This window comes from Chiloscyllium plagiosum, unplaced genomic scaffold (assembly GCF_037043375.1).
Source record: "Chiloscyllium plagiosum isolate Xiang-an unplaced genomic scaffold, Cpla_swu_hap1 HiC_scaffold_28, whole genome shotgun sequence".
NCBI lineage: Eukaryota > Metazoa > Chordata > Chondrichthyes > Orectolobiformes > Hemiscylliidae > Chiloscyllium > Chiloscyllium plagiosum.
Window position 1 is genome coordinate 1,192,600 of NW_028270166.1, and position 144,179 is coordinate 1,336,778.

The 144,179-nt window shown below is 43.3% G+C and overlaps 2 protein-coding genes across 6 annotated transcripts; one reads left to right on the forward strand and one right to left on the reverse strand.

Moving 5' to 3' along the window:
* Positions 1-38,642: 38,642 nt before the first annotated feature.
* On the forward strand, positions 38,643-106,932 carry upf1 (UPF1 RNA helicase and ATPase). 4 transcript variants are annotated; one of them, XM_087975867.1, is made up of 24 exons: positions 38,643-39,027; positions 64,841-64,983; positions 66,377-66,466; positions 68,513-68,680; positions 70,852-71,032; positions 71,718-71,882; positions 75,448-75,532; positions 76,136-76,243; positions 83,148-83,256; positions 85,840-85,999; positions 87,240-87,358; positions 90,475-90,639; positions 92,133-92,247; positions 96,169-96,312; positions 97,563-97,776; positions 98,543-98,660; positions 99,015-99,171; positions 99,372-99,514; positions 100,248-100,422; positions 101,519-101,600; positions 101,979-102,143; positions 102,655-102,875; positions 103,591-103,710; positions 104,104-106,932. In XM_087975867.1, exons 1-23 carry the CDS (start codon positions 38,857-38,859, stop codon positions 103,705-103,707), a joined length of 3,315 nt encoding a protein of 1,104 aa, XP_087831993.1. In that variant the 5' UTR covers positions 38,643-38,856; the 3' UTR covers positions 103,708-103,710; positions 104,104-106,932. The 4 variants fall into 4 exon arrangements, with proteins under 4 accessions (XP_087831993.1, XP_087831994.1, XP_043577495.1 ...); XM_087975868.1 differs by having other exon boundaries at positions 76,136-76,234; XM_043721560.2 differs by having other exon boundaries at positions 71,718-71,879.
* Positions 106,933-108,385: 1,453 nt separating this feature from the next.
* On the reverse strand, positions 108,386-130,001 carry ddx49 (DEAD (Asp-Glu-Ala-Asp) box polypeptide 49). Of its 2 annotated transcripts, none has more exons than XM_087975869.1 (13): positions 129,855-130,001; positions 128,836-128,959; positions 125,060-125,145; positions 124,851-124,972; positions 122,421-122,608; positions 115,502-115,642; positions 115,241-115,316; positions 114,390-114,466; positions 114,202-114,299; positions 114,022-114,096; positions 113,779-113,867; positions 113,230-113,298; positions 108,386-109,092 (listed from the first exon to the last, which is right to left on the reverse strand). In XM_087975869.1, the coding sequence occupies exons 1-13, from the start codon at positions 129,970-129,972 to the stop codon at positions 109,012-109,014; spliced, it is 1,344 nt and encodes a 447-aa protein (XP_087831995.1). In that variant the 5' UTR covers positions 129,973-130,001; the 3' UTR covers positions 108,386-109,011. The 2 variants fall into 2 exon arrangements, with proteins under 2 accessions (XP_087831995.1, XP_043577497.2); XM_043721562.2 differs by having other exon boundaries at positions 108,386-109,094; positions 113,227-113,298.
* Positions 130,002-144,179: the final 14,178 nt, after the last annotated feature.

Consider the following 144,179-nt stretch of genomic DNA (forward strand, 5'->3'; position numbering starts at 1 on the left):
GGCTCCTGGATAATGGCAGCTTGAAAGATGCACAATAGCTGGATGGATTAATCATGTGTGACACACAGCCCACAGTTACTCACACATGGCCCTGTTTCATTCACATGTCCCACAGTCTCACACACACCCACCAACATGCATGAACACACACAAATCCATAGAATCATAGAAACAGGAGAAAGCCATTCAGCCCCTCAAGCCTGTTCTACCATTAAATGGAATCATGGCTGATTTATGGCCCAACTCCATAGATCTGCCTTTGCCCTATATCCCTTAGTACCTTGCTTTAGCAAAGAAAATGTACCGATGTCAGATTTAAAACAAATAACTGATCTGGCATCAACTACCATTTGTGGCTGAGAATTCCAAACCTCTACTACATTTTGTGTGTGGAAGTTCTTCTTAACATCTCTTCAGAACAGTCTGGCCCTAGATTTATACACCCGAGTTCTAGAATCCCCAACCAACAGAAATCATCTATTTTTATCTATGCTGTCTTTTCCTGTTAATATCTTGAAGACTTCAGATACCCCATAACCTTCTAAAATCAAGAGAAAACAGGTTTAAGTTATGTAATTATACCTTAACCCCAGAAGTCAAGATTAGAGTGGTGCTGGAAAAGCACAGCAGGTCAGGCGGCATCCAAGGAGCAGGAAAATCGACATTTCGGGAAGAAGCCCTTCATCAGGAGCCCTCCACAGCAGGAGAACCTGCTGTGCTTTTCCAGCACCACTCTAATCTTGACTCTAATCTCCAGCATCTGCAGTCCACACTTTCGCCTAGTTGATCCTTAGGTCAGGTTGAAATATCTCCACAGAGGCCAGTATCCCATTACCAAGTCATCCTTTATTTACACGTGGAAAGTCCTTGATACTGATCTGGCTTCCTCAGAGGGAATAGAATCTGACATTCCTGTTTACTGATAGTTGTTCATCAGATGATGGTACCAATATCAGAGAGGAATATTGTGTATTTTACATGAAATTCCTATGGCAGGACATGTAGCAATACAGAATACACAGGCACTGACAAACAGGCATTTTATGTAGCTGAGATTTTGTGAGAATGTAATGCAGTTCTGTAAAACATGTTATACAAGCCAGGTCGTAGGAAAACATTAACATATAAAAAAAAGGCACTTTCAGTATCCATAATAGGCTCTGAAAAACCATTCAGATGAGTGTCAGTAGATTGTGTTGAACCTTTACCCAAATGAAAGCAAGAAACCAGCGTGTCCTTACAATGAAGGATATTACAACTTGAATCCCAGAAGCTATTCTTTTAAGGACAAGTACAGCCAAGGTACTAGGGAAAAAAACTAACTCCATTTTTTATTCATTATTGGACTGCAAATGGAAACACAATCAGACTAAGGTTTTAACATTATGTCTAAACATTTTCAGGGCTTAATAATCAACTTGAGTATAAAATGATTGAAGAATACTGCCTATTGAAATAACACCACAGAAGCTGGTATCCCAACAGCAAGTCACCATTTATTTAAACATGTATAGTTCTTGACACTGATCTGGCTTTCTCAGAGCCAGCTCTCAAAGCTTCTGACACTCCTGTTTATTTCTGTCAGTCAGGGCTTCCTGATTGGACCAGGTTAACAGCCCCAATCAGGGAACTCATATTCTATTAGGTCAATCTGACTGACCTTGTTATAATCACTGCATTCTTCCAAGTTAAAAATCACACAACACCAGGTTATAGTCCAAAAGGTTTATTTGGAAGCACTAGCTTTCGGAACACTGCTCTTTTATCAGGTAGTTTTGGAGCATAAGATTGTAGGACACAGAATTTATAGCAAAAGTTTAGAGTGTGATGTAACTGAAATTATATATTGAAAAAGACCTGGGATTGTTTGTTAAGTCTCTCATCTCATAGAATGGGAACATTGATTTTAGTTCTTTCATATGTAAATTCCAGAACTTTCTTAAAGTAACATTCTCAAGTGAACTTTGACAATAGGTGCTATGTCGGCCCAGATAATGCATTGAAGGTGTGAGGTGCCCTGTGTGAGGCTGTCTGTGGACCAATGTTCAGACTGATTCTAATCTAAACAAGGGATTTACAGAATCTTACATGGATTCATGCAGTTTTTGAGCAAAATAAAATGTAATTCTGCAAGTACAAATTCACCCCTCAAACTTACGTGTGTGCGTGGGTGGGTATGAGTGTCTGTGAGAGCGTGTGTATGTGTATGTGTGAGTGTAAAGGCATATAGGTCTGTGAGAGGGTACGTGTGGGACTATACATGTGAGCATATGAGAGAGAGTCTGCATGAATATATGGGTCTGCAGGAGGGGCGTGTGTGTTTTTGTCTCTGCGTGTATGTGTGTGTTTGTCTGTGCGTGTGTGTATATAGTGCAGTGGGTTATCTGTAGTGTAACATGAACCCAAGGTCTCAGTTAAGGCCATCCCCATGGGTACCAAACTTGACTATCAGCCTACGCTCAGCCATTTGCGTTGCCTGTCCTGAAGTCCGTCTTGGAGGATAGTTACCCGAGGGTCCAAGCTCGAGTGTCCTGGACCCTTGAAGTCTCCTCCAACTGGGAGGAACACTCCTGTCTGTTGATAGTTGTGCTGTGTCCATTCGTCCATTGCCGTAGCCTCTGCTCGGTCTCACCAATGTACCATGCCTCAGGGCATCCTTGCCTGCAGCGTATGAGATAGATATTATTGACCGAGTCACTTGAGTACCTGCCACGTAAATGATGTGAGATGTCCCCACATGTAATGGCAGTACCCGTGTTGACATTCTGACACATCTTGCAGTGTCTACCGTGACAAGGTTGCCTGGTGTTGTCCTGAAAATCAGGCAGTTTGCTGCGAACAATGATCCGTTTGAGATTTGGTGGTTGTTTAAAGGTGAGCAGTGAAGGTGTGGGGAAGGTCTTGGCGAGGTGCTCATCCTCATTGATAATGTGTTGCAGGCTGCAAAGAACATGGCGTAGGTTTTCAGCTCCTGGGAAATACTGAACAATGAAGGGTACCCTGTCAGTTGCAGCTCATGTCTGTCTCCTGAGGAGGTCATTACGGTTCCTCATTGTGGCACGTTGGAACTGGTGGTGGATGAGTTGAGCATTGTATCCTGTTCTCATGAGGGCATCCTTGAGTACTTCCAAGTGCCTATCATGTTCCTCCTTATCTGAGCAGATCCTGTGTATGTGTAGGGCTTGTCCGTAGGGGATGGTTGTTTTAATATGTTGTGGGTGAAAACTGGAGAGGTGTAGCATCGTGAGGTTGTCCGTGGGTTTACGATAGAGTGAGGTGCTGAGGTGCCCATCCTTGATGAAGATGCATGTGTCCAAGAATGAGAGAGATACCGGAGAGTAGTCCATGGTGAGTTGATAGTGGGATGAAACTCGTTGTTATCACTGTATAATTGTTTCAGTGACTCCTCACCATGGGTCCAGAGGAAGAAAATGTCATCAGTATACCTGGTGTATAATGTACCTGGTGTATAATGTTAGTTGGAGGTCCTGCGTAGAGAAGAAGTCTTGTTCAAACCTGTGCATGAAAATATTTGCATATTGGGGTGCAAATTTGGTCCTCATCGCTGTCCAATTTGTCTGGATAAAGAACTGGTGGTCAAAGGTGAAAATGCTGTGGTCGAGGATAAAGCAGATGAGCTGTAGGACGGTGCTCGGAGATTGGCAGTTGGTGTTGAGGACTGAGACTGTTGCAGTGATGCTGTCATTGTGGGGGATGCTGGTGTCGAGTGCTGAAATGTCCATTGTGACAAGGAATGTTCCCGGTTCGACTGGTCTGTGGGTACTGCGTTTCTGTAAGAAATCTGTAGTGTCACGACATAAGCTGGGTGTCCCCTGTATAATGGGTTTCAAGATGCCATCAACATAGCCAGAAAGGTTCTCACACAGGGTCCCGTGCCCGCCTCAGTCGAAGCAAAACGCTCAGAGACACAGAGTAGTTTTATCTCCTTCATCTTTATTCCAGGCCCTGGAGGGAGACAGAACAATCACCCATATGCACAGAGACATGAGTTCTCGATGTTCTCTCAAACAGTAGTTTCTTAATGAATTATATAGTCACTTACAGGGAGAAATATCCAGATAAGGTAACATACATATTGATTGGGTGACCGATACAATCAGTGAGTGCCAACAGTAGAGATTAAGCAATCTGGCATTATACAATGAATAACTGGCTTCACATAATGAATGCTTTTTACCTTATTAACTGACTTTACATAATGGATGCTTCTTCATTTCATTAAATGGCTTTACATAATGAATGCTTTTTCACCTTGTTAACCCACTACCCTTGCCTTCAGTACCTCACTGTTTACTGCAAGTTCTTATCTGATCTGAGTCATGCTTAGCTGAACTTTTGTTTCACAAAACTCAAAGCTTAACTCTTTCCCTATCTGCTCATACCTTATACACTTTCTCATTCTCTCTTTTTATCATTTCATGATATCCACCTAGATGGCATTGCCAGCATTCTTAAGACTTTGGCAGCCAGTATTTAAGCAAGTTATTGACATACAGCACACAAACATTATAACAACCAAAATTACTAGTCCGTTACAATAAAGAGAGTTTGAAGAATCCTTCCATTTGGAAACAATTCACCAGTAAAGTCCTTAAAACCCACGGTCCTCAGTGACCACTCTATCCCCTCCAAGTCGAGCGGAAATAAGCCAGTTCTCTGAAATCTCCTTCAGTAAAGTCCAACCTGAAAACAAAACCCAGTCTGTCCTTGCACACCATTCCATGGAGAAATCTGAATTCTTGGATAAGGACAGTCAAAACTTTACAAAACTGACAAAACTCCCACCCTTACGAAGATGCTTCAGATGGAGGATACCAGTGCATCTGGGTGGAGAGTGCAGCATTCGTCTGCTCCCGCTCTGCTGTTAAATGTAACAAAGCCAACTGGCTGCTGGGATGTTGGTGTGATCAGTGAACCATCATATCCCTTAAATGATCAAAGGATAAGGTAAAGCTTACCTGGTTTAATGACCTCAGGAAGGCAACTGACAAAATGCGTACTGACGTCCTCTTCATTGTTGCTAGCTTCTTCACTTTTCATGCTCATAACTGGGGAGCTGATTGAATCCATTGGATTAGGCTGTGGAGGGGCAGGCGGTGGTCTGAAGGTGTGCTTTACCTGTGAATAGAGAACATCTAGAGACAATGTTAGCTGCTTGAAAGTATCTTTGTATTTCCTCTCTCATTCCTTCCTTGCCAAGCTGGAGTATGAAGACAGTCACACATTTAACTACACTAAATTGTGTCTGCCTATTTCAACATTCTTAGTTGTTTTGAAGTCTATCACTCTGTTCACTATTTATTACATTATCAAGTTTTATACAATCCATAAACTTCCAAATTGTACTGCCTAAACAATTCAGTCAATTATAAACAACAATCAATGGTCCTAACATCAAACTCTCAGGTACCTCATTCGGGTTATTCTAAAATTATTTTCCTTTAACAAATTGAGATTTAGCTAATGTAAAAGCTGTCAAGAAAAGTATTTCAAAAGTCTAGAACAGCAAGAAATTTTAGCAACTGAAGAGGCAGTTTCAGTTCAGACTTAAATCTCAAATATTTGTGGGAAACAAATGCTGACTGTTTTAAAATATATTCTCCAAATGAAACTTCCCAAATAAAACAGTCAGAATTACTGTGGCAACTTCGGTAGAGATCAGCATTCTTTGAATGTGCAATATGAAGGGGCCAATGAAGTCTTAACAATAATTAACAGAATTTAAACACCTCAGCCTAATATTCAGCCTCAGTTCTAATATTCTCTAAAATCTTAACAAAACATCAAACTCAAAATACACTCTTCTTTTTGTGAGCACTCTGCATTAAAAACGCTGCAGCAAAGATATTTTAATATAATACTCTCATCTGGCTAAAGTATGATCACTGACTTAACTGTTTTCTTTAAATAGGCATTGTCAAATTTCACGCACATTAGGGGCTGAAGGCACTCAATCAATTTGTTTTAGGGTTACTAGTTTGATAATTTTAAAAAAGACATAATGTTGTACAATTTCGATGTGAAAACAAAATCTGCCCCATTACATAGACCACAAACCACATTGAAGTGAGACCCTAATTCAAACAAGACAAAACAGTTACTCAAAAGGCTTTTCTGAACCAGGAGTTTAAGAGACCAATATTTTTAAATATCCAACACTCTCAGCATGGCACAATTTACATTGAAACTTTCTTTTTTCAACCCAAGTATTAGTACGACCTTAATTTCGGTGTTTCTCTTTTTTTTACATCGTCTCACTGAAATTACTCTTTAAATAGAGAAAGCTCTCGTAGCGGACCATATAGCACCCCAGTCTAAGCCACTCTCTTCCCCCAGAACAAAGACTCACAGAGTCTCAATTACTGCCACTCAGGGACTTTAATCCCTTTCTCACTTTACTCCTCACAAGGGTTGAACCCTAATTAAACACAGAGTATTTGAATCTCACTTAAACACAGAGAACTCAAACCCCAACATGGCACAGAAGACTTGAACCCCAACACTGCGTAGAGGACTCGAACCCCTCAATTAATCTTACCCAGGGGACTAGAACCTCACTTTAACCCAACCAGGGGACTCGAACCCCAATTAACACCCCCCCCCCCCCCACCCGCCTCCCATACAGCACAGAGGACTTGAACCTCTGCTTGCCAGCACGCTTGCAAAACCATGTCTCTCGGCTGAACTAATTACCATTCGAGAGTCCGTAAAATAGAGAGTGATTGAACGATGGGACCTTTTCCGACACACAGGAATATCGAGAGGGACCAAGGTCTAAAATCTTGCGTTGTTGGCATGTCCATCTCAAGATACTGGTTCTGGGCGATCCCTGGCACCGTCCAATTGTAACCATTCATTTGGATCCTGCCGACTGAGCCAATATTGTCATCCCATTCCAGCCTCAGTCGAAGCAAGATGTTCAGAGGCACAGAGTAGTTTTATCTCTTTTATCTTTATTCCGGGCCCTGGAGGGAGAGACAACGATCGCCCATGTACACAGAGATATGAGTTCTCAGTTTTCTCTCGAACAGCAGTTTCTTAATGAGTTATATAGTCACTTACAGGGAGGAGCATCCAAACAAGGCAATATACACATTGATTGGGTGACCCATACAATCAGCGAGTGCCAATACTAGAGATGAAGCCATCTGGAATTATATAATAAATAACGGGCTTCACACAGAGTCATAGAGATGTACAGCACGGAAACAGACCCTCAGGTCCAACCCGTCCATGCTGACCAGATATCCCAATCTAGTCCCACCTGCCAGCACCCGGCCCATATCCCTCCAAACCCTTCCTGTTCATATACCCACCCAAATGCCTCTTAAATGTTGCAATTGTACCAGCCTCCACCACATCCTCTGGCAGCTCATTCCATACACGTACTACCCTCTGCGTGAAAAAGTTGCCCCGTAGGTCTCTTTTATACCTTTCCCCTTTCACCCTAAACCTATGACCTCTAGTTCTGGACTCCCTGACCCCAGGGAAAAGACTTTGTCTATGTATCCTATCCATGCCCCTCATAATTTTGTAAACCTCTATAAGGTCACCCCTCAGCCTCCGACGCTTCAGGGAAAATAGCCCCAGCCTGTTCAGCCTCTCCCTATAGCTCAGATCCTCCAACCCTGGCAACATCCTTGTAAATCTTTTCTGAACTCTTCCAAGTTTCACAACATCTTTCCGATAGGAAGGAGACCAGAAGTGCACGCAATATTCCAACAGTGGCCTAACCAATGTCCTGTACAGCCACAACATGACCTCCCAACTCCTGTACTCAATACTCTGACCAATAAAGGAAAGCATACCAAATGCCTTCTTCACTATCCTATCTACCTGTGACTCCACTTTCAAGGAACTATGAACCTGCACACCAAGGTCTCTTTGTTCAGCAACACTCCCTAAGACCTTACCATTAAGTGTATAAGTCCTGCTAAGATTTGCTTTCCCAAAATGCAGCACCTCGCATTTATCTGAATTAAACTCCATCTGCCACTTTTCAGCCCATTGGTCCATCTTGTCCAGTGAATGTTTTTCATCTTGTTAGTTGACTTTACATACTGAATGCTTTTTCATCTCGTTAAATGGCTTTACATAATGAATGCTTTTTCACCTTATCAACCCACTACCCTTGCATCCAGTACCTCATTGTTTACTGCAAGTTTTGTCTGATCTGAGTCATGCTTAGCTGAACCTTTGTTTCACAAAACCCAAAACTTAACTCTTTCCCTATCTGCTCATACCTTATACACTTTCTCACGATGGGACATCCTGGTGTGTTGGCTTTGGGTATCTTCGGAAGGAAGTGGAAGTCATCCACGTGAGAAGTCTGTGGGATGAGGGCACATAGGGAACTCTGAAGGACTGGATCCAAAGTCCTAATCAATGTGTTTAGTTCACAGGTGTGCTCTTTGGTCAGATTGGCTGGTAGTTGCCTCTAGTGTTCCTGGTTGTTCAGTTGTCGGCACATTTCCTTGCAGTAATCTGACAATATTGTGATTGGTTTTGAGACCATGGATGGCAGTGCACTGGGATTAGGTGATGTTTTGCTCTACCTTGTGGGTGCGGTTGATGAATCTGACATTTATATATCTCCTGACAGTTTGAGCATACATGTCAAGCCCAGGGCAGTGGCCCTCCAGTGAGGTCCAAGTTGATTCCTTCTTTGGTCATCCTTCTACAGATCCGTGTGATGACAGTTCCGGTTCCTCGTTGGGCTCATTAGGACTACTGCTGGTGTCTTGAAAGAATTCCCAGAGTCTCATTTGTCTGATGAATTCCTCTGTGTCTGTTCAAAACCAATGAGGTCCATTTTGGTGGTGGGGCAGAAATTGAGATCCCTGCGAGAACTTCAATCTCTTCCTGTTGAATGGTGTGGTCGATAAGTTGACGATCAACTTCCCTGCGGTGATAACGTTTCCCACTGTGGTGCAGGGAGGGCTTGGCTACTGCTGGTGGTGATGCCAAGTTTCTCCAGTTTCTTGTTCTTGGTGTGCATGTATGGAGTGTAGTTTTGTCGCCTTGCCTCTTTGCCAATGTTCTGTATACATACTGCTGTATCCTGAGCGCATGCTGAGAGTGTGGACTCCATCTTAATTTCAAGGTTGTGGCGCCTGCTGTAGAGTTGGCGCACAAGGTAATTGAGGAGTTTGCAACACGTGAGGTGGCAAAGCCTCTCTGCGTTGTCTGTGTTGTAGATTAACTTGAGTGAGTTTGTGAACCATAATCCTTTTGGGATCTTTCCTGCTTTCCTACATTTCTGTAGAAACTTGATGTCTGGGTGAATATGAGCTGGCAGTTAGTGGTGTCGATGGTAGTCATGATTTGGAGGTGCCCATGTTGGACTGGGTGTACAAAGTTAAAAATCACACAACACTAGGTTATAGTCCAACAGATTTATTCAGTTAAAAATCACACAACACCTGGTTATAGTCCAACAGGTTTATTTGGAAGCACAAGCTTTCAGAGCGCTGCTCCTTCATCATGTGATTGTGGAATATAAGATCGTAGGACTCCTTACCCTCTAATTCTGGGATGTTGGCCTATTCTTTTTCTTGTAGCCTCTCCTGGGGTATTTTTGCACCGGCTCAGTTTCCTCTGACTCAGCCTCAGATATGGGCAGCGTGTACTGAACTGTAGCCCACCTCCTGCACCCAAGCATCTTAGAATAAAAACATCCTTTTCTTCAAGTGATAAAGGCGTCAAGGCTGCAACATCTGCTGTGTCCATCTCCAACTCCGAGATTTCTGAGGGGCCAGGTGCGTTTTGCTCCTTCCCGATTTGCAAACTTGTGGCTTTCATGTGGTCCAAGTGCCTGTTCAGGACCACCTCACCTGCCCGAACTTTGTACGACATGGGATCTGACCTCGCATCAATCATGCCTCTTAACAATGCAGGGTCATTTCTGTGGTTTTGGCACCAAACGTCATCTCCTGAAGTAAACTGCCTCTCTCGCTTCGATGAGTCTTGTGTCCAGTCTTGGCATTCATGATGCTGTTTCATCCTCCCCCCCAGGTCCAGGAAGATTTAGCCTGATGTAAAGTTTTCTCTCCATTAGCAACTCTGGAGTTATCCCTGCAGTTGCATGAGGGGTGGTCCAATCAGCAAACAGCTTAGTATCAAGTGAGGCTGTAGGCTGTTTCTTTAAGGCTGCCTTCAATATTTGGACTGCTCTTTCTGCCAGACGGTGGATAGAATGAAGCTGTCCTTATATATCGAATGGAGTTGACTTTAGGAAATAGTCAAATTCCCTGTCAGTAAATGACGGCCCATTGTCTGTGTGAGATAATATGTTATAGGTTATCTTTACTAACTCACTCCCAAGCTCGCTATATTTATTAATACTGGGCTTCTGTTCATTCATTCATAATCCTTTACTGGCCCGTTACTTACGATAACATGGTTTTATTCATTCACTCATAAAACTGAAGTTCTGTGGTATATTTTACTATTGCAATATTGAAAGTAATACTTCCGAACACGTTACTGCTCCTTCACACCTATAACCCTTATCAGACCTATTTACATCAAAAGCTACCTCTGAATAAATATCAAAGACTACTAACCTATTCAGAACATAACCATCCCTGCCATCACGTCTCCATGACCTACTCTATGGCAAGATTATAATATCAATCAGTCCTTATCAACCTTATCTATTCTGAACAGATTACAGAACGCCAAATATTTTTCCCAATTAGTATGTGCTTGTTAAATAACTTTTAACTGGGTTGTTATCCATTTTAGAAACAACAACGGATAACAACAATGGATAAACAAATCTCACAACACAGCTGCAGTAATCAGTTTAATATCATTTATTCTTTTATTACATACAGGTACAATTTCTAACTTGTTTAGTTAAAAATCACACAACACCAGGCTATAGTCCAACAGATTTAATTGGAAGCACACTAGCTTTCGTAGCGTCACTCCTTCATCAGGTGGTAGTGGAGGGCTCAATCCTAACACACAGAATTTATAGCAAAAATTTACAGTGTGATGTAACTGAAATTAAACATTGAAAAATTGATTGTCTGTTAAGCCTTTCATCTGTTAGAATACCATGATAGTTTCACTTCTTTCATGTGTAAATCATAAAACCTTTTTTTAAAAATTGAATTCTCGGGTTAGCTGTTAACAATGGGTGATAACTAGACAATATGTTGAAGGTGTTGGCCTCCTGTGTTCTCTGTCTATGCCATGATGTTTAGATTGATTCTAATCTAAAAAGTGAGATAATGGAGTTTTACATGAATTCATGCTGGTTTTGAGCTCAGAGTTCTACATGAATGCATGCAGTTTTTGAGCAAAGTACAATGTAACCATGCAAGTACAAATTCACCCCACAAAATATGTGTGTGCATGTGGGTCTTTGCCTGTCTGCATGTGTGTGTGTCTGTCTGGGTTGGGGGTTGTGAGTGTGAGAAGGTGTATGTGTGTGTGTAGTGAGTGCAGAATGTCTTAAGTCTGTGAGGGGGTGCATGTGTGAGTGTGGGAGTGTGTGTGTCTGTAAGGGTGTGTGTGGGTGTCTGTGTGCGCGTCTGTGTATATGTGTGTCCATGTGTATGTGTGTATAGGAGTGCCTATGTGTGTGTGAGAGTGTGTGTGTGTGTAGGAGTATCTCTGTGTGTGTATAGTGCAATGGTGGTCCCAGTTGAGGCCCTCCCTATGGGTACTGAACTTAGCTATCAGCCTCTGCTCAGCCACTTTTCGCTGCTGCCTGTCCCGAAGTCCGCCTTGGAGGATGGTCACCCGAAGGTCCGAGGTCGAAGGTCCAACTGGGAGGGAACCCTCCTGTCTGTTGATTGTTGTGCGGTGCCCATTTATCCGTTGTCGTAGCCTCTGCTCGGTTTCCCCAATGTACCATGCCTCAGGGCATCCTTGCCTGCATCTTATACGTGTGAAAGCTAGTGTGCTTCCAATTAAACCTGTTGGACTATAACCTGGCGTTGTGTGATTTTTAACTTTGTACACCCCAGTCCAACACCGGCAGCTCCAAATCATCACTTATTTAGAGCATATAGGCCTAGTATTTTTTATTAACATTTACTAACTTAAAAGACAAAAGGACTAACACCTCTTAATTATGTAAGCAGAGCGGATAGACACTCAATCCAATTAGGAGTAGCATCCAATACTCAGCGCATAGAGTCATAGAGATGTACAGCACGGAAACAGACTCTTTGGTCCAACCCGTCCATGCCGACCAGATATCCCAACCCAATCTAGTCCCACCTGCCAGCAACCGGCCCATATCCCTGTAAACCCTTCTTTTTCAAATATCCATCCAGAATCCTTTTAAATGTTGCAATTGTACCAGTCTCCACCACTTCCCCTGAAACCTCATTCCATACACGTACCACCCTCTGAGTGACAAAGTTGCCCCTTAGGTCTCTTTTATATCTTTTCCTTCTCACCCTAAACCTATGCCCTCTAGTTCTGGACTCCCCCATCTCAGGGAAAGACTTTGTCTATTTATCCTATTCATGCCCCTCATGATTGTATAAACCTCTAAAAGGTCACCCCTCAGCCCAGGAAAAACAGCCCCAGCCTATTCAACCTCTCCCTATAGCTCAAATCCTCCAACCCTGGCAACATCCTTGTAAATCTTTTCTGAACCCTTTCAAGTTTCACAACATCTTTCCAATATATTTTAACACATGTTTTAGCCCACCTCCTGTCTCCCAGGACAGAAGCCCTTCAAAACTTTGTGTAATATAGATAAACAATGTAACATCACAGGAAATGGAACTTTAATTTATGTAATAACTATGTATAAAAAGAGGCTCTTGTAAGAACTGTATTTTGGGATTCTATTGCTGCGTTGAACTTGTCTTACTTGCGGTTGCTGAATAATGAGAGTATTTCTGCTACTCACCATCTTCGGTTGTTATTTGAACATGATCCCACACCTGTGACCAACATTTCCAGAAGCCTGTGTATTGCAAAAGATGCTCGCAGCTTTCCAACATTTTTGATCACCCTCACTTTATCTTCCAATGGGTGTAACTCAGTCTTGTCAACTCTGTAGTCCAAGTAGGTCACTTGGCGTGCCTGGAACACACATTGTTTCCTTCTAAATAGTACACCCTCCTGGGGAAAATATTTAAGGACTATATCTAAATTCTCTAAGTGCTCCTTATTGGTCTTCCCTGATATTAGCATGTCATCCAGATGAATGGCGACCTGGGTAGACCTTACAAAATGCACTCCATCATCTGCTGAAAATGCCAAATGGCAGTCTCATATATTGATACAAATCCTTCGCAGTTTTAATTGTAGCATATTTCTGGAAATCGTCACCTAACTGCAATTGCAAGTATGCATGGCTCATGTCCAACCCAACCACCCTGTGGCTCAACATTTCAATTCCCCCTCCCACTCCACCAAGGATATGCAGGTCTTTGGACTCCTCCATCGCCAGACCACAACAAAACGACGGTTGGAGGAAGAGTGCTTCATCTTCCGCCTAGGAACCCTCCAACCACAAGGGATGAACTCGGATTTCACCAGTTTCCTCATTTCCCCTCCCCCCACCTTGTCTCAGTCAAATCCATCGAATTCAGAACCGCCTTCCTAACCTGCAATCTTCTCCCCGACCTCTCCGCCCCCACCCCAGTCTGACCTATCACCCTCACCTTGACCTCTTTCCACCTATCACATTTCCGACGCCCCTCCCCCAAGTCCCTCCTCCCTACCTTTTATCTTAGCCTGCTGGACAAACTTTCCTCATTCCTGAAGAAGGGCTTATGCCCGAAACGTCGATTCTCCTGTTCCCTGGATGCTGCCTGACCTGCTGCGCTTTTCCAGCAACACATTTTCAGCTCATGTCCAGCTTCGTGTGGGATGGCCCCCCTGCCAGCTTTGTGCATAAATCCCCCTTCGAGCCTGCTCCGCCATTCAATAAGATCTTGGCTGATCTTTTTGTGGACTCAGCTCCACTTACCCACCCTCTCACTGTATCCCTTAATTCCTTTATTGTTCGAAAAAATATCCATCTTAGCTTTAAAAACATTTACTGAAGTCATGTCAACTACTTCACCGGGCAGGGAATTCCATGGATTTACAACCCTCTAGGTGAAAAAGTTCCTTCCCAATCCAGTCCAAAATCTGCTCCCCCTAATTTTGATGCTATGCCCTCTTGTCCCAGTTTCACCTGCCAGTGGAAACGACCTCTCTATTTCTGTATTATCTATTCCCTTCATAATTTTCTCTGTTTCTATAAGATCCCCCTTCATTCTTTCAAATTCCAATGAATATAATCCCAATCTATTCAGTCTTTCCTCATAAGACAAACCCCTCAACTCCAGAATCAACCGAGTGAACCTCCTCTGCATCCCCTCTAGTGCCAGTATCTTCTTTCTCAAGTAAAGAGAACAAAGCTGCACACAGTACTCGAGGTGTGGCCTCATTAGCGCCCTGTACAGTTGCAACATAACCTCTCTGCCTTTAATCTCAATCCCTTTAGAAAGGAAGGAAAAAATTCTATTTGCCTTCCTACTTAATTGCTGTACCTGCAGACCAACCCTCTGTGATTCATGCACAAGGACACCCAGGTCACTCTGCACAGCAGCATGCTGCAACTTTTTATCATTCAAGTAAGAATTCTTTTTACTGCTATAGGGTGGCATGGCAGCTCAGTGGTTAACATTGCAGCCTCACAGCACCAGGGTCCCAGGTTCGATTCCAGCCTCGGGTGACTGTCTGTGTGGAGTTTGCACATTCTCCCTGTGTCTGTGTGGGTTTCCTCCGGGTGCTCCGGTTTTCTCCAACAGTAAGGTCACAGGTCAGGTGACTTGGCCATGCTAAATTGCCCATAGTATTAGGTGCATTAGTCAGAGGAAATGGGTCTGGGTGGGTTACTCTTCGGAGGGTCCGTGTGGACTAGTTGGGCCGAAGGGCCTGTTTCCACACTGTAGGAAATCTAATCTAATCCTACCAAAATGGATGACTTCACATTTATTAATATTGTAGACCATCTGTCACACCTTTGCCCATTCACTTAAAGTATCTATGTTCCTCAGCAGGGTTTCACATTCCTCTGCACATTTTGCTTTGGCAATCATCTTAATGTCATCTGCAAACTTTGACACACTACATGAGATTCCCAACTCCAAGCAGTTTACCGTTCGCTTAAAATCCCCACAAAGGCAAACTGAGGTTTCACAATCGCTATGATTAATGACGACCATTCTGCAAACAAGATTGGTTTGATGATCCTTTCTCTTTCCATCCTCCTGATATCTGCCTCTACTGTTGCCTGTAAGGCAAATGGCACTGGGCAGGCCTTGCAAAATCATGGAATTGCTTTTTGGTCAACATGCAAGGTGGCCTTGGTTCCTTTGATGGTTGAAATCAACTAGGAGAAAGTGAGGACTGCAGATACTGGAGATCAGAGCTGAAAGATATGTTGCTGGAAAAGCGCAGCAGGTCAGGCAGCATCTGAGGAGCAGGAGAATCGACGTTTCGGGCATAAGCCCTTCTTCAGGAATGAGGAGGGTGTGCCAAGCAGGCGAAGATAAAAGGTAGGGAGGAGGGACTTGGGGGAGGTGCATTGGGAATGCGATAGGTGGAAGGAGGTTAAGGTGAGGGTGATAGGCCGGAGAGGGGGTGAGATAATCAAAGGAGTAGGAGAATCAATGTTTCGGGCATAAGCCTTTCTTCAGGAATGACCCCCACCCCCTCTCCGGTAGGAGGCTGGTACAATAACAGCATTTAAAAGGCATCTGGACGGGTATATGATTGGAATGGTTTAGAGGGATATGAGCCAAGTGCTGGAAAATGGGGCTAGATTAGGTTAGGACATTTGGTTGGCATGGATGAGTTGGATCGAAGGGTCTGGTTCCATGCTGTACATCTCTTTGACTCTATGAGATGGTGGTGTTCCCATGTATTTACTGCCCTTGTCCTTCTAGGTGGAAGTGGTGGTGGGTTTAGAAGATGCTGTCTGAGGATCTTTGGTGAATTTTTGCAGTGACCCTTATGGATGGTACACATTGCTGCTACTGAGCGTGAGTCCTGGAGGGAGAGTGTGCTTGTGTAATAGCACCAATCAAATGGGCTGCTTTGTCCGGGATAATGTTGTTGGAACTGCACTCATCCAGGCAAGTGGGGAGTATTCCATCACACTCCTGACTTGTGTCTTGTAAATAGAACATAGAACATAGAACAATACAGCACAGAACAGGCCCTTCGGCCCACGATGTTGTGCCAAACATTTGTCCTAGCTTAAGCACCTATCCATGTACCTATCCAATTGCCGCTTAAAGGTCACTAATGATTCTGACTCTGCCACTCCTACAGGCAGCGCATTCCATGCCCCCACCACTCTCTGGGTAAAGAACCTACCCTTGACATCCCCCCATACCTTCCACCCTTCACCTTAAATTTATGTCCCCTTGTAACACTCTGTTGTACCCGGGGAAAAAGTCTCTGAGGGTCTACTCTATCTATTCCCCTGATCATCTTATAAACCTCTATCAAGTCACCCCTCATCCTTCGCCATTCCAATGAGAAAAGGCCTAGCACTCTCAACCTATCCTCGTACGACCTATTCTTCATTCCAGGCAACATCCTGGTAAATCTCCTCTGCACCCTCTCCAAAGCTTCCACAACTTTCCTAAAATGAGGCAACCAGAACTGCACACAATACTCCAAATGTGGCCTAACCAAGGTCCTGTACAGCTGCAACATCACCTCACGACTCTTGAATTCAATCCCTCTGCTAATGAACGCTAATACACTATAGGCCTTCTTACAAGCTCTATCCACCTGAGTGGCAACTTTCAAAGATCTATGAACATAGACCCCAAGATCCCTCTGCTCCTCCACCTTACTAAGAACCCTACCGTTAACTCTGTATTTCGCATTCTTATTTGTCCTTCCAAAATGGTTGAACTCCATCTGCCACTCCTCAGCCCAGCTCTGCATCATATCTAAGTCCCTTTGCAGCCAACAACAGCCCTCCTCACTATCCACAACTCCACCAATCTTCATATCGTCTGCAAATTTACTGACCCACCCTTTGACTCCCTCTTCCACGTCATTAATAAAAATTACAAACAGCAGAGGACCCAGAACTGATCCCTGCGGAACTCCACTTGTAACTGGGCTCCAGGCTGAATATTTACCATCTACCACCACTCTCTGACTTCGACCGGTTAGCCAGTTCTCTATCCAACTGGCCAAACTTCCCACTATCCCATGCGTCCTGACTTTCCGCATAAGCCTACCATGGGGAACCTTGTCAAAAGCCTTACTGAAATCCATGTACACTACATCCACTGCTCTACCCTCATCCACATGCTTGGTCACCTCCTCAAAGAATTCAATAAGACTTGTAAGGCAAGACCTACCCCTCACAAATCCGTGCTGGCTGTCCCTAATCAAGTAGTGTCTTTCCAGATACTCATAAATCCTATCCCTCAGTACCCTTTCCATTACTTTGCCTACCACCAAAGTAAGACTAACTGGCCTGTAATTCCCGGGGTTATCCCTATTCCCTTTTTTGAACAGGGGCACAACATTCGCCACTCTCCAGTCCCCTGACACCACCCCCATTGACAGTGAAGACAAAAAAATCATTGCCAACGGTTCTGCAATTTCCTCTCTTGCTTTCCACATAATCCTAGGATATATCCCATCAGGCACGGGGGACTTGTTTATCCTCAAGTTTTTCAAAATGCCCAACACATCTTCCTTCCTAACAAGTACCTCCTCTAGCTTACCAGTCCGTTTCATACTCCCCTCTTCAACAATACGGTCCCTCTCGTTCATAAATACTGAAGAAAAGTACTCATTCAAGACCTCTCCTATCTCTTCCGACTCAATACACAGTCTCCCACTACTGTCCTTGATCGGACCTACCCTCGTTCTCGTCATTCTCATGTTTCTCGCATACATAAAATGCCTTGAGGTTATCCTTGATCCTACCCGCCAAAGATTTTTCATGCCCTCTCTTAGCTCTTCTAATCCCTTTCTTCAGCTCCCTCCTGGCTATCCTGTATCCCTCCAACGCTCTGTCTGAACCTTGTTTCCTCAACCTTATGTAAGCCACCTCCTTCCTCCTTACAAGACATTCAACCTCCTTCATCAACCAAGGTTCCCTCACACGACCATCTCTTTCCTTCCTGACAGGTACATACATATCAAGGGCACGTTCACATTTCAATGACATCCTTCCTTGACAGCCTATGCTCCCAATTTATGCTCCTCAGATCCTGTCTTGCAGCATCATATTTACCCTTCCCCCAATTGTAAAACCTGCCCTGTTGCATGCACCTATCTCTCTCCATAACCAAGGTGAAAGTCACAGAATTGTGGTCACTATCACCAAAATGCTCACCCACTAACAAGCCCATCACTTGTCCCGGTTCGTTACCAAGTACCAAATCCAATATGGTCTCCCCTCCGGTCGGACAATCTATATACTGAGTTAGAAAAGCTTCCTGGACATACTGCACAAATACCGCCCCATCCAATCTACTTGATCTAATGAGCTTCCAATCAATATTTGGGAAGTTGAAATCGCCCATGACTACTACCCTGTGGCTTCTGCACCTTTCCAAAATCTGTTTCCCAATCTGTTTCTCTACATCTCTGCTGCTATTGGGGGGCCTATAGGAAACACCCCAACAAGGTGACTGCACCTTTCCTATTTCTGACTTCAGCCCATACTACCTCCAAAGGCAGATCCCCCTTGAACTGCCTTTTTGCAGCCGTTATACCATTTCTAATTAGCAACGCCACCCCCCCTCCTTTTTTACCACCCCCCCAATCTTACTGAAACATCTGTAACCAGGAACCTCCAACAACCATTCCTGTCCCTCTTCTGTCCACGTTTCCGTGATGTCCACAACATCGTAGTCCCAAGTACCGATCCACACCTTAAGTTCACCCACCTTATTTCTGATACTCCTTGCGTACTTCTGATACTTCTCCACTCAAACTTCTCACCTTCCCTGAAGCCTCTGTTGACGACTTCCGGGTTCCCGCTCCTAGTTGAAAAAAAAACACAGACTGCGAAAAGAAAAACGTTAATTTAAACTGGTCTCCACTTACCTTCCGGCTCCCCTCTCTGTGCGCCTGCTGTAAATGGTAGACAGCCTTTGGGGAGTCAGGAGGTGAATTACTCGCCGCAGTATTCCTGAGTCTCTCACCTGTTCTTGTAACCACTGTGTTTATACGGTGAGTCTAGATGAGTTTCTGGGCAATGATAATCCCCGAAGATGTTGATAGTTGGAGATTCAGTGATCGTAACACTATTGAATGTCAAGGGATGGTGGTTAGATTGTCTCATATTGGTGATGGTTATAGCATTTGTGTGGTGGTGAATGTTACTTGTCACTTGTCAGCATAAGCCTGGATATTGCCCTGTTCTCGCCGCATTTAAATATGGACAGCTTCAGTATCAGAAGATTGTGCAATCATTGGCAAACATCCCCACTTCTGACCTTATGATGAAGGGAAGGTCATTGATAAAGCGGCTGAAGATGATTGGGCCAATGGCACTATCCCGAGCAACTCCTGCAGAGTTGTTCTGGAGCTGAGATGACTGACCTCCAACAATCACAATGAGAGTCAATCGAGAGTCAACCACATTGATGTAGGTCTGGAGTCACATGTAGCCAGACCAGGTAAGGATGGCAGATTTCCTTCTCTGAAGAACATTAGTGAACCAGTGGGTACTCTGACAATTGGCAATAGTTTTACGGTCATCAGTAGATTTTTAATTCCATTTTTTAAAAAAATTCAATTCACATTCCACCATCTGCCAAGACAGAATTCAAACATTAGCTGAGTTTCTAGATTAATAGTGCAGTAATAATACCACTCAGCCATTGTCTCCCTGAGACCTCTGAAAACAAGGTTCAGTGGTCCATACAAGGTAGTTAAGAGGGTTAGAGAAGTGACTGATTGAGTAATTACTTCTGATCACAGGAAGCAAGGGTCATATCATGTAAACATGTTAAAGCGATATAATCATAGGGAGGAAAATAAGAAAGAGCAATTAAATCAGTGGAGAAGTGAGGATGACAGAGACAGTGAGAATGAAATAGGAGATATATAGTTCATAAAGTGAACCTCCTGCTATTTAACGATCCAGTACTGAAATTCTGGGACAGTTCAATGATGCATGTTTGTAATTAGAGGCAGGACAATTAGAAGGTCTATTAAGCTTACTTATTAAATTCAAGGAAATCTGTAGAGACATGTTCTGAATCTACTACTGTACACAGGCATGTAAAAGTAAAGGAATCAGTACTGATTAAACAATATCCTTATTGGTTCAGCTGAAGGGCAAAACTCAGATAGAAATGGACATTCAGCATCTGCCAGATTAAGCTTTACATGGTCAGGAAGGAGAAGTCACATCCAGAATGAGACATAGCCCGAGGTAAGTATATAGAGTCATAGAGATGTACAGCATGGAAACAGACCCTCAGGTCCAACCTGTCCATGCCGACCAGATATCCCAACCCAATCTAGTCCCACCTGCCAGCACCCGGCCCATAGCCCTCCAAATCCTTCCTATTCATATACTCATCCAAATGCCTCTTAAATGTTGCAATTGTATCAGCCTCCACCACATCCTCGGGCAGCTCATTCCATACACATACTACCCTCTGCGTGAAAACTTTGCCCCGTAGATCTCTTTTATATCTTTCCCTTTTCACCCTAAACCCATGACCTCTAGTTCTGGACTCCCTGACCCCAGGGAAAAGACTTTGTCTATTTATCGTATCGATGCCCCTCATAATTTTGTAAACCTCTATAAGGTCACCCCTCAGCCTCCGACGCTCCAGGGAAAACAGCCCCAGCCTGTTCAGCCTCTCCCTGCAGCTCAGATCCTCCAACCCTGGCAACATCCTTGTAAATCTTTTCTGAACTCTTCCAAGTTTCACAACATCTTTCCGATAGGAAGGAGACCAGAATTGCACACAATATTCCAACAGTGGCCTAACCAATGTCCTGTACAGCTGCAACATGACCTCCCAACTCCTGTACTCAATACTCTGACCAACAAAGGAAAGCATACCAAATGCCTTCTTCACTATCCTATCTACCTGCGACTCCACTTTCAAGGAGCTATGAACCTGCACACCAAGGTCTCCTTGTTCAGCAACACTCCCTAGGACCTTACCATTAAGTGTATAAGTCCTGCTAAGATTTGCTTTCCCAAAATGCAGCACCTCGCATTTATCTGAATTAAACTCCATCTGCCACTTCTCAGCCCATTGGCTCATCTGGCCCAGATCCTGTTGTAATCTGAGGTAACCCTCTTTTGGGCGGCACGGTGGCACAGTGGTTAGCACTGCTACCTCACAGCGCCTGAGACCCGGGTTCAATTCCCGCCTCAGGCGACTGACTGTGTGGAGTTTGCACGTTCTCCCCGTGTCTGCGTGGGTTTCCTCCGGGTGCTCCGGTTTCCTCCCACAGTCCAAAGATGTGCAGGTCAGGTGAATTGGCCATGCTAAATTGCCTGTAGTGTTAGGTGCAGGGGTAAATGTAGGGGAATGGGTCTGGGTGGGTTGCTCTTTGGAGGATGTCGGTGTGGACTTGTTGGGCCGAAGGGCCTGTTTCCACACTGTAATGTAATCTAATCTAATCTTCACTGTCCACTACACCTCCAATTTTGGTGTCATCTGCAAACTTACTAACTGTACCTCATATGCTCGCATCCAAATCATTTATGTAAATGACAAAAAGTAGAGGGCCCAGCACCGATTCTTGTGGCACTCCACTGGTCACAGGCCTCCAGTCTGAAAAACAACCGTCCACCACCATCCTCTGTCTTCTACCTTTGAGCCAGTTCTGTATCCAAATGGCTAGTTCTCCCTGTATTCCATGAGATCTAACCTTGCTAATCAATCTCCCATGGGGAACCTTGTCGAACGACTTACTGAAGTCCATATAGATCACATCTACTGCTCTGCCCTCATCAATCCTCTTTGTTACTTCTTCAAAAAACTCAATCAATTTTGTGAGACATGATTTCCCACTCACAAAGCCATGTTGACTATCCCTAATCAGTCTTTGCCTTTCCAAATACATGTACATCCTGTCCCTCAGGATTCCCTCCAACAACTTGCCCACTACCAATGTCAGGCTCACCAGTCTATAGTTCCCTGGCTTGTCTTTACTGCCCTTCTTAAACATTGGCACCACGTTTGCCAACCTCCAGTCTTCTGGCACCTCAGCTGTGACTATCGATGATACAAATATCTCAGTAAGAGGCCCAGCAATCACTTCTCTAGCTTCACACAGAGTTCTCGGGTACACCTGATCAGGTCCTGGGGATTTATCCACTTTTAACCATTTCAAGACATCCAGCACTTCCTCCTCTGTAATATGGACATTTTGCAAGATGTCACCATCTATTTCCCTACAGTCTATATCTTCCATATCCTTTTCCACAGTAAATACTGATGCAAAATACTCATTTAGTATCTCCCCCATTTTCTGTGGCTCTGCACAAAGGCCGCCTTGCTGATTTTTGAGGGGCCCTATTCTCTCCCTAGTTACTCTTTTGTCCTTAATATATTTGTAAAAACCCTTTGGATTCTCCTTAATTCTATTTGCCAAAGCTATCTCATGTCCCCGTTTTGCCCTCCTGATTTCCCTCTTAAGTATACTCCTACTCTCTTTATACTCTTCTAAGGATTCACTCGATCTATCCTGTCTATACTTGACATATGCTTCCTTCTTTTTCTTAACCAAACCCTCAATTTCTTTAGTCATCCAGCATTCCCTATACCTACCAGCCTTCCCTTTCACCCTGACAGGAATATACTTTCTCTGGATTTTTGTTATCTCATATAGTTTGGGAAACTTGGAAGTAATGTGTGAATTCAGTATAGAGGGGAATAGATGCTTTTTGCTTGCTTTTTTTTGGCTTATAGTTTGTAAGTTTTTTTTAACAAGATAAATTTAAGCCCAGAATGAGGGGCCTAGCACAAAAGAGTGACATCTCAGATAAAGCACAAGTTCATTGGTTGATGACAGCTAGTAATTTGACTATCTATTCTACTTTACTTTAAGATTGAAGGTAAATAAGGGAAATATTTATAGGCCACAAACTAAATGACCAACATAAAATGAGCTGCCAGAGGAATTGGTAAAAGCTTATATAATTGTAACATTTAAGAGGCATTTGGATGGGTACATGAATAGGAAGGGTTTGGAGGGATATGGGCCGGGTGCTGGCAGGTGGGACCAGATTGGGTTGGAACCTGAAGGTGCTGGGTATTTGGTTCGGAGGGGCTGGGGCATGTGCCAAGTCTTGGGAGGAGCGGATCAGGAAAGCAAGGTAGAAACTAGGCAGAGGGGACCAACGGTCGTTCTCCATTGTGGGAAAAACCTGGTCATCAGGTGTGAGGTACTGTCAATGTTGTTATATGTGGCACAGAACCTGTACCGCCGCAGTCACCCGGGCCATCTTACACTTCATGTGGAGATCAAAGATGGACCGGGTCCGAAGGGACACCATGTATAAAGATTTGGGCAACGGGGGGAAAAACACGCCCAATGCCACCTCCACCCTGATGGCCACCTTTGTGTGTGGCTGCATCAAGCTGTGTGTGGATCCCCGGTACGCAAACACCAAGTGTCACTACATACTGAGGTTCTACCTGTTTCTGGTGTTGCAAAGGATGGGCCTGGCCTCACTGCCATGGAACGCTCCAAGTAGTTGAACTGTTCCGTATCACCTGTCCTTCGTGGAGAAATTTATGAAGAAAAACACATTTGACCACAAGTCCATTAGGAAGTGGTCAGCACATAGTGTCCTTGAGACCCTTCGGGAAAAGGAGAGGGCGGATCCTATTGAGTGGTTCCCTGGGCAGACTGTCTCAGTCATTTGGCAGAATGCCTCATCACCAGAACTTTCCAACAAGCACGAAGACATGGTTTGGCTGGTGGTGAGAAGGACTCTGCCGGTGAGATCCTTTATGCCGCCTGGACACTCAGCCCCACAGCACGCTGCCCTCGAAGCAGCTGTGGAAGGGATGAGACTGTCACACACCTCCTTCTGGAATGTGCCAATGCAGAGGAAGTCTGGAGAGGAATGCAGTGGTGTTTGTCGAGGTTCATCCCGAGCAGCTCCGTGAAGCAGGACTCCGTGCTCTACGGTCTGTTCCCTGGGACGCACACTGAGACGAACATCAACTGTGCCTGGAGGATCATCAACTCGGTGAAAGATGCTCTTTAGTCTGCCCGAAACTTGATCTTCCAGCTGAAGGAGTTGACCCCGACTGACTGTTGCAGACTGACACATTCCAAGATCCAGGACTACGTGCTGAGGGACGCATTGAAGCTTGGGGCAGCTACCGCCAAGGCTCGGTGGGGAAAGACCATAAGATCTACCTGCCTAAGAAGAACAGGGGGCCCACTCAGTAATTAGGCTCTGCTGACGCCTCAGCGGAATATCTGGATAGTCAATTTACAGATTTGTACATACGAATGATTAATTCTGATCTCTGTATGTAAAGAAATGGAATGTATACATATGTATGGCAGAACCAATTGTATAGATATCAAAATAATTTTATGACTAATGTATATTTTTGAAATTTAAAAAAAAAAATTGTTTTGCATGGATGAGTTGGACCGAAGGGTCTGTTTTTGTGCTGTACACCTCTATGACTCTAAGTGCTAAAAAATTAAAATAGAGTTGCCAGTACCTACATGATGTGAGAGCTGGTGGACCCCACTGTGGTTCATGGTGACCACATCTGAAATAAATGTTGGTTGCTTAAGGAACTTGGCTCTACAAACACTGTGACACATCAGGGAGTGGGAGAGTTACCTGGATGCTGTATTTCAGGACGTATGATGTAGAGGTGTCGGTGTTTAACCGGGTGGGGGGACAAAGTTAAAAATCACACAACACCAGGTTCACACACACACACACACCACACTTACACCCATACGCAGACCCTCTCACAGGCATATAGTCCATCATACTCACGCACACACACTATCAAATACACATACGCACTCTTACTCCCTCACATGTACGCACACATACATGTAAGTCTATGGGGTGAATTTACATTTGCAGAATTGTATTTGCAGATAACTCGATTTTGTTCAAAAAGCACACAATCTGTATGTAGTCAATCCATGCGACAATTTAAAATTCCTACTTTGGAATTAGAATCAGTCTGACTCAAGATTGGAATACATACAGACTCTAACCTCACACCTTTAATGCATTGTCTCAGCTGAGATGTCACTTTTTTTTATAAAACCTTAAGTTATCTTGGGAATGTGACTTGAGAGAAGTTCTGAGATTTACATATTAATGAATCAAAAAACCTGTAATCCATTTGAAAAGATGAAAGACTTAACAGCAACCTACGTTTGTTCAATATATCACATCAGTTGTATGACACTATGATCTTCTGCTCTAAATTCCGTGTCCTATGATCCTATTCCACTAGCTACTTTACGAAGGAGCAGTGCTCCGAAAGCTTGTACTTCCAAATAAACCTGTTGGACTATAAACTGATGTTGTGTGATTTTTAACTTTCAGGAGGTAGTCACACCCTTTAAATCAACTACCTTGAATTCAGTTGGTGGTCAGGGACAGGAGGGTGTGATTATAAACGATGCAGGCAGAAGGATCCAAGAAACAGTGCTAAAGGAGTGTCAGCCCTTGAGCTGTCCAACAGGTTTGAGATTTGTGGTCCCTCTATGGATGAGAGTGAAGATTGTATGGAGGAAGAGCAAACTGATCATAGCACCGTGGTACAGGGAGCCATTCAAGAGGGGGGAGAAAAGAGAAATGTAGTTGTAATTGGGATTGTACAGTCAGGGAACAGACACTGTTCTCTGTAGCCAGGAATGATAGTCCCGAAGGCAGTATTGCCTGCTCGGTGTCCAGGTTCAATATATCTCATCTGGGCTGCAGAGGAACTTGGAGTGGGAGGAGAAAGATCTTGTTGTCATGGTCCATGTAGGTATTAACAATACAAGGAGAAGGATTAAAGAGATTCTGCTGAGGGAATATGAGCAGCTAGAAGCTAAACTAAACGCAGAACCAAAAAAGTAATCATCTCTGGATTACTACTTGGAGCAAGAGCAAATTGGCACAGGGTCAACAAAATTAAAGAGGGAAACATGTGGTTCAAAGATTGGTATGGGAGAAATGGGTTTGAGTTCATGGGACATTGGCACCAGTTCTGGGGAAGGGGAGAGCTGTTTCAATGGGATGGGCTCCCCCTGAATCATGCTGAGACTAGAGCCTTGGCAAGTCACATAATGAGGTCTGTAAACAGGCCTTTAAACTAAATCTTTTGGTTGGGGGAGTGGGGGTGAATGCAGTTGGCATCAGTTGAATAGACAATTACATAAATGGGGGCAGGTTAAAGATCTACAGAAGTTTTTAAAGTATGCAGAACAAATGATAGGACAGAGAGTATGGAAAGGGTCAGATATCTAACTTTAGGCACAGCAGTTAAAGGGAGAACTATAAGAGGTGATCCGTCAAGACAGGACTGAAGGTGTTGTACTTAAACACTCGCAGTGTAGGAAACAAGGTAAATGAGCTTGTAGCGCAGATTGAAATTGGCAGGTATGATGTTGTGGGGATCACAGAGACAATGCTTCAAGGGGATCAGGGCTGGGATATAGACATCCAAGGATACACATCCTATTGAAAGGACGGGCAGATGGGCAGAAGGGTTGGAGTTGCCTCATCAGAAAGAAATTAAATTAAATCAGTAGCAAAAGTGATATAGAGTTGGAAGGCATAGAATCTTTGTGGTGGAGTTGAAGAAATGCAAAGGAAAATGTCCTAATGGGAGTCGTGCACTGGCCTCCTAGCAGTAGTCAAGATGTGGAGAAGAGAATAAATCAGGAGATAGAAAAGGATATAAGAAAAGCACTATTACTGTAATCAAGGGGGAGTTCAGAATGCAGGTGGACTAGGAAACTCAGGCTGGGCAGCACATCTCAAGAAAAGGAATGTCTACGAGATGATTTTCTTTTGGAGTAGCTTGTGGTAGAGGCCACTGGGGAAGAGGCAGTTCTGGATTTTGATGGTATGTAATGAGGGAGATTTGATTAGGGAGTTTGAGGTGAAGAAACCCCTAGGGGGCAATGACCATAATATTACAGAATTCACCCTGCAGTTCAAGAGAGAGATGTAACAGTATTACAATTGAGTAAAGGTAACTACAAAGACATGAAAGAAGAGCTGGCCAGAGTTAATTGGAAGGGGAGCCCAGTAGGCAAGATGATGGAGCAGCAATGAGGGGAATTTCTGTGGGTAATTCAGAAGATACAGCCGAAATTCATCCCAGGGAAGAAGAAAAATACTAAGGGGGGAATGAGGCAGCAAAGAAAGTCAGGGACAGTGCAAAAGCAAAAGAAAAAGTTTACAATGTGGTGAAGCCAGAGGATTGGGAAGCCTTAAAAACAAAAGCAACAGAGGACAAAGGCAACAGTGGGGAGAAGGTGAAATATGGAAATAAGTTAGTTAGTAAAATAAGTAAGACTCCAAGACTTTTTTTAGATATATAAAAGGTAGGAGAGAGGCAACAGTGGACATTGGACCACTGGAAAATGAAGCTGGAGAAATTACAATGTGGAAAAAAGAAATAGTGGAGGAACTGAATAAGCACTTTGCATCAGTTTTCAGAGTATACCAGAACTTCAAGAGAGTCAGGGGCAGAGGTGAGTGTAGTGGCCATCCCTAAAGAGAAGGTGCTGGGAAATTTGAAAGAAGCTGGATAAATCACCCTAACCAGATGGACTACATTGTAGAGTTCTGAAGGATATAGCTGAGGAGATTGTAGAGGCATTATCGGTGATCTTTCAGGGTCATTGGAGTCAAAGAGGGTGCCAGAGTACTGGAAAATGGACAATGTAAAACTCCTGTTTAAGAATGAAGAGAGGCAAAAGACGGGAAACTGTAGACTGGTTAGCCTTACCTTAGTCATTTGTAAGATTTTACAGTGCATTATTAAGGATGAGCTTGCAGAGTACTTGGAAGTGGGAGTCAAAAACTGTGGCACTGGAAAAGCACAGCAAGTCAGGCAGCATCTGAGGAGCAGGAGAATCGACATTTCGGACATGCGCCTTTCATCCAAGCCTTTCTTCAAGTACTTGGAAATGCAAGGTAAAATAGGGATGAGTGAATACAGCTTCATCAATGGAAAATCATGGCTGACAAATCTGTTAGAATTCTTTGAGGACGTAATGAGCGCGTTAGACAAAGGAGAGCCAGTGAACGTGTTTGTTTTGGTGTTTCAGAAGGCCTCTGACAAAGTAATGCAAAGGAGGTTGCTAAATAAGAGAACAGCTCATAGTGTTGAGGGAAGGTATTGGCATGTATAGAGTTTTGGCTAACTGGCAAAAGTATGAGAATGTGGATAAAGGGGTCTTTTTCAGGATGGGAGCCGGTGAATGGTGGAGTTCCGCAGGGGCCCATGCTGGGACCACAGCTATTCACATTATATATTAACAATCTCAGTGAAGGTACAGAGGGCACTGTTGCCAGGTTTACAGGTGACAAAGATAGATGGGGGGACAGGTAGTGTTGAGGATGCAGGATGGATGCAGAAAGACTTGGACAGGCTAGAAGAGTGGGTAAAGAAGGGGCAGATGGAATACAATGTAAGAAAGTGTCAGTTTATGCACTTTGGTAGGAAGAAGAGGCATAGATTATTTTTTAAATGGGGAAAGGTTTGTGAAGAGGTTGCGTTTAATTGCAGTTGAGGACTCTGGGTCTGTACTCAATGGAGTTTACAGAATAGATAGATTAGATTACTTAGATAGATTACTTACAATGTGGAAACAGGCCCTTCAGCCCAATAAGTTCACACCGACCCTCCAAAGACCAACCCACCCAGACCCATTCCCCTACATCTAACACTATGGGCAATTTAGCATGGCAGTTCACCTAACCTGCACATCGTTGGACTGTGGGAGGAAACCGGAGCACCCAGAGGAAACCCACGCAGACAGGGGAAGAATGTGCAAACTCCACACAAACAGTTGCCTGAGGTGAGAAGGATGAGGGGGTATCTCTTTGAAACTTGCAGACTACTGACAGGCTTGAATAGATATTTCCACTAGCAAGAGATACTAGGACCTGAGGGCACAGACTCAGAGTGAAGCGTCAATCCTTTAGAACCGAGATGAGAAGGAATTTCTTCAGCCAGAAGGTGGTGCCACACAGGACTTTGGAGGCTAAGCGTTGAGTGTATTTAAGACAGAGATAGGTAGATTCTTGATTAGTAAGGACATCGAGGATTATAGGGAGAAGGCAGGAAAACAGAGTAGAGAAATACATCAGCCCTGATTGAATGGTGGATCAGATTCACAGAATCATAGAGATGAGCAGCATGGAAACAAATTATTCAGTCCACCAATGGGTCAAATGGCCTAATTCTGCTCATATATCTTATGGTCTTACTGAAAATCACCTGATTTAATCCAGCCTAAACAGTTGGAGTCTACGAGGGTATTAGGTCTTAAACTGGATTGATTGGTGAGATTCTTCATAGAACACAGAAACATAAATACAAGAATGGAAATAGACTCATACACAATTCCTCAGTTAGAAGGTTGCATTGCTAGGGTTGGCAATGGTTCATTTTATTCTAAGATAAATCTATTGAAGGGAAATTTAGAATAATAAACTCTACTATCACTAATAAGCTTTACCTTAGTAAACATTTCTATTACTAAACCTTCAAATTTTTTAATTCACTCGTGGGATGTGGACATTGCTGGCTGGCCAGCATTTTATTGTCTGTGCCTAGTTTCCTTTGAGAAGGTGGTGGTGAGTTGACGTTTTCAACCACTGCAATCCATGTGCTCTTAGGGAGGAAATTCCAAGAGATTGACCCAGCAACAATGAAGGAATGGTGAAATATTTCCAAATCAGCATGGTAAGTGGTTTGGAGAGAAACTTGCAGGTGGCGGCATTTCCATCTGCTGCCCTTGTCCTTTTAGATGGAAGTGGTTGTGGGTTTAGAAGATGCTGTCGAAAGATTTTTGGTGAATCGCTGCAATAGATCTTGTGTACAGTACACAATGCTGCTACTGAGCGTCAATGATGGAGGGATTGGGTGTTTGTAGATGTGGTGCCAATCAAGCGGCTGCTTTGTCCTGGATGGTTTCAAGTTTCTTGAGCGCCGTTGGAGCTGCACCCATCCAGACAAGTGAGGACTATTCCATCACATTCCTGACTTGTGCATGACAATTTGAATGTTTGGCATTCATGAGGTCGATCGATACCTGATGACTGGTACCAGCAAGTCTAGAAGAGGCCTGCTCAAGCAGATGATAGATACTGAACGGTAACTGGGACCTTATGGAAGAGGTGGTCAGTCTTTCAGGGCATGGTCAGATTTTGAATTGAGTTTTAGATGTTGTTTTCTGAGAAAATGATGAATCATTGCTGTTGATGCTATAGCATGATGATTTGAAAGCTGGAGGAACACAACAAACCAGGCAGCATCTAGAAGTGGAGAAGTCAACGTTTCAGATCTAAACCCTCACCTCATTATGGCTGGTGTGCCTAGTGCTGCTCGTGGCATGCCCTCCTGCACTCTCCATTGAATCAGGATTGATCCCCTGGCTTGTTAGTAATGATTGTGTGGGGGATATGCCAGGTGATGAGTTTGCAGATTGTGTTGGAGGACAAGTCTGCTGCTGCCGATGGTCCACAGCACCTCATGACTGTCCAGTCTTGAATTGTTAAATTTGTTCAAAGTCTGTTCCATTTAGTACAGTGATAGTGCCGCACAACATGGTGAAGGGTGTTCTCAGTGTGAAGGCAGGACTTCATCTCCACAACGACTATACAATGGTCACTCTTATTGATGCTGTCACATTGATAAGGATGAGGTCAAGTATGTTTTTCCCTCTTGTTCATTCCCTCACTATCTGCTGCAGACCCGTCTAGCAGCTGTGTCCTTTAGGACCTGAACAGCTTCATCAGTAGTACTGCTGCGATGTTATCTGACATTGAAATCCCCCCCCCAGTGCTTCCTCCAAGTATTGTTCAACATGGAAGAATACTGATTTTATCAGCTGAGGGAGGACGGTACATGCTAATCAGTGGGAGGTTTTCTTGTCCATGTTTAACTTGAAGCCACGAGACTTCATGAGTCCAGAGTCAATGTTAAGAACTCTGAGGGCAAATCCCTCCTGTGCCACCAGCTCTGCTGGATCTGTCCTGCCAGTGGGTCAGGGCACATCCAGGGATGGTGATGGTGCTCTCTGACACATTGCTCATCAAATATGATTCCATGAGTATGACTATGTCAGGCTGATACTTGACTAGTCTGTGAGACAGTTCTCCTGGTTTTGATGCTAACCTCAAGAGGATTTTGCAGGATTGACAGATCTGGTTCTGCAGTGTCTTTTCCAACGTTTAGGTTGATGCCAGATGGTCTATCCAGTTTCATTTCTTTCTTGAGACTTTGAGGTGATTTATACAACTGAGTGGAGGCCATTTCAAAGTCAGTCGAGCATCAACCACATTGTCTGGAATCACATGTAGGCCAGACCAGGTGAGGATGGCAAATTTCTTTCCCAGAAGAACATTAGTGAACCAGATGGGTTTTTCCAATGATCAACAATGGTTTCATGGTCTTCAGTAGATTCTTAATTCCAGTTTTTTTATTGAATTAAAATTCCACCATCTGCCATGGCAGGATTCGAACCCAGGTCCTCAAAACATTAGCTGAGTGTCTGGATTATTGGTTTGGCAATAATACCAGTAGGCCATCACCTCCCATTGGGAATTAATGATAATTTGACTAATTGGGAAAACTGGAGCAGAGGTCAGTCACTCAAGTCCTCAAAACTGCTTTGCCACTATAAATCTTAGCTGATCATCTACATCAGTGTCATATTCTTGCACTTTCTCCATTTCCCTTGATGTCATTAGTAACAAGAAATTTGTCAGTCTCTGTCTTGAACTTTTTCAAGGGCTGAGCTTCCTCCAACTCTCTAGATTAGAAAATTCCAAAAATTAATCATCTTGTGTGTGGTAAGTGAAGGGGTTCCTTCTCATCTAGTCCGAAATGACTAGAAACCACAGGCAAAGAAAACATCCTTTGTGCATTGAGCCTGTCTAACTCTTTAAGAATTTAGCATGGATCTTTGCAATCCCCTTTCATTCTTCTGAACTCAGAATAAAGACCCAGTCTCCTCAATCTCTAATCAAAGGACAATTCCATTATCTCAGGAATTAATCTGCTGAACATCCATTACACTACCTCCATGGTGTGTAAATCATTCTTTGGGCAAAAGCACCTGCACGCAATATTCCAGGTGCAGTCTCACCAGGGTTTTGCTCAACTGAAGCAAGACTTCTTTATTCCTGGGTTGAAAACCTCTATGATAAAGGTTGACTGTGATTTATGAATCTACCCCTGTCTGAAGCCGCTTTGTATCCTCCTCAAAACTTACTTTCCATCTTGTTTTGTGCCATCCACAAACTTGGAAATATTACAATTGGTCCCCACATTCAAATCATTGATATAGACTGTGAAAAGCAGAGGTCCAAGCATTGATCCTTGTGGTACTCACTGGTCACTGCCGACCTGAGAGTGACCCATGTATTCATTTGCTTCACTTTCTGCCTGTTGACCAATTGTCAATCCATGGTAGTATATTACTCCCATTCCCAGGCACTTTAATTTTGTTACTAACCTGTTGTGGGACTTTATCAAATGCATTCTGATTATTCAAACACACCACATTCCTCTGGTTCTCCCTTATCGACTCTGCTGTAACAGCCCCAAAAAAGCTCAAACAGATTTGTCAAACATGATTTCCTTTTCATAAATATTTATTGAATGTGCCCATTCAATTAAGTATCCAGTAATCACATCATTTATAATAGATTCTAGTATTTTCTCTGATGTCAGGCTAACAGGTCTGTCATTCCCTGTTTTCTCTCTTGCTCTTTCCATAAACAGAGACTAAACCAGAACCAATGCATCTATGATCTTTGTATCCATCTCTTTCAATGCTCTAGGATGAAGGCCATTGCGCCTGGCTGATTTGTTAATATTAGACCCACTAATTTCTCCAATACTATATTTTTACAAATACTAATATCTTTCAGTTTGTCACTTTCACTGGATGCTTGGATCTCAATTATTTCAGTGAGACTTCCCATATCTTTCTCAGTGAAGACAAATACAAAATAATCCTTTAACTTTTCTGTCATTTCACTAAACGCTTCATATTATAAATTTTCCTGTCTCTCCCTGCTGCTTATTTTCTTTTTACATACCTAAAGAAGCTTTACAATCTGTGTTTGTATTTCTTACTAGCTTAAGTTCATAATGTATTATCTTTATCAATTCAGATTAATGAGAAAAATACCCACCAATTAAACAATTTCTTGTTTTCCTGTGATTTCCCATTTTGATTTGTTCCCCCCAACTCAGTCAGTCCGCTTTGCAGCCAGACTAAACTGGACTGGATGTTCCAATCCGTACACCCCACCACACTATTCTGTTCATATTTTTGCCTCTCAGGCTGTTCCTGCCACCACCCTCACCGTGTTCTTATCCACCCCACTTCCCCCTCACGCTGGTCCTTTCCACTCACTGTGACCCCACTCTAGCTTTGTTTCTGTCTGACCACTTGGCATACACACTGTTTTGTCCGAGTCAGCATGATGTTTGATATGGTGGAAAATTTGTAGGTGATAGTGTTCCCATGCATTTGCTGTCATTATCCTTCTACATGTAAAAGTTTGTGGGTTTCAAAGGTATTGTTGAAGAAGGTTTAGTGAGTTGCAGCATTGCATCTTTGATTTGCTTTGATTTATTGTCACATGAATCTAAGTGCAATGAAAAGCTTTGCTTTAAGTGCAGTACAGGCAAACCATAACAAGCAAAGACATACAGATCATAAGATGCTTTGGCAGAATGAGGCATACAGGTTACAGGAGGTGCACAAAGCAAGATCAATGTTAGCAAGATCAACATTATTTGAAGTTACACAACACCAGGTTATAGTTCAACATGTTTATTTGAAATCACAAGCTTTTGGAACGCTGCTCCTTTGTCAGACTTCACCTGATGAAGGAATTGTGCTTCAAAGCTTGTCATTTCAAATAAACATAAACTCCAGTACTTCACAGGAGCGGAGAAACTATGCCACGTTCTTCGCAGCCTGCAACACAGGCTGCGAAGAACACAGTTTGTGGGCGGCACGGTAGCACAGTGGTTAGCACTGCTGCTTCACAGCGCCAGAGACCCGGGTTCAATTCCCGCCTCAGGCGACTCTCTGTGTGGAGTTTGCACATTCTCCCCGTGTCTGCGTGGGTTTCCTCCGGGTGCTCCGGTTTCCTCCCACAATCCAAAAATGTGCAGGTTAGGTGAATTGGCCATGCTAAATTGCCCGTAGTGTTAGGTGAAGGGGTAAATGTAGGAGAATGGGTCTGGGTGGGTTACGCTTCGGCGGGTCGGTGTGGACTTGTTAGGCCGAAGGGCCTGTTTCCACACTGTAAGTAATCTAAAAAAACATTACTGATGAGGATGAGCACCTTGCCAAGGCCTTCCCTATGCCTCCACTTCTTGCCTTTAAACAACCGCAAACCTTAAACAGATGATTGTTCGTAGCAGACTGCTCAGCCTTCAGGACAACTTTAACCACAACACTGTACAACCCTGTCATAGCAACTACTGCAAGACATGTCAGAGTATTGACATGGATACCACCATTACACGTGGAGATACCACCCATCATGTAAGCGGCAGGTACTTATGTGACTCAGTCAACATTGCCTATCTCATACACTGCAGGCAAGGATGCCCCAAGGTATGGTACATTGGCAAGACCAAGCAGAGGTTACAGCAATGGATGAATGGACAATCACCAGACAGGGGTGTTTCCTCCCAGTCGGGGAACGCTTCAGCGGTCAGGGACATTCGTCCTCAGACCATCGGGTGACCATCCTCCAAGGTGGACTTTGGGATATGCAACAATGCAGAGTGGCTGAGCAGGGGCTGAATGCCATGAGGATGGCCTCAACCAGAACCTTGGGTTCATGTCACACTACAGTTGACCCCATTACACTACACACTCTTTCACACACGCACACACACACTCTTACATACTCACACACTCACGCAGACCCTCTCTCATACACACGCTCTCTCTCATACACACGCATACACCCCCCACACTCAGACCTATGCACATACCCACTCACATGCTTATACTCCATTACACTTACACACACACTTTACCAAGCACACACTCATGCAACACACACACTCTCACGCACACATTCACACGCAGACACTCACAGTCTCTTCTCATGCATGTACGCGCACATATAAGTCTATAGGGGAATTTGCATTTGCAGAATTTTATTTGCAGATACACTCTACTTTGTTCAAAAAGCGCACTATCTGCGGGCAGCCAATCATGTAATATTTTACAAATTCCATTTTGGAAATAGAACCAGTCTGACTCAAGATTGGGATACAGACAGATTCTAACCATACACCTTTAGTGCATTGTCTGAGCTGAGATATTAATTTTTTAATGAAACCTTAAGTCACCTCGAGAATGTGACTTAAAAGAAGTTCTGGGATTTACTTATTAATGAACCGAACCTGCAACCTATTCTCAAAGGTGAAAGACTTAACAGCAATCTAGGTTTGTACAATGTGTCATTTCAGTTGCATGACACTATAAATTTTTGCTATAAATTCTGTGTCTTATGGACCTGCTTCACTGCTACCTAATGAAGGTGCAGTGCTCCAAAACCTAGTGCATCCAAATAAATCTTTGGACTATAACCTGGTGTTGTGTGATTTTTAATTTTATCCACCCCAGTCCAAAACCGACCCTTCCACATCAAATAAACCTGTTGGGACTACAGCCTGGTATTGTGTGACTTCTGAGGAGAAAGTGAGGTCTGCAGATGCTGGAGATCAGAGCCAAAAATGTGTTGCTGGAACAGCGCAGCAGGTCAGGCAGCATCCAGGGAAGTGTTGGATTGTCACTAGTGAAGCCCTTCAGGAAGGGCTTATGCCCGAAACGTCGATTCTCCTGTTCCCTGGATGCTGCCTGACCTGCTGCACTGTTCCAGCAACACATTTTCGGCTTGTGTGACTTCTGACTTTGTTTGCCCCAGTCCAACACCAGCACCTCCACAACATTATTTAAAAGTAGAGAGATCCATTCAGAAGACTAATAACAGCAGGGAAGGAGCTGTTCTTGAACCTGTTGGTGTGTGTGTTCATGTTTTTGTATTTTAAATGGTACAGGTCAGGATTATGATGAAATGTTGTCTGCTTAACTAGACAATTGCGGCTCCATCAACAGGCAATATCATTCAGGACAAAACAGCCTGCTTGATTGGCACCCAATCTGACATCTTCAATGTTCACTAGTGACATACCCTACAAGATGCACTGCAATAACTGACCAAAACCTTCCTATTGAAGTGGGGAAACAATCAGCATTGGATGAGGTTGCAAATGGTTTGGTGAGGGCACTGTTCTTGGGGCTTTGATGGTGGGACAGGAACGCTGGAAAATAAGGTGGCAGAGTGACAGGAATACTGGGTCAGGGGACTTTTTTAATTCCATCATGCAATGTCAGCTTTGACTTTTAGTTATCTGGATAAAGACTAATTCTTGGTGATGAGAGAGCTGAGACTTTAAAACTACTGGTGGGACAAAAAGGCAGACCCCATATACGTCTCAGTTCTAACAGGGATTCAATCCAACACTGTTACTGGCTGATCCATATGCTAGCCATGTAGCCAACAGAGTAAATTTGGGTAGTGGAGGAAAGGAATAATAGTGTGAAGTTGTGTGAATGAGTGTATAGGGCGAGGGAGATGAGGGATTAGAGTCATAGAGATATACAGCATGGAAATAGACCCTTCGGTCCAACCCGTCCATGCTGACCAGATTTCCCAACCCAATCTAGTCCCACCTGCCAGCACCCAGCCCATATCCCTGATGAAAGTGAGGGGAGTGAGTAGGGATGATTTGGGTTTGAAGGTAGGTAAGAGCTAATGAGCAGGGTGAGGGTCGGGTGAATGCAGTGGGTGAGAATTGTAGTGAGAGTGAGGTGATGGTGAGAAGCATTAAAGGGTGGGATTGATGGGGTATTGTGGGTGAAAGAAGAGAGGGAAGGGTTGAATATGCAGGTGGAAAGAGGATTATTTGTTGGGTAACTGAGGATGTTTGGTGATGTGGTGAGTGTGAAATTGATGGGCTGGACTGGCAAGTTAGAGGAGTGAGCTTTGCACTGATGAGGGAATGGAAGGTATTATGAGCATATGGGTGAGACTGAGGCGTTGAGGGGGTAAGTGAGAGAGGAATGATATTGGGGATACGGGCCAAATGCAGGAAAGTGGGACTAGTTTAGTTTGGAAACTTAGTTGGCATTACTGAGTTGGACTGAAGGGTCTGTTTCCAAACTGTATGACTATGATTGGCAGATAGGTGCCAGGGTGTGAGTACTATCAGGGTGGATTAGGTGAATCAGGTTAAGTGGGTGGGTGGGGGAAGATGCTGGGATATGGGATGATGAGGGGGAGCAAAGCTGTTTGTGGCTGAGTTGGGTGATAGAATGAGGAGTGTGTTTTGGGTTTGAGTTTGAGGAGTAAGTTTGGGTTTGGGGTGGGCTGGTTGAGCTAAGTGGACATGTGGGTGACTTGGATATGGAAGAGAGGAGTTGGGCTGTGTAAGGGGGAACTAGAAGGAATAGCTTTGGGGTTGGAGGCATGAAGTGGTGGGGGTATGGGATATGTTGGGGTGTGAAGGTGAAATTAGCAGTAGGAGATTTGAGTGGTGGGAAGAGGTGGTTTAATGGTCCTGGGTTATTGGGGATGGGTGGAGTTGGGAGGAGGGATGATAGGGGATGTGAGGGATCTGTGGGAGTTGGGTTGTGGTGGAGTGGAGTTTGAGAGGTTGGTGGTAATGGTGTGAGTTGGTGTATTTTGGTGGGGTATGAAGGGGTGCAGATCATGGCAATGTGAGGGCACTGGTGAATGTGAAGTTGGTTGGGAACGGTGGAATATTTTAATGGGGATGTGAGGGGACTAGGGTTGACAGTGTGAGAGGTTGTGTGTGAGGGGATGGGATGATAGGGGGCTTGTTGTGTTTGACAGGTGATGATGTTGGGGGCGTGTTAATATGTGTTGGGGATAGGCAATGGTGTAGGCCTGTGAGAGGGTTATTAGGGCGTGAGTGAGTGTGGCAGTGAACATTGTGGGGTTAGAAATGGTGGCATTGTGGGGTGGTATTATGGGTAACTGTGAGGATGGGAGTTTAGTGGTAATGGAGTGCTGGATAGTGAACTTCAGGAGGAGGGATGGGGATTGTGAAGTGGTTAAACATGAAGTAAGGGCGATGGTGGGGTTGGTGATGGATGTGGGGATATTGAGATGAGTGTGGGAATGGTGATGGTGGGGGTGAAGTTGGGTCTCGTGGTGGGAGTTATGGGGGTAGATTTCTCCCGCCCACTCACATGAGGCCGCTCTCCTGTGGTTTACGGCATCGCTTCTTGCTGGGAGTGACGTCACCACATGCTCGGGCGCAATGACGTTTCAGTGTGCGTCACGACGCAATGTGTACTACGTCAGCGCTGCGGGGGAGTTGCGGCTCTCGCTGGGTTTCTGTGGCCGCCACCGAGCGATCGATTCCCGAACCCGCGCCCACCGGCCCTTTCTTTCCCCGGCTTCCCGCCGAGTACGCGTAGTTAAGGCCCCGACCTCGCTTCGCCGCTCCTCACCCATCCGGCGCGCGCTGCGCAGCGGTTGTTTCTAGGGTTTTGAATCGCGCCGGGGGGGGCGAGTGCGCGCTCCCGAGCCGTGCCGCCATGAGTGTGGACGCGTACGGGCCGAGCTCACAGACCCTCACCTTCCTGGACACGGAGGAGGCCGAGCTGCTGGGGGCCGACACGCAGGGCTCCGAGTTCGAGTTCACCGACTTCACTTTACCGTCACAGACACAAACACAGGGCCAGAGCCAAGGGCCCATCGAAGGCCAGGTAAGGAGTGACGAGGCTCTCCCCCCCCCACCCCCCCAAAAAGCCACGCCAGTCCCAGGTCGCGCGGCCTAAACCCGGGCTGCGCGACCAGCTCCTTTTTCCCAGGTCCGAGCCTGTTTTTCCGTGAGGACTTTGAGTGCAGCCCCTGGACGTCGTTTCAGTGAGGTTTGTCGGCTAGGTCCCACATGGAGGGCAGGAAGCGGCAGTGGGGTCGAGAGGTGGCGACGTCTAGGCCTTCAAAGGCCCGATTTGGAGAGGGGGGGGTGAGTTTGAGAGATAGGGGGCGGTCATGCTATTCCTCACCTCGCCTCCTGTCTCTTCCCCCCCCCCCCCCCCCCGACTCCTCCCTCCTCTCCCCCCCCGACCCCTCCCTCCCTCTCTCCCCCCCCCGACCCCTCCCTCCCTCTCTCCCCCCCCCGACCCCTCCCTCCCTCTCTCCCCCCCCCGACCCCTCCCTCCCTCTCTCCCCCCCCCGACCCCTCCCTCCCTCTCTCCCCCCCCCGACCCCTCCCTCCCTCTCTCCCCCCCCCCGACCCCTCCCTCCCTCTCTCCCCCCCCCTCCCGACCCCTCCCTCCCTCTCTCCCCCCCCCCTCCCTCTCTCCCCCCCCCCCCTCTCTCCCCCCCCTCCCTCTCTCCCCCCCCTCCCTCTCTTCCCCCCCCTCCCGACCCCTCCCTCCTCTCTTCCCCCCCCCCGACCCCTCCCTCCTCTCTTTCCCCCCCCCCGACCCCTCCCTCCTCTCTCCCCCCCCGACCCCCTCCCTCCTCTCCCCCCGACCCCCTCCCTCCTCTCCCCCCGACCCCCTCCCTCCTCTCCCCCCGACCCCCTCCCTCCTCTCCCCCCGACCCCCTCCCTCCTCTCCCCCCGACCCCCACAAACCATCCCCTCCTACAACCCTTCGCATCCACTGCCAAACGACTCAATACGTTCCTCCTCTTCGCACCCTGTGCAGTGCCCCGATGGTACTTAATGCCAAGTGAAGCTGCTCTAGATCTGGGAATCTGTGGAATGAGGAGCTATTGAAGTGTTGAGAGGAATGGAAGCGGGGACTGCTGGTTAGAGAGGAATTTGTAAAATTTAAGGGGGTGAGGTTGGAGCTCCCTGATCTGCTAGATCGATTTTTGTATGTATCTGTAAGTGTGATGCTGGTGTGAAAATTCCCAGGATTCTTCACATTCTGGTTTGCCTGTTGCTTCCCCTCAACTTCATAAAAATAAGCTCCAGTTCAACTGAACTCCAGCTGCCTGCTCATATGGTTTATTTTGATTGATGTATACAACACAAGGCTTTGGTACAAGGATAATTTGTTGAAGTGAAGACCCTCCACCTAACCACCCAAAAGCAGCTATCAGGCTGCCACCATTTTGGAAGTGAGTGGAAATTTACAAAATACCTGTTCATGTTTAAAAGTGACAGTTGGTTGCATCAGCGGCAGTGCAATAAAATTCCATGTAAAGGTTCTGAGTGACCTACCTTGGGTATTAGCGCATCACTGTTCTACAGTGTTGGGAGAGAATGGGAAATGCATAATCCAGATACAGTTGAAATTGGGCATAGTGTGCAGGTAGGAAGACTACTTAGATACTTTGACTTGGGTTATAAGAATTATTGGACTTGTGGGTGAGTTACTTAATTCCAGCCTGGATCTTTTGGCCATTGGAACCTGTGAAGTTGCTGAGTTCAGAGCAAGTCCCCACATACTCAAAATATCAAGGATAAAAACAATGAGGTGGCAGCTGTGTGAATTTTTAGCACTGGGTGTGTTTAGAATTTTTTAAACTTCATTTGAAGTAGTCATATGTCTATAAAAGCTCGTGAAAACACCACACCATGTGTAATAAGCTAAGCAATCATTATATGAAAATGATTGTGCCATTTCAATATTGTATCGCAATACTACAACATTGTCCATGCTGCATGATGATGTGGTAGAAAATGAGGAGCTCAGATTTGAGGCAAGAATTGAAAGCTGTTTGTTATTCTGATGTACTGTCATGCCTTTCAAACATTTAATTTCATTGGAAAAAAAACATGTTGAAGTAACTGTGACTCCCATTTAACTTTTAAGACTTTTAAGATAGAGGGTAATGACTGGCATTGCAACTGTGTGTGTAGATTAGATTAGATTACTTACAGTGTGGAAACAGGCCCTTCGGACCAACAAGTCCACACCGACCCGCTGAAGCACACCCACCCAGACCCATTCCCCTACATTTATCCCTGCACCTAACACTACGGGCAATTTAGCATGGCCAATTCACCTGTCCTGCTCATTTTTGGATTGTGGGAGGAAACCGGAGCACCCGGAGGAAACCCACGCAGACACGGGGAGAATGTGCAAGCTCCACACAGAGAGTCGCCTGAGGCGGGAATTGAACCCGGGTCTCTGGCGCTGTGAGGCAGGAGTGGTAACCACAATGCCACCGTGCCACCCAAGCACAGTTTGCTTGTTTGTATACCTTTCCAATACAGTGGTAGATCTTAGTTGACATGGTTTTGGTGACCTCTGTTGGTCAAGGTTAAGGATATTAGTGATAGAAATTAGAACAAACTTTTAAAACTACTCATTGCTCATAGATATGAATCTCTTGATCCTTTACTCCAATAGTTGTGGCTTCTTAGTGATGCTGTCAGTTTGTGTTCAGTTATCATGCATGAGTTCAATGATTGCAACCAATAGACACACCATCTGTAAAGGCTGGATTCATTCCCAGGATCAAAGAAGTGGAATGCCTGTGGCCAATTCACCCATTCTGCAGAATGAAGTTTGAGTCACTGAACAGTTAAGTTTGGTCAGTTGAAGCTATTAAATTCTTAACTGTCCGAGAAATGGAGAAAGTGAGGACTGCAGATGTTGGAGAGTCCACCCTCTCCACCAACCTATCACAATCAAGCCCCACCTTCCTCCTTCATCCCCCAGCCCCACTTCCACCCTCCTATTTATCTGTCCGTGCTCTTTCTCCCCCCCCACCGTCAACCCCAACATTACTGATGAAGGACTTATGCCCAAATTGTCGACTCTCCTCCTTAGATGCTGCTAGATCTGTGCTTTTCCATTGAGAAATAGAGAAAGTGGACAGGCCATGAAAAATAGCTTACTGCTGACTTGTGAAGTGGCTCTACAGGTGCGCACATTCAGGGAGTTCAATGAGAAATATTGTAAGAAATGTTGAATTTAGAGCATGTTGGTGTAGAATTTGTTCGTGATCATTGCAGCAAATGCGATGGATATAAATGTGTTGATGGTGTAAAGTGGTGGTTTGCTTTATACATTTTCTTGAATCTCTGGTTGTAGACCTTGTCCTGAGCTATTCCTTTGTGAAATAATGTATAACCACTGATTCCAGGTGTCAAGGTTTTCATCTCTACAAGCCAAGATGTCAGTGTGTAACTAGGCTGTAATGTAACTTTTTCTTTGGTTACTGATTAGCACTTTTGAATGACATTTATTAATCAGAATATTTTGTTGAAATGTCGCAGTTGCTCCCATGTGGCTGATGTGTTGCAAGGATGTGTACTCCACAAGCCCTTAGTATCTTAATTCCTGTTTAACTTGTATTCTGTACGATATAAATTCTTCTCTGTAGAACAGAGTGCATATATTTTTAAAATAACAAAACTCAAAACTTGTTTTTTTGATTCAAATACTTGTAAACTGGTGAAGCTAAACTCCTAAAGTTTGACTTTGAACTGTATGATAAGAATCCTGTGTACTTGTTACTCATTTCTCTACTTTCACTGTTTAAGTACCTAACTAAACATTATTTTCTTTGCTGTTTCTATCACATACAACCCACAAAGGGTGTATAGGATGCCTGTTCACCAAATACATTTGTGCAGAAGATATTCTTCAATAATATTGCATCAGGGCTTCCACATCCCCATCTTTGTTCATATGGATGGAACATTTTGTTTTGAAGTTTGTGTGTATGGAACTTCCTTCCTCATAAGTTAGTCATGTTGAAGTCAACATTAGCGCTGTTTCTCTCACCTCAGATATTGACAGACCTGTTGGTGTTTCTCCAGCATTCTGTTTTTATAACTAAAATAAACTCTTTCCTTCAAACCCCAAAAACTAGATGGCAAGGTATATTTGGGAGCTTGTTTGCCAAGATATGCTTAATGCTGTAATGTCTAACAGTTTGCGACATGGGATCTTTTAACATGCGTTATTAGACAGATTTCAAAAGTAAAATAGAGGGCCAAAGATTTTTAACAATAACAAAATGTTGAAAAAAAGGCCAGTGAGTCTATTTAGCATCAGGTCTGAAGGGTAACCAATCAATCAGCCTCACCACTGATATTCTCAACTCTCTTACTTGAGAATATCAGTGGTGAGGCTGATTGATTGATTGATTGATTGATTTTAAGCCTAAGCATAATGATGCATGATTTACTTTGGCGATAGTGTTTAATTGGTGAGAGTCAAATGGTTTTGATTATGAAAAGGGACCTAAAGAAATGAATTGTACCTGTGATGGATAAAGGGAAAAATTAGTGCTCATAATGAAGATGACTTTTGATGGCGTAAATAAGGGGAAACCGTATCCAATGGCATCTGATCAGTACCAAGATTGAGAGAATTGAGACACAACCACAGGGAGATGAAAATATTGTGGTGCAAGTTATCTTGAATGTGTTGTCTAAAAATGATGGAAGCAAACATGTTAGGAACTTTCAAAACTAAATTGAATATACTTGGAAGTGAAATATGTAGGACTGTGGGCGAAGAACAAGAGAGTTGGACTAATTTGATAGCTCTTTCAGCAATGCTGCAGATTTAATCTCCATAACACACTTTTTCCTATACTTTCATCTTAGTCTGTAAAGTATAAGGACTAGAATGTAACAGAGCTGTTGCCTTTTCTGCAGCTAATTCTTTACTGGAATGATATTTTAAAATACACCCAGATTTGGTTTTTAAAAAAACTCAAAGTATAATGTATTTGGTCAATTTTGCATGTAAACAATGCAGTGAGGTCACAACAGTTTTTCATCGTTAGTCAAAAACTTCAATATCTGAGGAGACCTCCCTGAGCTGGCCATTCTGCTTTTATTCAACAGTAATGGTATTTTAACACTTATATTTGTAAATAGTTGAAGTTTAAAATATAAAATGGACAGTTTCAGATGTGCATTATAAGTATTTGCAATCTGATTTAAAGAGTTCCATTTTAATTGTCACCTGCTACCATTATGGAATGAAAACAGATGTGCTGCATATTGTCCTGTTGAGTAAACTCTTAGCGGTAGGTAGGTTCACTACCCTGTCTGTTTAATTTTTATTGGTAAGTCAACTATCATTTATAGCTTGTGCTGCACTGAGTATTGCTTAGCTAAATGAGTGCTTTTAAGAGTTGGTTAAGAAAGAGTAGGTGAAGCTGAAAGACTGAATATGGTGTTCACTGTTTGCTTGAGCTCGCTGTGGAGCATCATCATATTGAGAATGATATCATTTCTATAATCTTATTATTCTCTTAATGTTACATGACAGGAGCCAAAATTTCAGTGAAATCTTCTGGGGAGTTAAGGTACAGACTAGGTGATAAGTCTACTGTGTACGTGGAATTTAGTTCAGTCAGGTGTCATCTGCTTATTTTCGTCATTCCATCATGTCACGTCCCATTCTGCAAAGGTGTGCTCATACTCCAGTCCAGTACCTTGGTGCATTACAAAAGTTAAAGATTGAGGAATTGAGTACTTTGAATCGATTTACCTGAGGAATGGGCTTGGGTTAAACTAAAACTCCAACTATGTATTTGTACTTAGTTAACAAGAATATGCTATTCTGGAGATCAGGGAAGCACTAAATGAATATTTTTTGTCACTATTCACACTGGAAAAAGACAGTGTTGTTGAGGATAATACTAAGAAACAGGCTTCTAGACTAGATGGGATTGAGGTTCACCAGGAGGAGGTGTGAAAATAAATAAATTCCCAGGGCTGGATGGGATTTATCCTAGAATTCTCTGGAAAGCTAGGGAGTAGATTGCCAAGCCTTTGATCTGTCATCAAGAATAGTACCAAAAGACTGGAGGTTGGCAATGTTGTTCCCTTCAAGGAGGAGAGAAGAGACAACCGTGGTAATTATAGAGCCTTACTTCAGTTGAGTAAAGTGTTGGAAAAGGTTATAAGAGAGGATTTATAATCATCTCGACAGGAATAAGTTGATTAGGGATGGTCAATACAGTTTTGTAAATGGTAGGTCATGCCTCACAAACCTTATTGAGTTCTTTGAGATGGTAACCAAATAGGTGGATGAGGGTAAAGCGGTTGATGTGGCGTATATGGATTTCAGTAAGGTATTTGATAAGGTTCCCCATGGTAGGCTGTTGTCCAAAATACGGAGATGTGGGACTGAGGGTGCTTTAGCGGTTTGGATCAGAAATAGGCTAGCTGCAAGAAGACAGAGGGTGATGGTTGATGGATAATGTTTATCCTGGAGTTCAGTTACTAGTGGTCTACTGCAAGGATTAGATTTGGGTCCACAGCTGTTTGTCGTTTTTATAAATTACTTCGATGAGGGTGTAGAAGGATGGGTTAGTAAATTTGCAGAAGACACAAAGGTCAGTACAGTTGTGGATAGTGCCCAAGGATGTTGTAGGTTACAGAGGGACAAGGATAAGCTGCAGAGCTAGGCTGAGAGGTGGCAAATGGAGCCTAATGCAAAAAAGTGTGAGGTGATATCCTTTAGAAGGAGTAACAGGAATACAGAGGACTGGGTTAATGGTAAGAGTCTTGATAGTGTAGATGAGCAGAGAGATCTGTGTCCATGTACGTAGATCCCTGAAAGTTGCCACCCAGGTTGATCGGGTTGTTAAGAAGGCATACGGTGTGTTAGCTTTTATTAGTAGAGAGATCAAATTTTGGAACCATGAGGTCATGCTGCAGCTGTGCGAAACTCTGGTGTGGCTGCACTTGGAATATTGCGTACAGTTCTGGTCACCGCATTATAGGAAGGATGTGGAATCTTTGGAAAGGGTTCAGAGGAGATTTACCAGGATGTTGCCTGGTATGGAAGCATGGTCTTACAAAGAAAGTTTGAGGTGTTCAGTTCTTTTACTGAGGCTTCTCATACTAGATTCAATTTGCATACACCAACTTCTGCAAACATTTAAAGTTTATTACAGCTTGTACAAGCTAGGTGACCCCCACTCTCAGGCATGTGAAGGCACTGAACAAAGAAAATACATTCCCTTTATTCAGGTCATTTGGTCATGCTTATAGATACTCTGACCACTCCCCCACAGTCACATGCCACTGAAGGCAACCCCCAGTCACTCTCAGGTACAATATTAGGATGAGATCATCCTCGGAGATAATGCTATCTTCCTAATCCTGGGGAATCTTTATGTGGATGATTTCCTGATTCTGTAATGCCCCAAGACAATGTAGGTAAGGCATAACTCACTTCCGGGGATGGCTAGAAAGCATTTCTGAATGGAAGAGATTGAATGATAGTTCAATTTGATAATAACAGGAGAGGAGTGGCAAATGTCTGTGTAAATGGAGTGGGGAGTCGTCTGCTTTAATATTACATTAATATTCAGAGATATTCCCATTTAATCTTTTAATATTAGAGTGACTTAAGGCTATTTTCATTAGAGAGAAGGTTGAGGTGACTTAATTGAGACATATAAGATAATAGAGTTAGATTGGGTGGACAGTGAGAGCCTTTTTCCAAGGATCGTGATGGCTAGCACGAGGGGGCATAGCTTCAAATTGAGGGTGACGGATGTGGGACGGATGTCGGAGGTCATTTCTTTGCTCAGAGTAGTAGAGGCGTAGAACGCCCTGCCTGTAACAGTTGTAGACTCACCAACTTTACGGGCATTTAAATGGTCATTGGATAGGCATATGGATGAGAATGGAATAATGTAAGTTAGATGGGCTTCAGAGTGTTGCGCCAACCTGTGGAAACATCGAAGGCCGAAGGTCCTGTACTGCACTGTAATGTTCTATATTCTGTTTATTACAAATAAATTGATATCACAGGCAAACAAATATGAATTCTCAACCTGAAATGCTTAACCCCCTAAATCTCTAAACCGACATACATACACACCCCAAAATGATGATTCTTAGTTCAATAACACTGGTCCACAGGATTCAATGAGGTACCCTCTTTGCTTCCTAAGATCTTCTGTTCTCTGATCTCCTCACTTCCATGTCCTTTCAGTCACTGGGGCCAGCCTGTTCAGGGGAGATGTTAGAAAGGGTGGAAGTTTGAACTCTTCCACAAAGGGCAGCTGATGCTAGATCTGTTGTTAGTTTCAAACTGAGATAAATTTTTGTTTAGTGTTAAGAGATATGGAGTACATCCAATTATTTGGATTTGGGCCACAAATCAACCATGATTTCATTGAATGGCTTGAGGGGTTGAATGGCCTGCTCCTTTTTCTATGTTCTCAAGTCACTGGTCATATCTCAGGTTTTGGTTACTTCATCACAGAGAGAGAGTGAGTGTTCTGCAGTTTGGAGACTTCTCTCCCGTATCATAAACACAATACACATGTTATTCACCTCACCAGGCGCCACAGGCTTGTCATATTGATGGCATCTGTGACTATTTCTGATTGCACAAATATTATCAGTAATCTGTCGTTGGGTGAAGCTCACTTTGCACGCATGTCACTGAACCCCCCAATTCCATGTGCCTTTGCTCTCTCACCCACTCTCAAACAAAGCGGCTGTGTAAATACAGCTCGGTGAGCTCCAGCAATTTCTTCCAAAATCCTTTTCCCATTTTGATCCATAATAAAAGATGTCTATAAAATCATAAACCCTTGTTTACATCAGCAATATTCATTGTCATTATAAATATTTAGTATTTGTGCTCCACCATGTGTTGCAGCCAGTGTCCTCATTCAAGATTGTAGTTTGACCTGTTTACTTAATGTAAATCTTAAATTTGAAAATTGTAATAAATTCAGGAATTATATGGGAGCTTTAATGAGTGGATTAAACCTGTTAATGGTGTGTTCCTAATCTTGAATTCAAAATTAAAAGGTACTCAGATTGGAATTAGCTTGTAGTTGGAGGTGACAATTGGTAATCTCTTCTGCAAGTTAAATTACTTTGAGAATCAGAATCCTAAATCACTTAACTGGTATTGATTGATCAATTTGGCAGGAGTCGAAGTGGTCAGTCAAAATGATCTGGGTGACATTTATTTTGAGCAGCACACCCTAGCACTTTAAAGAACTGCTTAGCCTCTCCTGCACTTGCTTTGCTATAAGCTCTTTCTTGCATGGTACAGTTTCAAATGGGCATTCAGTGTGAAGCTGCTTGCACTTCCTAACATGATGTGCAGCTGAGCTGTGCATTTGGGTGTGTTAGTGTTCATTTACACAGTTATTGTACTTTTGGGCAGTGGTTTAGCGTTTTGACAATATTATTGGGAGGAATGATTTTGGAAAATTGTAATAGAAGAATCGGCAGAGGTGGATGTTGGATAAATATATAACTGTTAAAGATACTAGATTGTTACAAGTTATTAAAATAGAATGTCTGAAGAAAGGCTCCATGTACAACAAGTCATTCCTGCTTGACTGAGTATTCATATGTAAATATCTGAATGTTCTTCTTGACAGACTTTGTACTCTTAAGTTAAATTATGAATCGGTTTCTGTTGAGCTTGCCTTCTTGAACCGCTGCAGTCCACCTAGGCGGCACGGTGGCTCAGTGGTTAGCACTGCTGCCTTACAGCACCAGGGACCCAAATCTGATTCTCGCCTCAGGCAACTGTCTGTTTGGAGTTTGCACATTCTCCCTGTGTCTGCGTGGGTTTCCTCCAAGTGCTCTGGTTTCATGCCACAATCCAAAGATGTGCCAGTCAGGTGAATTGGCCAAACTAATTTGCCCAGTGTTAGGTGTATTAGGGGTAAATATAGGGTGGGTTACTCTTCGGAGGGTCGGTGTGGACTTGTTGGGCTAAAGGGCCTGTTTCCATACTGTAGGAAATCTAATGTCCCAGCTGCAATTATGGTTGATCAATATAACATAATTGCCTTAATCTGTCTCCATTGTCCCCATGTTTTTGATGTTCTGCTTGTTAAACTGGGTGTCACTATGGTATGTTGCAGAGTCTTTGGTACATACGGCCTTCTTTCTGTTACACTATCTCGATATATTTTTTTTCAATTGGTTGAAATCCGAGAAGAAAACAACACCAACCCCATTTGCGGAACTTCAGTATGCAGATGACAGTGTCATGACTGCTCTCTTGGAAGACAGTCTTCAAGTCTAGCTCAATGTCTTCACAGAAGCACACTGAAGAACAACTTCAAGTTCAAGAAGACTCATCTTTACCAATTTGTCCCAAGTCAAGGTCAGGTCCATCCCTCCATTAAGCTTAATGGCAAAATCGTCTCGAATATGGAATCTTTCTCTAACCTGGTGAGCTACCTCTCATCTAAGGCTGACATTAATAGGGCGATTCAACATCATCCAATTTGCAAGCATTGCCTTTGGACATATAAGGATGAGAGTAGGTGAGTTGCTTATTGTCTCTCACATTTCGGAAGATACAATGAAAAGTGTTTTTTGCCATAATCCAGAGCCATTTCAATTTACAAAAAGAATAAGATGAAATTGCATAGAGTTCCTCTTCTGTGCAAAAGGTTTCAATACATTTCCAGCACTTCCGCAAAGTCCCTGCTCTGGGTACAACAACAGCGACCCCACCAAGAGCTCATGCTTCAGACTGACTACAGCCAGGAGTCTCCACTCCAGACACTATCACCACCACAGCCACTGACCCACCGTGCGCGCTGGCTTCCTGCGACGTCAGAAGATGGAGAAAAGAAAAAAGGGGAGAGAGAGAAGGATGTGGCCAGCCTGAAGCCATCTAGTTCAGGAGCCCAAATGCCAACTACCATGGTGGCACTATCAATGCTTGAGACATCCATGCTGACACCCAAATCCTTGTGTTAGGCCATCCTTTTGATTTTTCTATATGGTTCCAAAACATAGACTGCATCTAGATGCCACCGCCACATAAGACTATTGAGAAGTATCGTTATTGCAGTTTGAGATGGATTCTTTGCATCAGTTGGGAGGATAAATATACGGACATCAGTGTCCTTGAAGCAGCAAATAGCACTAGCATTGAGGCCATGATCATTTGGGGCAGGACATGTTTCGGATGTTTAAGTTCGTAAGCAAATCATCTTTCACAACTCGAGGAAGGCAGTTGAAAGAGTGAAGACAAAGGAAGCGTTTCATCGACTCCTTAAGGCTTTCCTCAAAATGTTGCATCTCCCAAAGCACAGGAGACCCTCATTCAGAAGAAACTGACTTGGCTGAAGCTTCTGTGTGAAGGATCGCAATCCTTCAAGAACGCCTGTCAGCAAGTGGAACCGGAGAAAGGAATGCCAACAGTCTCAAGATCAAGGACTCTTCCACCTCGCAAAAACTCTAAGCAAGTGTGTGGTCAGAGGTGGGGCTTTAAGATTGGGCTCGTCAGCCATCAAAGGGACACTAAGCCCATGTGCAGTGATATGGAATTTTCTAGGTAGACAATCATGCTGCCACTGATAACAGTATCTCCACTAAAAACTCATCGTTTTTGCATTAATGAGATTTAAGTTATTCAATAATTTGATAATGTAAATGGAATGTAGTCAATACTATTCTTTATTCATGAGTTCTTCAAGAAGGTAGCTCATTGTTCTTAAGGGGCATTTCTGCGTGGGGAGTGAATGCGGGTCTAGCCAGTAACACATTCATCCCATGACTGATTGAGAGAGACTCTATTATCTTGAACTATGAAAGGATCATAGAGACTAGGAACAGGAGTTGGCCATTCAGCCCTTCAGTTGTGGTCCACCATTCACGTTTTAAAAGCTCATTCCTGGGATGAGGGCGTCACTGGCTATTCCAGCATTTATTGCCCAAAGGGCAGTTGAGAGTCAGCCACATAGATATGGGCCCGGAGTCGCATGTAGATCAGACCAGGTAAGGATGGCAGATTCCTTCCCTAAAGGACATTTAGTGAACAAGATGAGTTTTTTTCTGATAGTTGACGATGGTGCCATGGTCATCGTTTGACTTTTAATTCCAGATTTTTATTGAATTCAAATTTTGCCACCTGCCCTGGCAGGATTTGAACCTAAGTCCCCAGAGCATTACCTGAATCTCTGGATTAACAGTCCAGCATAATATCACTAGACTGTCACTTCCATTCTCCAGATTGCTAATCATTCTATTGCCTGGAATTTATAGAATTGTATAGCACTGACTATGGCCACTTGACATCTCATTTTTTGACTCTGAAATGTTATCCACTTGAAGCAATTCTTGTATTCTTTTATCTTTTAGATTTTTTTCTCCAATAAATCTTTATCCATTTCCCTTTCAGAAACAGTTAGGGATTTTGTCTCCTCCATAGTATCTGGTCAGTTATTCAGTAATGTCTTTGTGGAATAAAATCTCTACAGTCTACAAAAACCAATGGAAAAATGTCTTGATATGCTACTTTTTAAAAAAAATCCTCATTTTTATCTTTTTAAGATGCTACTTTTGAACTTGAGCTTATTGACCAATGCATATAGTGTTTGATGAAGGGCTTTTGCCCGAAACGTCGATTTCGCTGCTCCTTGGATGCTGCCTGAACTGCTGTGCTCTTCCAGCACCACTAATCCAGAATCTGGTTTCCAGCATCTGCAATCATTGTTTTTACCATATAGTGTTTCACTCTGGTAGGTAATCTATTTAAATTTCAGTACTTGACAAAGTAGCTGGTGAAAGGGGGCTGTGATTACACTTTTTTTTTCCCTTTTAAGCTGGGTGGTTGCTGAGATATATTTAATCAGTATATGTGCTGTAGTATGGACTGCTTTACATTCATGCTGTATGAGAAAGTGAGACTGCAGGTGCTGGAGATCGGAGTCAAAAAGTGTGGTGCTGGAAGAGCACAGCCGGTCAGGCCGTATCCAAGGAGCATGAGAGTTGGCATTTTGAACATAAGCTCTTCTTCAGTATTGTGTTCATCCATGCTCTATAGCCTGACTACATCTACATCACACAGACCTTTTTTTTAATATACTCAGGCAAAATGTCTTTCTTTAATATTAGAAACATTATCATTATTTGCATTTCAGTCAGAATAAACCCATTGCATGTGGGCTCTGGACAACAGATGGAAGCAAGTGGGTTAAAATCTTTACTACTGATAGTTACAGAAACACCAGGTGTGAGCTCTGTGGATAACGCAGACTTCCTACAATTGCACATAAGAATAAAAGTAACAATCTTCTCTCAAGTAGGAAGAAGAGTTAAGTCTATCTTTATTAATAATGGCTTTTACTTTTTATGCAAATCTTGATAGGGTTCGAATAATTTTTCAGAAATGTTGTATAAAATAACATTTGTTCCAGATGAATTCTGCAAGGTACTTTTTCTCCATCTTGGCTAAGCTTCAATGACTTCAAAATACTAGTGGGTCTGAAACTGTAGCAATTGAATCAGCTTGTAGACTCTACTCCATTTATTAGTTAAATTCCATTATTCAAACTACAGATTTTTTTAAACCACATTGGAAGCCACTTTTGTTAGATTTATAAATGTACCTTGTACATTCACACAAAACTATTAACTGAATGAACAGTACTTTTGTTATTTAGTCAATCTTGTTTTGTAGTATTTGACCCTTGGAACCGTACTTTACCTGCATGTTGCTTATGTTGTTGTTCCAGCAAGCAGTGTGTTTTAGGTTGTTATTTAGTTGACATTTTGAAGACCAAAATGCACTTCGCATAATTCAAATTGAGTTCTTTACATTTGTAGTTGCTTTTAGGTTTATACTAACTATTTGGCTTGATGATTCATATCTTCTGCATGTACCTTTTTAAGTGCAAATTCTTATGTGACATGGATCGAGTGCAGTCAATTCTGACAAAGGCCTTTCTTTTCTCAGAACTCATGAGAGGGGTGGTGACGCTTGTACAGCACACACATTTACTTTTGTGTGAAACATCTAATGCAGTTGGCGAAGACTGTGATATTTTGTATTGTAACACTCATTCTGAATATTACAATAGTTTACTTTTGCATTATAATGTAAAAAGAGTCCAGACCTTTTGGGTGCCAGAAACACATCATATGGATTGGAGGAATGATAATTAAAATGAGTGGAGACACATCTAATGGGTGAGAATGATTTTCAATTTGATTGAAAGGTTGGATTTTACAGATGATTCAAATGTGGATTAGGGATTCTACTGCCATTCTCTATAAGACAGTGAATATTGTTTTTCTGTAAAACAAAAGTTTCAATTTAGTTACAACTTTAAAGGATTTTTCTGTCTTTAACCAACATCATCTGCAGTCTTACTACATGACATATTACAGCTGACTCACACATGTCTATTGACGGAGTAAAACATCCTGCAAGATGGGGACAAAATCCCTCCTGTTTGTGATGAACTTTGGACAATGGTGCTGTGCCAAATTTTGATTGCTCTTCCACAGCCAAACGATACTACAGGTACAATGTTATTCTATTCAAATTACAGTGCAGTAAAAGAGGTTCCCAGTAAATGTAAACCAAGCTAGTATGTTAGCAAGGGATGACCGTCCACACAAACTCAGTGACGCAGGAATGAATGTTGTAGGAGAGAACACAAACTGTTGGAGAGTTATGTTCTCTGAAACATTTGGTGCATTTGCAAGTATAAATGTTGCATTGTTCTAATTGAGTGATAAGAACAGAATGAATAGTCTTTTAAGAAATTTTTCATGATTTCACTGACAGCTATCTAACCACTATGACTGACTTGATGACAAAAGTGGGTTAGCTTCCCGTGTGATGTAAGCAACTATGCCATTGTCAGATTTTGATTGCAGTACTGCTCCATTAATTCAAGTCACCAAAGAACCTTGGGCTGTGACACTAATTATATGACTAACTATCTTTTTGTTTGTTTGGAATTGTCTTTTCTCAAGAACTGTGTCTGGGTTTCTGTAATGCCTTGGGTCTTGTTGGTATTTGAGATTTTACAGACCAGAAATATTTTCTTTCTGTGCTGGTTACCACTATCTTTAAGAGCCAGTTGAAAGACTATCTTTAATGGATTAATTGGACTAGAAATAAAAATTAATGCATATATTCATACGTTGAAGGTTTGATATGAGCAAGCCCAATTTTGAATTTGATCGTGCTATTGATGACCTGTGATGTTCCATTCTTAAAAGATTTTGTGCATTGTGGAAATTGAGTGACAAGCTTGTACTGTGGATTTGTTGAAAATCTTTTACTGAAAATATTCCAAAGGATTGGTTGCTGTTTTTGTACATATCAAAATTGTCCATTTGATTGTAGTAAATATGCCAACATATGAATCAGGAGAAGGCTATTCAGCCCTTTAAGCCTGTTCCACCATTTGACAAGATCATGACTGTGCCCTCAACTCTTTCTGGAGAAAGTGAGGTCTGCAGATGCTGGAGATCAGAGATGGAAATGTGTTGCTGGAAAAGCGCAGCAGGTCAGGCAGCATCTAGGGAACAGGAGAATCGACGTTTCGGGCATTAGCACAGAAGTGCACAGTAACTCTGCACAGAAGTGATTCATATTCTACACTATCTAGGTAAAATTGCAGTCCAGCTAAAAGATCCTGAAGGCCACTGGATTCCTCCATGTAGAAGGAAATCATTCAACCTGTTATTCTGTGCTGGCTTTCTGAAGTATAATTCCTGAAGAAGGGCTAATGCCCGAAACGTCGATTCTCCTGTTCCCTAGATGCTGCCTGACCTGCTGCGCTTTTCCAGTAACACATTTCCACCTCAACTCTTTCTGTCTGCTTTACACCCTTTGATTCCCTTATCGGGAATCTATCTAATTCAGAATTTAGAAGCATACAATCCCCTTTCCTCCACTAAGACTCTCAACTTGGAGAAAAACCTTCTTTTCATTTTTGGCTTAAATGTGCCTCCACTAGTTCTCTCTCCATTGACGCGAACCATCTTTTCAACATCCACACTGTCAAATCTGTTCCCAGTTCATGTTTTAATCAGATTGCTACTCCTTGTTCTAAATTTTAAATGATAAAATTCAAAAAAGCAGCAACGTTACCCCACGAATCAAGTGAACCTTATCAAAAGTGTTTCTAATGCAATTATTTCCTTTTTAAAGGAGGACCCAAAACTCTGCACAGAAGTGATTCATATTCTACACTATCTAGGTAAAATTGCAGTCCGGCTAAAAGATCCTGAAGGCCACTGGATTCCTCCATGTAGAAGGAAATCATTCAACCTGTTATTCTGTGCTGGCTTTCTGAAGTATAATTCCAGTAACTTCTCCCTGTCGCACATACATTCTTCCCTTTCATGTAATCTAATTCCTGCTTGAATACTTCAATGAACCTGCATCTACCACTCACTCACGTAGTGCATTTGGGCCTTAACCACTCACTGCTCACACTGTAAAAGTGTAATTTCCTAAAATAATCATTCCTCCATTTGCTGAATGTGTTAAATCTGTGTCCTGTTGTGGGAACAGGTCTTCCTGTCTACTGTCCAGCCCATAAAAGATGGGAGCAGAATTAGGTCATTCAGGCCATTGAATCTACTATGCTGTTTGATCTCAACCCCACTGTCCTGCCTTCTCCCTTAACCTATGATCCCTTTACTAATCACAAACTTCTGTTTTTGTCTTGAGTATACGCAATGACATGGCGTCCACAGCCTTCTGCAGCAATGAAATCCACAGATTCATCACCCTCTGGCTGAAGAAATTCCTCTTCTCATTTCTAATGGGTAGTTCCTTCCCTCAGGTTGTGCCTTCCAGTGCTAGTCTCTCCTACTAGTGGAAACATCTTTCCATGTCCACTCTATCCAGGCCATTCAGTATTCTGTAAGTTTTAATTAAATCCTCTCTCATCCTTCTAAACTCTATCAAGTACAGATCCTGATTGCTCAACTGCTGCTCTTATAACAAGCCCTTCATCCCTGGGATCATTCTTGTAAGCCTCCTCTGGACCCCCTCCAACATCAGTACATCCTTCCTTAGATACAGGGTCCAAAACTGCTCTCCGTATTGCAAATATGGTCTGACCAGTGTCATATAACCTAGGATGTAGATCTCTGATCTTGTATTCTAGCTGTCTTGAAATGAATACTAATTGTAATTTCCTAACTGCCAGCTATACCTCTGTATTAACCTTAAGACAATTCTGAACTAGGCTCCCAAATCTCTCTGCTTCAGATTTCCGAAGCCTTTCCCCATTTTGGAAAGAGTCTACACCTCCTCTTCCTACCCAAAGTACAAAACATCTCACTTTCCCACATTGTATTCCATCTGCCACTGATTTGCCCACTCTCCTAGCCTGTCCAATTCCTTCTGCAGCCTCCCCGCTTCATCAATGCATTCTTCCTGTCCACCAATCCTCCTGACATCTGCAGATTGTGTAACAATGCTCTCAGTGCCTTCGTCCAGAATGTTTCCATAATGTGAATTGTTGTCCCAACATTATCCCGGCAGAATTAGAGTCACCGGGTGCCATCCTAAAAAAGTCATCTTTATTCCCATGACCTACCTTCCGCCAATCCTCTATCCATTTCAGTACCTTGTCCAGAAAACTATGGGCTCTTGTCTTGTTAAGTAGCTTCCTGTGTGGCACCTTGCCTTCTGGAATTGCAAATAAATCATGCCCATTGGCTCTCCTATGTCTAAATTGCTCATTACCTCCTAAAAGGATTGTCACGCAATTGACCTCCTTTTGATGATTAGATTACTTAGTGTGGAAACAGGCCCTTCGGCCCAACAAGTCCACACCGCCCCGCCGAAGCGCAACCCACCCATACCCCTACATCTACCCCTTACCTAACACTACAGGCAATTTAGCATAGCCAATTCACCTGACTTGCACATCTTTGGACTGTGGGAGGAAACCGGAGCACCCGGAGGAAACCCACACAGACACGGGGAGAACGTGCAAACTCCACACAGTCAGTCGCCTGAGGCGGGAATTGACTCCGGGTCTCTGGCGCTGTGAGGCAGCAGTGCTGTGCTACCGTGCCGCCCAAGCACAGTTTGCTTGTTTGTATACCTTTCCAATACAGTGGTAGATCTTGGTTGACATTGTTTTGGTGACCTCTGTTGGTCAAGGTTAAGCTGTGCTGACTCAGTGCTATTTTAATATGAACTTCCAAATACTCGCAATCCTCAACCTTAACAATAGCCTCTTAAAATCTTATCAGCAATTGAGATTGGGCTAACCTGCCTATAATTTCCTGCCTTCTGCCTCCTTCCCTTATTAAGCAGCAGTGATACATGAGCCGTTTTCTGTTTCACTGAGATGCTCACTGACTGCAGTGTTTCCTGAAAGATCACAACGTATGCCTGTACAATATCCTCAGCTATCTCCTTCAGAACACTTGGATGTTCTGTGAGGTGCAGGTGATTTATCCACCTTCAGACCTTTTAGCTCCCCCTGCACCTTCTCCTTCGTGGTGGCCACTGCACACTCACCTCTGTCACTTTGATCTTTATTTTTTAGTTGTTCTTTGTTGACTTTTAAAGACTTCCTAATCCTCCGGCTTCCCACTGATCTTCACCACATTGTATGCTTTTTCCTTTGCTTTAATGCTGTCCCTGATTTCTGTTATGAACCGTAGTAAGGGGGAGGATGAAGTAACAATGTTTCTTCTTCCTTTGAGGTGAATTTCTGATATGCCTGCTGGGATTACTCCAAAAATGCCTGCCATTGCCACTCCATTATCTTTCTTGCTAGGCCCCCTTCCAATCAACTCTGTGAGCTCTTGATTCATGTCTTCGTAGTTACCCCTAATCAATTGTAATACAGCTCCATCTAGTGAGTTTTTGAGAAGATTTGTAGCTCAGGTTGAGGTTCTGGGTGTAGGTTTGCTCGCTGAGCTGGAAGGTTCATTTTCGGGTGTTTCATCACCTTACTAGGTAACCTCTTTAGTGAGCCTCTGAACGAAGCGCTGCTGATGTTTCCTGCTTTCCAGAACAGTTCCGTCGGATTTAAACTACTTCTCCTCCTAAAACTACAGGATGAATTCTATCATGTTATGGTCATTGCCTCCTAGGGGGTCCTTCACCTCCAGTTCCCTAATCAAGTTTGTTTGTTACAACATGCCACGTCTAGAATTGCCTGTTCCTTGGTGGGCTTCACCTCAAGTTGCTCTGTGAACCATCTCATTGGGTTCCTTTTCTGGGATCTGACGGAAACTTGAGTTTCGTAGTCCACTTGCATATTGAAGTCCCTCCATGGTTAGTGCTATTCTTAATTGGTATGCAGCCAAGGTACTAATTAAACTAATTGAGCAGAGTCATCACTGCTTTGTGAACGGGAAATCATGTCTGACCAGTTTATTGGAGTATTTTGAGGAAATCTCGGCCAGAATGGATAAGGGGGATACCAGTAATATGTTGTATTGTTTGTATGTTGCATTTGGACTTCCAGGAGGCATTGAACAAAGTACCTCACAGAGGTTTAAGTAATAAGATAGTCTATGGTGTAGGAGGTAGAGAATTGGTGAATGGGCAGACAACCGAGAATGGGGATAAGGGGTTTCTTTTTCAGGTTGGTTGCCTGTAACCAGTGAAATTCCACAGGGATCAGTTCTGACTAAATGTCTTGGAGGAAGGAAACAAATATTGTGTAGCCAGACTTTGCAGATGACACAAAAATAGGTGGAAAGGCAAGTCAGGAGAGGGATACAAACAATTTGCAAAGAGATACTGATAAGTTAAGGAAGTGGGGGAAAAGTTGGCAAATGGAAAATAATGAGAAAATGTGGAGTTTGTTGTTCATTTTGGAATGTAGAACAAAAGAATACTATTAAATGGAGAAAAGCTGCACCACAAAGGGACTTTGAGGGTGCTTGTGCATGACACACAAAGTTAGCACATTGGCAGCAGGTAATTGGGGAGACGAATGGAATGTTGGCCTTTATTTTGAGAGGGGGTTGAAGTATCAGAGTAAAGTAGAAGTCTTACTGAAACTGTACAAGACACTGATGACAGCATACATGGAGTACTGGGAGCAGTTTTGGTGCCCTTATTTTAAGGCAAGTTATTTCATTAGAGAGAGTTCAGAGAATGTTCGTTAGGATGATCCAGAATATGGATTGTCTCAATGAGCAAATGTTGAACAAATTGGGTTCCACTCACTGGAATTTAAAAGAACGAGCAGTGATCTCATTCAAACATAGGATATTTCGGGGTGTGACAGGGTAAATGTTGAGCGAATGTGTCCTCTCATGGGAGAGTCTAGGACCAGAGGACTTGGTCTAAAATTGACACCCCTTTATTCTGAGACAGATGAGGAATTTCCTCCGATGGTTGAGTGTCTTTGGGACTCTTTTCCAGAGATATCTATATATTTTAAGACAAAGTATATTATTGATAGTGGAGTTGAGAAAGGGCAGGAAAGTGGATGTGAGCAATGTCATCCAGCCAAGATCCTATTGAATGTCAGAGCAGCCTCAAAGAGCCAAATGGCCTATTCTTATACCTTTTTCTTATGGTTATCCACTTCTGTGATTTCTGTTAAATGCACTAAAGTAGAGCATGTAACTCCTTCCTGTCTAGTGGCTAAGACAAATCCCAGCAGGGATTAATCATTCATAATTTAGGACAAACAGGTGCTTAATGCATAGATTTATAAAATCACAAAGCTGGAAGTGAGTGTATTTAAAATGCACAGGAAATAGGGCAATATTGGGCTTTTTTACTGGGAAGCACTGTAAATTGAGGCCATAGTATTGTAATGTTGAAAAAGGCAAATGGGATCTTAGGATATAGAGCTAAAGGATGGAACAGAAGTTTGAGTGTTCTAGTTTGTTTGAATATTAGCTGGGCTATTGTGTTCACTTCCGAGAACAATGACTCAAGGAATTATTGTAGCCTTGTACTTGCCCAAAGTACATTTTTCTAACAATGTTCTTACCATTTCTTTTTGTCCCATCTGGTATTACAAGTGTGCTGCTGGGAGGGAATTCCAGAGGCAAACATCAATTTATGAACTTTGGGGAATTCAGCGACATCTGCTCTATAATGTTTCAATCAGGATCTGTAGTTTGGGCCCATTCTTCTCCTCCCTCTGCAGTTTTAATATTTTTATCATTCAGTCACATCACATTGTGTCCATCAGAAACAGCTCACCAAGATTAATGTAATTAAGATTAGAGGAAGATGGTGGAAGTATACAGAATTTGTCCGATTGAAAGATACAATTAGTTTACATTTTCAGGTAAGCCTTCATTGTTGGTAAAAAGCTAGTTGAAATTCTACATTTCATGTAATGTAGTAGAGTGGCACGTGACATGTTGCTTCTCGTATGCACAGTGCACCATGGGTTTCCTCAGTCTCGACTCAAGACTGCATAATGTATATTTGTACTTGTGAATTTTGAGCAGTAATTTTTTTTTGTCTTCCAAGACTGCTGGAAAAATTGCAGTTTTGAAACAAAACCATAGAATAGTGGGAAAGGTTGTTTTCTGCATATTAACTCATTCACCCAGAGTGGGCGGCATGGTTGCTCAGTGGTTAGCACTGCTGCCTCACAGCGCCAGGGACATGGGTTCAATTCCCACCTCGGGCAACTGTCTGTGTGGAGTTTGCACATTCTCCCCGTGTCTGCGTGGGTTTCCTCCGGGTGCTCCGGTTTCCTCCCACAGTCCAAAAATGTGCAGGTTAAGTGAATTGGCCATGCTAAATTGCCCGTAGTGTTAGGTGCAGGGGTAAATGTAGGGGAATGGGTCTGGGTGGGTTGCTCTTTGGAGGATATCGGTGTGGACTTGTTGGGCCGAAGGGCCTGTTTCCACACTGTAGGGAATCTAATAAAAAAAAACTAAAGTTCCTATGTCCTAATTACTATGTCCTAAAACCTTCCGTTTTATTTCAAGTGTTGATATGATCTTAGTTGAGACCACATTTTTTTGTTTTTTTTAAAGAAAAAAATCTGAAGTCCCAGTTAGTTACTGAAAGAATAAAGCTACATTCCAAGGTTTAAATCTTGTAGTATTTAGTAGTCAAAACAAATATTAAATGCTATTTTGAATAGGTGCCAATACTCTGAAATCTAAAGTCAGTATAAATTCAACATAAATTGATGAGAAAATAGTTTATTATAGTAAACTATAAACATTAAATGTCACTAAGACAAATCTTGCACATTGCCTCTAAGGTCCTGGCATATGTCATCAGTCTCAACCACAAAGTCCTTCAGAATTCTTGTTTTCCTCACTATGAATTTCAACTCCTCTTCCAAGATATACTTCGGTGCCATGTTGAGAGTAGCACCCAACCTGAGTGGTGTAGCTATGGTGTTTACCAAAAATGGTAAACATCTGCAGAAATTCCCCAGTTTTGTTCAGAATGGTCTGAATGAATCCACTGGTGTTATCTTTTAAGTAGTTGTTGATGTGACAGTGTATTTTCCTGTTCTCAATCTGGATCTGTAATCTTTAACTTGAGTGAACTACACTATTGGGATTATCACCTGAGCTTTTATATGCTCACAACTGGTTTGTCTCCCTGATGTTTTTCCCTGGAGGGTTGGAGGCTGAGGGCTAACCTTATAGAGGTTTATAAAATCATGAAAGATCACCACCAATGAGGCTGGCAAAGTAGTAATGAGGAAGCAAAGAAATGGTGGAGGAACTGAATAGGTCCTTTGCATCAGTCCCATACAAGAACTTCAAGAGATTTGGTGGGCAGTGGCTATCACTAAGGAGGATGTGCTTGGGAATCTGAAAGATCTGAAGATGGATACATCACCCAGAGCATATGGGCTACAGCGTAGAGTTGGAGCATTGCTGGTCTTTCAAGAATCATTGGAGTCAGGGACGGTCACAGGAAAATGGATAATGTAACGCTCCTCTTTAAGAAGGAAGAGAGGCAGAAGACAAACTATAGGCTGGTTAACCTGATCTCTGTTGTTCAGATTTTAGAGTCCATTATTCAGGCTGAGATTGTAGAATACTTGAAGTGCATGGTAAATAGGGCTGAGTCAGCACAGCTCTCTCAAGAGGAGTTCATGCCTTATCTGTTAGATTTCCAGAAGGTATTTGACAAGGTACCCCACAGGGTGTTGCTAAATAGAATGCACCCATGGCGATAGGGCATGGTACTGATAAGGACAGTGGATTGTCTGACTAGCACAAGTCCAGGTCTGTGGACAAAAGTGTCTTTTTTTTAGGATGGCAGCCAATGACTAGTGGAGTTGCACGGGTGTCAGTTGGAACCACAACTATTCACAATATGTTTTGATGATCTAGATAAAGGAGCGAAAGATATCATTGCTAAGTTTGCAGATGACACAAATGTGGTGGGACAGGAAGTGTTGAGGAAGTGGCCAGACTGCAGAAGGACTTGACAGGCTCAGAAAGTAAATCAAATCAACTGTACTACCTTCAAGAGTATATTTAATCACTTTTTAAAGTAATCAATTAAATTGGTCAGATAGGATTGCCTGCAAACAAATCTTTGGTGACGTTCCCTGATTAACCCTTGCCTTTCCAAGTATGGATTAGTCCTGTCCTTCAGAACGTATTTGAATAATTTCCCTACCACTGGTATCAAACTGGTCTGTAATTACCAGGCCAAATCTGCTACCCTCCGTGAGCAAATAAACTACATGAGCTATCCTTTAATCATCTGGCACTTCACCTGTGGCCAGCAAATTATTAAATATCTCCACCAGCGCCCCAGCAATCTCCCTGCCTCTCATTGCAACCTGGAATACATCTCATGTCCTGGGGATTCGTGCACCTGTACACCCATTAATATATTTAATGGTTCCTCCTTACAAATTTCAAGATTTTTCAAGAACCCCACCGTCCCAGATGAAATCCCCCCCCCCCCCCCCCCAATAATGACTACTACTTCTGTGAATTCATCTATGACCCCATCCAAATCCACTCGCCGCATGCACAAGTTGGCCCGTGGATTCTAATGGGTCCCACTTTTCTCTTGTAATTTTCTTTCTTTTAAAAATCTTGGGCTTTCTTGATTCTATCGATCAAAGATATTTTGTGGACCTCCTTGTTCTCCTAATTTACCTTTTAAAGCAATTTCCTGCACTGTCTATACTTTTGAAGCACCTCCCTTATTTTTTAATGCACTCTCCTGACGTGTGCTGTTGCCTTTTTCTTCACAAAACTCTTTATATCCCTTGATGCCCAGAGTTCCCTGAACTACTGCCTTTGTCCTTCACACTGGACTTGAATTCTCAAGTATATACTCTTAAAAGACATTTGTATCACAGACAGACGCACACACAGACACTCCGGCAGATTGACAGGCGCAGCCACAGACACTCTGGCAGACTGATGGGCGCGCGCACACGCACAGACCCTCTCATACACTCCCACAGTCACATGCACCCTCTCACAGACTTATAGCCCTTTGGGCACTCACTCACAAACATACAGTCTCTCTCACTCATAAACGCCCCCCCTCCCCCAAACACGTGCGCACACGTTTTTTGGGGTAAATTCATACTTGCAGTATTACATTTTATTTTGCTCAGTAACTGCTTGAATCCATGTAAGATTCCGTAAATCCATATTTTAGATTAGAATCCGTCTGAACATTGTGGCACAGGCAGTCTCAGTACAGGACACCTCGCACCTTCAATGCACTTGAGAATGTAACTTTTAAAAAGTTCTGCGATTTAACATATGAAAGAACTGATACCAGCATGTTCACTGCAAAAGATGAGAGACTTTACAAAAAAATCCAAGTTTTTTTAATATATAATTTCAGTTACATCACACTGTAAACTTTTCCTATAAATTCTATGTCTTGGGCTCTTACATTCCATAACCACCTGATGGAGGAGTGCTCCGAAAGCTAGTGCTTCCAAATAAACCTGTTGAGCTATAACTTGGTATTGTGATTTTTAACTCATTTCCAAATGTATGCTTACCTGCAAGTAGCTGCTCTCAGTCTGATTGCCGTATCCTAATGATATTGAAATTGTCCTTCCCACCCCCACTTTAGACACTTATCTCTGCACTCTGCTTATCACTTTCCATAATTACTTTTAAACTAAGTGTTATGGCCACTTCCCCAAAAATGCTCGCCAATTGAAACTTTAATCTAATTTTGACAGTATTAGGCAAGAACTTTCAAAAGCTGATTGGGGACAGATGTTTGCAGGTAATGGGGCAGCTAGAAAATGGAAGCCTTCAAAAATGAGGTAACGAGTCCAGAGACAGTATATTCCTGTGAGAGAGTGAAAGAAAGGGCTGGTAGGTGCAGGGAATGCTGGATGACTAGAGCAATGGAGGTTTTGATTAAGAAAAAGGAAGAATATGACAGGTACAGATGAGATATTGAGTGAATCCCAAGTATAAAGGCAGTAGGACTATACTTAAGAGGGAACTCTGGAGGGCAAAAAGGGAATGTGAGATAGGTTTGGTAAATTAGGGTTAAGGAGAATCCAAAGGATTTTTACAAATACATTAAGGACAAAAGGCTAACTCGGGAGAAAATAGGGCCCCTCAAAGATCAGCAAGGCTTATGTGTGGAGCTGCAGGAGATGGCAGAAATACTAAACAAGTATTTTACATCTGTGGATTCTGGATTAGTGGTGCTGGAAGAGCACAGCAGTTCAGGCAGCATCCAAGGAGCTTCGAAATCGATGTTTCGAGCAAAAGCCCTTCATCAGGGACTACAAAACGAGACTCTGTAACCATACAGAAAAAGGCCATCAATCCCTTTTTTGATCCACAGATCACCTAAATTCAATACATTGTGAAAGAAGCTCTATATGATGAGAAGATAGATACTTTATTCGCCCTTTTCTGTGTGCTGACAGTAATTGTCAATATTTTAACAGGTGAATGGACCAGATGGGGTTCTCCAGAATGGAGCAATTGATGATGCTGTTGCCAAAGCAAGTCAGTTATTACCAGAACTGAACTTTGAAGAGGATGAAGAAGATACGTACTACACAAAGGATCTTCCTTTGCATGCCTGCAGGTACCATGGTCTGATTACTTATTTAATCTTGAAGGAAGTGAAGTTGGAAGAAGCAGGGCAGCTAAGCCTCTTGGAGAGGAAGTGTAGAAAAAGTGAGACCATAGACTGCATGTCCACAGGTCCCTGAAGGAGGCAGGACAAGAAAAACTGGGTGGGTATTTGGAATTCATTGCACAGCTTGGTGTTTGAGCCAAGAATTCTCAACTCATTTAAAAGGAACCTGGCTTCACACCTGAAGTTCGGTAGCCTGCAAGGCTGCAGTCCAGATACTGAAAATTTTAATCTATTGGATTGCTCATTTATTTAGTTGATGCAGAGGTGATAGGTTACATTTGCCTTTTTGCATGCTGTGCCTTTTTTATAGTTGTCAATTTTATCTGCTTATTGACCTTTCCTCTGTCATTTAACTCTGTACAGTTGCAGAAATGGTCAGTCAGATTCCAATCCATTGCAGTGATCTACTTGACTTGCAGTATATGAAACAGTTGCCTTTGTCTCCTGCTTAGTCTTGACCTCTAGACTTGACAATTCCAATACACTTCTTTCTGGTCTCCCATATTCTATTATCCATAAGCATGAGGTCATCCAAACCACTGCCTGTGTCTTCACTGGCTGCAAATCCCATTCCCCTGCTCACGTCGGCTCACAAATCTACATTGGCTCAGAGTTGAGCAATGTCTTGATTCTAAAATTATCCTTGTCAGAAGACTCCATGGTTTCACCCCTACCAATCTCTCTAATCTTCTCTAGGTTCACAACCTAGGGGGACATGGGGAACAGATACATGGGGCTATCACTTGATGCATGAAAGTCTTGTTAACAGGCTTGTATTCAGTGGCAAAATTTGATGAATAGCTAGTAATTGCACTCCAAACCACTTCCATTTCTAATTTTGCTACCCAATGGGAAACTTAACTATGATTAATATACATGGTGTAAATAAGCATGTCCTCTCTCTTTCACGGGCACTCTCGCCCTCGCATGCGCACTGTCTGAAATTAATCCTGTTGCATTCCATCTCCTGGTTGGGAAAAGCTGCTTGAGCAACATGTCTAATGAATGTTTTCTGCCTGCTGCTGAAATTATGTTCTTGGTCCTTTCCTCCATCTCCTTTTTGTAAAAGGTAATATTCCAAAATAAGTTAGTTGGCTAGAACATGGTACTTAATGTCTCATGGTTCAAGCTCAATCCTCATAAGTTGGGGTGGGCATAGGGACCTAGTATCTCCTTTTGCCTATTGTGATCTGATGGTGTCAGAATATGTGGAGAGCTGTGATTAGCAACCATCAGACAATGAGGATACTACATGACTAGATTCTCCTGAAACCTGGTTTCCCATCAGAATACAAGACGGTGAAAGCTGTTTTCTCCACTCATTCTGTTCTCTTCACAGTTATTGCGGAATTCATGATCCAGCCTGTGTTGTTTACTGCAACACCAGCAAGAAGTGGTTCTGTAATGGCCGTGGAAACACCTCTGGCAGGTAAATGAGGAGTGTTGTGATATTGAACAAATTCTTCAGGGTGACAATAGTTCAGTTGACTGCAGTCTTAACTCAGAGTTTGAAATATGTGGAATCAGGCCCTGCTTTGATATTAGATTGTACCTTTTGATTTAGGGGATTTTAGGGGATTTCTCTATATTGGATGTGAAACTTCAAACTGAAACTCTACCTGCCTACTCGGAATTATATAAAAGATCCCATGTCATTGTTTGTAAAGGAGCGCTGAATTCCTGGGTGTGTTTGGCAACACTGTTCTCTAAAGCAAAAGCAGATTATGTTGGCCAGTCCATTCACTGCCTGTTGTGTGCAGATTGACGGTGGTAATTGCCAATACAGCATTGACTGAAGTAGAATTGATAGAAATAGTTTTGATTTATTTTCATAAGAATCTTGATGAACTATTTAAATACTTCAACTTAAATCCGGTTCTCTCGTAGACTTGTTAACCTCGCCACACTATTGTTAATTTTTATTCAGCGGTATGGGGTTTTGGAAGTGAGTTTTCTCACTGCATTGTAGCCACACTGTCAAAGCTAGATTCTGTGAACACTGTCTTTGTCTGTTGAATTTTACATTTAAAGATCCTATTTATTTCAGTGGTCCTGCCTCTAATATTGCATTGCATTGTGTAAAGAATAAACTTACAACAGATTTAATTTAATTATTTCTAACAAATGAAACAATTCAACTTCAGTTAAATTTTCATTTCAGGATAAAAGTCCTTGCATTTATATTGTGCCTCACAACAAACTTGTAGTGCTTTACACCAATTTAGTCCATTTTGTAGTGTAGTTACTATTTTACTGCAAGAAGTGAAGGCTGCCAATTTATGTACTACATGCTCCCATAAACAACAGTGATAACAATCAGTCTGTTTTTGTGATTTTGTATCAAGGATAAATATTGACCAGGAAGTTGGGCCTAACTAACCTGGTCCTCTTTGAATAAGTGCCATAGACTCTTTTGCGCTTAACTGAAAGATCAAACTGCTTCAGTTTAAATTCTTGTCCAAAAAATGGCATTTTGTTGGTTATGCATTGAAATGTCGGCCTTGATTTGTGTGTTCTGGAATGGGACTTGAACCCACAACTTTGTGACTCTGAGACAAGAGCAGTGCTAACTGAGCTATTGCAAACACTTGGATAAGTTTGAGCTGCTAATTCATCTGTTCTTATGTGCAGTGTTATTAAAAATGCTGGAAGTTTTTATTGACAGATGTGGATAGTCAGTAAGCTATAGATTGCAGTTGCAAAAGTAGGCATAGCAGAGATAAATATTAAGGATTCATTTTTTTTCATTACAGTGAAAATTTCCTCTTAATGCTAGTGAAATAATGAAGTGAGGAACTCAGTTTTATTCTGTATATCCTACAGCTGTGGTGTTACTGGCATGCAATGCTGCTAAGCACAGAGTAATTCGCTAAACTCTCCTTCTGTGCCAAACCTATTATAGCAAGTCTCGTATCTTTGTAAATGTTAGTGAAATGTACTTGAAAGCATTTTTTTGTGTCAGTCTGCCTGTAGTAGAATTCTTAACTCTTAAATTCATGAATTGAAGATGAGCTCTCAACTTAAGAGGTAATCCAGGCTGACGCTTCAGTGCAGTAATGAGGAATGCTGCACTATTGGAGGTGCTGTTATTTTGAAGAGCTGCAAAATTTCCTGCCAATTCAGATGGATGTAATAATTCCATGACACTTTTCAAAGATAGGTAGAGTTTTTCCTAGTATCCTGGACAATATTTATCCATCAACATAATCAGAAGCAGTTTTTAAACTCATTAAAATGTTGCTATTTTCAGTTTGCCCTCAAAAACTGTTATACTTCTGAAATATTGATAGCTATGAAGTCTTTTGGGATGCTCTCAGACAGGAAAGACATCATATTTGTTAAAATTAATTTCTCTTGTCCAAATGAAGCACCAGTATTGGCCTTTTTAACTGTTAGCTGGGTGAGGGCTCATCTTTAATTTTCAAGTAGCCTAGATTTCCTTTGGTTTCATCTTCCCTTTGATTTGATCTTGCAGCCATATTGTAAATCATCTGGTGAGAGCCAAGTGCAAGGAAGTGACTCTTCACAAAGATGGGCCATTGGGAGAGACTGTCCTGGAGTGTTACAATTGCGGTTGCAGGAACGTGTTCCTCCTGGGTTTCATCCCTGCTAAGGCTGACTCTGTGGTGGTGCTCCTATGCAGGTGAGTCAGTTTGATCTGAAGCTACAAATACCTATGGTTAATATATATTGTGGCTAATCTACAGAGACAAAGAATGCTCAGAGAGTCAGATTAGTTAAGCATGACATTAAAAGATCATTTTAGAGATATTAAAACTGCACTTTTAATTTTTTAAGAGAAATATAGGAATAACTAATACTGAGGAATAAAGCCCCCTTGTCAGGGTAATCATATCTCCACTTTCAGAATAGTACAGAGGCGAAATAGGAGGCACTGATGCATATACTAAATATAGTAGGAAAAAGTGTAATGTTAGAGGACTCCTAGATACCTAATCTACATTCAAGAGAATGTGCCCAGAGAAGGATGTGCCACACAGTTTCATATTGATGGTGGATAAAGTAATGGAATCACTTCTTATATTTAGGTTTGAATAAGGAATACACAGAAATCAAAAACACAATCTATATTTGAAACGGGTTTCAAAAGGGTTAGTTTTACTGAACCAACCTAATTTAATTCTTTGAGATAATAGAGAAGGGTAATTTTTTTCAGCATTTTCAAAATATGTTCAATAAGTAACCACATATAATAATACATTAATGAAGAAAGTGAAGATATATTGAGTTAGGGATCGAATGGTAAAATGCATAACTAGCTGGCTGATGAGACAGTGTGCAGAAAGTAAAGTGTGTTCTATGCCAGAAAGTTAGGGGTTACCCTAAAGGATCAGTGCTGAACCATTGTTCATGATTTACGGTGCAAAACAATTACTAAATTTTTGGATGCTACCAAATAATTAACACTAAGGAGGAATGCAGTCGCTATAAGAAGGCATGAAAAGACTTTGCAAATGGGTATGGAATTAGCAAATGTGTTTCAACACTTAAGATATTTCAAAAGCAGAATTTCAGATGCGAGAAAGATCCAGCAGGGCTGACAACATATGGTATTTGAAGAAAATAAAAGTAACACAAAATTGATGGTATTTTCATCAGATCTAAATCAGTTTAAAATTTCCTGTGTTTTAAGAAATTGTACAGCAAGCAAAAGGAGTGAGAATTAAAGGAAAGGTTGCAATATGGTAGAAGAGAGATCAAGTGACCAAGAGGGGTGGTGATGAAAGGCAATCAGATTGTAATTAGATAAGTAGAAAAACAAAATGTGCTTCCAAGGGATGTGTAAGTGGGGAAGAAAAAAATCTTCAGCTTTCCAAAACAAAACAAAACAAATAAAGGGACAAATGTTATCACACAAAATTGTTCAATTTGAGTCTGGAAGACTTGTCAAGTGTCTTGTTGAAAGATGTTAACGTTAAGCTCCAGTGGAATAGTGTAAGAGGCTGAAGATAAAGGTGGGAGTGGGATGGAGGATTAAAATAGGCTACCAGGGCTCAAGGTATCAGTTGCAGGCTCAAAAGAGTTATTCTGTAAAACATTTACACAAACTGATCTCCCTAGTAGAAACAGCATTGTGTGCAATAATTGCAGTACATTAATACTAATTGCTGTTTCCCCGGCCTGTCCTACCCTGTCACCTATAACTGCAAATCACAATTGTACATCTACATCTCCAGAATTAGTTTAGTACTATCAGTTCTTTTGTCAAATATGTGCATTTCTATGGCCACCTTATGGAAGCTTATTAGTGGAGGCAGAGACAAATAGAGCAAATTTCCTCATTTTTGAAAAAATACTGAAAAGTAATTTTTTTCAATCAACCTGTTCTCATACGTTGCCCACATTCCTGGAACAAGTGGGACTTGAATCCAAACATTCTGGTCAGGTAAGGATATTATCACCGCTCCACAAGAGCACCTGCCGGCAGTTGGCTCAAGCAATATTTGATAATGTGGCTGCACAAACTCATCTCATCTGAAACATTAATGTTGTATTGTTATTGGGCAATAGAATTCCTCTTAACCCCATTTTGTGCAAGAGGGACTAATGAAACAATAAGTGAAACATAGTGTCAACTTAGAATTTGAGTAGTCAGTGGGTGGCAAGCCCATCAAAATAGTACTCCCAACAGTAGTGTTGGTTTAATGTTGCAGCAATAAATTTAAATTTTGGTCATTGTGAAAGTCTGCTTTAATTTAATCCAACCCACTTCTAGGAGATTTATAATGTGACTCTTGTTCTGTGCCTTTTAAAAGAAGCAATTTGACATTGTGGACAATTACTTTTCTTCAGACAGCCATGTGCCAGTCAGAGCAGCCTGAAAGATATCAACTGGGATAGTTCACAGTGGCAACCACTAATCCAGGATCGTTGCTTTCTGTCTTGGTTGGTAAAGATACCTTCAGAGCAGGAACAATTGCGAGCCCGTCAGATCACTGCACAGCAGATCAACAAATTGGAGGAGCTCTGGAAGGTACGTATTGCATAATGGACAAATTAATACCAACTGGCTGCAGTCTAATACGAAAAGGAAATGTGTGATATCGGAACCAGAGCACTCGGGTGAAGTGCTCTTACTCCAAGTAAGTTACACAGCTGTCAAACCTGTCATTAGAGCTTTAACCTGTTGTCTTGCATACCGGAAGAGCTGGCAACCGTCCTGCAAACCGTTTTGCCCGATTTCTAAGTCACTTGAATGGTATTGCCAGTGTGTCCTTTATGCTGTGACTCTGACTGTTGTAGAATCATGTCCAAGGGCAGCAGCTGGGTTATCTCTCAGAAGCACATTTTGTTAGAATAGTACTGAGTTATTTGTACATAGTTTGCTCATTCAGCTTCTGGTGCTCAGGGTGAGCATAGAGGATGCTGACTGTGCATTAATTTTCGTTTAACAAACTGATGGTATATGTGACATATTAAAAGAAAAAAACATCTTGAATATTTGTAGATCATGCCATATTTATGTACCACTACACGACTGGGAATATGTTGCAATATTATGTCATTGGGCCATTACTCCGTGTTAATCGCAAATTTACTGTATTTATTGTATTAGTTTGATTAGAAATTGAAATGTCAAAATCTAAAATTATATGTGTAAGGTTTCCAATCCCCTCCTTAATGCCGTCTTTAATGTAGTTATGTAATGTCTGTTTTAGGATAATCCTTCTGCTACCCTTGAAGACTTGGAGAAGCCTGGAGTGGATGAAGAGCCTCAGCATGTACTGCTTCGTTACGAGGATGCTTATCAATACCAGAACATCTTCGGTCCACTGGTCAAGCTGGAGGCTGACTATGACAAAAAGCTAAAGGAATCGCAGGTATTGTGTAGAGTGGACCTCTGCTCAAAGTGTAGCTTTTGCATATATTCCTTTTATCTTTAATAGTACTACACTTAAATCTTTCAAGACTTTGTCTCTGTGAAAGTGTCTGGCAACTGAGGCATCTGGAAAATGTTCCTTCCGTGCACACTGAATTGACCCAGTGAATCATTGAACCAAATAGATCAGTGGCTTTGGGGTTACTTCTTGCTGACAAAACCACTTGGGTCTGTTTGGTAGGACAGTGCTCTCTCAGCTCATCAGTCCTGTGGACAAAGGTATTATAAAACACAGAAGGAGTCCATTGGTCTATCTTGTCCATGTCGGCCCAGAGACACTGTGTCCTTTCTCATCCCATCTTACAGCACACAGCCCATAGGTCTGCAGCCTAAAGCCACTTAAGTATCTTTTAAAGAGTTTAGGGTCCACCACCATCTCAGGCAGTGAATTCCAGACATCTACCACCCTCTGTTTTTTAAAAACAAAAAGGGTTATACTACTCTGTACACTACACTGTCAGTTTTTGTTTTGTCTGCACATTTCCCAGTTGTGTTCTCCACTTTCAAGTCCAAATCATTAATGTATAAAGCAACAGGGATCTGAACACAGCCTTGCGGAATGCCGCTTGAAACTGCTTTCTATTTGCCTGGGCAACCATCGACCATTCTGGATCAGTGGTGCTGAAAGAGCACAGCCATTCAGGCAGCATCCGACGAGCAGCCAAATCGACGTTTCGGGCAAAAGCCCTTCATCAGGAATAAAGGCAGAGAGCCTGAAGCGTGGAGAGATAAGCTGGTGGGAGTGGGGAGAAAGTAGCATAAAGTAGCATAGAGTAGCTTCAGGGCAGAGGAAATGACCTGGGACAATTACTCTTTGTTTCCTTTTGCTACTTCAACTTTGAATTCAATTTGACACATTACTCTGTATTCCATGGGCTTTTACTTTATTGACCTATCTGCCATGTGGGACCTTGTCAAATGCCTTATTAAAATCCATGCAGACAACATCCACTGTACTATCCTCGTTGATCCTCCTTGTCACTTCAGAGGATTCAATCAAATTTGTAAGTCATGCTGAGTATTCCTGACTAGTCCATGTCTGTCTAAGTGGGAGTTTATCCAGTCTCTCAGGGTTGCTTCTAACAATTTGCCCACCACTGAAATAAGACTTAACTGGCCTATAATTGTTTGGCATTTTCTTTGTACGCTTGTTAAGCCATGGGACCATAGTTGCATTTCTGCAGTCCTCCGGCACCTCATCTGTGTCGAGTGAAGATTGCAAAATAATCCTCTGAGCATTTGCTATTTCCTCCTTGACCACTTTCAGCATCCTAGGGAGCAATCCATCCAGCCCTGGTGACTTATTAATTTTCAAGGATTCCATCTCCCCTTAAAAAAAAATCTCTCATTATGATTATTTTATCCATGGTTTCACATTGCTATTCTTGGATTACTATATCCACATCATACCTTTCCTTTGTGACAAAAATTAACTTAACATTCTTCCTATAAGCTTTGCAGCTTCATACAAGATCCCTCCTTCATCTGTGTCCCACTTTTTCCTTAACTATTTTTGTTTTTTATTTCCTAGTTTAAAAAAGCTTTGGGTTTTTCTTTCTTGCTTGTTAATTTTATTTTCATGACCTCTCTTTGATTTCCTTATTTCTTTATTTTTCTTGATCCCTGTACTTTCTGTATTCTTCTAGGCTATCTGTAGGGTTGAGTTTTTTGTGACTGGCATAAGCTTTCTTTTTCTGTTTAATCTTTACCTGCATTTTTCTGTGGCCAGCCCTGGGGGTCTACATTTGGCAGTATCATTCTTATGTTTGGAGGGAACATGTCTGCTTTGTGCTCTGAGGATCTCAGTTCTTAGTGGTCGTTGATTTATCCTTTAGTAGTCCTGTCCAGTCCACCTTATCCAATTCACTTTTCAGTTTTGTAAAATTCGCTTTTCCCCAGTTATAAGCTTTTACTCCTGATTTACCTTTGTCCTTTTCCATAATAATGATAGATCGAAACAAATTATGGTCACTATCCCCATTATGGTCACCTGGTCACCCACTGTCACTTTACCCCCTATCCTATCTTCATTTCCTAAAACTAAATCAAAATTGCATCTCGTTGTTTAAAAAGGTTTTCTTGGACATAGTACATTAATTTTTCACTCACTGCCCCTTATATTGTTTGAAACCGGTTGATATTCGTATAGCTAAAAGTCTCCTGCTATTAATGCCCTCTTATTGGGCAGCGGTTAGCACTGTTGTCTCTCAGCATCTGGGACCTGCTTTCAGTTCCAGCCTTGGGTGACTGTGTGGAGTTTACGTGTTCCCCATGTCTGTGGGGTTTCTCTGGTTTCCTTCCGCCATCCAAACATATGCAGCTTAGATGGGTTTGCCTTGGTAACAGTGTCCGTCGTGTTTAGGAATGGGCAGGGTAGGTGATTATTCATAATGAAAACAAGATTTACTGGGTTTAGGGTAGGGGACTGGGTCTGAGTGGGATGCTCTTCAGTGGGTCGGTGCAGACTTGATGGGCCAGTGGTCTCTTTCTGTACTGAAGGAATTCTGTAATTCCATAATTACTCCAATGGGCAAAAATCTCGTTCTTCTATCTCCGTCCCATTATTTGAGGGTCCCAAATACCCCCTTAATAGTATCATTGCCCCTTTTTTCATTTCTAAACTCAACTGACAAAGCCTCGTTTGTTAACTCCCATAGTATGTCATCTCTTAGATGGATTGCATTATCTTCAGTCTGAGTAACTTGGTTGGATGGAACAATATCTAGTTCATCGCCTTGAGAGGACTTAGAATTTTCACTTCTCTTCCTTCTTCCTATAATCTTCCCCTTTCAATAAATGACGCTGATGTTTGAAGTCACTTTCCAAAATAAGCATTTTTTTCATCCTTCCTTGGTGAGAGCACTCCCGGAGCCCAAGAATTCTGATACATTTAAATTTGGGCTTGTGCAGATGGAATAATGAGGGCTGAATAGACTTGGTTACATCAGCATTATTACGTAGGGGGAAATTATGGTTGATCAGTGCAAAAGTGATAATGATACTGGATTGTTTATACCAGTACTGGTACCAAAATTGAAGCAACAACTTGTGGTGGTACTCCAATGTATTTAGCCTTCCCTTTGTCAAACCAAAACAATTGGTTCTACATGCATTGTGTTTTTAATTTCCACTTTTTAAATAGAACAGTGATTACTTGTCTGAGAAAAGGACAGGATTTCACCTTCCATTGTAAGTAGTTCCCTATAACCCCAATGCTATTGTTTCCAGAAAACTAACTGAAATGTCAGCATTATTCCCTCGAATTCTCAAATAGCTGACTTCCACAGCCTGTGTCACCACCCATCTGTGTATACAAACATTTAAAAATGTCATGTGAAGATTAGAGAGCATGTGAGCAGGGGTTAGTAATGCTTTCTCTTTGTGTTTAAGTATGATTGAACTGTCTCTTTATTAAGAGTGAATAATCTAACTACTTTACTCATGTTATCCAGCTAAATTATCTTGCAGCTTGAACCAGTAAATGAGTTTAATTGTTTTTGTAATTTTAGACTCAGGACAATATCACTGTAAGATGGGATCTGGGTCTGAACAAGAAAAGGATTGCATACTTCACCTTGCCTAAGACGGACTCTGGTAAATAGCACCAATTTACATTATTTTAAATTAAAAATACAGTTTGGTACATTGGCACAACAATTTCAGACTTAATTGAAGGTGGTGACAAAGGAATGCAGGGTGTAGTGCTATTTACTTCAGGAATTGGCAAGTCTCAACAAATTAAATGACAAACCGCTGTCTGGTTATCACTGATGGGTAAATCTAAATCATGGTGCAGCCGTCATTCTCTTTGTGCACAGAAACAAAATAACAGGCTCAATAAATGAAGTATGTATACATTGATACATTGTAGGAAGAGTTTTCATTGTGTATAAACAGATTTTACACGAGAGAGCTGCAAAGCTGAATGTTTTGTATCTCTAAAAGTGACATTGCCAGACAGTAAATAGCTCAGTCTGAGAACAGTGGAAAGGAACAATTAGAACTTATACAATTGGTCTCTCAGTACCTCATTTCTGATGCATCCATCACCGACAAAAACATTCCAGTTCTGCATCAGAATGATGGGTTGATTAGCACTGTATTGGAGCAGCATGCAAATAGATTTTGGACAGTTTCAAATTCTATTATTGTGCCATGTATTGTCATAATTTGGCTATTTTCATTCTTGTTCTTAAGACATGCGCCTGATGCAGGGTGATGAAATCTGTCTGCGCTACAAGGGTGACCTGGCTCCTCTTTGGAAAGGGATCGGCCACGTGATCAAAGTCCCGGACAGTATCCTTTGTATCTTGCTAATTAAACCAATGGCAATTGTACAGATGAAGAGTCTCCAGTGTTTGTATATAAATAATAAGGGCAGCTTTGCTGTGCGCACCTTACTATGCAACTACTGCACTCTTACTTGCTTGCTTCTGCATGTGATGTTAGACAGAGGCCCTATTTCTTTGTTCATGGGCATAAAAGAAGCTCTATGTCCGTGGGAGCAGATTCGGTTTATAAAAGGAAGTTGTCAAATATATCACTGATAAATATTAAAGTCATTTTGACAAGCTTGATAAAAGAAGGTTTGTAGAGTTTAGCAGGAAGTGATCAGCTGACTTTCAAAGAGCCAGTGCAGGCATGATTGGTTGAATGATCAGCTTCTGTATCAAAGATTTTCGAGAGAATGGAGAAATTGAATTTTTCCTTTCCCCCTCAGTCTCCTGAATAAAGTATTATCTGACTAAAGCAGATTATTTGTTTATAATAATGCTATTTCAGGGACTTTCCTTTTTTGAAAACATTGTTTGAGTGCTTTAGGTTATGGAAAGCTCTTAAAAATGTAAGTTCTTTACTTGCTTTGAATGTCAGTCATCAGTGCTTAACACTGCCATTTCCAAATTTTGCCTCTGAGGTGATAGGCGATATTTCAGTAATTGGTATTAGTTCATTCTAGCATTGAAATTGCACACTGAAATATGACTGCCACACCAACTAGTTTTTAGATTAGATTACTTAATGTGGAAACAGGCCCTTCGGCCCAACAAGTCTGCACCGACCTGCCGAAGCGCAACCCACCCAGACCCATTCCCCTACATTTACCCTTTCACCTAACACTACGGGCAGTTTAGCATGGCCACTTCACCTAACCTGCACATCTTTGGACTGTGGGAGGAAACCGGAGCACCCGGAGGAAACCCATGCAGACATGGGGAGAATGTGCAAACTCCACACAGTCAGTCGCCTGAGGCAAGAATTGAACCCAGGTCTCTGGCACTGTGAGGCAGCAGTGCTAACCACTGTGCCACCATGCTGGTGTTTATCAGATTTGTTTGCACTTGGTTAAGTCACTGTTCCCAAATGCCATTGTCCTCTTTGTTTGTTCGATGTATCTAACCTGTTCTAACAAGGCCTCAGTTTTGGTGTTCTCAACATCTCTGATCTTCAAAATAAATTCCCACAGTTCACAAGTTTATTTTTAACATGGCTGTCTCTCTGAACATTGAATCATTGTATTTTTTTCTCTTTGATTTATCAAAACAATTTGGTAAATTTTGGAAGGGACCCAAAACTACCAAATTTCAGGGAAGTTATTCTTCAATCAATAACAGTAAACCTGCGTTATAAAGAGAATATGAAATGCAAGCTTGAAGTGGTAACTTGCCTTGTGCATGCACCATGACAAGGCAATGACCAACCAGAGTTCACTCAATAAGTACCCTTTTCTTATGTGATATAAAATTTGTTATTCTCTTGGTATTTTTGCATCTGTCCTGATGGGTATAAGATGAAAAGATTCGACAGGGTGCCTCTTTTACAAACAATACATAACAGACATTGCTTGTCATCTGCTTTTTTGTCCATTCCATCATTTCATCAACATTCTCCTCCAGCTTCCTTCAGTCATTTTTTTAAATTCAGTATAACATAATTTGAGTATTTGCAAATTGGCCTACTCCTAGTCCTATGTCAGAATCATTGATGTAAACAGCACTGAAGTAGCCTCAGAACAGAATCCGTAGGGGACCAAAGCCCGCTCTTGAAACCCTAACTTACATTTTCCTCCTTTTCAAACGTTTTAAAAATTCACTCATGGTACGTGGGTGTTGCTGGCTGACCAGCATTTATTGCCTATATCTAGTTGCAGTCTGGTAAAAACAATAATTGCAGATGCTGGAAACCAGACACTGGAGTAGTGTGGTGCTGGAAAAGCACAACAGTTCAGGCAGCATCCGAGGAGCAGGAAAATCGACGTTTCGGGCAAAAGCCCTTCGGGAAGGGCTTTTGCCCGAAACATCGACTTTCTAGTTGCAGTCTGCATACTGTGGGATAACCTACAATGCCCTGAGGGACGGAATTCCAGGATTTTAATTCCGTGACCGTGAAGGAACAACAAATTTCCATGTCAGGTTTGGTGAGTAGCTTGGCAGGGAACATGCAGGTGGCAGTTTTCCTGTGTATCTGCTGCTCTTGTCCTTCGAGATGGTTGTGGATATGAAAATTGCTGTCTAAGGATCCTTGGTGAATTCCTGCAGCACGTTTTGAATATGGCACACACTGCTGCTACTGAGCATCAGTGATGCTGGAAGTTTTTTTTGTTGATGTAGTGCCACTTTGTCCTAGATTGTGTCAAGCTTCTTGTGTTCTTGGAGTTGGACTCATCCAAGCCAGTGGGGAATATTCCATCACACTACTGACTTTTGCCTTGTAGTTGATGGAGAGGTTTCGGGAGTCAGTTAGGGAGTTACTTATAGAGTTATAGAGGTGAACAGCACGGAAACAGACCAGTTGGTCCAACTCGTTCATGCCGACCAGATATCCCAACCCCAGCTAGTCCCATCTGCCAGCACCCGCCCCATATATCCTTCCAAACCATTCCTATTCATATACCCATCCAGACGCCTTTTAAATATTGTAATTGTACTAGTCTCCACCACTTTCTCTGGCAGCTCATTCCATACACTTGCCACCCTCTATGAAAAAATTGCCCCTTGTGTCTCTTTTATATCTTTCCCCTTTCACCCTAAACCTATGCCCTCTAGTTTTGAACTCCCCCACACCAGGGAAGAGACTTTGTCTATTTATCCTATCCGTGGCCCTCCTGATTTTGTAAACCTCTATAAGGTCATCCCTCAGCCTCCGATGCACCAGGGAAAACAGCCCCAGCCTGTTGAGCCTCTCCCTATAGCTCAAATCCTCCAATCCTGGCAACATCCTTGTAAATCCTTTCTGAACCTTTTCACGTTTCACAACATCCTTCCGATAAGTAGGAGACCAGAATTGCACGCAGTATTCCAAAGGTGGCCTAACCAATGTCGTATATAGCCGTAACATGACTTCCCAACTCCTGTACTCAATACTTTGACCAATAAAGGAAACTATACCAAATGCCTTCTTCACTATCCTATCTACTTGCGACTCTACTTTCAAGGAGCTATGAACTTGCACTCCAAGGTCTCTTTGTTCTCAAACACTCCTTAGGATCTTACCATTAAGTTTATAAGTCCTGTTAAAATTGCTTTCCCAAAATGCAGCACCTCTCATTTATCTAAATTAAACTCCATCTGCCACTCCACAGCCCATTGGCCCATCTGATCAAGATCCCGTTGTAATCTGATGTAACGTTCTTCACTATCCACTACACCTCCAATTTTGGTGTCATCTGCAAACTTACTAACTGTACCTCTTATGCTCGCATCCAAATCATTTATATAAATGACAAAAAGTAGAGGGCCCAGCATCGATCCTTGTGGCACTCCACTGGTCACGGCCTCCAATCTGAAAAAAACCCTCCACCACCACCCTCTTGTCTTCTACCTTTGAGCCAGTTCTGCATCCAAATAGCTAGTCCTCCCCTTATTCCATGAGATCTAATCTTGCTAACCAGTCTCCCATGGGGAACCTTGTCAAACCACTTACTGAGGTCAATATAGATCACATCTACCTCTCTGCCCTCATCAATCCTCTTTGTTGCTACTTCAGAAAACTCAATCAAGTTTGTGCGACATGATTTCCCACGCACAAAGCCATGTTGACTATCCCTAATCAGTCCTTGCCTTTCCCAATACATGTGCATCCTGTCCTTCAGGATTCCCTCCAACAACTTGCCCACCACTGACATCAGGCTCACTGGTCTATAGTTCCCTGGCTTGTCTTTACTGCCCTTCTTAAAGAGTAGCACTATGTTAGCCAACCTCCAGTCTTCCAGCAACTTGCCTATGACTATCGATACAAATATCTCGGCAAGGTGCCCAGCAATCACATCTCTAGCTTCCCACAGAGTTCTCCACACCAGATCAGGTCCTGGGATTTATCCACTTTTGTGTTTCAAGACATCCAGCACATCTGTGTAATATAGGCACTTTTCAAGATGTCACTATGTCATTTCCCGACATTCTGTATGTTCCATTTCCACAGTAAACACTGATGCAAAATATCTGTTTAGTATGTCGCCCATCTCCTGCAGTTCCACACAAAGGCCGCCTTGCTGATCTTTGAGGGGCCCTATTCTTCCCTAGTTACCATTTGTAAAAACTCTTTGGATTCTCTTTAACTCTGTTTGCCAAAGCTATCTTGTGTCCCTTTTTGCCCTCCTGTTTTCTCTCTTAAGTATACTCCTACTGTATTTATACACTTCTAAGGATTCATTTGATCTATCTTGTCTATACCTGTCATATGCTTCCTTTTTCTTAACCAAACCCTCAATTTCTTTAGTCATCCAGCATTCCCTACACCTACCAGCCTTTCCTTTCACCCTATCAGGAATATTGTCACTGGGCTCTCATTGTCTTGTTTCTGAAGTCTTCCCATTTCCAGCCACATTTATGTTTACCTGCGCACATCTGCCCCCAGTCAGCTTTTGAAAGTTCTTGCTAAATACTCAACACAGTATTCCCAGTCTCTGACCTGTTTTTGTAGCCACTGTATTTATATAGTGAATCAGTTCACTTTCTGGTCAATAGTAGCCCCAAGGATGTTTTTGGTGGGGGATTCAATTATGGTAACACCATTGAATGCTAAAGTGTGGTGGATAGATTGTCTCTGATTGGAGATGGTCATTGCCTGGCAGTTGTTGAGAATATTCCTTGGCACTTGTCAACCCAACCCTTAATATTATCCAGATCTTGTTGCATTTGAGCATGGATTGTTTCAATATCTGAAGTCACAAATGGTGCTAAATATTGTGCACATCACTACCTCTGGCCTAATGATGGAGGGAAGATCATTGATGAAGTAGCTGAAGATGGTTGGGCAACACAACCCTGAGGAACTCCTGCAGAGATGTCCTGGAGCTCAGATGACTGACCTCCAACAACATGGTCAACTCTCCTATATGCCAAGTATGACTCCAACAAGTGAAGAGTTTATCCCCAATACCCATTGAACCCAGTTGTGCTAAGGCTCCTTTATGCCACAGACAGTCAAATGTCGCCTTGATGTCGAGGGCTGTCACTCTCACCTCATCTCTGGAATTCAACTCTTTTGTCCATATTGAACCATGGCTGTAATGAGGTCAGGAGCTGAGTGGGGTCCCTGGTGGAACTCACTGTGTATTACTGAGTAGGTACTGCTTGATGGTGTTGATGGCACCTTCTCACCATTTTACTGATGATAGAGAATCAACTGATGGGTCAGTACTTGGCTGGGTTGGATTTGTCCTGTTTTTTGTGTACAGGAGATACCTGGGCAATTTTCCACATTGTTGTGTAGGTGCCAGGGTTGTAACTGTACTTGACGAGCTTGCCGAGGGGAGTGGTAAGATCTGGAGCACAAATCTTCAGTACTATTGCTGGAAAGTTGTCAGAGTCCATGGCCTTTGCATTATCCAGTATCTCCAACTATTTCTTGATCTCACGTGGAGTGAGTTGAATTAACGGAGGGTGGTATCTAATGCTGAGGACCAGTGGAGGATGCTGAGCTGGATCATCCATTTGGCATTTCTGGCTGAAGATCACTGTGAAAGATTCAGCTCATCTTATGCACAGATGTGTGGGCTGTTTCATCATTGAAGGGATGGGATTGTTTGTGGAGCTGCCACTTCCACTGAGTTGTTGAATTGTCCACCACTAATCATGACTGGATGTTGCAGGACTACAGAGCTTAGATCTGTTTATTGTGGGATAGTCTAAGTCTCTTTCTACCACTTGTTGATTATGCTGTTTGTCTGGAGTAAGTATTGAGGACTTTCTCAGGGCAACTTCCTCCTGATTGTATATCACGGTCACCACCTGTGCTGGGTCTGTTCTGCCAATGGAACAGGACGTATCTAGGGATGATGATTATGGTGTCTGGGACATTTTTCATCCTTTTTTCTAAATAATTCCCTGTACTTTCCCCTTAGCTTGCAAGTTTTTTCCTTTTCAAGTAGTTACTCAGTTTTCACTTGAAATGTGCTATTGAATCTGCTTCTACTGCCCTTCAAGACTGCATTGCGCAACTTGTAACATTGGGATTTTCTCCATGGCTTGTTTTGCCACTTTTCTTAATTCTGTGCCCTCTGATTACAGACCTTGCTGCCAGGAAGAACAGTTCCTTGATTATTTTCCAAACACTGTTTGTATTTCTGGCACATATTAAGTCACCCCTGAACTTTCTTTGCTCCAAGATAACAATCTTAATTTCCAGTCTCTCAACGTAACATTATTTACTGAAGGTAACATTCTTCCTTTTAAAAACTGATGTTTGGTCATCTTCCAGTCCTCTGGCGTGTCTTGATTCTTAGCACCTTGAGGTACCATTTCTTGGGCCTTCATTGTTACTTCTCCTTATTGCCCTCCTCTTACAGTACCAATGTTGCTGCTTTTTCCTTAGGGAAATATTAATGCATTTACTGACTTCTCTAAACCATTGATTTATCATTGTTTCATGTTGCATTTAACCAGTTTATGGCGTAGCTCCTTTTTAATTTCCTTTGCTGTAGTTGTCTTCCTAATCAAAGGGCGGGCCTGACTGTCCTTTAGGACAAGTTTGAGGGTTCGGGAGATGAAAAATTATCCTCTTTAAATATTTGAATTTACAAGTCTTTTTTAAAGTTAACACCAAAAACTGGAAATGCAGGTTAAGAGCGCAACTAGTTCATTTGACCTGCTGTGACAGTTTTAAGTGCGATATATATTTGTTTAAAACATAATTTAGATAATTCTAGAATGCAATTGTACGGCCTGACTCAGCTCAGGCTAAGCGTTATGTCTCTAACTGATCTGTGTAGATTATGGGGATGAGATCGCTATTGAATTGCGCAGCAGTGTTGGAGCTCCAGTTGAAGTAACCCACAACTTCCAGGTGGATTTTGTCTGGAAATCAACTTCATTTGACAGGTAAGTTGCTAATTTGTCCAACTTTGCCCTTTTTTAAATATGTAGCTTTATCAGCTTTTTATTTTCTGGGGTGTAGGTTTGCTCGCTGAGCTGTAGGTTTGATATCCAGACGTTTCATTACCTGGCTAGGTAACATCATCAGTGGCGACCTCCAAGTGAAGTGAAGCTGTTGTCTCCTGCTTTCTATTTATATCTGTTTTAATTTCTGTCTAAATGATGTTGGCAATATTGACAGTGTCAGGCCCATCCACTTTTTAAAAAAAGGCCAAGTGGAAGAATGCAGATTGGCTCATGTTTTGATCAATCCAACAATTCCATTTCACATTCCCAGCAATCCAGGACATTGTAATGTTGATACAACAATTTCTTAGCATGTGCCTGATTTCTAGAAAGGAATTTGGCTATTCTTAACAAAGGTTAAAATTAAATATTGTAGGTATAACTATTACCCACTTAAAAGGGATGCTGCATCTGGAGTTCAATAACAGGAAGCTGTCCTGTAGCATAGAAGGAGGCTATTTGACACACCCCGCTTGTTCATGAGGTACAAATTGATCTAATTTTCCTCTTGTAAACTTGCAAATTTCCCATTTTTATGTGAACTCCAGTGACCTAATTTTCAAAATAGGAATGATTCTCAAGTATTCAGGTGCTATTGAATGCAATAACAATATTAATGTTAATACTTGTGATGTTGTGTGCAGAATGTCTATTGTTGCACAAGTGTAAAATTTGAGTGTAAAATAGATTTGAAACTGAGAAAAAGGGAATCTGTGTGGAACAATCCAGGAAATAAGTAGTAGTTATTCTCTCTGTGACATGCCTTAACTGATCCACATAATGGATCAGCCCATGGTATCAGAATCTGTTAGCTCAGCTGCTGTTTGAAAGGCTTGTCTATTTATTCCAGTGACAGGGCAACGTATACATAGTGAACTTCTAGATTTTTCATCTTACTAGAATTTAAACAATATCTGTTAGCCATCCGATCTTTATCTTTCTGTTCTTTGTGGGAAATGCCCTCCCTTTCAGATGCTTACTGTCATTTTAATATTCCTGTGACCTGAGCACACTCTGTGGTATAAGTGAAACATCACTTGAATGCGTTCTTTTCCCTTCTCCCACGACAAATTGCATTTTAAAAAATTTGCTATTATCGTACTTCCCCTGACCAAAATTTCAAAGGCCGTCTTGCTGATCTTTGAGGGGCCTTACTCAGTCTCCAGTCTTCCGGCACCTCACCTGTGAGTATCGATGATAAAAATATCTCCATAAGAGGCCCAGCAATCACTTCACTGGCTTCCCACAGAGTTCTAGGGTACACCAATCGGTTCCTGGATACTTATCCACTTTTATGCATTTCCAGACATCCAGCACTTCCTCCTCTGTAATATGGACATTTTTCAAGATGTCTCTATCTATTTCCCTACAGTCTATATCTTCCATATCCCTTTCCACAGTAAATACTGATGCAAAATACTGACGGGCGGCACGGTGGCACAGTGGTTAGCACTGCTGCCTCGCAGCGCCAGAGACCCGGGTTCAATTCCCGACTCAGGCGACTGACTGTGTGGAGTTTGCACGTTCTCCCCGTGTCTGCGTGGGTTTCCTCCGGGGGCTCCGGTTTCCTCCCACAGTCCAAAGATGTGCAAGTCAGGTGAATTGGCCATGCTAAATTGCCCGTAGTGTTAGGTAAAGGGGTAAATGTAGGGGTATGAGTGGGTTACGCTTCGGCGGGTCGGTGTGGACTTGTTGGGCCGAAGGGCCTGTTTCCACACACTAAATAATCTAATCTAAGTAATCTAATCTAATCTAAAAAAATATTCATTTGGTATCTGCCCCATATCCTGTGGCTCCACACAAAGGCCACCTTGCTGATCTTTGAAGAGCCCTATTCTCTCTCTCGTTACTGTTTTGTCCTCAATGTATTTGTAAAAACCCTTTTGAATTCTCCTTAACTCTACTTGCCAAAGCAATCTCATGTTCCCTTTTTGTCCTCGTGATTTCGCTCAAATATATTCCTACCGCCTTTATACTCTTCTCAGGATTCATTCGATCTCTGCTGTCTACACCTGACATATGCTTCGTCCTTTTTCTTATTGACGACAATAAAAGCTTAGTCTAGGCTCTGATTAGAATCTTATGCAGAAGTAGAACTCCTAGCTGTTTCTTACCTCTACCCTAGGTACTGAGGCCATTTTCAGAAGCTTGGCTGTCCAAACTAAGATCTGCTAGCTTGGTACAAATTAGGGGTTCAATTTTAAAACATCATGAGCGGGACAACATGTGCACAATGATGCTGTTTTCCTGGTTTCTTTGCACATAGTGAATATTAGAGGAACTAACATAGTAAACTGGAAGAAATCCAACAAATACTTATTGACATATCACCATCCGATCTCACTTATTAGAGGCTGATAAGAGTTTTATGGTTGGGAATGTATTGGCTAATGCAACCAAGGTTGTCCCTGAGACTTGGCCAACATGATGTTGGCATGGTTGCTCCTCTCTCCACTGCAGTGTGAATTTGTACCGTGACCCATTCTGATAAGATAACAAGATGTTCCTTTATTAAATTTTCAGAATGCAGAGTGCATTAAAAACCTTCGCAGTGGATGAGACCTCTGTGTCTGGCTACATTTACCACAAATTGCTTGGCCATGAGGTGGAGGATGTGATTATTAAATGCCAGCTGCCCAAACGCTTCACTGCCCATGGTTTGCCTGACCTTAATCATTCTCAGGTAGGCACTTTTGAATGACATATTAACTTCTGTCTGATTTGTCATTGGTGACCTTGGTCTCAAATAAGCATCAACTGCAGACGTTCTGTCAATGTTGTTTTCAATGCTTTTATCAAGTCCAAACTGTAATCTCCCAGTTGTACTTTGCGAAGGCTGTGCAAGGAAACCTAACTTCAGTAAGATTGCACCATACATGGTCAGGCTTAGAGCTGTAAGATGTAAGAACCGAGGTGCTCATTTAAATCACACTTCTGTAACCTGCTGTGCTATATTTTGAACACACTCAATATTTACGGTCAACATCCTTTTAAATTCAAAACTGATCATAAAACAAAGGAAGCAGCAAATTTTACCGATTTGCAATGTTAGTTGCCTATTGTTGCAGCGTCCGCCTGGATCAAAACAGGAAGTGAAAATGAGACTTCCAAGAAAAACTGCATTGTTAGTGTCTTAAACATTGAGCCATTCAGCCCACCAGTCACCACAAGGTGGCAGCATGGGATGCCTGTGATATTGTTGCCCACCTCAATTTGGCCCTTTTACCTCTGAAGGCAGCAATGGCATCTTTTTAATACTTTACCACAGAGAAAACTGCTACAATCAACAGCACAGCAGTAAATTAGGTTACATTTGCCAAGGATTAATAAATCTATGCATCAGCTTAGATCTGTCAGCATTGAAACAGCTGTCTTAAAAATGATATGATTTTTTCATGGATGTAGCAGTTGCATGGCTGAAATATTGTGTTGGTGGGACAATATGGATACAGTAGTTTTCCAGACTAATTCACATGGCATACTTTAATCTGTTGATTGTTCTGACTGCTGAAGCTGACCTGTGCAATGCTCCAATGTACTAACTGCGCTGTGGTGAGTGAGTCATTTTGCACTGCATCGTATTCCTAGTTGTAATGTATTTCAAATCCACTTATGCAGTGTTTATATCAAAGTATCTTTAACACGTTTAAGTCATATGTAAACATTCTGCCTCTGCAGCTTCAATTATGCTACTTGGTGAAATGTGAAACATTTAGTAGATATAAGTAATTTGATGCAATCTGGATATTGCTTACAAACTGCTTGGATTTCCAAAAGCTTTGAAGTTTTACTATGTCGAAAGAAGAACTGAAAGGTACAAGTGCAATTATAGGTTATACTGCAGTGAAGCGCATGGCACAATCAAAACTCTCATCAGATTGCTATCCATGATTGATAAGATGTGGTTTTAATTTTTTCAACAGGTTTATGCTGTGAAGACTGTTCTGCAGCGTCCCCTCAGTCTAATCCAAGGACCACCAGGCACTGGGAAAACTGTCACCTCTGCTACGATAGTTTATCATCTGGCCAGGCAAGGCAATGGGTAAGCAGCAACTCCTTTTCACACTTAATGTAGGAGTCATCGAATCATACACAGGAGTAGGCCATTTGGTTTCTCAAGTCTGCACCACCATTTAGTGCCTGCCCTTGATAATGTTTCATTTTCCCTGCCTTCCATTTCTTGATTTATTGATGTTACTTGTATGTTTTGTCATGAAGATCAATGCAAAATACCTGTTCAATTCGCCTGCTATTTCATTATTTTCTGTTATTAATTCTTCAGCCTGAATTCTCGAACCAACCCTCATTTTTCTATCATTTGTTGAATCACCTTTAAGTAATTCCGAATATTTGTAGAAACTCTTGTACTCTGTCCAGAAATTTAAACATTTTAAAACAGTAATCTTCTAACTTGCGCGGTTAAGATTTTTGATTTGATTTATTGTTATCATATGTACCTAAGTACACTGAAAAGTTTTGTTTTGCGAGCAGTATAGGCAGTTTGTAAAAAGGACGTAGCGATCATGAGTGAGGTATACAGGGTTATGGCTGCACAAAGCAAGATCAACATTATTTCAAGTTAGATAAGTCCATTTGGCTGTCTGTTAAGGCTAGGGAAGAAGCTGATCTTGAACTTGTTGGTGTTTGTATTCAAGCACTTTAAGTTTATTACTATCTTTGACATTTCTAGTTAACCATAGATAGTGGATTGGTTCTTTGTTGGAATGCATTCTGTATAATCTGAAATAACTCCTTAACTGTCTGCCACTACATCCCTATTCACCTGTCCTTTATCGTTGTTTGCCAGTTCACTTTAACCATGTTGCTTTCATGCTCTCACAAAGGAGGAGGTTCTGTATAGCCAATATGAGGAGCTAGATGTCAAATTAAACAGAACCTCAAAGGTCATAATGTAGAAAAATAATCCCCCCTCCCTTCAGCGGAAGGTAAAATTCAATCATCTTCTTCTGGTTGCTGGTTTCTAAGGAAGCCTTCACTACGAGACCATTCGTTAATCCTGTCTAATTGCATAATAGCAGGTCCAGGATATGCTGCTGACTGGTCAGCTCTAGCATGTACTTTTCTCAGAAACCCCCCTGAAAGCAGCGCATGAACTCCACATCTTGGCCACCTTTGCCTGTCTTGTCTTTTCTGATTAATATGTAGATGAAAATATCTCATGATTATTCTTTGACTTTCTGACAAACTCTCATTTATTCCTTTATGGTCTATTCTATTGTGGCCTGTACACCACTCTCTCAAATTACTTCTTGCCTTTATAATTTATACCCAACTATTTGCTCACCTTAATTCTATGAACTTGAGTCGCTGTTCTGTTGTGTTAATATTGTCATTAACGCAGCCTCCACCTTCTACTTTCCTGTAGTGCTTAAATGCCCTGTACTGTTCAACACTCATGGTATCTGTGACATCCTGCAGCCATGTCTCTGTAATGGCCACCAGGTCATATATGTTTATATTTACACTCAGTTCATTCATTTTGTTTTCACCACTATGTGCAGAACCTTTACAGAAAGGTACAGAACCTTTAGTTTTATCTTCAATTTTTAAAAAATAAATTCTGATTTTGTCTGCTGGTTGAATCCTAGACTCATGTATTCCATCCCTTCCTGTCAAGGTCTGTTTATAGTTCCCATATTAATATTTTGCCTTAACGCTAATCTTTTGATTTGATCTCTCGTCCCCGCTATTCAATTTAAAGTCCCCTGTATTTGTTATGCGGTTAGCAAGAACACTGCCCCCAGCACAGTCCAGGTGGGTATTATCCCATTGTCTCACATTCCACACCGCCCTGAACTGCTGCTAAAGCCCCAGAAACTGAAATCCACTTCTCCCATGCCATTCTTTGAACCGTGCATTAATCTCTCCTATGTACCCTATACCATTTGCACATGACTTAAGTAATAATCCATAGGTTTTGACCTGTGAGGTTCTGTATAATTTAACACCAGCTCTTTATACTGGCTATTCAATACCACCTCACCTTTCTTGCCTGTGTTTTTTTTTAGATTAGATTAGATTACTTACAGTGTGGAAACAGGCCCTTCGGCCCAACAAGTCCACACCGCCCCCCCGAAGCGCAACCCACCCAGACCCATTCCCCTACATTTAACCCTTCACCTAACACTACGGGCAATTTAGCATGGCCAATTTAGCATGGCCAATTCACCTGACCTGCACATCTTTGGACTGTGGGAGGAAACCGGAGCACCCGGAGGAAACCCACACAGACACGGGGAGAACGTGCAAACTCCACACAGTCAGTCGCCTGAGGCGGGAATTGAACCCGGATCTCTGGCACTGTGAGGCAGCAGTGCTAACCACTGTGCCACCGTGCTGCCCAGGTGTTATTCATACCTGCATGCTCCAGGACAGCTGGTTCCTCCCAGCCCTGAGCAAACCTCCCTAATGTCCCTAGTAGGCAAGTAACACAGCCACCTGACACTCACTTTGTTATGTGGGCCAATGTTAATCCTCTCACTGAAGAATAAAATAGTCAGACAAGTGACCAAAACCTTGGTCAAAGAGAGAAGTTTGAAGAAGCGTCATAAAAAGAGGTGGTGATATATAAATGAGGAAATTCCAAAGGTTAGCCACTCAGCAGCTGAAAGTCATGGAGCAGTGAATGTCAGGATTGTGTAAGAGTGTAAATTGAGTTGACTCATTTTCCAACGTGGTTAATGTCCTGTATTCATATCTCCATACTTAAACCAGTTCCTGCTTTTGATCATAAACCTCTGTGTGAAGATTAACATCCTGAATTCATGTGCGTATTTTCCTATCAGTGTTTTTGTAAGACCCTGCCAGCGTCACAACATTAAAGGATAACTCTCAATGTGCTTGGGTGATATAAGAATTTTATTTGATATATTTTACACAACTTGGTTTGTTCAGTTGACTAACTGACTTTCTCATATGTTTAGAGATTTCTTGGGCTGGGTTCACATTGGTTAAGCAGGAGCTGAGCTTCTTGAAACTAAGAAGTTGTTTATAGAATTTGTTGTGTTCCTGCATTATATCTGTCTGTGTGGGATATCTTCATTGTATGAAGTCATTCTAGGCTGAAATTCAAAATGCATTTAAAATGAATTATTGCTCTGTTGTGAGGTTCTAATGTGCTTTCCTTTTTAATTCTAGCCCTGTCCTGGTATGCGCTCCGAGTAACATTGCAGTGGACCAGTTGACTGAGAAGATTCATCATACAGGTCTGAAGGTGGTGCGTCTCTGTGCCAAGAGTCGTGAGGCTATTGATTCACCAGTCTCTTTCCTGGCTCTGCATAATCAAATCCGTAACATGGATAGGTAAGAAGCAACTATTTGTTGGTAGCCCTTCTCAGCCCAAAAACTAGCATCTATAGATAAATCCTATGTTACCTTTGAACTAAAATGTGATCTTACGTGAGGGTGCTGTAAGCAGGCAATAATTTAATTGTTTCAGGATTCGATCTTTCATGACCTCCATTTCCCAGAGTGCTTCAAAAGTACCACATTAAACATCAGTTAATGTTTTTTGGTGGTCTGTGTTGCTGAGGGCTATGGAGAGCTTCTCTTATATACAGCATTTCACAATTGCTTTACTCTGTGGCCTGTAGAGTCTGCCACTCACTTATTTAGGGTGGCACGGTGGCTCAGTGGTTAACACTGCTGCCTCACAGTACCAGGGACCCAAGTTTGATTCCAGACTCTGGCATCTTTCTATGGGGTTTGCACATTCTCCCAGAGTCTGCATGGGTTTCCTTCAGGTGCTGCCATTTCCTCCCACAGTTCAAAGCTATGCAGGTTAGATGGATTGGCCTTGCTAAATTGTTCAAGCTAGGTTGACTATTCATGGGAAATGCACGGTTATTAGGTAAGCGATAAGTCTGGTTGGAGTGTTGGTGTGGACTCTGGCAGAGTGGCCTGCTTCCGTACTGTAGTGATTTTATGTTCATATTGTAGATCATCAAGTTCTGTTTGTGATGGATTGGCCCTAATTACATTCTTTCACCAATTAATAACGTGTGTGGGTTATATGTTAATTATTTTAGCACTTAGCAGTGGACTTGTCCGTCATAATGAAAATGTAAGAACCTGCATAAAATCTAAGCCTATGATAGCAGTCTCTAAGTCAGAGATCATACAGAAGCCTGGAATAGCTTGTAACTAACAGAGTTGTAATTGGTTGATTTATGACTACATTCTGCAATGTTGAACTCTCTACCTGGTATCTGTGAAGGACACTACTCCACACAGGCACTGAAGCCATTCATTTAGCCTGGTGTACTTGACCATATAAAGCATCATAGCTCATTCCTTCCCTCTCCCAAAATGTATGGATAGTAATCAGGAATGACAGCTTTGTCTAATTTTTAACATTTGCTTAATTCTGAATTTGAACAGTCATTCCTGGTCTTTTGCCTTAGCCTCTTGCTCTCTAAACTCAGTAATTATTTTATGTTTCACACGGAATGCAGGCTAAAAGAGCAGCTCTCTTAGAATACCAGGCTGTTCCTCAGTATGGGTTTTGCCTCATCCAGGTGATCTTAATCCACATATTTTGAAAGCTGCTCCCAGCAGAGGACAAGGATGAGTGTGTGAGACTAGTTCTAGCTGTGTTGTAATTACCAGCTTTGTTGAGGGCCATCAGTAACTGCAGTAGCAAGATATGTTACATTTGTCCATTGCTATATAGTGTGGCCAATGCATGAATTCAAATAGACGACAATGCAGTCAGGAGTCTTGGCCAGATTTCCCTGATTTATGTGTCTTTGATAACTAGAATTTATGTTTTATAACATCTTTGCTCTGCTTGACAGTATGCCTGAATTGCAAAAATTGCAGCAGTTAAAGGATGAGACTGGCGAGTTGTCATCTGCAGATGAGAAGCGCTACCGTGCACTCAAAAGGACAGCTGAGCGGGAACTGCTGATGGTAAGAAATCTGTCACAATCCTGATTTCCCATTTTGTAAATCATGTGCTACATAACTCCCACAGTGTAAGTGCTGGATTTCAGCATAAAGCTTTTATTGGCAGTGCCGAGGCTTAAAGGAGGGTTTTGTCAACCATCTGTCGTCCCAGGAAGAGTGGCTGAGAAGTAGAGTTTCAAGAGTTGGACCAGGAAAAGCTGCTTTGAGTGTTTGGAAGAGAGGGTCTCTGTCCTCGGATGGATTGGAGAAATATTCAAGGCTGTGGGAGTCAGCAGCATTTTTGAATCCATTCCAAATTTCCCTTGGGGAAAGTGGTAATGCACTGCCTTTTTGAATAGCTGCAGCCTTTGGGTGTAGGTGGTCCCAAACTGCTGTTAGGATTCCAGTTCCAGAATCTTGACCCAGTGACAGTGAAGGAATATTTCCAAGCTGCTCCCAGCAGAGGACAAGGAGGAGTGTGAGAGACTGGTTCTAGTTGTGTTGTAATTACCAGCTTTGTTGAGGGCCATCAGTAACAGCAGTAGAAAGGTATGTTACATTTGTCCATTGCTATATAGTTTGGCCAGTGCATGAATTCAAATAGATGGCGATGCAGTCTGGAGTATTGGCCACATTTCCCTGAGTGACTTGGAGGCATCTTGCAGGGGGTGAATTTCATATGTGCTTCAGGGTTAAGGTTACAAATTTGGATGGCACTGACAAGGCAGCATGGCAGATTGTGAAAGGAGTGAATGGTGAAGGTGGTATGTGGGTTACTGGTCAAGCAGGCTGTTTGTCCTGGATGCTGTTGAGATTTTCAAGTATTGCTGGGGCCACACTGATCCAGGCAAGTGGAGAGTATTCTACCACATTCCTGACTTGTGCCCAGCAGATGGTGGATAGGCTTTGAGTCAGGAGTTATCTAGCTTAATATTCACAGCTTCAGTCTGATCTATCCTTGTCGCTAGAGTATTTAAAGAGCTGATTCTGTTTGGCTTCTGAATAATGGTAATCTCCGCAATGATATGGAATTGAATTAAATTTATTATCACGTGTACCAAGGCACAGCAAAAGCTGTGTTGCGAGCAATACAGTCAGATCACAGAGTTAAGTAGCGTAGATAAGTAAATAATAGGTAGACAGCGGCAAAAACAAAAACACTGGTACAGGCGAATGTTAAGAGTTTGAGAATCCATTTGGTATTCTAACAACAGTAGGGTAGTAACTGTTGCGGAAAACGGCTGGTGCATGGGTTCAGGCTAATGTACTTTCTCCCAGATGGTAGAGGTTGTAGAAAAACGTTGCCAGGGTGGGATGGATCATTAAGAATGCTGTGGCCTTTCCTTGGCAGCGGGGCCTAGTAGATGGATTCTATAGATGGGAGGTTGGCCTTTGTGATTGTCCGGGCCGAGTTCCCCACTCTCTGTAACTGTCTCCAATCTTGAATGGTACAGTTGCCATACCAGGTAGTGATACATCCAGACAGAATGCTCTCGATGGTGCACCTATTAAAGTTGGCATGGGTATTTGCCGTTATGCCAAATTTCCTCAGCTGCCTGAGGAAGAAGAGATGTTGTTCGGCCTTTGTAACCAGCGCATCCACATGAAGAGTCCAAGAAAGCTTATTGTTGATGACCACTCCCAGAAGCTTGACACTCTCCACTCATTTGTTGAAACTTTATTGCTGGAACAGCACAGCAGGTCAGGCAGCATCCAGGGAACAGGAGATTCGACGTTTCGGGCACAGGCCCTTCTTCAGGCCCTTTTCACTCTCCACTCATTCCACCTCTGTGCTGTTAATGTGTTGGGAGCGGGGGGGGCATGAGTAACATCCTGCCGAAAGTCAATAATGAGTTCCTTGGTTTTGCTGGTATTGAGAGCTAGGTTGTTCTCGGTGTACCATTTTACCAGGTCTTCCACCTCCCGATTCGACCAACTATGATGTCATCAGTGAATTTGTAAATGGCATTAGTCTTGTATTTGGCGATGCAGTCATGGGTATATGGTGAGTACAGTAGGGGGCTGAATATGCACCCTTGGGAACTCCAGTGTTGTGTTAGTAAGGATGAAGTATTGTCCCCAATCTTCACTGCAGTTAGAGACTGGGGCTTAGTCCGAGGGGATAATAGTGTTGACTACAGTTCAGCCTTCAATGAGTAGGATTCTTACATAGCTGTTCTTGGTGTCAAGATATTCTAGGGAGGAGTGAAGGGCAAATGATATGGCATCTGACGTGGATCTGTTAGTCCGATAGGCAAATTGGAGTGGGTCATGAGTAGTGGGGAGGCTTGAGTTGATTAATGCCATGACCAGCCTTTCAAAGTATTTCATGCACTTCATGACCACCGAAGTTAGAGCCACTGGGCGGTAGTCATTGAGACATGCTGCATGAGCCTTCCTAGGCATAGGGATGATGTTGGCCCTCTTGAAACCGGCAGGGACAGTGAGTGGCATGCTGCAGGGAGAGGTTGAAGATATCCGAGAAGACCTCTGCCAGTTGACTTGCGCATGCTATGAGTGCACAGTCTGGTACTCCATCTGGTCCCATCACTTGCCTTGGATTCTCTCACAGTGGGGGATTAGTGCTAGTAAAACCATTGAATGTCATGGGACAATGATTAGGTTCTCTCTTGTTGAAGATGGTCATTGCCTATTACTTGTATGGCATGCATGCTACTTGCCACTTGTCAGCTTGGATCTTGCTGCATTTGGACATGGACTGCACAGCATCTGAGAAGTGGTGAATTGTGCTGAACATTGTTCAATCATTGGTGAACATCCTCATTTCCTATCTTATAATGGAGGAAGGTCATTGATAGAGCAGCTGAAGATGGTTGGGTTAAGGACACTACCCTGAGGAACTCCAGCAGCAATGTCCTGGAGTTGAGATGACTGACCTCCATTCAACACAACCATCTTCCTTAATGCTAGCTATGACTTCAACAAGCAGAGAAATTTCCTCTAATTCCCCTTGATTTGAATTTTGCTGCGTGCACCTTGATGCCACTCGTGTTCAAATGCTGCCTTGCTGTTTGGAGCAATCCTTTTCACCTCTGCTCTGAAATTCAGCGCTGCCTGTATTTGGACCAAATCTGTGATGAATGCTGAGTGAACTGCTGCAACCCAAATGGAGTAGCACTGAATAGATTATTCATGATTGATAGTATTAGTGACACTTTTCATCACGATAGCTGGTGACCAGGTTGGATTTGTCTTTTTTTTTGTGTAGACTTGACAACCTTGGGCAGTTTTGCACATTGCTGGTTAGATGCCAGTGTTGTAACTGTGCTACAACAGCTTGGCTGGGTACACAGCTGGTTCTAGAGCACGAATCTTGAGTACTATTGCCAGAATGTTATCAGAGCCCATCGGCTCCATAGTATCTGGTTCCTTTGGATATTTCTCAGTATTACCTGAAATGAATCGATTTGGTTGAAGATTAGCTTCTGTGATATTGTGGACCCCATGGGAGGAGGCGGCAATTAATCATTCATTCAACGCTGTGGCTGAAGACTGAAACACATGCTTTAGTCCTGCCTATTGCACTGATGTGCTGTACTCCCCATTGCTGAGGATGGAGATTATTTTGGAAGCTCCACCTTCTGTTACTTTAGTTGTCCATGTTGGAGGTCTGCAAATATTTGAAATGATGTGTTGATTGTGGGATCACTTGGCTCTGCCAATCACTTGCTCTTCTGCTGTTTACCATCCAGATAGTCCATGGTAGCTTCATCAGATTGTTGCTTTCTATTTAAGCATATCTAGTACTTTTGCCGGCATACTCTCCTCCTTCCTTTTGAATCAGGGTTGGTTCTCCATCTTTGGTAATGAGAGGGTGAGGGATATGCTGGACTGAGGTATTTTCGATGAGGTTGAATATTGCTGTAGTTATGTCTGAAAGGCTTCTTTTTGAGTTTTGACTGAGTTCTTGTCTGTCTGTTTCAGAATGCAGATGTTATTTGCTGTACTTGCGTCGGAGCTGGTGACCCACGCCTGGCTAAGATGCAGTTCCGTTCCATTCTCATTGACGAGAGCACACAGGCCACAGAGCCTGAATGTATGGTCCCTGTAGTGCTGGGAGCAAAGCAGGTATGTCAAATGCAGTTGCACACATTCCAGGTGCTGGGGCTAAGGCTGTTGCAAATGATGTACTTGGCTTTATATTCTGAAGACAAGGGCTGTTTTTATTTTGTGGATCTAATGTACAGATATCTGAAATTCTGATTAATTTACAGTTGGCACAGTGACATGATAGCCTCGTGGTATTGTTGCTGGACTATTAATCCAGAGACCCTGGTAATGTTCCCTGGGCCACGGTTCAAATCTTACCATGCAAATGATGCAATTTGAAATCACTAAATACAGGGGAACCTCGATTATCCGAACGTGATGGGAGGCCACTTTTTTTCTTTTGGATAATCAACTATTCGGTTAATCGATTAAATGCCTTTCCTCTGGGGCTCACAGTTTTTAAAGTCTGCTCCCCATTCAGGAGACTGCAGCAGCACATAGCGTGTGAGCCCCCACCCTCAACACCGTCCCCATCACTCCCTACCCTGTGCAACACTGCTCCACCCCCAACCCTGTCCAACACCGCCCCTTCCCCAACTGCCCCCCCCAACCCCGTCCACTCCCGCCCCCTCTCCGGGGCAGCTGAACTGGACACAAACAACAAGACTGTTGCTGCCTTTGTGGGGTAAGTCTCCAAATAGCACATACACGCAGCCACAGCCCCACACACAACTTTTTAACAGATTCCACCTTTGCCCTGTACAGGACAATGTTGGAGAGATTATCTAGGGACGGGGTTTAGGGTATATGCCTGTATAGAGCTACAGGGAAAATGTTTCTATCGGGACCTTGAGGTCTCCTTTTGATAAGCCAATTTTTGGATAATTGGTATTCGGATAATTGAGGTTCCTCTGTATTTGGAATGATGACCGTGAGCCCATTGTCGATTGTCAAAATCTCATCTGGTTTACTAAAGTCCTTGAAGGCAGGAAATTGTGATTCGTAAAAAGATGTGTGGACTTCTCCATTGCAATTTGCTATATAAACTGGATTGGGGTTAATCTGGTTAAAGATGTTTTTTCTTAAAAAAAAATGGGATGGACTTGTTGGTTGTACATTTTGACAATGCCACGTGATGTTCATTGAGAACCCTACAGTGAGGGAGGAGAGAGAGGGTTTCATCCCATTTGTATGTGAGAGGAGCTAACTTCATGGTTTGTACTCAGCATTATTTTAAAGTTTTCCTTTTGATTTCGACATGAGAACGAGGCTAGCAGCTGTTTGATTATCACAGTGAACTGGAGCTGTGTACTGTCTTTCTCTTACAGCTGATCCTGGTGGGTGACCATTGCCAGCTTGGTCCAGTGGTTATGTGTAAGAAAGCTGCTAAAGCTGGTCTGTCTCAGTCGCTTTTTGAGCGTCTGGTTGTTCTGGGGATCCGACCAATTCGTCTGCAGGTTCAATACCGGATGCATCCAGCTCTCAGTGCCTTTCCATCCAATATCTTCTATGAGGGCTCACTGCAAAATGGTGTCACAGCAGGTACGTACATTAGAAGTGGGATAATTTGCACATTTCTGCTTAAATCCTCTTCTATAAACAGGTCTCTAAACCTATGTGCTTCAGGCAATTAAGTTTCTTGTACCTAAGATTTGTTAAGATTCTGTTGCTTCTCTTGTGCATCAGCCAATGTTTCCTACAGTCATATTAAATGGGCTGATGTTTTTTGGGAATTTGATTTTGGGGTCCCTATGAGTGTGACTATTTGTGGGGATCCCCTTCCCTCGTTGTAATTCTAGTGGATCTGCTTTCTTTCCCCACTTGCTTGAATGTTGGTTCAGTATGCCATTCCAATGTCATTGTGACTGGTGGTAGAGAAACTGCTGAGAGCAGAAGCCCTATTTCCCAAAATAAAATAAATCACCTAAAAGTAGACACAGTACATCCTCAGAATGTAGTGTGTTTGACATCATTTTTATTTCTAAGTAAACCCAACTATATCTTTCTACATTAGTGAATTAGATTAAAGCTCCAAAAACATTTTGTTCTTCATCAACAATATAGTTAGTAATTCTGCAATTTGATCCCTGTCACCTCGTTTTGTCAGCAAGTTTAGCAACCTAACTGGATTGCAAATAATTTTACTTGGGGGGTGCTTAAATGCCTTAGTGCTGCAATGGGAGATTTAACAGAAGGTTGGAAGAACAATCGTCAGTGCAAGCGGCAAGTAAAAGGCTTGCTGGGTGAGTGTATGGATGAGGCAAGAGGATGAACCTAGCATTATTCTTATGGTTTTTTGATTTTGCAGCGGATCGCATTAAGAAAGGCTTTGACTTCCAGTGGCCACAGCCAGACAAGCCAATGTTCTTCTATGTAACCCAGGGCCAGGAGGAAATTGCTAGCTCGGGGACCTCCTACCTCAATAGGTATGTACGTGGTTAACAGATCCTTATCCTATCGAGCTCTGAAGCAACTTAGAAACATAATGTATATTTTTAATCAAACATTGTTCAGGATAATTCTCCAATCATGAAGCAAGTTGTCATTCCTTGGCTTTTTGGCAGAGGTGTGAGGGATCTTTTATTTTTCAGATCGTGCACATTCTCAGTGTCTCACTTCATGATCTGTGAATCACTGTCAAAAGTGCAGCAGCCAGTTTTGTGTGTAGTAAGATTGTTTTAACCTAAAGTTGGGTGAGATTATTGTGGAAAGCAGTTTGTTAAAATCACCAGATTTTATAATGTTTGTTGAAGTGAAATTGAACCTTACTCCAATTTCAGAACTGAGGCAGCCAATGTAGAGAAGATCACCACCAAACTGCTGAAGGCAGGTGCCAAGCCAGATCAAATCGGCATCATCACACCATATGAGGGGCAGCGATCCTACCTGGTGCAGTACATGCAGTTCAGTGGTTCCCTTCACACCAAACTCTATCAGGTAGCATTATAAATATCTTGATGCTTTCTAAGTGAACTGTCGAGAATTTGTTGTTTTCTCTGGTTGTGCTTTTCTGAGACAGTAACAATAATTACAGCAGTACAGTTGTTGTATTTTGGTGTTTTCTAATGAAGAATGACTAATGTGTGACAATTAGATGGTTGGATGATGTAAAGTTCTTGTTTGTGCTCATGATTCAGGAGGTAGAAATTGCCAGTGTTGATGCGTTCCAAGGCCGAGAGAAGGACTTCATCATCCTATCGTGTGTCCGAGCCAATGAGCATCAAGGCATTGGATTTCTCAATGATCCCCGGCGATTGAATGTGGCCCTCACAAGAGCGAGGTGAGCAGGAGGGATACAAAAGAGTCAGGGAGGGAGATGGTACAGACAAAGTGAAGAGTTAGATTGGAGGATGGTGCAAGATCAGGTCCAAAATGTTATCCTACTGTATCTCAAGTCCCTGGTGGTGCATATTAGTCCTTGATCCTGAGTGAATCTCTTCTGAGATGACTATTTGAGAGTAAGGTTTGTGCACAACTGTGGCTTTGTAGCATGGTTTCAAATTGTAAATGTTCACTATTACTGGTGGTACTATTCCTAATTTGCTTCACTGCACAGTATTTATGCCAGTTCTATACTTTGTAAAGGTCAAGATGCTTATCACTTTGTATATCTGTTTCTTTGCCCTGCTCCTTCTCCTTTTTATTCTTTACCTTCAATCAAACCCCTGCATAACCACCAGCAAGTTGCCTCTTCTGCTCTGCTTAGAAAACGTGAATTGATGGTTTGCGCGTATAGCCGTGTCCTGTGGCTGGTGAAACTGGAACTAATTAGTCGTACAAACAGCTGGAGTTCAAATTTTCAGGATTCGCGTTTGGAGAAGTATATACACTCAAGCTACTATTCCTTGTTTGACTACTTCTGTCTCCTACATTTTCGCACCCATGTCTGCAGGACAGTATTGGATGGTTAGGCTTGAATGATTTGGCTTGAATTTGTTGAATTGGGCTGTTAGGTCATTGGACATTCCTTTTTGATTCAAGCTGGAAGTCGATGTATCAATTTTGCTTTGCAGATATGGTGTGATTATTGTGGGAAATCCAAAGGCTTTATCCAAACAGCCACTGTGGAATCACCTGCTGAATTATTACAAAGAACAGAAAGTGCTGGTGGAGGGACCACTGAATAATCTCCGCGAGAGTCTAATGCAGTTCAGCAAACCACGGAAACTTGTCAACACCATCAATCCGGTGAGCAAACTATCCAGCTTGTGTTTAACTGCTGATTCCAACTTGCTGATTGCTCAGAATAGATTTATAGTTGGTTATCTGGTTCCCTGTTGATGAAACTGTAATTGAAGCTAAAGTTAGCTTGATTGTTGTATGCAGGTCAGCAATGTTCTGGATATCCCCACGTTTTGCAAATATGTGACAGTGAACAGTAATTAATTTATTTCAGTGCAGCTTGCTTGGCTGAGGTTCCTCCCTACCTTTACAATAGAAACACCACCATGTGCAAGTTGTCCTCCAAGCCACTCACCATCCTGACTTGGAAACCTATCACCATTCCTTTAGTGTCAGTGGGTCAAAGTCCTGGAATTTCTCTAAGGGCGTTGCCGATCTACCTACAGCACATGAACTGCAGCAGTTCAAGAAAGCAGCTCACCTACTTTCTAAAGAAGAACTAGGGATGAGCAGTAATTGACTCAGCCAGTGACACTCGTCCCAAAAATGAATAAAACAAGAATATACATTTAATGTTTCATGCCAGACTCCTGGTGCAATACATGGTTTAACATACATTCCTTTCTTGGATTGAAGTTAGAAAAGTAGAGGTGGAGGATTGGTGAGCCATTTTCACAAGTGGCCCTTTTAGTAGGGGTGGTTCTAAATTATCTTGTAAAGTATTCTGATGCCTGGCCTGAGATCTCAGTGGGAAGCTGGCCACTTACTACTGGCGTACTCTTCCCTGTCTGCTAAATGATAGCTTGAGTTTGCTACATTAACCTCCACTCCTGTGTGAAAGGGCTGTGTTTTAGTGTGTCTGCATAGCATTAATTTCTTTTGTTACGTGGGATGCAGTGTGTTAGCAAGGAATCGTCTGTCGGCCAAACGATGTAAGAGAGCAGATTTTATTTTTCCCTAGGGAATACTAGTGAGCCTGATGGATTTTTACAAAAATTACAATGCTTAAACTAGATTATAGTATGCTTTTACTTAATTCTACTGCACTGTTTCCATTGCAGCTTTATAGTTTTGTTGGGCTTTCAGCTAATTGACTGGTGTTCAGTATTCAAAATGTTTTTTTATTGATAGCACTGAGCTGTGTAATATTGTTGTGTTCTAGGGAGCCCGGTTCATGACGACAGCTATGTATGATGCTCGAGAAGCTATTATCCCAGGCTCTGTATATGACAGGAGTGGGCAGGGTAAGATTGTATTTGATCTCCGTTTTAAATTTTAAACAGTTTAACCCAGTAGAGGATGTTCCATCAGCTCGTGCCCTACATTTCATTAGGCTTGTTGTCTTAAATCAGTTGTGATGCTGTGTTGTCATCTGGTTCCACAGATATTGAAATTCTTCTCTTGCTGCTGTGAACATTATTAAGGAGCTATGATGGAATTAATACCTAATGCAACGAACTCAAATGCATCCCCCAACCTTACATGAAAATGGTTACTGTGTTGTCCACAACCAGCATGTTAAACCAGTCTACGCCATGTTCCAGTATAATGTTGTGCCTGGTGACAGTTGGGCTCCTCAATCACTTTTTTTCTCCTAATACTTGCACTATTTTTCTCTTTAGCCGGTCGTCCATCCAACATGTACTTTCAAACCCATGACCAGATTGGGATGATTGGAGCCAGCCCCAGTCATGTTGCTGCAATGAATATTCCCATTCCCTTTAATCTGATGATGCCCCCAATGCCGCCTCCTGGGTACTTTGGACAAGCAAATGGACCAGCAGCAGGTGAGCACTGAGGCATAGATATATCTGAATGTAGGCTTGTGAGATGTCCCAGGGCAGGATGCTGGAACTATTATGGACACTCAGATTGTAAGGGTATTGATATTTTATACAGAAGTGACTGTCATGAAGTTAGAGACCTCTTGAAGAGTTTAATTTTCAAATTTTATAAATTGATAGTGTCCAGTGCTTCCTGTCACATTAAGTAATGAATTTTAATGATCCCTCCTTCCTAATTCACCTTGGAAGGGAAACGTGAAGCATTTGCTGCTTGGCCTGCTGGTGTCTAGTTAGTTTCTTGGGTACTTGTGGCACTTGTCAGCCCTGTCCCAGGTCAGTGCATAGTTGTATGTGGTTTTACATTCAGAATGCTGAACCTTCAGTGTCTTTATTTTGTACAGTGGGGTTCTGCAGTGCTGGCAAAGCATCCGATCCTGCTGTTTCTTTGAAGCTCAGGTGCAGGAGCGTTTGGGTCACAGCCAGGCAGGTTCAAAGCAAGTTTCTTCTTTTCAAGGTCGTGGAATTGCAAAAGGAAAAGTGGGCCGTGGGGCTCGCCAACGAAACCGTGGCATGGGGAACCAGCTGAACAGCCAGTCAAATCTGCCAAACAGCCAAGCCAGTCAGGATGTGGTGTCTCAGCCATTCTCTCAAGGGCCTCTGACCCAGGGCTACATCTCAATGAGCCAGCCTTCACAAATGAGCCAGCCTGGCCTTTCTCAGCCAGAACTCTCTCAGGTAAATCGTTGTACTGCTCAGTCTTGCACCTGTCCATTTTTCTGGAATTATACAAGAAGAATCACGTGCTGTTGAGTTAACGGGAGTTATTTGCTTTGCTCATGCACTAAGGTTTTTGAGAACTGCAACCTCATTCCAAAGTTGAGGTTTGATTTGTCCCCCTCTGCCATAGAGTCTGACTACTTTCACCCCAGTGTACTGTTGCCTAGCTGTGCCTCTCCCTCCACCCATCTGTTCCTCAAACCCTTTTTTTAAACTACTTCATTCATTAATTCGTGGGATGTAGACATCACTGGCCAGGCCAGTATTTATTACTCAGAGGGTTGTTAAGAATAAACCACATTGCTCTGGGTCCGGAGTCACATAGACCAGACCAGTTGGGGATAGCACATTTCCTTCCCTGAAGGACATTAGTGAACGAAATACGTTTTTCCAATAATTGGCGATGGCTTCATGGTCATCAGTGGGCTCATTCTTTTATTTCAAATTCCACCATCTGCCATGGTGGGAATTGAACTGGGTCCCCAGAACTGGGTCTCTGGATATTAACAATCCATTTCCTCCCTTATAATACTCCGCTCTTACAGAACCTCTCTCTTTCCCACCCCTTTATCTGTTAAGGGTGCTATACAAAACCTGATTATTTTAAATAAAAAATTCTATCATCTGCTTTGACAATTTTTTGGATTTTGGAATGCATTCTCTTTAATTTCAGGATAGTTACCTGGGCGATGAGTTCAAGTCGCAGATTGACGTGGCCTTGTCGCAGGATTCCACTTACCAGGGTGAACGTGCATATCAACATGGGGTGACTGGGCTGTCACAGTACTAGAATGTGAGCAAGTTTCTCACTCATTCACCAGATTAGTTAATGTGGCTACAGACATCAAGAGCAGAGGGGTATTCATCAACACGTTTCATTTGTGGCTAACTCCGTCTGATCCAGAAGTGAGGGGTTTGGGGATTTGAGGGTTGTGGGGCGATTGGGAGCAGAGCAGTACAGGGAGAGGGTGGTGGTCGGAACAGGCGGGGTGAAGTCCTAGGGGCTAAGGGAGAGGAGGGTAGTGAAGGTAGCAGGTTGGGGGAGGGGGGGGTGTCATCTGGTCAATTCTACCTGTTTTTTGTAATTAACATTTTACAGCAATTTTTCTACTTTCAGAAGGGTAAAAGCGGGAATTAAGTGTCTTTTTCTTTGTTGGATGTTTGACATGCCCCCTTGTTTGTCCAGGTTAAGGAGAGGAGAGCTAGGCTTGAGCCAAGCTTAGTTCAACAGTAATTCAATCTGGGGAATAAAAACAAAAATGGATACCTGTTTCCACTGCGACTACCGAGGCATCAACTGTGAGAGAGCAACAGGAGAGAGAAAAACCAACCAAACGGGAGGAAGAGAAGAGAAAAAGGAGAAAGGAGGAGGAGAGAGAAAGACCACTGCTAGCAGATTGAGACGAGGAGATTGACTGGAGGAACGAAGAAATAGAGGGCACTTGTGTGCCTTGTCAGCCAGGCCAGGCCTGGTTTCACACATCTACTAAACTCTATTGCTGTTACCACGCAACTCGCCCTTGGAAAGAAACCACAAGCTGCTGAGACCCTGCTCCCAGCTCATCAAACAAGGGAGAGAGGAGGGGCTCGTGCTAAACTAACAGTTACCTGCTACATCCGGACCACCCGTTTCCTGGAGAACGTGGGAGACCTTCTTGGTTTTGGGAATAAAAGGGAATGTTATCTCTCAGTTGTGCTCTGGACGCTACAATTAGCGATTATACTGTAAATTTCAGCAGTTAGACCGTCGAGAAGCAAAGATTAATTTCTGGCAAAACCCAGTTGACACAGAGCTGCCTTGTGCCTCCACCCCTTCATTCACTTCAAAGTCGTGAGTTGATCTCAAGATTCAGGCTTTCTGCCCAGTGCTATTGTTTCATGTTGCTTTCTCAAATCTTCTGCAGTAACTGGTTTTAATGCGTGTTCCAAGTTGGGGTTCGTGAAGGGTTAACTGTGGACTGTCTGTCAGATCCCAGCACTGGACTGTGGGAGAATTCTGCTCAGTTTTCTTTTTGCAAGTTTTAAATTTATTAGAAATGCACAGAACTACGGGAAAAGCTGATGTTGGCCACTGGTCCTCAGGCAAGAACAATCAGTCAGATCATTGGTTAGTCCAAGGAAGAGGTTTTTAAACCCAGCGTAATCAGCTGATTGTGGATGGTTTTCCCCCTTGTATTCTGTTTTGAGATGATCTGCTTTCAAATAGTTTGTTTTAGCATCTAGCTTTCAGAGAGTGATGAGATCAGCAAAGGGATTGCAGCAGAGTAGCTGGTCCCTGCTTTAGAATCACCCTAGCCCACAATGAATCCAGTAAGGCAGGCGAGTGACTGCAGCATTCTGTCTTTGGGCAAGCAGTGTTCACATTGATGATGAGAGCTTTAGTGAAGTATCCAGTGACGGAAGGGTTACAAAATGTTTTCACAATGCAGTGACGGGCTGGCTTTGGGCTCAGCATGCTGCTCTGATCAAACTAAGGGAAGCAAGAATACATGAATTGTCTGGGCAACTGTTAAATTCTTGTCTAAACATCGTAAGGAATCACTTGGTAATGGGTTAACCAGAAATCAGAGTGAAACTTTTTAAGTATGAATCTTAATTTGTTCCATTAATTTGTCATTTGCATTTATTACTTAATTCTTTAAAACAAGTACATTTAGAACAGTTTGTGCATTTAGTTATGTCAGTGCAAAGATTAGTATTGTGTGGACAGTGGCAGGGTTTCTGTTTGGCCCCAGCCCATCCCCTAACCTAACTAAAACTTTTTTAGAAAACCTAAGCAGTTTTTTAAAGAACTTGCCATCATCAAGAAGCAAACAGTAAGCTTGGACAATTGTCTCCTGCATTCATGTTAAAGTTCAGGGCTACAGTCTTGAACACCAAATAATAAAAGCTGGGGTTTTAATCTAGAATGAATGCAGAAGGGCTTTGTCTGTAATACTATGTATTGCAGTTTCTGTTGTACAGAGAGAATCTTATCTTCTCTGGTTTATGAAGTCTGTCATTTCCACATGAAGTGATAAAATTCTGACTACCAGGTAGAGTACGGCAAATCCAACTAGCTGCAATACAAACACAGCTTCTCTAAAAGACCTGGCAGCCAACTCAATGTGTTGCCCATTACAGAATATTGGAAAATCCTTGCATCTGTCCAGAAATTCAACTAAAACAAAAGGCACAGTATTTGCGTGCAAGGTGAATGTCACTGCAGGGACCTGACTTTCAACTATTGACTCACTTTTAAAACATCTCACCCTTGAATAGAGTCTGTTTTGCTTGAAGGTACAAAGGATGCACAGGGAACATGCTTGTTCCACTTACAGCTTCACTCTTTCACTGCCCAATCTCTCTTTGCTAATGTCAATCCCATTCATTAATTCTACAGTAACAATCGGATTGATTTAAAGATTTGGGCTGTGTTGCTGAGGAACACTGGGTTAGCCTGTTGTCTCTCTCATGGCTGTACATATAATGTATGCCTTTGAGCAACTGTGCTTCCTCCATGCAATAGTCTCTTTATTCAGCAAATGCCAATCCTACTGGTGGCCAGCGGTCTGACAGGCAGCTGTTGTGGACTTGGGGCAGGTGTGAACTCTGTAGGCCCTCCTGTCAAGTGGTCGAGATGTTTTCGGGCACGGGATCAGGCTGAAGGGGCTTCTCCTTTTATGAAACTTTGTTTTTTTTTTGTTTTGGCTTCCTGGCAGAATTGTTAGAAGTTCATAGTTGCATTTGTTTATGGTAGTTCATCCTTTTTGGCTGTGAGTCCTCTGTAAAAGATATAATCCATTGGAGATCACCTTCATTCACCACCCCCCCTCCACTGGTTGACTTACGCTTTGTGCTTTGTTTTACTTTGTGTAGCAGGAAGAGGAAATTCAGATTTTTAAATCCATGACGATCCTGGTGCTGGTTCTGCATCTGTTATGTGGAAATGTATTTTTCCCAATCTGTCTAAATTGTTTTATTTTAAACCGATTTGTCTGTAACATGAACCATTAATAAAATTAGCTCTGCATAACCCTTGGTCAGTTTTAAATTCTTGTTATGTCTCAATGTGCTCCATCTTTAATCTCCACTCTTTTAGTCTTCTACCAGCCTATGTTCCAAAGCTGTTTACCCAGTAGAGAAACTGAAACAGACAGAAGCATTCAACTGGAATAATGTTACACTTGATATTGAAAATATATAAAATGTCCTTTTTATATTGTCCAACTGACCAGCCTGAAGTGAGAATAGGAACACAAAAATTACAATAAATGTACTGCAGATGTTGGAGATCTGAAGAAACAGCAGGTTTTGCAGCATCAGTGCAGTTTCTCCAGCATTTTGTTTTTCTGAAAACCAGTCCCAACCCTACCATTTACAAAGTGATTGGAGAGAACTTGTAAACCCAACTCCTAACATCTGTACTCTGTTTGTCGAGGTTATATAGCATGGAAGGAGGGTCTTCAGCTCATCATGTCTGCCCCAGACAGCAAATGTCCAGCTATTCAAATCCCAGTTTTCCCACCACTTGGCCTGTAGCCTTGTATGCTATGCTCTGTTTCAAGTGCTCATTCTAAATACTAAAATGTATTGATTGTTCCTGCCTCTACCTAAGAGTGGTAGCGTTCTAGAAATCCCCCACCACTAGTGAAGAACATTTTTTCCTCAAATCCTCTCTAAACCTCCTGCCCTTTACCTCACATCTGTACTTGATTGTTGACCGCTGTACTGTGGGGAAAGGTTTCTTGCTGTTGGTTGTCCATTTGCTTGCTGAGCTGGTGGGTTGGTTTTCAGATGTTTCGTCACCATGCTTGGTAACATCCATGAACTGCTATTGTGTGTTTTGGTTTGTTGTGGTGGGTGATATCATTTCCAGTTGTTTGAGGGCTTGGTAAATGGAAATGAGAGGCCCAGCATTCAACCCGGAACTCCATTAACAAACATGGATATAATGGTAAATGGGGTCCAAATCTAGCTAATTGGTGCTCATGTTTCCTGCCGGTTTATCCAATGCATGGTATTTTGTATGTTTGTTCTGCTGGCTGTGGGTCCAGAGTCCTTTAAGTTCATCAGTAGCTGTTGTTAGTGTGGTAGTTGGAGTTGGAGGAGTCTGGTGGTCATTTCTGAAACATCTTTGTATGGTAGGGTAACTAGAGTCTCCAGGAACGTTGCGTCTTCCTGTTTAGGTCTGTTGTGCAGCAATTAGTGGACTGCATTTATCGGGTATCTGTTGTTCCTGAATATGTTATAGGTGTTTGTCCTCGGCTTCTTGTAGTTCTGGGTTGCTGTGGTGTGTTATGGCTTGTTTAAGTGTCCTGATATGGCTCTGTTTGTGGGTATTGAATTTCTTACTGTTGGCCCATGTAAGTCCTTCAAACTTTGTACATTTCTATCAGATCCTCCCTTCAACTTTTCTTGTTTGAAGGTAAACAACGTGAGCCTACACAGTCAGTGTTCAAAGCTGAATTATTCCAACACTGGCAACACCCTGGTGAATACTTTAATACAATCACAATTGAGCTGTTCATTCAGGTATTATTCAATTTGGTAAGTCAATACTTTCATGAAAAGGCACTACTGGAAATTTAAATAGGACAATGGGTAAATTAACTACTCAATTAACTATCATAAATGGAAGGCAATAGTTTCATGCCCTTTCTTGTAAATAAACTGTTGCCATCAGGGAGTGAAGACCCTAAATACCATCATACAGCTGATAAATCCAAACAAGCAAATGCCTGACTTCTGAAACTCATCAGTTGGCCTACAGCTACTTGCTAGAAATGGAGAGCTAAGTTGTCTGAGTAGGTTGCATGCAAAATACTACAATGAGGAGCCAGATAAAGGATATTTTACATACAATGAATACTATTAACACTACATTGTTCAGCTCCCCACTGCAGCAAACAAATTTCAAATGTTAGAAAATAGTCCATTGAAAACATGAGTGGTGCCAAATGTCACTAAATGGCAATTTGGTTACAGATTGAAGGTTTTGTCCATGGATCAGATTCCAGCTCCAACCAAAACTTGCCCTGCTCTCTTTGTTTGTTTTCTTTTCTTCTTCAGCAGCTTCTGTTTGAGTCGAGTTGCTGTCTGTCTCTCCAAAGTCTCACATATTCTCTGCTGAAATTTCCTCTTTCCTTCCTTTATTTTCTCCAGCTCCATTTTTCTCTTTAACTCTACAGCAGGGTCCTAGAACCAGAACAAAATCCATATAAATCTCATTATCATGTCCAGTTAGACCACTCTTGATAACCCCTTCCATCATTGTGTTGCCAAATGACACCTGCTCAAAGACCATCTGTCAATGCAGCCTTGATCCAAACAAGCCCAGTGTGACTGCTCCTGCCTTCAAGGCAGCATTTCACCAAGGAGGCCTGGCAAAATTTATGGGGAGAACACTAGCCAAGTCGAACCTAATAAAGAAAGACAATTCCTCAGGGTAGTGTCCTGGACCTAACCATCTTCAGCTGTTTCATAAATGCAGAAGTGCAGTCATCAGCAAACAATGTTCAGCTCCATTCGCAGCCACTCTTACAATGCTATAGTGCAGCATTAGCCCCTCAGCCCTTGATGTTGTGCCAACCTGTTAAATTAATCTGTTACCCATATGTATGTCCAATGGCTATTTAAATGCCCTTAACATTGGCGAGTCTTTGTGGGCAGGCCATTTCACACCTGAGTAAAGAAACTACCCCGATATCTGTGCTAAAATCTATCACCCATTAATGTAAAGCTATGTTCCCCTCGTGTTAGCCTTCACCATCCAAAGAAAAAGGCTCTCTCTCTCTCTGCCCCTGATTAAGCCACCTCTCACAACCTTCTTCTCTCCAATGAAAAACAGCCTTAGTTCCCTCAGCCTTTCCTTGCAAGACCTTCCATACCAAACAACATCCAAGTAAATCTCCTCTGAACCCTTTCCAAAGCTTCCCCATCCTTCCTATAATGCAGTGACCAGAACTACATGCAATACTACAGGTGTGACCTTACCAATAAATTGTACAGCTGAGCATGACCTCATGGCTCCAGAACTCAATCCCCCTACCAACACACCATATGCCATCTTATCTATGTCCCTCTGTAACCCCCAACTCTGCCTACCTTAGTGTCATCCGCAAAGTTACTAACACATCTTTCTATGCCCACATCCAGATCATTTATAAAAAATGACAAACAACATTGGCCTCAAAACGGATCCTTGCAGTACACCACTGGTAACTGACCTCAAGGATGAATATTTCCCATCAACCAACAACCTCTGTCATCTTTCAGCTGGCCAATTTCTGATCCAAACCGCTAAATCAGCCACAATCCCATGCCTCTGTATTTTGTGCAATAGATTACTGTATGGAACCATAATAAATGCCTTACTGAAAACCATATCAACCACTTTACCTTCATCCATAAGAAATAGGAGTGGAAGTAAGGCGATTCGGCCCATCGGGTCAACTAATTCAATCATGGCTGATGGGCATTTCAACACCACTTACCTGTACTCTCCCCGTAGCCCTTAATTCCTTGCGAGATTAATAAATGTCTTCAAGGCTGAGATTAAGAATTTAATACCCTGGCCTCCACTGCACTCCGTGGCAGTGAATTCCACAGGCCCACCACACTCTGGCTGAAGAAATGTCTCATTTCCATTCTAAATTGACCCCCTCTAATTCTAAGGCTGTCCCAGCATCCACATTTTCTAAGCCATGCATTATTTTGTAAGTTTCTATTAGATCTCCCCTCAACCTTGATGTCACAAGGAATTAAGGGTAAGTGGAGTTGAAATGCTCATCAGCCATGATTGAATGGCGGAGTGGACTCGATGGGCCGAATGGCCTTACTTCCGCTCCTATGTCTTATGGTAACCTTCTGAATTCTAACAAACACAATCCCAGGATCCTCAGCTGTTCATCGTATGTTAGGCCTACCATTCCAGAGATCATCCATATGAATCTCCACTGGACATGCTCCAGTGTGGGGCTCAAAACCGGACCCAGTATTCTAAATGAGGCCTAACCCATTTTAAGAGCTTAGTAGCACCTCATTGCTTTTACATTCCAACCCTCTTGAAATAAATGACAACGTTACATTTGCTTTCTTAACCATGGACTCAACCTGCAAGTCAACCTTTAGAGAATCCTGGACTAGCACTCCCAGATCCCTTTGTACTTTGGCTTTATGAATTTTCTCACCGTTTATGAAATAGTCCATGCCTATAATAGTCAAAGTGCAAGGCCTCGCATTTGCTCACATTGAATTTCATCAGCCATTTCTTGGACCATTCTCTTAAACTGTCTAAATCTTTCTGTAGCCTCCCCACCTCCTCAGAACTACCTGCCTGTCCACCTAACTTCATATCATTGGCAAACTTCGCCAGAATACCCCCAGTCTCTTCATCCAGATTATTTATAGTGAACAGCTGGGCCCCAACACTGAACCCTGTGGGAACATCTACTGTTTTGTCACCTTCTTGAAGAATTCAATCAGGTTAATTAGGCATAACCTCCCCTTCACAAAACCGTGTTGTCTATCCATAATCAAATTAGGATTTATAATCATCTGGAAAATAATATCTTATAACCTTTTCCAACACCTTACCCACAACCGAAGTAAGGCTCGCTGGCCTACATTTACCAGGATTATCCTGACTCCCCTTAAACAAGGGAACAATATTTGCTATCCTCCAGTCTTCTGGCACTACTCCTGTCAATAGTGATGACAAAGATCAAAGCCAAAGGCTCTGCAATCTCCTCCCTGGCTTCCCAGAGAATCAGAGTACAAATCCCATCCAGTCCAGGGGTCTTATCTATTTTCAGATCTTCCAAAATTGCTAAAACCTCCTCTTTGTCAACTGCAATCCTATCTAATCTAGTTGCCTGAATCTCTGTATTCTCACTAACATTGTCAGTATTCACATTGGAAAAGGGCAAAGTATTCATTAAGCACTTCTATGTCCTCCGATTCCAAACACAACTTCCCACTTACTGTCTTTAATTAGCCCTAATCTTACTCTAGTCATTCTTTTATTCCCGATATACCTATATAAGGCTTTAGGGTTTTTCTTGATCCTATCCGCCAACAACTTCTCATGTCCCCTCCTAGCTCTTCTTAGCTCTCTCTTTAGATCTTTCTGGCTAACTTATAACTCTCAAGCCCCTTAACTGAGCCTTCGCACCTCATCCTCACATAAGCCGCTTTCTTCCTCTTTACAAGAGCTTCAATTTCTTTAGTAAACCATGGCTCCCTCTCTCGGCAACTACCTCCCTGCCTGACAGGTAGATACTTATCAAGGACCCACAGTAGCTGTTTCTTGAATAAGCTCCACATTTCAAGAGTGTCCATCCCCTGCAGTTTCCTTACCCCATCCTATGCATCCTAAGTCTGGCCTAATTGCATCATAATTGCCTTTCCCCGCAGTATATACCTATCCCTGCCCATTGCTATTGTAAACATAACCAAATTATGATCAATATCGCCAAAGTGCTCCCCTACCTCCAAATCTAACACCTGGCTGGTTCATTCCCCAGTACCAAATCCAATAGTGGCCTGTCTACATACTGTGTCAGAAAACCCTCCTGCACACATTGAACAAAAATTGACCCATTTGAACTGTAGTATTACCAGTCAATATTGGGAAAGTTAAAGTCCCCCATAAAAACTACCCTGTTACTTTCGTTTGTATTGAGAATTACCTTTGCTGTCCTTCCCTCTACATCCCTGAAACAATTTGAAGGCCTACAGAAAACTCCCAGAGTGACCTCTCCTTTCCTGTTTCTAACCTCAACCGAAACTCCCTCAGTGGATGAGTCCTCAAACGTTATCTCAGCAATGTCATTTCCTGCTCTTTTTCTCAGGGGGTGTTAGATGCTGATACCCCCACTGACCAAAAACTGAACTGGACAAGCCATATAAATACTGAAATTACAGGAGGTCAGAGTTCTGTAGTGAGTAGCTCACCAGCTGACTCCCCCCAACCCTGTCCACTGTCTACAAGGTGCAAGTCAGGAAAATGATGGAATCCTTCCCTGGATGGGTGCAACTTCAACATTCAAGCAGCCCACTTGACGTACCTCAGGCACCAGTGACAGCATATCATCTGCAGCAACCTACCAAGGCTTCTCCAACCAACCACTATTGCCTTCTCGTTAAAGGTGGGCTCACCAGTGAAAAAATAAATAAAACAAAACATGCTGGACTTGCCAGCAATTCTCAGATCCTATGCTATTTTTAAAAAATAAACACAATTTTACTCTATCTCCCAATCAAGATACGGAACAGTTGCTCATAAATAGTCTGAGTGGTTGACAGATTTGAGAAAATTAAAATGTACCTTTCCTTCTAAAATCATCTGCTTCCTTTTGTTGATTTCCTTCTTTTCATCAAAGTCAGTTGACTCAAGTTCCTGAGATTAAACAGTCATTATCAGTGATGCCACAATTACTATCTGATTACATTTGAGAAACTAATATGCACGTAAGAGGGAAGTCAAACAGAATATTTCATTTATTGCTAAAGGAATAGAGAATGAAAGTAGGGAAGTATTTCTGCAACTGTACAAGGTATTAGTGAGACTGCAGCTGGAGTACTGTGGAGAATTCTGGTCCCCTTCCTTGAGGAGGGATGTAGTTGTATTGGAGGCAGTTCACTAGATTGATTCCAGAGCTGAGGGATGTGTTTTATGAGGAGATTGAGCAGTGTAAGCCCATACTCTCAAGTTTAAAAAAAGCACATGAGGAGATCTTATAGAAGTATAAATGATGGTAAACGGAGTTGATACAGTAGGTATAGAGAGGATATACAGTAGGTGTAGAGCACATGGTTTTAAGATAAGGGGAGCAGATTTAGCGTCATCAAGGATTCTGGCCAAACACCAGCTACTCACAATCTCACACTCTCGCCGAGTCACATTCACATGTGTGAGAATCTTCAGCACATTCTCCTCATCTACCAAAAACTCCTTCAGTTTCACCTCTGAGATAAATTAGACATATCAAGCAGAAAAGCATCAATGATGAAAACTGCACAGATAATTAGGTCATAGGCAAGCCCACCCATGCACACATCCCACTGGCTGTATTCCATTGCACTGCTCTGAAGACCACACCCCATGCCAAATAATACTCACTTGTTTCCTGCTCAATTGCATGAACCAGGTAAATGTCGTACTGAGTAACCAGAGTGATAGAGATGCCATGACGACCTAAAGAACAGAATCATTTAAACCATTTCATCATCACTGACTCAGGGAGGAGGAGGACGGTGAGGAAAGGAGAGGTCAGAGAGAAAGCGAATGATGTATGATTACCTGCTCGGGCTGTGCGGCCAACACGGTGGACGTAGATTTTCGGAAGTCCAGGTGTGTTGTGATTGATGACAACATGGACTGTAGGAATATCGAGACCACTGTGGAGAAAAGATCCAAGTTAGACATTAGTCACTGGAGGAAAGGGGATGGTCAAGAAGTCAATCCAGAGCATTCTGTTCATTCATTACCGAGAAGCAACATCTGTGGCCACAAGGATCTTGAAAATGCTCGACTTGAACTTCGCAAGTGTGGAAAACCGCTGCTTCTGTAGAGACAGAAAACAGTCAATCAGTACAGCGCAGAGCAAGCTCATTCACCCACCCCAAGGCAATGTCTCAGACCCAGGAGTGTTTGATGGGGACAATGTAGATGGAGCTTTACTCTGTATCTAACCCCATGAAGTTGTTGAAAATAAAGCATGCACTATTTTTAAAGTAAGAGTAAATCTTGCTCTGCTCTTTTAAAACTGAAAGGAAACAGAAAATAAAGTTCCCTTGACACCATCCCGATCAAACACTCCTGGGACATGTACAGCATGGGGTTAGATACAAAGCAAGGCTTCTTCCACTCTTTGAATTATAATTAAACTGAAAGTGAAAGTCTACTGACTCTTTTAAACTGCAAGTACATTCTATCAGTACCATTTTCCTGGTATAGGAACAGCACAGGATTAGATACAGAGTAATGCTCCCTTTACACGGTCCCCAGCAAACACTTCCAGGACATGTACAGGACGGGATTAGTTAGAGAGTAAAGTACTCTTTTAAACTGAAAAGTTACTTCTACATTTCCCCCATCAAACACTCCCAGGACAGGGACAGCACAGGGTTGGATATAAGAATAAAGCTCACTCTAACCCTGTGCTGTATCTATTCTGGTGTTTTGGATCTAGTCATCTGTAAAATGAATTTAAATCTTTAATAATGATTCATTAAGACCAGGCCACTGATTTTAGATTTCATTTCAACATTGTTAAGAATATCCAAGAAGAATGGACCAATGTTGATGTTATTCCGGACTCTGTTGGATCAACACTCACCTGCTTCATCATTGAGTGTAGGGCTCCACAGGGAAAGTTGAACCTCCGCAACATCATGTTCAAAATCTGACACATTCTGCAAAGAGAAGTGAAAATGAGACCCAAACCCACTGCAGGGATGTGGTGAGTCATCGATCCAGTGTGTTCCACACATCCTCCTATCGTGATGCACAATCATACATACAGATGGACATGTGAGTATGCTCGAATGTTCAACGCAGTTTATTCAGCATTCCCACATACATCATAAATGGAACTCACTTGCATGTGTTTGTGAAAATGATAATGGACCAATCCTCATGTTCATCCTGAAACTTCTGGATAATCTGAACGAGGAAAGCTTCTTTCACCCGTTCGGGAACAAGGAGATAACGTTGATCCAACTCCGTCACCGTGCGAACTCTACACACAGACAGATCAATTCAAACTCTGTACAGCCACACCTCCCACAGCAATATTGCACCCTTTATTATTAAGATTAACAATATTATGGGGAACTCATCATCATCAAATCTCACAATTCTCAGACCAGTGATTAAACTGTCAGAACCAAAAACACCGCAGCAAGTTCCACATGTGTCATTACACGCAATGTTCCTGTCTCAGAGGAAAATAAACAGGGAACTTTATGCTGTTCCGAATCCTGTGCTGTCCCTGTCCTGGGAACATTTGATGGGGGCTGAAATGTGTTGCTGGAAAAGCGCAGCAGGTCAGGCAGCATCCAGGGAACAGGAGAATCGACGTTTCGGGCATAAGCCCTTCTACAGGAAACATTTGATGGGGTCAGTGTAAACATAGAAAATAGGTGCAGGAATAGGCCATTCAGCCCTTTGAGCCTGCAGCACCATTCAATGCCATCATGGCTAATCATTCAATCTCAGTATCCTATTCCCACTCACTACTCATAACCCTTCATCCCTTTAACTGCAAGGTCACACCCAACTCCCTCTTGAATATCTGAGGAACTGGCCCCAACAGCTTCCTGTGGGAGAGAATTCCACAACTCTAAGTGAAGAAATTCTTCCTTATCTCAGTCATGAATGGTTGTCCCCTCATTCTTAGACTGTGACCCCAAGTTCTGGACTTGCCCAATATTAGGAACATTCTTCCCATATTTAGCCTATTCAATCCCATCAGGATTTTATATACTTCTGTGCAAATCCCCCTCATTCTTCTAAATTCCAGTGAATACTTCATGATTAACCCTCTGTCCCCAGCTTTTAGAGTCATAGAGCCATACAGTATGGAAAATAAGACTCTTCAGTCCAACTCGTAAATGCCGATCAGATATCCTAAATAAATCTGGTCCCATCTTCCAGCAGTTGGGCTCATATCCCCCCGAACCCTTCCTATTCATATACCCATCCTGATGTCTTTTAAATGTTGTGATTGTACCAGCCTTCTCCACTTCCTCTGGTAGCTCATTCCATACACACAACACCCTCTGCATGAAAAAGCTGCACTTTAGGTCCATTTTATATCTTTCCCCTCTCACCTTGAAACTATTCTCTCTAGTTCTGGACTCCCCCACCCCAGACAAAATACCTTGGCTATTCACCCTGTCCATGTCCCTCATGATTTTATAAACCTCTGTAAGGTCACCCCTCAGCCTCCGAAGCTCCAAAGAAAGCAGCCCCAGCCTATTCAGCCTCTCCCTACAGCTCAAACCCTCCAAATCTGACAACATCCTTGTGAATCTTTTCTGAACCTTTTCAAGTTTCACAACATCCATCCTATAGCAGAGAGAGCCTAATCAATGTCACGTACAGCCAAAACATGACCTCCCAATTGCCAAACTCAATGAACTGACTGATAAAGGCAAGCATACCAAATGCCTTCTTCATTTTCCTGTCGACCTGCAACTCCACTTTCAAGGGAGTATGAACTTGCACTCCAAGGTCTCTTTGTTCAGCAACACTCCCTAGGACCGTCTCACTAAGTATATAAATCCTGTCCTTATTTGTCTTTCCAAAAGGCATCACTACACATTTCTCAAACTCCATTTGTAACTCCTTGACCCACTGGCCCATCTGATCAAGATCCTGTTGTAACCAGAGGTAACCTTTGCTATCCAGTACATCTCCAATTTTGGTGCCACCTGCAAACTTACTAACCATACCTCCCATGTTCAATTCCAAATCATTCATATAAATAACAAAAGGCAGCACCGATCCTTGTGGCACTCCACTGGTCACAGGCCTCCCGTCTGAGAAACAACTCTCCACCACCACCCTCTGGCTTTCACCTTCCAGCCAGTGCTGTATCCAAATGGTTAGTTCTCACTGTATTCCACGTGATCTAACCTTGTTAACCAATCTACCATGAGGAACCTTTTGAAACACCTTACTCAAGTCCATACATATCATGTCTACCACTCTGCCGTCATTAATCCTCTTTCTTACTTTTCAGAAATCTCAAACAAGTTTGAGAGACATGATTTCCCATGCACAAAGCCATGTTGACTATTCCTAATCGGTCCTTGCTTTTCCAAACACATGTAAATCCTGATCCTCAGGATTCCCTCCAACAACTTGCCCACCACCGATGTCAGGTTTGCCAGTCTATAGATCGCTGACTTTTCATAGAAATATAGAACAGTACAGCACAGTACAGGCCCTTCGGCCCTCGATGTTGTGCTGACCTTTTATCCTACTCTAAGATCAAACTTACCTACATACCCTGCATTTTACTATCATCCATGTACCTATCCAAGAGTCGCGTAAATGCTCGTAATTATCAGATTCTACCATCACCACTGACAGTGCATTCCACACACCCACCACTCTCTGTGTAAAGAACCTACCTCTGACATCTCCCTTAAGCCTTCCTCCAATCACCTTAAAATTATGCCCCCTCGTGATAGCCATTTCCGCACTGGGAAAAAGTTTCTGACTATCCACTCTATCGATGTCTCTCATTATCCTGTACATCTCTCATCCTTCTTTACTCCAATGAGAAAAGCCCTAGCTCCCTCAACTTTTCTTCATAAGACATGTCCTCCAGTCCAAGCAGCATCCTGGTAAATCTCCTCTTCACCCTAAGGCTTCCACATCCTTGTAATGAGGTGACCAGAACTGAACACAATATATCAAGTGTGGTCTAACCAGGGCTCTATAGTGCTGCAGCATAACCTCATGGCTCTTAAACCCAATCCCCCTGCTAATCAAAGGCAACACACCATATGCCTTCTTAACAACCCTATCAACTTTGAGGGTTCTATGAACATGCACCCCAAGATCCCGCTGTTTCTCCACAGTACCAAGAGTCCTGCCTTTAACCCTGTATTCTGCATTCAAATTCAACCTTTCAAAATGGATCACTTCACACTTTTCCAGGTTGAACTCCATCTGCCACTTCTCAGCCCAGCTCCGGATCCTGTCAATGTCCTGTTGCAATCTACAATAGCCCTCCAAACTCCACAGCTCCACCAAACTTCATGTCATCAGCAAACCTTCTAACCCACCCTTCCACTTCCTCATTCAAGTCATTTATAAAAATCACAAAGAGCAGAGGTCCCAGACCAGATCCCTGCAAAACACCATTGGTATCATCAGTAACTTGGAAATTCTCCCTAATCTCCCACATCCAACAGGAAGAGCACATCACTCTACAAAAGGCCATCTTTGCAGCTTAACAACCTACAGTCCCAGAAAACAGATCACTTAGTATCTATGTTTTATATTTTTAAAGTTTGTTGTGGGTCTGTTCGCCGAGCTGGGAATTTGTGTTGCAGACGTTTCGTCCCCTGTCTAGGTGACATCCTCAGTGCTTGGGAGCCTCCTGTGAAGCGCTTCTGTGATGTTTCCTCTGGCATTTATAGTGGTTTGTCTCTGCCGCTTCTGGTTGTCAGTTCCAGCTGTCCGCTGCAGTGGCCAGTATATTGGGTCCAGGTCGATGTGACACACTGGCCACTGCAGCGGACAGCTGGAACTGACAACCGGAAGCGGCAGAGACAAATCACTATAAATGCCGGAGGAAACATCACAGAAGCGCTTCACAGGAGGCTCCCAAGCACTGAGGATGTCACCTAGACAGGGGACGAAACGTCTGCAACACAAATTCCCAGCTCGGCGAACAGAACCACAACAACGAGCACCCAAGCTACAAATCTTCTCCCAAACTTTGAATTTTTAAAGTTTAACCAAGATACACATCTCAATAAAAATGTGTAATCAAATAAGAACCCACTCTACTCACTGCTGTAGATTTACAACAAAAAAGTAGGTTACACTTTAAAGCTAGCCACTTAGCTGCTCTCCTGCTGTGGGCTCCCCTACACAGGTTCCTTCAAGGTGAGCTGTGAATTTTGCTGTTTGCTTATTTTTCTTAGAGGAACTGTGATGTCCAGAGATACTTGAAGCCAAACAGGAGAGACAGTCAGCTGTGCAGGTAGATTTCTCAGTTTGATTCATTTCCCATGTGACCTTTTTCTGTCTTCAACCTTTTTAAAGTGCCATTGTTTTGATCTTTTTTTTGCTAAAGTTCAAAAACAATGCAACAACCTATAAAACAATAATTACTGCTCCTGGAATTCAAGGAAATCAGCTCCCACACTGAAAATACCTTTTTTTTTAAAAAAAGCAGTTCTTATTAGCCACATTCTGTCCTCCATCTCAGATTTCCTGAAGGTTATTTCTGTCCTCCTCAGTGAAGACAGATCCAAAGTATTTGTTCAACCGGTCTGCCATCTCTTTGTTGTTCATTATGAATTCACCTGATTCTAACTGCAAGGGACCTACATTTGTCTTCACCAGTCTTTTTCTCTTCACATATCTATAGAAGCTTTTGTAGTCAGTTTTTGTTTTCTGCAAGTTTACTTTCATATTCTGTTTCCCCTTGTGAATTAATCCCTTTGCACTCTTGTGCTGAATGTTTAATTTCTCCCAGACCTTAGATTTGCTTCTTATGGCCAATGTATATGTCTCCTGTATGGCTTTAACACTTTTCCTGATTTCCTTTGCTGACTAGGGTTGAGCCACCTTCTCTTTATTCTTACGCCAAACAGGGATGTACAATTGTTGAAGTTCATCTATATGTTCTTTAAATGTCTGTCATTGCCTATCCACCATCAACCCCGTAAGTATCCTTGGCCAGTTTATCCTAGCCAATGCCTCATATCACCAAAGGTAGCTTTAAGTTCAGGACCCTAGTTTCAGGACCCTAGTTTCAGATTTAATTGTGTTATTCTCCATTTTAATGAAGAATTCTATCATATTATGGTCACCCTCTCCCAAAGAATCTCTCACCACAAGGTTGCTAGTTAATCCTCTCTCGTTACACAACACCCAATCCAGGGTGGCTTGCTCTCTAGTTGGTTCCTCGATGTATTGGTCAAGGAAACCATCCCTCACACATTCCAGGAAATTCTCCTCCATCACATTGCTACCCGGTGCATAGTTTCAGAGTAAAAGAAGCAGGAATAGGCCAGCTGAGCCGTTGAGCCTGCTCTGCCATTCATTCAGATCATGGCTGATCCATTGTCTCAGCCCCTCCTACCTGCATTATCCCCATAACCCTTTATTCCCCTACCATGCAAACACCCATCCAACTGGGTCTGGAATATATTGAATGAAGCTGCCTCTACTGCCTCTTTGGGCAGAGAATTCCATAGATTCAACACTCTTTGGGAAAAGCAGTTCCTCCTCATCTCTGTCCTTAATCTACTCCCCCTAATCTTGAAGCCATGCCCCCTAGTCCTAGTCTCACCCACCAGTGGAAACAGCTTACCTGCCCCTACCTTATCTACCCCATTCCATATGTTATGTTTCTACAAGATCCCTTCTGATTCTTCCAAATTCTAGTTTGGTTAATCCAATCAGTATGTAGATTGAAATCACCCACAATAACTGTTGTACCCTGACTGCATGGATCTCTAATTTCCTGTTTGATACAGTTTCCAACATCACAAGTATGTTTGGTGGTCTGTACTAATGTCTTTTTCCCTTCAATGTTCTGCAGCTCCACCCATACAGATTCCACAATGTCCAGACTAGCGTCCTCCCTTACTATTATGTTAATCTCCTTAATCAGCAACACTACCCTACCTCTTTTTCCTTTCTATCTGTATTCCCTGACAATTGAATAACTTTGCACATTGCATTCCCATCCTTGGTTACCCTGGAGCCAGTTACATTTTTTCCATTAATAACTGTTTGTGCAGTTAATTCATCCACCTTATTACAAATACTCCTCACACTGAGACGGAGTCTTCAGGCTCATTTATTTCGACATTTATTGCCCTTTTAGAATCATTATGAAATGTGGCGCTTTTTGATTTTTGTCTTTGGTTTCTCTGCCTTCCACTTTTCCAATCATTGTCCTTTGTTTCTGTCTCTGTTAAACCCCTCTTTGCCTTCCTGCACTGGTTCCCATCCCCCTGCCATATTAGTTTAAACCCTCCCCAACAGCACTTGCAAACACTTCCCCGAGGAAGTGGTTCCAGTCCTGCCCAGGTGCAGACCATTCCAATGTCCCAGGAATTTGAATTCCCCCCCCACCGCACCATCCTTCAAGCCACATTTTCATCTTAGCTATCCTATCATTCCTACTCTGACTAGCACATGGCACAGGTAGCAATCCCAAGAATACATTGAGGTGCTACGTTTTAGTTTAACTCCTAACTCCCTCAGTTCAGCTTATGGGACCTCATCCTTTTTTTAAACCGATGTTGTTGGTGTGGTATGGACTACAATAGCTGGCTGTTCACTTTCCCCCAGAATGTACTGCAGCTGCTCAAAGAGATCTCAGACCATTGCACCTGGGAGGCAATATACCATCCTGGACTCTTGTTTGCAGTTGCAGAAACACGTGTCTATTGAATCCCATATCACTACAGCTCTGGCCACTCTTTTTCCTGCCCTCCTTTGCAGCAGAGCCAACCACATGCCATGAACCCAGCTGCTGCCACCTTCCCCTGATGAGCCGTCTCCCCCAACTGTATCCAAAACAGTTATACCTGTTTTGGAGGGAGATGATCACAGGGGACACTGCATTACTTACCTACCTTTCCTCTGTCTGTTGGCTAGCCATTCTCTACTTTCTTCAGTAATTTTTATCTGTGGTGTGATCAACTTTTACTGAATATACTATCCATGATTCCCTCAGCCTTATGAATGCTCCAAAGTTACAGGGATATTTATTCTGTTTCTCTGTATCTAACCCCATGTGTATTTATAGTTACTCTGTCTTTGATTCCCAGAAGAAAGGCTTGTTCGTGGCAATCTTCTTCAGCTCCTGTAACGTGTCAGTAAGGGTCGCACTGAACAGTAGAGTTTGCCGTTTGGCTGGGACAGCACTGAGAATCAATTCCAGGTCCTGAGTGAAATCTGTGCAGCCTTGCTCCAGCAATCTATCAGCTTCATCCAACACCTAGGGAAAAGAGCAAATGCCAATGGGAAAACTGAGTTTTCTTCTATCGGAAACTGGAAGTCACACAGCCAGAAAAATGTAATCTGTCTCAGCTGCCATATTGCACATAAACAAGCAATAATTCAGATACAAGACAGGCATGGTCACAAGCCCTCCTTCCTTCTTTATAGTAATTTCATGAGATGCAAGGCTGGCATTTATTGCCTGTCCTCAATTTACCTGAAATTAAGTAGCACAGTCATTTCAGAAGGTAATTAGGAGTTGAGCATATTGCTGTGGGCCTGGAGTCACGTACTCCAAACCAGATAATGACAACAGACTTCCAGATGACTCAATAGATTTTACAACTATCAACTGCAATTTCCTGGTCACCACTAGATCTGCTTCTTAATTCCACATGCTTTAACTGAATTCAAATTCCACGGTCCGCAGTGGTGGAACCTGAAAATAATCCCTAGTCACTGGATTACTCATGCAACAAGAGAGGAAGCTGCAATTGATGATATCAGCCCATTGTTTGGGGTATATGAAGTCATACAGTCATAGAGATGTACAGCATGGAACCAACCCTTCGATCCAACCCGTCCATGCTGACCAGATATCACAACCCAAGGACTCAGTCCTGGCAGAGGAGAGTAAAGAGAGTCTTAGTTAGCAGCCTCCCATGTGGCACCTTGTCAAAGAGGAGCTCATGGTGTTAGGGGCAAGGTGGTTACATGGGTAGAGGATTGGCTGCCGGGCAGGAGGCAGTGAGTGGAGATGAAGGGTCTTTTTCAAGATGGCAGCTGATGACTACTGCAGTTCTGCAGGGGTCAGTGTTGGGACCAGGACTATGCAAATTACACATTAACAATCTGCACAAAACAACTGAGGGCATTGCTGCTATCTTTGCAGATAACACAAAAATAGGTGAAGGACAGGGAGTGTTGAGGAAGTGAGAGCTGCAGAAAAACTTGAACAGGCTAGGAGAGTTGACAAAGAAGTGGCAGGTGGAATACAATGTGGGAAAGTGAGGTTATGCACTTTGGTTGGAAAAATAGAAGCATAGACTGTTTTCTAAATGGGGAAAGGCTTCAGAAATCTGAAACATGAAGGAACTTGGGAGTCCACATTCAGGTTTCTCTTAAGGTTAACATGCAAGTTCAGTTGGTAATTAGGAAGAGAAATGCATTGTTAACATTCATTTCCAGAGGACTAGAACAAAAAGAAGGAATGTCCTGCTGAGGCTGTGTAAGGCTCCAACCAGATCATATTTGGAATACTGTGAGCAGTATTGGGCCCCGTATCTGAGCAAAGTATTGGAGGGAATCCAGAGGAGATTTACAAGAATGATCTTGGGAATAAAGGCCTTGTCACATGAGGAGGGATTGAGGACTCTGTGTACTCGATGAGGGGTGGATCTGATTGAAACTTACAGAACACTGAGGGGCCAGGAGTGTGTGGATATGGAGAAGATGTTTCCAAGTGTACGAGAGATTAGGAGCAGAGGGCACCGCCGCAGAGTGAAGGGATTACCATTTGGAACTGAGATGAGGAGGAATTTCTTCAGCCAGAGGGTGGGGAATCTGTGGAACTCGTTACCGCAGAGGGCTGTGGAGGCCGGATCACTGAGTGTATTTAAGACAGCGATAGGTAGGCTCTTGATTAATAAGAGGATCAAAGGTTATGCGGGGGAAGACAGCAGAATGGTTTGAAAAACATTATTTGCCATAATCAAATGACAGAGCAGATTTGATGAACCAATAGGACTTAATTCCGCTCCTATATCTAATGGTCTTATGGAAATAATTAAGGATTTTGGTGAACGTGAACTGGAAAGACTACGGTCTCTGGCTGTGGCATCAGCAATCTTAAACTTGTCATTACAAGAATGAAAGGATTATTTCGAGGTTGATACAGGGCCAAGGGGAGAGAGTAGGGCAGTGGGATTAGTTTGGGGATTGATACAGGGTCAAGGGGAGAGAGTAGGGCAGTGGGATTAGTTTGGGGATTGATACAGGATCAAGGGGAGAGAGTAGGGCAGTGGGATTAGTTTGGGAATTGATACAGGGCTATAGGGAAAGAGTAGGTCAGAATGGTGTTAATTCAGCCAGAAGCAGAGAGTAACCAAATTTGATGCTGCCCTAACGCCACCCCCTCCCTGTGGCCATGCCTCTAGGGTTGGTGGGAAATGTTTCCTAATCCCCACACTGCAGAATGGGAGAAACATTAACGTATTGAGTCTCTACAAATTCTCTCATACCAGAAACTTTATTTTCTTCAAGTTGAAGGTGTCACTACTCCGGATGTGGTCAGCCAGACGGCCTGGAGTTGCGATGACAACATGAGGTTTTCTGGAGAGTTCTAGAGCCTGAGAGACCATATCTAGGGAGGGAAACAGACAGATAATAAACTGGCCTTAGGGATAAGGCATTGAAACAGCAGGCCACAGAACATCAGACAGAGACTCACCGATTCCACCAACAACAACACAATCCTTCAAACCCAGAGGTTTCCCCAGGACTCGAAACTGTTCAGCAATCTGATAGACCAACTCCCTGAAAAGAAGAATTACATAAGATGTGTTTCAGTTCAGTCTGACTGAGAGACTCAATCTCAAAGAGTGACAATAATTTATATTCCAAAATTCAGAAAACAAAAGCAAGCTAACATAGAGCAGACAGTTATGAGAATGGAGTCTGAATTCACTGAGACTGAGGTCTGAAGTCAGTGAATATATCTCAGAAAGATCATGTTGATTGTACTTGGGAGTGCAGAAAGAACCAGAACTATAAATAAGAGGAGAAAGCAGTGGAACATGGAGGGCTTTTAAAGAAGGGAAAGTGCCATAGGTAGGTCAAGGAGCACAGGTCAAGATCTGATCTAGTTACCATCAGTCTGGGCCAGAGGTGAAAGCTATAGTCTGGTGGGGAGGCTTCATTTAAATGGAAAGTCTCAAACCCTCAAGCAATTTACCATCAAGCCCATGATGTCAATGCAATCATCCACAATGAGTTCATGACTAACTTTCAGCAAATTGCCATTGTGTCAGGAGAGATGTAATCAATAAGAACTGATTCTCTGTTTTGTACAGTCCCATTTGTTGACTTGTCTCAGTATCACACAGCACGGAAACAGACCTTTCAGTCCAACCAGTCCATGCCAAACAAAATCCCAAACTTAAACCAGTCCCACCTGCCTGTGCTTGGCCCCTAACCCTCTAAACATTTCTTATTTATGCATTTATCCAAATGTCTTTTAAATGTCCTAAGTGTTGCTGGATCCATCACTTCCTCTGTAAGTTCATTCTACACACAAAACACTAAAAACAATTGCCTCTCATGGTTCTTTTTAAAATCTTTCTCCTCTCACCTTAAAAATATGCCCGAGTTTGAAATCCCCCACCTAAGGGAAAAGACACCTGCCACAACTTCGGTTGTGGAGAAAGAGGTGGAAAAGGTTATAAGAGATAGGATTTATAACCATCTCGATAGGAATATGTTGATTAGGGATAGTAAACATGGTTTTATGAAGGGCAGGATGTGCCTCACAAACCTTATTGAGTTCTTTGACAAGGTGATTAAACAGGTGGATGAGGGTAAAGCCATTGAGTTGGTGTATATGGATTTTACTAAGGCGTTTGATAAGGTTCCCATTGGTAGGCTACTGCACAAAATACAGAGACATGGGATTGAGGGCGATTTAGCGGTTTGGATCCGAAATTGGCTAGCTGAAAGAAGACAGAGGGTGGTGGTTGATGGGAAATGTACATCCTGGAGTTCATTTACTAGTGATGTACTGCAAGGATTAGTTTTTAGTCCACTGCTGTTTATCATTTTTATAAATGACCTGGATGAGGGCATAGAAGGATGGGTTAGTAAATTTGTGGATGACATTAAGGTTGGTGGAGTTGTGGACAGTGCGGAAGGATGTTGCAGGTTACAGAGGAACATAGATAAGCTGCAGGGCTGGGCTGAGAGGTAGCAAATGAAGTTTAATGTGGAAAAGCGTGAGGTGATTCACTTTGGAAGGACAGATGTCAAAGGTAGTTTCTTTACTCAGAGTAATAGGGGGGTGGAACGCACTGCCTGCATCAGTTGTAGACTCGCCAACTTTACTGACATATAAATGGTCATTGGATCGACATCTGGACAAGAATGGAATACTGTAGGTTAGGTGGGCTTCAGATTGGTTTCACTGGGCAGCGCAACATCAAGGGCCGAAGGGCCTGTACTGCACTGTAATGTTCTATATTCTATTATCTATACCTCTCACGATTTTATAAATCTCTAAATACACCTCTCAACCTCCAAAGCTCCAGTGAAAAAAGTCCCAGCTTATCCAGCCTTTCCTTATAACTCAAACCTCCATTCCCGTCAACATCCTGCTAAATCTCTTCTGAACCCTCTCCAGCTTAACAACATCCTTCCAGTAACGGAGACCAGAACTGGACACAGTATCCAGAAAAGACCTTACCAATATCCAGTACAACCTCAACATAACATCCCAAATCCTATGCTCAAAGTCATAAAGATGTACAGCACGGTAACAGACACTTCGGTCCAACTCGCCCACACCGACCAGATATCCCAACCCAATCTAGTCCCACCTGCCAGCATCCGGTCCACATCCCTCCAAACCCTTCCTATTCATATACCCATCCAAATGCCTCTTAAATGTTGCAATTGTACTGGCCTCTACCACTTCCTCTGGCAGCTCATTCCATACAAGTACTACCTTCTGCATGAAAAAGTTGCCCCTTAGGTCTCTGTTATATCTGTCCCCTCTCACCCTAAACCTATGCCCTCTAGTTCTGGACTCCCCCAACCAGGGAAAAGACCTTGTCTAGTTACCCTATCCATACCCCTCGTGAATTTATAAACCTCTATAAGTCACCCCTCAGCCTCCGATGCTCCAGGGAAAACAGCCCTAACCTGTTCAACCTCTCCCTATAGCTCAGGTCCTCCAACCCTGGCAACATCCTTGTAAATCTTTTCTGAACTCTTTCAAGTTTCACAACATCTTTCCGATAGGAAGGAGACCAGAATTGCACGCAGTATTCCAACAGTGGCCTAACCAATGTCCTGTACAGCTGCAACATGACCTCCCAACTTCTGTACTCAATACTCTGACCAATAAAAGAAAGCATACCAAATGCCTTGTTCACTATCCTATCTACCTGCGACTCCACTTTCAAGGTCTGAACAATGAAGACAAACATGCTAAACACTATCTTAACCACCCTAGATATGTGCGATGCAAACTTAAAAAAAAATTATACACCTGAACCTTTAAGTCTCTCCATTCTACAACACTATTCAAGGCCCTACGTTTAAGTCTTGCTTTTGTTTGTTTTACCAATATGCAATACTCACATTTATCAAGATTAAACTCCACCTGCCACTTTTCAGCCATTGACCCAATTGATCAAAATGTCTTTGCTTTCATCTGCAAACTTACTGACCAGACCTTCCATACTCTCATCTAAATCATTTATATAAATGACAAACAGAAGTGGACCCAGCACCGATCCGTGGGACATCACTGACCACAGGCCTCCAGTCCGACAAAATGCTCTACCATCACCCTCTGTCTCCTGCTGCTTAGCCAACTTCGCATCCAATTGGGAAACTCACTGTGAATCCCGTATGATCTAACTTTACTAATTAGTCTACCATGCGGAACCTGTCAACCTTTATTAAAGTCCAAGTAAATAATGTCTACTGTTCTGTCCTAATCAATCATCTTGGTTACTTCCTCAAAAAAACTCGAGTTTGTAAGAAAATTTTCCATGCACAAAACCATGCTGACTATCTCTAATCATTCCTTATCTCTCCGAGCTTTCAGAATCACTTCCAACAATTTACCCACCATCAAAATCAGATTCAAAAGTCTACAGTTACCAAGCTTCTCCTTACATCGTTTCTTAAACAAAGGCACCACATTACACACTTTCCACTCATTCAGAATCTCACCCATATTTATAGATGATACAAATATTTCTTCAAGGGGCCCCACAATTTCCTAACTTTCCAATAAGTCCTCGGGTCCTCGAGATTTGTCCAGCTTTGTACTTTCTAAGATCTCCAGCACTTTTCTAATGTCAACTGTTTTCAAAACATCAACATTTATTTCCAATCTATAATAGATTGCAGAAAGGAGAAGCTAAAAGGACTAGTAGGGAAGGGATCTATATTCATGCATTAGCTGTGAGTGATGGCACTGAGAACTGCTCAAAGTTCAGTCACCTGGTGGGAGCCAACACCAAGCAGAATATTCCATATGGATCCTCTGACAGCTTCTGAAGGATTGGGAGAACAAATGCTGCGGTTTTCCCGCTGCCAGTTTGGGCACAGCCCATACAGTCCTGTCCTGAGAGAGAAAAAAATAATTTTTAATCTGCGGAGCAATGAAAGCTAATGAAAGGACTAAAGGAGCCAGGTCAGGAGTCATGGGTTAGAGAACAAGGAGCCAAGGTCAGGGTCAGAACAAAGAAACAGATTTGGAGGTTAGGGGTCAGAGAGGGAGAAGCCAGGTCCCAAGATCAGCACAAGGGTCATGGAATGGGGGGGTCAGGAGTCAGCATGAGGGTCTAGGAATAGGGTAAAAACAAGGACTGCAGATGCTGGAAACCAGATTCTGTCTCAGAGCGGTGCTGGAAAGGCACAGCAGTTCAAGCAGCATCTGAGGAGCAAGAAAATCGACCTTTCGGGCAAATGCCCTTCATCAGGAATAGAGGCAGAGAGCCTGAAGAGTGGAGAGATAGGAATGGGTCAGGGGTCAGCGTGAGGGTCCGGGAATGGGGGTCAGCGTGAGGGTCTGGGAATGGGGGTCAGCGTGAGGGTCTGGGAATGGGGGTCAGGGGTCAACATGAGGGTTTGGGAATGGGGGGTCAGGGTCAGCGTGAGGGTCTGGGAATGGGGGGTCAGGGGTCAGCGTGAGGGTCTGGGAATGGGGGGTCAGGGTCAGCGTGAGGGTCTGGGAATGGGGGGTCAGGGGTCAGCGTGAGGGTCTGGGAATGGGGGTCGGGGGTCAGGGTGAGGGTCTGGGAATGGGGGTCAGGGGTCAGCGTGAGGGTCTGGGAATGGGGGTCAGGGGTCAGGGGTCAGCGTGAGGGTCTGGGAATGGGGCTCAGGGGTCAGCGTGAGGGTCTGGGAATGGGGCTCAGGGGTCAGCGTGAGGGTCCGGGAATGGCGGGGTCAGGGGTCAGGGTGAGGGTCCAGAGCCTGGTGGTTGGCGGGTTCCGGATCCGAGCGGCGTCTCTTACCCCGGAGAATGGCCGGAATACAGTGCTGCTGTACGGGGGTCGGTTGCCGGATCCCGAGCCGTTCACTTTGCTCCGAGAGCCAAGCCCCGAGGCCTAACGCTACCAGGCTGTCCGCCATGCTGTCAACGTCATCCGTCAGAGCCCGGCGCCTCCTGATGGCGTCACGTCACCGCGCGGCCCACATCGACACGTGGCGACGCCATCTTTGATGCTGGCAGGAGTATTGTTGTTGTGTTCAAGTGACAGAAAACTGCAATTCGTTCAAATTAATCTACTGCTGTCACCACTTGGACACTCGGAGAGAAGAGGCAAATGGGCAGGTGTTACACCTTCAATGATCGCAGGGGAAGGTGCCATGGGGGTGGTGTTGGGAATGAATGAAGAGTGTCCTGGAGAGAACACACAAGGGAAGGGAGGGGAATATGTGTCTCCTGGTGGTACCTCACTGAAGGTGATGGAGTTGGTGGCTAGTGATCTTCTGGCTGGTGATGCTGGTGGGATTATAGGAAAGAACAAGGGGAACCCTATCGCTGTTACAGGAGGGAAAAGAAGATCGGGAGATGGGTTGGTCCCGGCTGAGGGCCCTGTCAACAATAGTGCTGAAGAGTTGTCGGTTGAGGGGAAGAAGTTGGACATTTTGGAGGCTCCCTCATCAAAGTTGACCTCATCGTAACATACACGACAGAGACGGAGGAACTGAGAGAATGGAATGGAGTCTTTGCAGGAAGTAGGGTGCAAGGATATACAGTCCAGGTAGCTATGGGAGTTGGGGGGTTTAGAGTGGATATTAGTGGCCACTCTATCCCCAGAAATAAAAACAGAGATGTTGAGAAAGGGAAAGGAGAACTCAGGTGAAAGTGAGGGCAGGGTGGAAATTGAACGCGAAATCGACTAATGTTTACAATTCCAGACAAGAGCACAAAGCCGCACCAATGATATCATTGATATATTGGAGAAAGAGTTGTGGGTGGGGGCCAGAATAGGACTGGAACAAGGAATGTTCCATGTACCCTACGAAGAGACAGGAATAACTGTGGCCCATGCAGGTACCCATGGCCAACCCGTGACCTGAAGAAAATAAGAGTTAAAAGTGAAGTTGTTCAGCAACCACCATTTGCCCCACCTCCAGCAAGATGCTACCATCACCCCTCCCCTTCTTTGTTTGCCTCCTGTTCGATAGCCAAATAATTACTGTGGCAATTGCAGCATTTATCTGGAGGAGTTTATGAATAGGAAGGGTTTAAAGGGATATGGGCCAAATGCTGGCAAATGGGACTCGATCAGGTTAGGATACCTGGTTGGCATAACAAGTTGGACTGAAGGGTCTGTTCCTTTATTGTATGATTCCATAACTCTATGAGGTAAAAACAATGACTGCAGATGCTGGAAACCAGATTCTGGATCAGTGGTGCTGGAAGAGCACAGCAATTCAGGCAGCATCCGAGGACAGGCAAAATCGACGTTTCGGGCAAAAGCCCTTCATCAGGAATAAAGGCAGAGAGCCTGAAGCGTGGAGAGATAAGCTAGAGGAGGGTGGGGGTGGGGATAGAGTAGCATAGAGTACAATAGGTCAGTGGGGAAGGAGATGAAGGTGATAGGTCAGGGAGGAGAGGGTGGAGTGGATAGGTGGAAAAGGAGCTGGGCAGGTCGGACAAGTCCGGACAAGTCAGGGGATCGTGTTGCTGGAGGTTAGAAACTAGGATGAGGTGGGGGAAGGGGAAATGAGGAAACTGTTGAAGTCCACATTGATGCCTTGGGGTTGAAATGTTCCGAGGCGGAAGATGAGGCGTTCTTCCTCCAGGCGTCTGGTGGTGAGGGAGCGGCGGTGGAGGAGGCCCAGCACCTCCATATCCTCGGCAGAGTGGGAGGGGGAGTTGAAATGTTGAGCCACGGGGCGATTTGGTTGATTGATGCGGGTGTCTCGGAGATGTTCCCTAAAGCGCTCTGCTAGGAGGCGCCCAGTCTCCCCAATGTAGAGGAGACCGCATCGGGAGCAACGGATACAATAAATGATATTAGTGGATGTGCAGGTAAATCTTTGATGGATGTGGAAGGCTCCTTTAGGGCCTTGGATGGAGGTGAGGGAGGAGGTGTGGGCACAGGTTTTACAGTTCCTGCAGTGGCAGGGGAAAGTGCCAGGATGGGAGGGTGGGTCGTAGGGGGGTGTGGACCTGACCAGGTAGTCACGGAGGGAACGGTCTTTGCGGAAGGTGGGGAGGGAAATATCTCCCTGGTGGTGGGGTCTGTTTGGAGGTGGCGGAAATGTCGGCGGATGATTTGGTTTATGCAAAGGTTGGTAGGGTGGAAGGTGAGCACCAGGGGCGTTCTGTCCTTGTTGCGGTTGGAGGGGTTGGGTCTGAGGGCGGAGGTGCGGGATGTGGACGAGATGCGTTGGAGGGCATCTTTAACAACGTGGGAAGGGAAATTGCGGTCTCTAAAGAAGGAGGCCATCTGGTGTGTTCTATGGTGGAACTGCTCCTCCTGGGAGCAGATACGGCGGAGGCGGAGGAATTGGGAATACGGGATGGCATTTTTGCAAGAGGTAGGGTGGGAAGAGGTGTAATCCAGGTAGCTGTGGGAGTCGGTGGGTTTGTAGAAAATGTCAGTGTGAAGTCGGTCGTCACTGATGGAGATGGAGAGGTCCAGGAAGGGGAGGGAGGTGTCAGAGATGGTCCAGGTAAATTTAAGGTCAGGGTGGAATGTGTTGGTGAAGTTGATGAATTGCTCAACCTCCTCGCAGGAGCACGAGGTGGCGCCAATGCAGTCATCAATGTAGCGGAGGAAGAGGTGGGGAGTGGTGCCGGGGTAATTACGGAAGATCAACTGCTCTACGTAGCCAACAAAAAGACAGGCATAGCTGGGGCCCATACGTGTGCCCATGGCTACCCCTTCCGTCGCCTCCGCCTCCGAGCTTACTTTCACAATCAGGACTCCCGCCCACCTTCCGAGGACCCCTTCACCCACCTCCAACACACTGCATCCACCTGGACACCCTGCGCTGGCCTATTACCTGCCCTCGACCTCTTCATTTCCAACTGCCGCTGGGACATTAACCGCCTCAACCTGTCAACCCCCCCTCCCCCACTCCAACCTCTCATCCTCACAACGCGCAGCCCTCCAATCCCTCTGCTCCAATCCTGACCTCACCATCAAGCCAGCGGACAAAGGGGGCGCAGTAGTAGTCTGGCGCACTGACCTCTACATCGCTGAAGCCAAACGCCAACTCGAGGACACCTCTTCCTACCGCCACCTTGACCATGACCCCACCCCCCATCACCAAACCATCATCTCCCAGACCATACAGAACCTCATCACCTCAGGAGACCTCCCACCCACAGCTTCCAACCTAATAGCCTGGGTACCCCACACTGCCCGGTTCTAACTCCTTCCCAAGATCTACAAGCCTGACCACCCTGGCCGACCCATTGTCTCAGCATGCTTCTGCCCCACTGAACTCATCTCTACCTACCTCGACACTGTCCTATCCCCCCTAGTCCAGGAACTCCCCACATACGTTCGAGACACCACCCACGCCCTCCACCTCCTCCAAGACTTCCGTTTCCCCGGCCCCTAATGCCTCATCTTCACCATGGATATCCAATCCCTCTACACCTCCATCCGCCATGACCAGGGCCTCCAAGACGTCCGTTTTTTCCTCTCCAGACATCCCAACAGTACCCTTCACCGACACTCTCATTCGTTTGGCCGAACTGGTCCTCACCCTTAACAATTTCTCCTTTGAATCCTCCCACTTCCTCCAGACCAAAGGGGTAGCCATGGGCACACGTATGGGCCCCAGCTATGCCTGTCTCTTTGTTGGCTACGTAGAGCAGTTGATCTTCAGTAATTACACCGGCACCACTCCCCACCTCTTCCTCCGCTACATTGATGACTGCATTGGCGCCACCTCGTGCTCCCGCGAGGAGGTTGAGCAATTCATCAACTTCACTAACACATTCCACCCTGACCTTAAATTTACCTGGACCATCTCTGACACCTCCCTCCCCTTCCTGGACCTCTCCATCTCCATCAGTGACGACCGACTTGACACTGACATTTTCTACAAACCCACCGACTCCCACAGCTACCTGGATTACACCTCTTCCCACCCCACCTCTTGCAAAAATGCCATCCCGTATTCCCAATTCCTCCGCCTCCGCCGTATCTGCTCCCAGGAGGAGCAGTTCCACCATAGAACACACCAGATGGCCTCCTTCTTTAGAGACCGCAATTTCCCTTCCCACGTGGTTAAAGATGCCCTCCAACGCATCTCGTCCACATCCCGCACCTCCGCCCTCAGACCCAACCCCTCCAACCGCAACAAAGACAGAACGCCCCTGGTGCTCACCTTCCACCCTACCAACCTTCGCATAAACCAAATCATCCGCCGACATTTCCACCACCTCCAAACAGACCCCACCACCAGGGAGATATTTCCCTCCCCACCCCTTTCCGTCTTCCGCAAAGACCGTTCCCTCCGTGACTACCTGGTCAGGTCCACGCCCCCCTACGACCCACCCTCCCATCCTGGCACTTTCCCCTGCCACCGCAGGAACTGTAAAACCTGTGCCCACACCTCCTCCCTCACCTCCATCCAAGGCCCTAAAGGAGCCTTCCACATCCATCAAAGATTTACCTGCACATCCACTAATATCATTTATTGTATCCGTTGCTCCCGATGCGGTCTCCTCTACATTGGGGAGACTGGGCGCCTCCTAGCAGAGCGCTTTAGGGAACATCTCCGAGACACCCGCACCAATCAACCAAATCGCCCCGTGGCTCAACATTTCAACTCCCCCTCCCACTCTGCCGAGGATATGGAGGTCCTGGGCCTCCTCCACACCAGACGCCTGGAGGAAGAACGCCTCATCTTCCGCCTCGGAACACTTCAACCCCAGGGCATCAATGTGGATTTCAACAGCTTCCTCATTTCCCCTTCCCCCACCTCATCCTAGTTTCTAACCTCCAGCAACACGATCCCCTGACCTGTCCGGACTTGTCCGACCTGCCCAGCTCCTTTTCCACCTATCCACTCCACCCTCTCCTCCCTGACCTATCACCTTCATCTCCTTCCCCACTCACCTATTGTACTCTATGCTAATCTCTCCCCACCCCCACCCTCCTCTAGCTTATCTCTCCACGCTTCAGGCTCTCTGCCTTTATTCCTGATGAAGGGCTTTTGCCCGAAACGTCGATTTTGCCTGTCCTCGGATGCTGCCTGAATTGCTGTGCTCTTCCAGCACCACTGATCCAGAATCCATAACTCTATGACTCTACCTACAGGATGTACTGCAGCAACGCACTGTGGATCCTCTGATAGTACCTTCCAAACCCATGTCCTCTACCTCGCAGTAGCACACTAGCTGCTTGAGAACACCACCATCCTGCAGTCCCCGGCCCCTGGCCACACCACTCACTGTCCAGACTTAGAAATATATCACCATTGCCTCATTGTGAGCACCTACATCATAAAGACTGCAGCAGCTCAAGTGCAACTTGGGATAGGGCAATAAACACTGACCTAACCAGTGATGCCCATATCCCATGAATGAATAAAAATAGTCACACTTCCTGCCCCACCCCAAATATTTCCATTGTCTCAATACTCTAAGACTGATTGTTGAACATCTACTCATATCTTCTTAGGAAGAATAATTAGTCATTCAGCCCATCAAGCCTGCTCTATTATTAATACAATCACAGCTGATATCTACCTCAATATTTCACTCAGAGGACTGCTGGAGACCAGGCACGTGCTCAGCCCCAGGTAGAAGATGTGCACTTGGCCATTAGCAACTTGGTCAAAATGTACTGACAAGCACAAAACATCAGGCAGATTTGTCAGATGAACTCTTTGTCAGCTGCATCGAAGGATGAAGGGATCCATCAACATTATCAGTGCTAAGCTGGCTCCACGAACAGGCTGCTAACCAACATGGAGAGCCAGGCCAGGCACAATCAGGGTCTGCTGCTTATGAACATGGGCTCCATTGGTGTCCGAGCCACACGTGTTCAGCATCAGTGGGAAGGTGAGAGGGAACTGAGGAGCTTCAGTCTCATTTCAAGGGAGCAGTCACCTCGTTAGGGGTTTACTACAGGCCCCCCAATAGCAGCAGGGAGATGGAAGAAAGCATAGGTCAGCAGATTTTGGAAAAGTGGACGTAGTAGGGTTGTTGTAATGGATGACTTTAACTTTCCCAATATTAGAACATAGAAGAATACAGCGCAGTACAGACCCTTGATGTTGCGCCGATCCAAGCCCACCTAACCTACACTAGCCCACTATCCTCCATATGCCTATCCAATGCCCGCTTAAATGCCCATAATGAAGGAGAATCCACCACTGCTACTGGCAGGGCATTCCATGAACTCACGACTCGCTGAGTAAAGAACCTACCCCTAACATCTGTCCTATACCTATCCCCCCTTAATTTAAAGCTATGCCCCCTTGTAATAGCTGACTCCATACGTGGGAAAAGATTCTCACTGTCGACCCGATCTAAACCCCTAATCATCTTGTACACCTCTATCAAGTCACCCCTAAACCTTCTTTTCTCCAATGAAAACAACCCCAAGTGCCTCAGCCTTTCCTCATACGATCTTTCTACCATACCAGGCAACATCCTGGTAAACCTCCTCTGCACCCGTTCCAGTGCCTCCACATCCTTCCTATAGTATGGCGACCAAAACTGCACACAATACTCCAGATGCGGCCGCACCAGAGTCTTATACAACTGCAACATGACCTCAGTACTCCGGAACTCAATTCCTCTACCAATAAAAGCCAGTACGCCATATGCCTTCTTCACCGCACTATTTACCTGGATGGCAACTTTCAAAGATCTGTGTACATGGACACCAAGATCCCTCTGCTCATCCACACTACTAAGTATCTGTCCATTAGCCCAGTATCCCATCTTTTTATTACTCTTACCAAAGTGAATCACCTCACACTTAGCTACATTGAACTCCATTTGCCACCTTTCTGCCCAGTTCTGCAGCTTATCTATATCCCGCTGTAACCTGTCACATCCTTCCTCACTGTCTACAACTCCTCCGACTTTCGTATCATCCGCAAACTTGCTCACCCAACCTTCTAACCCCTCCTCCAGGTCATTTATAAAAATGACAGACAGCAATGGTCCCAAAACAGATCCTTGCCGAACACCGCTAGTGACGGCACTCCAAGATGAATCTTTGCCATCAACTACTACCCTCTGTCTTCTTTCAGCCAGAAATTGGCTGGAACCTCCTTCGAGCAGAAGATTTGAATGGAGCTGTTTTTGTAAGGTGTGTTCAGGAGGGTCTCCTAACTCAGTACGTTAACAGGCCAACGAGGGGAGAGGCCATTCTAGACTTGGTGCTCGGAAACGAGCTGGGGCAGGTATCTTGTGGTGGGAGCGCATTTTGGTGATAGTGACCACAACTGCCTCACATTCTACATAGCTATGCAGAAGGAGAGGATTAGGCAAAATGGGAGGATATTTAATTGGGGAAGAGGAAACGATGATGCGATTAGACATGAGTTAGGAAGCATGGATTGGGAGCAATTGTTCCATGGTAAAGGCACTATAGACATGTGGAGACTGTTTAAGGAACAGTTGTTGCAAATGATGAATAAAATGTCCCTCTGAGACAGGCAAGAAGGGGTAAGATAAAGGAACCTTGGATGATGAGAGTGGTGGAGCTTCTCGTCAAAAGGAAGAAGGTAGCTTACATAAGGTGGAGGAAGCTAGGGTCAAGCTCAGCTCTACAGGATTACAGGCAGGCGAGGAAGGAGCTCAAAAATAGTCTGAGGAGAGCCAGGAGGGGGCACGAGAAAGGCTTGGCAGAACGGATTAGGGAGAACACAAAGGCATTTTACACTTAAGTGAGGAATAAGAGAATGGTCAAAGAAAGAGTAGGGCCGTTCAGGGATAGCATAGGGGATTTGGTGTGTGGAGTCTGAGGAGGTAGGGGAAGTCCTAAATGAGTTTTTTGCTTCTGTCTTTACGAAAGAAACGAACTTTGTAGTGAATGAAACCTTTGAAGAGCAGATGTGCATGCTGGAACGGATAGAGATAGAGGAAGCTGATGTGCTGAAAAGTTTGTCAAACATTAAGATTGACAAGTCGCCAGGCCCGGACCAGATTTGTCCTCGGCTGCTTTGGGAAATGAGAAATGCGATTGCTTCACCACTTGCGAAGATCCTCGCTCTCCACTGGAGTCGTACCTGAGGACTGGAGAGAGGCAAATGTAATTCCTCTCTTCAAGAAAGGGAATAGGGAAATCCCCGGCAATTTCAGACCAGTAAGTCTCACGTCTGTCATCTGCAAGGTGTTAGAAAGGATTCTGAGGGATAGGATTTATGACTATCTGGAAGAGCATGGCTTGATTAAATGCAGTCAACATGGCTTTGTGAGGGGCAGGTCATGCCTCACAAACCTTATCAAGTTCTTTGAGGATGTGACTAGAAACGTTGATGAGGGTTGAGCTATGGATGTAGTGTATATGGACTTCAGCAAGGCATTTGGTAAGGTTCCCCATGGTAGGCTCATTCAAAAGGTCAGGAGGAATGGGATTCAGGGGAACATAATAGAAGGAAAATATTCTGCCTGGAAGTCTGTGGTGAGTGGTGTTCCACAGGGCTCTGTCCTTGGGCCTTTACTGTTTGTAATTTATATTAATGACTTAGATGAGGGGATTGAAGGATGGATCAGCTAGTTTGCAGACAACACAAAGGTTGGAGGTGTCGTTGACAGTATAGAGGGCTGTTGTAGGCTGCAGCGTGACATTGACAGGATGCAGGGATGGGCTGAGAGGTGGCAGATGGAGTTCAACCTGGATAAATGCGAGGTGATGCATTTTGGAACGTCAAATTTGAAAGCTGAGTACAGGATTAAGGATAGGATTCTTGGCAGTGTGGAGGAACAGAGGGATCTTGGCGTGCAGGTACATAGATCCCTTAAAATGGCCAACCAAGTGGACAGGGTTGTTAAGAAAGCATATGGTGTTTTGGCTTTCATTAACAGGAGTATTGAGTTTAAGAGTCGTGAGATCTTGTTGCAGCTCTATAAAACTTTGGTTAGACCGCACTTGGAATACTGCGTCCAGTTCTGGTCGCCCTATTATAAGAAAGATGTGGATACTTTGGAGCGGGTTCAGAGGAGGTTTACCAGGATGCTGCCTGGACTGGAGGGCTTATCTTATAAGGAGAGGTTGACTGAGCTCGGACGTTTCTCATTGGAGAAGAGGAGGAGAAGAGGGGACCGAATTGAGGTATACAAGATAATGAGAGGCATAGATAGAGTCGATAGCCAGAGACTATTTCCCAGAGCAGAAATGGCTAACACTAGGGGTCATAGTTTTAAGTTGGTTGGAGGAAAGTATAGAGGGGATGTCAGAGGCGGCTTCTTTATGCAGAGTTGTGAGCGCATGGAATGCATTGCCAGCAGCAGTTGTGGAGGCAGGGTCATTGGGGACATTTAAGAGACAACTGGACATGCATATGGTCACAGAAATTTGAGGGTGCATACGAGGATCAGTGGTCGGCACAACATCGTGGGCTGAAGGGCCTGTTCTGTGCTGGATTGTTCTATGTTCTAAGAGTCTCTTCCTGGCAGGGAAACAGAGTAGTGCAGGTTCACCCACAGGGAGACAGGGTAGTGCAGGCTCACCCACAGGGAGACGGCGTAGTGCAGGCTCACCCACAGGGAGACAGGGTAGTGCAGGCTCACCCACAGGGAGACAGGGTAGTGCAGGTTCACCCACAGGGAGACGGCGTAGTGCAGGCTCACCCACAGGGAGACAGGGTAGTGCAGGCTCACCCACAGGGAGACAGGGTAGTGCAGGTTCACCCACAGGGAGACAGGGTAGTGCAGGCTCACCCACAGGGAGACGGCGTAGTGCAGGCTCACCCACAGGGAGACAGGGTAGTGCAGGCTCACCCACAGGGAGACAGGGTAGTGCAGGTTCACCCACAGGGAGACGGCGTAGTGCAGGCTCACCCACAGGGAGACAGGGTAGTGCAGGCTCACCCACAGGGAGACAGGGTAGTGCAGGTTCACCCACAGGGAGACAGGGTAGTGCAGGCTCACCCACAGGGAGACAGGGTAGTGCAGGCTCACCCACAGGGAGACAGGGTAGTGCAGGTTCACCCACAGGGAGACAGGGTAGTGCAGGCTCACCCACAGGGAGACAGGGTAGTGCAGGTTCACCCACAGGGACCAGGAGCCATACAGTTGGGGCCTTGATTCTTTTTTGTGCATCAACTTTTGAGCTGTGTTTGAGACAGGAGGCTATATGCACCTGAGGGACTGAATTAACTTGATCGACAGTGGCATTAGCATAGAGTTTGTCCTACTGCTTTGGGGAAGCAAAATCTAATGAATTTGTTTACTGTGTCTGCAGCTGTTCCAACTCTTCCATCTGGAGTTTGTGTGTGCGTTTCTCCTGATATTGCAGTCCCTTTTGCTGCTCTTTCTGCTTCTGTATTTCCTTCACTCCTGGGTCACCCTGGCTGACAAGCAATTATCTGCAACAATCTAGCAGCTTTGCAATGACTGTGGATGTTTTTCCACACTTTCCACCAGCTGGTACCGTGATCTGAGAGTTTGCCCTCACTGTGAGGTTTTGTGATAAAAAGGGTGAGCTAATGTGACATTAGTGGTGTGGGCACCATCCGAACTTTTATAACTGATTGCAAGTTTCTTTAATGGCTGTTAAGACGGCAAGTATCTCTGCAAACTGTAAAGTGTGTCTAGTACATTGCCTGTTGATGACTTTCCTGGCAGTATCACCAGAACGTCCTTCGTGTGGTGATCCATCAACACAGAACAAAGGCCAACCTCACATCAGTTCTTTCGTAACTGGATGTGGTTCAAAGTCAAACTGAGACAACAGACTTTCCTGCGGATCTTCGCCATTAGCAATTAAATATGGCAGTTCTGCTGCTGTTTTTGCAGTATCAGTATCTATATTATCACGACGTGGAGGTGAACCCCTCTGTTAATTAAAACAAACTCCCAGAAAAGCTCACCTTGCCTCGTAATCTGTTAAAATATGAGTGACAGAGAACTCCCAAATTCCACTATTTAAAGAAAATAACGTCAATTTATTTTTAAACTCTAAAAGTGAACATTAAACAACAACTATTCACAATTCTAAGCCCCCATTTCTCTTAACTGCTTACTATCTGCCTCCAGCTCCATAACAATATGCTGTTCCAATAAGACACTGATTAAAATTACATCAACTTAATTTCAAAACCACACAGCCGCTGTTGTCCTCTGTGTGTTTCTTCTCCTGGTTGAAGGTGTCCTTGGGTTTTCTTCTCTGTTTTTACTGCGAATATGTTTCATATGAAAAGGTGCCCTTGATAGAGAGTCCCGTCAGGTTTGAGAGTTTACATAATCAGCGAACTCCATTCACTCTGACTCAGTTAAATGATATCTTAGTTGAGCATTGCATCCACTACCCTTGGATCTGTGTGGCTTTGAGATGATTAAGTCTGTAGGGGTGTTTTTTTATTGGAACAGCATTCCTTACTTTCATCTTATTCTTACATGTCGGGACAAGAGATAGTTTTGGCAAATTGAGATAAGGAGAATCCAAAGGGTTTTTACAAATACATTAAGGACAAAAGGGCAACGAAGGAGAGAATAGGACCCCTCAAAGATCAGCAAGGTGGCCTTTGTGTGGAGCTGCAGGAGATGGAGCAGATAATAACAAGTATTTTGCATCAGTATTTATTGTGGAAAAGGACATGGAAGGTATAGAATGTAGGGAAATAAATGTTGACATCTTGAAAAATGTCCATATTACAGAGGAGGAAGTGCTGGATGTCTTGAAATGCATAAAAGTGGATAAATCTCCAGGAGCTGATCAGATGTACCCTAGAATTCTGTGGAAAGCTAGGGAAGTGATTGCTGGGCCTCTTACTGAGATATTTGTATCATCGATAGTCACAGGTGAGGTGCCGGAAGACTGGAGGTTGGCTAACATGGTGCAACTGTTTAAGAAAGGTGGTAAGGAGAAGCCAGGAAACTACAGATCAGTGAGTCTGATGTCGGTGGTGGGCAAGTTGTTGGAGGGAATCCTGAGGGACAGGATGTATGTGTATTTGGAAAGGCAAGGACTGATTAGGGATAGTCAACATGGCTTTGTGCGTGGGAAATCCTGTCTCACTAACTTGACTGAATCTTTTAAAGAAGTAACAAAGAGGATTGATGAGGGCAGAGCGGTAGATGTGATCTATATGGACTTCAGTAAGGCATTTGACAAGGTTCCCATGGGAGACTGATTAGCAAGGTTAGATCTCATGGAATACGGGGAGAACTCGCTATTTGGATACAGAACTGGCTCAAAGGTAGAAGACAGAAGGTGGTGGTGAAGGGTTGTTTTTCAGACTGGAGGCCTGTGACCAGTGGAGTGCCACAAGGATCGGTGCTAGGTCCACTACCTTTCATCATTTATATAAATGATTTGGATGCGAGCATAAGAGATACAGTTAGTAAGCTTGCAGAAGACACCAAAATTGGAGGTGTAGTGGACAGCAAAGAGGGTTACCTCAGATTACAACAGGACCTTGATCAGATGGGCCAATGGGCTGAGAAGTGGCAGATGTGAGGTGATTTGGGAAAGCAAATCTTAGCAGGACTTATACACCTAATGATAAGGTCCTGGGAGTATTGCTGATCAAAGAGACCTTGGAGTGCAGGTTCATAGCTCCTTGAAAGTAGAGTTGCAGGTAGATAGTGTAGTGAAGAAGGTGTTTGGTATGCTTTCCTTTATTGGTCAGAGTATTGAATACAGGAGTTGGGAGGCCATGTTGCGGCTGTACAGGACATTGGTTAGGCCACTGTTGGAATATTGCGTGCAATTCTGGTCTCCTTCCTATCAGAAAGATGTTGTGAAACTTGAAAGGGTTCAGAAATGATTTACAAGGATGTTGCTAGGTTTGGAGGATTTGAGCTACAGGCAGAGGCTGAACAGGCTGGGGCTGTTTTCCCTGGAGCATCGGATGCTGAAGGGTGACCTTATAGAGGTTTATAAAATCATGAGGGGCATGGATAGGATAAATAGACAAAGTCTTTTCCCTGGGGTGGGGGAGTCCAGAATTACAGGGCATAGGTTTAGGGTGAGAGGGGAAAGATATAAAAGAAACCTAAGAGTCAACGTTTTCATACAGAGGATGGTACGTGTATGGAACGAGCTGCCAGAGGAAGTGGTGGAGGCTGGTACAATTGCAACATTTAAAAGGCATCTGGATAGGTATATGAATAGGAAGGAGTTGGAGGAATATGGGGTGGGTGCTGCAGGTGGGTCTAGATTGGGTTGGAATATCTGGTCGGCATGGATCGAAGGGCCTGTTTCCATGCTGTACACCTCTATGTCCTCATACTGCCACAACAAACCTTTCAACTGGGTTCTTTGCTCCTGAGACAAATAGTTCACTAACCTATCCCACTCCTCAAGGACTTCTGCATTATTTAATGTATTTTGTGGCACATCAAACCTTACAACACCCGGATTTGATTCCTCATTCTGCAGGGTAGTAACTCACACCTGTTTCTCCAGTTACCTGTCTCAGTGATAGGAAGGTATCAACATGTTCATATAACATACCCGATACAGATATTTTTCTATCCAGCATCTTTACCAGATAGTTTACCTGACAAAACTTCTTCTCAATTTGATAGGGACCATGAAACTTCACTTTGAAGGGATCCCCTACCACTGGTAACAATACTAATATGTCATCCCCACGAGAAAATGACTGATTTTTAGTGTTTTTATCTGCCACCTGCTTCATTCTATGCTGTGTCCTCTTCAGATGCTGTTTAGCTAACTCACTTATCCAATTTAATCTCTCCCTCAGCTCCGATACATAATCCAAGTGTGAGATTCCTGACTGGGGTCATATCAATTTGTCTTTAATTAATTTCAAAGGCCCTCTGATTTCATGTCCGAATATTAACTCAAAGGGAGTAAACTGAGCAAATTCCTTTGGGGCATCTCTAATGGCACACAATATGAATGGGATACCTTTATCCAAATAATTCGGGTAATCCTGACAGTATGCTCTTAACATGGTCTTCAAGGTCTGTGCCACCTTTCTGAAAGCTCCCTGGCATTCAGGATGGTACGCACCGGATGTAAAGTGCTGTGCTCCTCAGCTATCCACAATTGCCTTAAACAGCCCAACGGTAAGATTAGATCCTTGGTCCGACTGAATCTCTCTGGGTAGCCCATACTGTGTGAAGAAAGCTACTAACTCCTCTACCACCCTTTTTGCCTTAATATTCCGTAATAGAATTGCCTCCAGAAATCTGTGAGACACATCCA

What these genes read in the sequence shown, in the direction of transcription:
- upf1 (XM_087975867.1), top strand. Translation starts at nt 38,857, where the DNA reads ATGAGTGTGGACGCGTACGGGCCGAGCTCACAGACCCTCACCTTCCTG. An exon ending in AATTGGAGGAGCTCTGGAAG is followed by an intron (nt 71,033 to 71,717) that starts GTACGTATTGCA and finishes TGTCTGTTTTAG; the next exon opens with GATAATCCTTCTGCTACCCT. An exon ending in CTCAGCCAGAACTCTCTCAG is followed by an intron (nt 102,876 to 103,590) that starts GTAAATCGTTGT and finishes CTTTAATTTCAG; the next exon opens with GATAGTTACCTGGGCGATGA.
- ddx49 (XM_043721562.2), bottom strand. Translation starts at nt 129,972, where the DNA reads ATGGCGGACAGCCTGGTAGCGTTAGGCCTCGGGGCTTGGCTCTCGGAG. An exon ending in ATTTTCACAAACACATGCAA is followed by an intron (nt 115,317 to 115,501) that starts GTGAGTTCCATT and finishes TTCTCTTTGCAG; the next exon opens with AATGTGTCAGATTTTGAACA. An exon ending in GCCACAGATGTTGCTTCTCG is followed by an intron (nt 114,300 to 114,389) that starts GTAATGAATGAA and finishes TTTTCTCCACAG; the next exon opens with TGGTCTCGATATTCCTACAG.